At 41.3% G+C, this 144179-nt stretch overlaps 1 protein-coding gene across 1 annotated transcript; it reads left to right on the forward strand.

The window, feature by feature from the left end:
• Nucleotides 1–34833: 34833 nt before the first annotated feature.
• KLHL14 (kelch like family member 14) lies at nucleotides 34834–112975 on the forward strand. Its single transcript, XM_075826304.1, has 9 exons — nucleotides 34834–35431; nucleotides 37782–38701; nucleotides 56538–56659; nucleotides 93732–93821; nucleotides 96704–96782; nucleotides 97975–98165; nucleotides 98972–99130; nucleotides 99988–100145; nucleotides 105745–112975. The coding sequence occupies exons 2-9, from the start codon at nucleotides 37812–37814 to the stop codon at nucleotides 105883–105885; spliced, it is 1830 nt and encodes a 609-aa protein (XP_075682419.1). The 5' UTR covers nucleotides 34834–35431; nucleotides 37782–37811; the 3' UTR covers nucleotides 105886–112975.
• Nucleotides 112976–144179: the final 31204 nt, after the last annotated feature.

Consider the following 144179-nt stretch of genomic DNA (forward strand, 5'->3'; position numbering starts at 1 on the left):
TGACAAGAGAGGGATGCGTCACCAAGGCAACGGCCGGGAGACCGGACTGGAGGAAGCAGGCAGTTCATGGTAAGTTTGAACGTCTTTTTTTATTCACAGGTTGGTGTATATTGTGATCGGAATTCACTGTCGAGGGTGCTGAAAGAGTTCCTGCCGATCAGTTAGCTCTTTCAGCACCTTGGACAGTGACGGGCGTTGACTAGCCTCATCTCTATGATGGCGGCTGCGCGAAAATCACGCAGCCGCGCATCATACACGGATGACACACGGAGCTGTCAATTGCCTTTTGCGCACGCAAAACGCAGCGTTTTTTTGCGCGCGCAAAACGCACACGCTCGTGTAAATGAGGCCTAAGACGCAGTTTTTTAGCAGGAATAAATCTTGCTAAAAAGTCCCTGCGTCTTATAGTCGGCAGTCAAGGGACTATAGTTTTTTCTTTGTAAAAGTAGTAAAATATTAATTTTTGTCCTATTTTCTATTGTCTAAAATCTGGGTGCGTCTTATAGCCAGGTGCGTCTTATAGTCCGAAAAATACGGTACCTACTAAAGTCTGGTTTTATTTACCATGGTCCTATTTGAAAGTGACTCTTTTTCTAACTATTTTGTGAGACATTATTTGCGTTGGCAGGGCTTGATAAATGGGTCACTTGCTATAGCTATGGAAAGTTTTACTCCTGTATTGGCAGCGACACTTGGCAGACTTTTTCTGAGTGGGGGTTTAATTTGAGCTTTAATGTCCTTATAGAAATATTGAAAGCTATAAATTTTTTCCCACAATGTCTACTGTAGACATATGTCAAGCTCTATCAATCATTTCGTTTTGTTGTCCTCATTGTGAATTGTAAATGTTACTGTGTAGGTGGGAAATACAGACAGATTAGTAGAGGTGTATTAACTGCACATGGATCATATTCTCTCTGATACAATATCAAAGCTTTATTTATCCATGGAATATCATGTTTTTTTCTGTCAATTTATTTCCTTTGTTTCAAAGTCTATTTCTCCTATTATCCTATAAGGTTTTTTTTCTGCTGCCTTTACTCATTATTATAGCTGGATGACTTTAATAGGCCATTTATTAACCCCTTCATGACCAGGACTAATTTATATCTCTGTGGCCAGAACACATTGCACAGCTTGATCATATGTCAATTAGACTGTGAACAGCATTTAAACGACTGTATGTACTTTGATAGATTTCCTGATTCTTCAAAAAGATACAATGACGCTTTAATTTAAGATTGTAAAAAAAAAAATTGTACAGAAACAGTCAAAATTCATAAAATGAATAGCAAAAAAAAAGGCAAAAAAAAAGTTGACATACTTTTTTTCATTATGCCAGGCCTATATGACAACAATTGCCACGTGCAGGATGCATAATTATTGTTGTGTCTAAGTATACATCTTCACCTTGGATGCATAAATAGTAAATCCTGCAGTTTTTCCACAATGGAAGTCGTTGCTGAAAAACCGCAGCAAATAAAGTAGCAGCAAAGTGGATGACATAACACAAATCTCATCCACACGCTGCGTTAATACTGAATGAAAAAAATCGATAAGAAATTGACCTGCGGTGCGGAATTTTATTCTGCAGCATGTCAATTGTACTTGCGTAAACGCTGTTTATTTGTTGCGGGTTTTCCCCATTGAATTCAATAGGGAGGTAAATCCTGCAACAAATAGCAGTTGTTGCGTTTTTTGCGGCGTGTTCGCAGCGATCCCGCCTCAAAAAACTAACAACTGGGAAAAAAATAAAAACTCATACTTATCCAAAAGTCTGTGTTCCTTCCTCCAGCGTGACCTCCTGGGATGACGTTTCATCCCATGTGTCCGCTGCAGCCAATCACAGGCTAGCAGGTTGGCTAATTGCTGCAGTTTTCCACAGCGGACTTTCCGGGCAAAAAACTGTGCCACAGTTTGGTGCGCTTTTTCGCCTGGAATTGCCTGCGGCGCACAGGGCGGATACGCTACGTGCTATTACAATGTAATGCTATTCATACAGTTCTCTAAAATGTTGTTTGAAATTAGCTACATTTTTACGTTGTTTAGTTAACAATGTTAACAAGTTTTGAAAGATAGATAGACCTTTATGTTTACTTATTGCAGGCGTAGAACTTACTAAATTGCTTTTCTATATATTTTCCTTCTTAGGCTATGTTCACACGGAGTCTTTTGCCGAGTTTTTTGACGCGGAAACCGCGTCGCAAAACTCGGCAGAAACGGCCCGAGAACGCCTCCCATTGATTTCAATGGGAGGCGTCGGCGTCTTTTTCCCGCGAGCAGTAAAACTGCCTCGCGGGAAAAAGAAGCGACATGCCCTATCTTCGGGCGCTTCCGCCTCCGACCTCCCATTGACTTCAATGGGAGGCAGGAGAAAGCGTGTTTTCTGCCCGCGGCGCTCAATGGCCGCGGGCGAAAAACGGCGCGATCATTGCTATTCACACGGAGTATTTTGGGGGAGGAATATCTGCCTCAAAATTCCGTTTGGAGCTTTGAGGCAGATATTCCTCCCCCAAAATACTCCGTGTGAACATAGCCTTATGGTCAAATGGCACATTTGTCTTGTGCTGTTTTCAGGCCATGAATCTTTTCATTAATTTTAATATTGCATTGATTTCCTTGTCAATACATCAAATACATATAACTTATATGAAATCGACACGTATAAAATTGAGTTTGAAAATAATCTCAAGTGTCTTGTCTGTGCTAAGTACCTGATAAAAAAGTACACTAGCAATTTTGTTTTACCCAGAATACTTTTGTCATCAGAATTGTATTGTATATATTTGTTTGGAAATCAATCATCTCATCTAGCACCTGTCTCTCCATGTCTCATTTTCTGTCCCTATAACATTGCCTTTGAATACCCAACCATCTGCAACAGCTTACCTGTATTTCCATGCCTCATTGCCTGTCCAAATGTCATCTTCAGACATATTATTTTTGTCTCTTACTTCCAATTTCAAACCTTCTTACTTATTTTTACAAGGACCACAGTAGAAGAGATACAGAGTTTTTTTGTCTATCTACTTTTCTAAATTACAATCCCTAAAATCAAACTAATGTAATAAACCGATATAATAAAAGCAATCATATTGCTAACTGTAAATACCTTGTGTCTCCTATTCAAGGTTCTTCATCATTTTATGTAGTGTTATATCAGTTTAGTTTTAATCAATTTCTTTCTGCTCGACTACACTTCTGCTACCCAGCCAACCCAGAAAGAAATAAGGGCAAATTCTCCCACTTATTTATGAACAATATGTATAGAAGGCTTTATTGAATTTTTTTCCTAAAACCAGACATCCCCCCAAAATAAAAACTTGTTTGTGCTCCTGAATTTCTCTGTGCTGTAACTGTATGCAATTTTTCTTTTGTAAGCTCAGCTGTTTGTTGAGACTTATTCTGTCTTTAGTTTCTAGGACAGGAAGTAGTTGACAGCTACCATTGTCAGCCATATTAGTTCTCATGGAGCTAATTTCTCTGTCACTTGCTACTCTCTAAGGTCACCCTGGCAGTCAATGTAACAGTAAGGGTATGTTCACACGGCCTATTTACGGACGTAATTCGGGCGTTTTTGCCCCGAATTACGTCTGAAAATAGCGCCTCAATAGCGCTGACAAACATCTGCCCATTGAAAGCAATGGGCAGACGTTTGTCTGTTCACACGAGGCGTAAATTTACGCGCCGCTGTCAAATGACGGCGCGTAAATAGACGCCCGCGTCAAAGAAGTGACCTGTCACTTCTTTGGCCGTAATTGGAGCCGTTATTCATTGACTCCAATGAATAGCAGCGCTAATTACGGCCGTAATTGACGCGGCGTTCAAGCGCCTGCACATGCCAGTACGGCTGAAATTACGGGGATGTTTTCAGGCTGAAACATCCCCGTAATTTCAGCCGTAACGGACGCCCTCGTGTGAACATACCCTTAGAGTGTCCCATCATCCTCCCTGTGCAGACACATAGTTGATTAAAATGTGAAACAAGACCTGGTATAAGAAAACAAAAGTTTATTTTTCCATCAAAGATGACTTACAGATACCAAAGTCTTCACACTAATTTATAGCCTGTAAGGTTACAAGGTTTTCTTTCTTTCCTCTTTTAACTAAAGTTGACAGTGAGAAGGAAGGAACTAACGTCTCCTATAGTTTAGGAGTCACTAAAATTCAATAAAGAGGGAAGCTTGGGACATAACTGCAAGGAAAGACATGTCATTTTGTGAGTTTTTTTAAATACATATTATAGATATATTTATTTTGTTGTGACAACTCACAGTCTGTGTGGCCAGATGGGCTCCAAATCTAGAATACCTATCACACACACACACTCGCATCACACACACGTCACTCACACAGTCAGTATGAGAGATTGCTGCAGGAAGCAGACAAATGGAGAGGCTATCAGATGACAGCTGTTCTCTTTTTTTTATAAATGCTAGGATGGTAATCAATAATGTAAGGATGGTTGTGTGATATTATGGGATACAGCAACAGAGTCCAGAATGTGGTGCTGCCCCGCGAATGTGTAATATACCACTATATATATTTATTACAGCAATAAAAGTTCATATAATTTGTAGTAATAAATGCCGTCACTAATTGTAGCAGGACTCTTGATAAATCTGATGACATATGGGCAAATATGTAAAAATACGTAAACAATATAGACTTTTATTAGTGTTATTTATAAAGTCTGATCAAATAGATATCGACTTGAACTAACAAGGTGGCAAGAACATGGATATTCTTTGTTGTTACCCACTTACAGAGCCATGACAAAGATTGTGGCTATACATAACCTATTTTTCTGTTGTAAACAGTCTATACATGTTTTTCTACTGATAACTGTATAATAAACAAATTTTCCCATTTCCTTAAGGCCCCATGCACACGACCGTGTTTTTGCGTCCGCAATTCCCCCGCAAATCCACGGGAGAATTGCGGACCCATTCATTTCTATGGGCCCATACACACTATCCGTGTTTTCACGGGTCTCCGCATGTCCGCAAATCCGTGCCGCAGAAACTCAGGACATGTCTTATTACGGGCCGCAAATTCGATGCGGACATGCCAATAGAAGTCAATGGGCCCGTGGAAATTGCGGATACACCTCCGTGTGTCATCCGCAGTTTGCGGATTTGCAGAAATGTTGCTAGGCGACGACCGGGAATGAGTTCTGTCGTCATCCTGTTTTACCTAGGCTTTTTTTTTTTCATCCGCATTTTGCGGATTACATACGGATGAACTGCGGATGACATTTCACGGAACACGGTCCTGGAATTTGCGGACCAGAAAAACACTACGGTCGTGTGCATGAGGCCTAATTGTCCTTTTTTTACTTGTTGTGTTTTTTTTTATCTCTTTATTAGGCTACATAACAAGAAAACAACAATATGGAGCATCGGAAGTTAACCCCTTAGTGACCGGGCCTGAAAAGACCTTAATGAGCAGCTAAATTTTTCCGTTTTTGCCTCTCTGCATTTCAGCAACCATAACTTTTTTATTTTTTCATTGATGTGGCTATATGAGGCCTTGTTTTATGCGAGAGAAATAGTATCCCCCCCCCCCTCAGTTTGGGGGTAAAAAATATATTTTTTACGGCGTGAATATAGGAAAAAGCGATTCTCAGCATTGTTTTTCTTGTTTATTTTTTATCCCGTTCGCGTTTCACGCTAAATAACCCATTCGATTAATTCTTCAGGTTATTACGGTCATGTAGATACATAATATGTGTAGGTTTTTTGTTTTTATTTAGTGTAGGGGCAATAAAATGTATTTTATTCAAAATAATGACTTTTTTAAATTTATTTATTTTTTTGTTACTTTTTTTTAATCCCAATAAGGGATAACTTTATTTATAACTTTATTTTTTACTAATAATGTATTAGCGTACTCCTGTATGCTAATAGATTACACTGTGTCACTATGACACAGGCTGCTGATCGGGCAGCACATAGTGTGCCCAAACAGCAGGCAAACGGAACAGACAGCCCTGGGGTCCTTTGTAGGTCCCCAGGGCTGACTGCAGAGAGATTCCCCGGTGTTTGATCGCATCACCGGAATGCCAGTGATGCGATCAAAGAGGGGAATTCCCTTTGATCATGCCGCGGTCATGGACCACGGCAATCAAAGGGTTAAACAGCTGGAGTCCGAATGTTATTCCGACCCCAGCTGTGTTGAGTAGGCTCCTCTGAAATCAGGAGCTGTTTGTTACAGCTCCTGCTTAGAGGATGAGCGCTCACATGAGAGCTCATCAGCCTCAACTACAGCGATGCCAAAAGATGGCGGGTGGTCATTAAGGAGTTAATGGAATATTAACAGCAGAGGAAAGAGAACATGTTGACCATGAATCCTTGTAGACCCAAATCCCACCAATAACCTCCCCTCCCCGAATTTCCTACGCATTGCTCAATATAATGATCATCAAGAGAAATCTGCAGAAGAGGATGATTACATAAAGCGCAGCTACAAATAATAATAGGACTTTGCACCCACAATTGTTCTCTCATATACCATGCAGTAAATTACAAATAGTTTACCAGAGCTATTTGAATAGACGTTCCAGTACCAATAAACAGTTTACAGGTGTGATAAAAACTTACAGTGAATTTTTCTTTGTTCACTTTCATCTCAACCCACTGCATTTTGAACAAGAATTCAACATTGTTAATAGCCCTAATGTTGGTGGACTATCTTGGGCCCAGAAAGTCTGAAAAGTTTTAATTAACGCCAATCTTAAAAATGTATGACCTATCAATGGTTTTCAAAAATCACCCATTTGCTGATTCCCGGCTGAGGCATGCTCTGTTGAGTTCAAAGGAGAGGTAGTTGCACTTGCTGTGGATATGCTATACATACTTAAGGGGTTGGCCAGGGAAAAAATATTTTCTAAGAAATGTCCCCCAGCCTTGGTTTGCCTTCCCTAAAACCCCCTACATTCCTTCTAACCAGTTTCTGTTTGATCTCAATAGTCACTGCTGCTCTTTCTGTTTGTTTACATCCCTTGCTTCTGGTCCTGGCTGTTTCCTGTCTTGTAACCAACCATACCCATGATCCCTTGCTGTAGCTGAGAAGACAGCTTACAGTCCGGACCCACTTCCTCCCTCCACAGCAACCCGGCCAGCTCTTTGCATACTGCCTTGCCCCTCTATGTTCATAGGGTTCCTCTCTGCTCTAATTACAGACACCCAGCTCCCTCCCTGCACACTGTCAATAGCAACCACTAATAATCATCATGCTCCACTGTGTCTCCATCTGTCCCAGCTCTTATTACAGTCACCCAGCTCCCTCCCTGCACACTATCACAAACACCCACTAATAATTATCATTCTCCTCTGTGTTTCCATCTATCCCTTGTCTAATTACAGTCACCTAGCTCCCTCCCTGCACAGTGTCACAAGCACCCACTAATAATCATCATTCTCCTCTGTGTCTCCATTTATACCTGCTGTAATTACAGGCACCCATCTCCCTACCTCACCCCATTTCACAGCCTGATAGATGTACGTCCGCCTACTCCACCTATATGAGACATCTTGGTACACACAATTCAGTCAGAACGTCTTTGTCACCTGCTGTTGGATCTGTGCCAAAAGATCCTGTATTACAGTCAAGAAAACACCAAAGACTACTCTACACAATGGTAATATAGGTTGTTGTTTTTTTTACATAATTTACCATAAATGCATATAAGTCTCTCTCTGTCTCCATACCTCCCAACTTTCAAGTATTGCAAAGAGGTACAACCAATGCAGCGTAGCATGGCACAGCAATTTTTTTTCCTTTTAAGCCATGCCTCTATCCCTGCCCAATCCTCGCCCATACACACCCGGTCCAGCCCACACAGTATCATGCTCTCGTAGTGCCTCCCCACAGCATAATTCCCTCATAGAAACCCCCACACAGTATAATTCCCCATAGTGCCTCCCACACAGTATAATGCCCCCTAAGCTGGCCCCATACAGTTTAATGCCCCATACAGTATAATGCCCCCTTAGCCGCCCCTAGTGCCAGTACCTACATATAAATTGCCAGTGCCCATGGAGATAGTGCCACAGTGCCCATGTAGATAGTGCCACACAGCCGCCTGTAGATAGCGCCACACAGCATTCTATAGATAATCCCACAGTGCCCTCTGTAGATAGCGCCACACTGCCCCTGTAGATAGTGCCACACACACCCTCTGTAGATAGTGCCACACAGCCCCCTGTAGATAATGCCACACACCCCCTGCAGATAGTGCCACTCAGCCCCCCATAGATACACTCAGCCCCCCATAAATAGTGCCAGACAGCCCCCCCCCCCGTAGATAATGCCAAAGGTGGCACTATCTTCAGGGGGCTGTGTGGCACTATCTTCTCCAGAAGCGAAATCACGGCCAGAGCGTCAGCAACACTCTAACCGGGGATTCCGGTCCAGAAAGACCCTTGACGTGTCACAGAGTCATCCCCAGGCAGTGGGACTAGAGGCAGAGCTCTGAAGAGCTCAGGGAACATCCGCCCGGCCCACTGCCTGTACACGTAATTGATAACGAGCCGTGCCTTGGCTCAGCTGGAAGAGCAAGCTCGGCTGAGGCACAGGATGTCACAGGAAGTTAAAAATTCCCAACAGGTGCGGTCACGTGACAGCATTAAAGAACATCGATACGCTGACACAGTGAAACAAATAGTATATTACAAAATTATTTGTAAATGGCAAATTAAGTCAAAATAAAATAAAAAATTAGTCCTGGCCAACCCTTAAGATGGAAACCTCTTTAAAGATCACACACCAGGTCCGCTCAAGGCAAATTACATTTTGTGTAGTCATAGAGGGTTATGGGTGACATTTTGGCTAGAATTTAAAGGGAGATATAAGCTCAACGAAGGATCATCTAAGTAATTGTTTTATCAGCATTATAGGTAAAATCGCATTTATTTTTAAAGTAGCCTGTAGAATATCTTTAACATCCATGGAGCGTATTTGCTCAGCTCATTTAGCCAAACCTGAAGTAACATTCAACATTTCCACTTTAGAATTTATTAATTGGTAGACTTTGCTTAAAGAAAATTAATACATTTTTTGAAAAGTAATTTCTAAAATATATAATAGGCACCGCTAGTAATAGTGTCTAGAGGAATATGACAATAGTTGGAAGCAGGAGGTTTAATTGTAAGGCTGGGTTCGCACTGTGTTCAGTCCGGGTCTTCCGGCCGAAATACGTTCCGTACATTACGGACGTAACATGGTCGTGTGAACCCAGCCTAATTAGCACTGGATTGGAGTGGAGAATTCAGTATATTTTACTAATTAGGTTATTAGCAATGACAGCACTCCTTGGGCCGGGACACTTTTCAGGTGTATAATCCTCCAATGACTGATATGATTGTGACATAAACAAGGATATCATGGATCAAGACAGGTGAGATTACCATTAAAATTAACTGAATGTAAGATTCTTGCAGATTATAATGTGGCCTGGTTGATATTAGAAGCAGCCAGTTTACACTAAATCTCGTAATGCACGAATAAAGAAACTATATTGTTTCAACTGGCAAGGTTTAACCAAATGTGTGACATTAAATATGGACAATTAGCAACAAAAAAAGAATACTTCTCAAAATAAAATAAATGACATGGGAGGGAATATACAGTATATAAAATAAATATTTACCTCTACTGTGTTTCCAGACCTTATCCTCTCTTTTACAAAAGAGACCCAGCATGTGTATTAATAGTAATATTTATTGTCCCCTGTATAATTTTTTGGATCTTCACAGTAAATATGCTGCAAAGAGAATAGTGTGTGATCGTTTTTAGTTATTGTATACTAGCCTGTGCCCCTAAAGCTCCCTTCTATGTGGCAGAGTCCAATTCAGTTCTTGGACCAAAATATACTGGTTACTATAAGTGCTGTCAGGGCCGGCCCTAGGATAGATGGCGCCCTGTGCGAAATGATCTTTCGGTGCCCCACCCATCATTAAAAAAAAATGCCCCATAAAAAAATTATAATGCCCCTTTAGTGCCCCCATACAGTATAATAATAATATTTAATAATATATTACAACCCCTTCAAGGACACAGTATTTTGTCCTCTAATTGTGCCCACACTATTATGCCACCTGTAGTACCCCTACACAGTATAATGTCCGCTTAGTGGCCCCCACACAGTATAGTGCCCCCTGTAGATTTTGCCATATAGCCTCCCTGTAGACAGTGCCATAATCCCCCACCTCCTTGTAGGTAGCGCCAGATAGCTCCCTTGTAGTTAGCGCCAGACAGCCCCCTTGTAGGTAGCGCCACACAGCCCCCTTGTAGATAGCGCCACACAGCCCCCTTGTAGATAGCGCCACACAGCCCCCTTGTAGATTGCACCACACAGCCCCCTGTAGGGAGTGCCACACAGCCCCCTGGTAGGGAGTGCCGCACAGCCCCCTGCTATGCAGTGCCGCACAGCCCCCTGCTATGGAGTGCCGCACAGCCCCCTGGTAGGGAGTGCCGCATAGCCCCCTGGTAGGGAGTGCCACACAGCCCACAGCCCCGTGGTAGGGAGTGCCACACAGCCCCCTGGTTGGTAGTGCCACACAGCCCACAGCCCCCTGGTTGGTAGTGCCACACAGCCCATAGCCCCTGGTTGGTAGTGCCACACAGCCCACAGCCCCCTGGTTGGTAGTGCCACAAAGCCCACAGCCCCCTGGTTGGTAGTGCCACACAGCCCCCTGGTAGGTAGTGCCACACTGCCCACAGCCCCCCTTGCAGGTAGTGCAAGGACTACGAAATGACCCTCATAGCTGGCGAGCAATAGACATTAAAAAAAGGACAACTTTGCAGGAGCTCACAAAATACCCAGCTTTCCCAGCTATCAAATAAATGTGTGGAAATAAACTAAGATATAACTTTTATTTAGTCTAGCTAAAATGATTAATCCTTTTAGCTAGATTAAATAAAAGTTATATCTTAGATTATTTCCACACATTGATTTGATAGCTGGGAAAGCTGGGTATTTTGTGTGCTCCTGCACAGTTGTCCTTTTTTGCAGGTACTGCCACACAGCCCACAGCCCCCTTGTAGATAGCAACCCCCCCCCCCTCCTTCCAGTATAGATAGCGCCACTGTAGCTCCCTGAAGGAGCAGAATCCCTGTCCACAGTCTGCAACGCTGTGTCCGGGGATTCCGCTTCAGGAGTTTTTCCCCTGTTGTCACTGTCCATATATGGACAGGGACATCAAGGAGTGCTCCAGGAGCGGAATCCCCGGTCACATGGGGATTCCGCTCCTTCAGGGAGCTACAGTGGCGCTAGTAGATAGCAGAGCAGGGAGATACCTCCCTGCTCTACTATAGTGCCGTCGCTACCGCTATAGCAGCCGCTCATGCCCGGTGTCGCCGCTAGCAGCCGCTACGGCTGCTACAGCGGTAGCGACGGCCACTAAGTGAAGAAGTGCCTGGGCGGAAAGGCGACTGCCTAAGGCCGGCCATGGGTGAAGTTAGCGAGTGGCACCTGACCCACTGGTAGTTGCAACGGCGCGGGGATACACACACTCGCTGCCGCCCCTCTTGCAGTGTGGCGGCTGGCGCCCTGTGCGACCGCACTGGTCGAACGTATCTAAGGCCGGCCATGAGTGCTGTACTATGTCTAACTGAAAGCGGCCCAAGCCACATACTATATATTCATAAATGTCAAAACTGTCATTATACACCCATGTAATTTACCAATTGTTTTATATATTTATATATAGTGTACATACTGTACATGTTTATTATTTAAATCTATCTGTCCAATAATACAGAACATCTGGTAAGAGAATATCTACCTGTCCCTTTGTTTGTCAGCAGTAGGGTGCTATATCCACAATTCACCATACATTGCATTTTTCCCTTTACAAGTCTTGATCAAAACTTTGTGTATCTGTCATCATGCTTAATAGCTGGGGACAAGTAGATGTAATGCCGACGTACTGTGCCGACGACCTGTAATTTACGCTGTCAAACGACGGCGCGTAAAATGACTGCCTCGTCAAAAGAAGTGCAGGACACTTCTTTCAGACGTAATTTGAGCCGTTCTTCATTGAATTCAATGAAGAACAGCTCTAAATTATGTCCGTCAATGACGCCTCGCAAAATGAGAGGACGAGCCATTACGTCTGAAATTACGGAGCTGTTTTCTCCTGAAAACAGCTCCATAATTTCAGCCGTATCGGACGCTGCCGTGTGCACATACCCTAATAGTTACTGAATGGAGTCTACAAATATAACTTGTTTCAGATAGGTTGTCAGTCAACGCTAGCAAGCAGGTAGTGTAGACGGTTGCACCATCTTGTAGATGCTGTAGAATCCAGTGCAGTAACTATCGCTGAGCAGGTCTTATCATTTTATGTTTTAGAAGAAGCTCAGTGGTCAGTGATAGGAGAATTGGCAGATTTGCAGCCTCTGGAAGTAAGCACTGAAAATTCTTGTAGAATGACAGAAAGCATAAATCTTGAAAACCAAGAGGAATTAATGCTTAAAGTATATTACAAAGTTGCATAACTTTTTACTATGCAATAAATACACTTTATTTGCTGAATCAGAAAATTATTTTTAATAAAGGTTATGGTTTAGAAGCTACAAACATGCTCAATGGTATTATCAATTCTACTTCAAGTGATGGCACATGAAGTTTGCATGGCTGGAAGGTTACAAGGGATCTCCATCTGCCTGTGGCCACGTAAGGGTAAGTTCACACCATTTTCAGGCATTCCATTTGGCAGGATCTTTGAAATATTAAGTGGAATGTATAACCTAGATGGGCATGGAAGACATATGCAGCTGTATTGACAGACAGTTGTATACGTCTGCCATTGACTTCCATTAAAGGAAAAGTATACAGCGTGGTATAAGTTGTATAAGTTTGCATACAGAGGTATTGATAAGCTTGGTCAACTATGCATTTTAATACTGTTGACATAAACGTACCCAGACATATACCAGCCAAATGTATGCCCGCGGTTTATGTATCTTGAACATTTACCCCAAATGCAATGTGAACTTAGTCTAAGCAATACTGCATAGTCTTAGTTTATACCATAATCATTAAAAAAAATGGCACATATTATCCCTATTTATATAATTTCATTAATTGAATTATTTTACATTAAGCAAAACACTATAGAAGATGACTATTGGGACAAGTCTATGTTATACACCAGTAATAGTAAACAAATAACAAGCTAAAGCATAACATAACAAACTTGTAGACATAAAAGTACAAATACTTTATACAAATATGCGCCCACCTATAAGAATATAATATAACTTCACATGTTAAATGCAAATAATCAATAAACATGAGTAATGAGGTCATTCATGGATTACTTGTCACTATGTATATTAAGTGTTTCAATTATTCCTCTTCAGTTTGATAGATAAATGTGTACCCTGGCTACTTGGCAGCCTAAGGAAAAATATAGAATGTCAGCTACAAGCCCTAGATACTGCGCACCTTAAATGAAAAGAACAAATCAGATGGAAATACAGAACTTGTTAGATCTTTTCTCCATTTATTATGCAGTTTGTTGAGGTTTGACAAAGTAATTGTCTAGCAAACCATAACCATAATGACATTTCTCTGCTTCAAACAAAGGATGTATTATTAGAAAAATATTAAAGCAAATGGCTTAATACATCAGCTTTTTCTATACAATGCGGCTACTTCATATATTAGACACACCTTGCCGGCTATTGATGGAATGACGCATTCATATTAATAGTTTGTATTTATTTTCTACAAATGACGGTGTCCTGTCTATTACTTGCATCTTTCTGTTTTAAATTACACTGAATAGATTGTCTCAGTGATAGACACGAGTTTGTACGCCAAAGGAGCATCCATAATTCATTAATTGAAAACATATATTCTTCCACAGATGTACGATATATTCTGCCAGCGCTATCCACTCATTCGCTCCTTGGTTCCTAAGATTTCAGTCTGGAGTTTTCCCTAGATATTTGCCTGAGAAAACCCTACAAGATTTACAGTCTGTCCTTGAAACAGCAGCATGCAGCAAATACAATTTTTGGGATAAACTTTTTATCCCTTGATGAACAAAAGCTGTCAGCAGAACATTGAATGTCTATGAGTAGGAAAAGGGTTATGTGATATTGTTCTTAAAGAGGCTATAGACATGAAACAAGGTCTTTTGGTGGACAATTAAAATGTACAATTTCTTGATTAACATGTTTGTTCAACTTGGCCAAGCAAGCATGTCATATCTATTGAGCAAGGCGAGATAAGCGGCCGTCAGACACTGGTGGCACCGCTGATCTTAGAGGAAATATCTAGCATGTCCGATTTATTTTTCTCAAAGTAACCGAAGATCTGTCACAACAGACATTACATTTCATTCAGCTGTAGCCAGTGGCGTAACTACCGACGTAGCAGCGGTAGCGACTGCTACGGGGCCCGAGGCATGAGGGGGCCCATGTCGCCCGCCGGCACGGGCCCCCACCATGGCCGCAGGCTCCGCTAGCAGCCGCTATGGCTGCTACAGCGGGACGCCACTGAACACTATGGCGGAGCAGGGAGGTATCTCCCCGCTCTGCCATTAAACAAAAGACATGTATCCCCTATCCACAGGATAGGGGATACATGTGTGATCGCTGGCAGCGATAGGGAGAACGGGGGACTGAAAGTCCCCTGAAGTTCTCCATCACAAACCTCGGACTTCCGGGGTCTGTGTCGGCAGCTCCGTAGAAATGAATGGAGCGCCGGTCGCGCTTGTGCGCATGCGTGACCAGTGCTCCTTTCATTTTTATTGAGCTGCCGACACAGACGACGGAAGTCAGAGGTTAGTCATGGAGAACTTCAGGGGACTTTCAGTCCCCCGTTCTCCCTATCAATGTCAGCGATCACACATGTATCCCCTGGATAGGGGATGCATGTTATTTGTAGGACACACTATAGGTCGCATTATGGCGTTCCCTGCCAGGGGGGGGGGGACGCTGTATGGCATGGCATTCCCTACAGTGGGGGCTGTATGGCGTTCTCTACAGTGGGGGCTGTATGGCGTTAGCGCCATACAGCCCCCTCTGTAGATAACGCCATACAGTCCCCCTGTAGATAACGCCATACAGTCCCCTGTAGATAACGCCATACAGTCCCCCCTGTAGCTAACGCCACACAGCCCCCCTGTAGATAACGCCACACAGCCCCCCTGTAGATAACGCCACACAGTCCCCCCTGTAGATAATGCCACACAGCCCCCCTGTAGGGAACGCCATACAGCCCCCCTGTAGATAAAGCCACACAGTCCCCCCTGTAGATAATGCCACACAGCCCCCCCCCCCTGTAGGGAACGCCATACAGTCCCCCTGTAGATAACGCCATACAGCCCCCTCTGTAGATAACGCCATACAGCCCCCCCCTGTAGATAACTCCATACAGTCCCCTGTAGATAACGCCATACAGTCCCCCCTGTAGATAACGCCACACAGCCCCCCTGTAGATAACGCCACACAGCCCCCCTGTAGATAACGCCACACAGTCCCCCCTGTAGATAACCCACACAGTCCCCCCTGTAGATAACGCCACACAGCCCCCCTGTAGATAACGCCACATAGTCCACCCTGTAGATAACGCCACACAGCCCCCCCTGTAGATAACGCCATACAGCCCCCTCTGTAGATAACGCCATACAGCCCCCCCTGTATATAACGCCATACAGCCCCCCCTGTAGATAACGCCATACAGTACCCCTCTGTAGATAACGCCATACAGTCTACAGGGGGGGCTGTATGGCGTTATCTACAGGGGGCGCTGTATGGCGTTATCTACAGGGGGGACTGTATGGCGTTATCTACAGGGGGGGCTGTAAAAAAAGGCACTATCTACAAGGGGGGGGGTTGTGTGACACCCAAGGGAGGGGGGACCCCAGTCAAAAGTTTGCTATGGGGCCCAGTCTTTCCTAGTTACGCCCCTGGCTGTAGCTACTAAAAAATAGCTAATGTCTTATAGCTAATGTACAACTTTACTTACTTCATTACCGGAGGGTTTACCCCCTTCATTACTGAACCTATTTTGGTAGAATTTTTGCATTGCCGCATTCAGAGAGCCATAAAGTTTTTTATTTTTCCATCGATGTAGCAGTTTGAAGGTTTGTTTTTTGGGTGGCACCAATTTGGGGTACATTTAACTTATTGATTAACTTTTATTTATTTTTTCAGGGGGAAATGGAAAAAAACCAGCAATTCCACCATTGTTTTTTGCATTTTAAATGGATGCAGTTTATCGTGAGGTATAAATAACATATTGCCTGTGTTCTGTAGTTTGGTACAATTACGGCGATACTAAATATGTATAGGTTTTTATGTTTTACTACTTTTACACAATAATAGCAAATATCATGAACATTTTTTTATTTGATGTCACCACAGTCGTATAGCCGTAACTTTTTTTTTTCCTCAATGTAGCCGTATTTGTACTTGTTTTTTAAAAGTCATATTTTTTAATAGATCCATTTTTTAGGAACTTATAAATAATTGATTAACTTTTATTATTTTGGGGGGGGGGTGAAAAAAGAAAAAGCAATTTTGCCATTGTTCTTTGCATTTATTTTTTACATCGTTCACCGTGCGGTTTAGAAAACATGAAAACTTTTTTATACGGGCCATTGCGATTGCTGTAATATCATATATGTGTAATTTTTTTAATAAAAAAACCTATGAAAAATAAAAATCACTTTTTATGGAAAAAAAAATGTTTGTGATAAAGTTTATTAAACTGTAATATTTTTTTTTTGGCCCATAAGGGGACTTCACAATGCAATCTACTGATTACTTTCCTAATGCTTCAGTATACAAAATAATTTTTGCCTGTCAGTGATAGACTAAGGGTATGACCACACGTAGCGGAATTGCTCTAGAATTCCGCTGCGGACAGTCCGCAGCGGAAATCCGCAGTGTACATGTTTTTCCATTGCCTTCCACAGCTTTGTGGTTCGGTTCGTTTACACGTTGCGGAAAATTCCGCTGTGTAGCATAGGCTGCGGAGCGGAATTTGGTGTCCGCAGCATACAATGGTTGTTGCGGACGTGTAGCGGACTTGTTGCGGACTCATTGCGGAATGTCTCCATTGACTTCAATGGAGAGTCAAAATTCCTCAATGAAGTCCGCAGATGTTATGCAGATGTTATGTGTGCTGTGGAGCGTATTGGTTTTATTAACATGACATTTCTTCATTCTGGCTGGACCTATGTATTTCTAGGTCTACAGCCAGACTGAGGAAGTCAATGGGACTCCCGTAATTACGGGTGACTACGTGTGTGCACCCATAATTACGGGTGACTACGTGTGTGCACCCATAATTACGGGTGACTACGTGTGTGCACCCATAATTACGGGTGACTACGTGTGTGCACCCGTAATTACGGGAGCGTTGCTAGGCGACGTCAGTAAATAGTCACTGTCCAGGGTGCTGAAAGAGTTAAGCGATCGGCAGTAACTGTTTCAGCACCCTGGACAGTGACTACCGATCACAATATACATCAACCTGTAAAAAAAATAGAAGTTCATACATACCGAGAACTCCCTGCTTCTTCCTCCAGTCCGACCTCCCGGGATGACCTTTCAGTCTAAGTGACGGCTGCAGCCAATCACAGGCTGCAGCGGTCACATGGACTGCCGCGTCATCCAGGGAGGTCGGGCTGGATGCCGAAAGAGGGACGCGTCACCAAGACAACGACCGGTAAGTATGAAATTCTTTTACTTTCACTAGGGAAAGTGCTGTCCCTTCTCTCTATCCTGCACTGATAGAGAGAAGGGAAGTACTTTCATCTCAATACGCAACGGCCAGTCCGCATCAATTTAATGCCCATTTTGGGCAGAGCCGCAACAGAATCTGCAACGCAGATTATGTGCGGCATTGATGCGGACAGTAGCGGAAGAAATCCGCCACGTCTGGGCATGCCCTAACAGGCAATCTATTAGTCCATGCCTTCAGCACAGCCTTAGGCCTGATTTACACGAGCGTGTGCGTTTTGCACACGCAAAAAACGCGGCGTTTTGCGTGCGCAAAAGGCACTTAACAGCTCCGTGTGTCATCAGTGTATGATGCGCGGCTGCGAGATTTTCTCGCAGCCGCCATCATTATGACACTCCGTTTGGATGTTTGTAAACAGAAAAGCACGTGGTGCTTTTCTGTTTCCATTCAGAGTTTGACAGCTGTTGCGCGAATCACGCTGTTCGCACGGAAGTGCTTCCGTGCGGCATGCGTGGTTTTCACTCACCCATTGACTTCAATGGGTGCGTGATGCGCGAACAGCGCACAAAGATAGGACATGTCGTGAGTTTTACGCAACGCACTCACGCTGCGCAAAATTCACGCACTGTCTGCACTGCCCCATAGACTAATATAGGTGCGTACGACACGCGTGAAAAGCACGCGCGTCGCACTTACGTATATTATGCTCGTGTAAATGATGCCTTATAGACATATACAGTAGCTATGGTAGGTCTGAGGGCCTTTATTAGGCCCCCAGCTGCCATTACTACCCATCAGCACCCCATGATTGTGGCTTATCCCTTTGACAGCTGCTGTACAGTAACAGAGCGGTCACAGGGATCTGCATTGCCACTCGGCGCCGGCAGATGGTTAAAGTAGCCACCATTTACATACAGTGGCTCACAGTTAACTGCCTTCCACTGCAGTGTTTATAGTCGGCAAGTGGTTAAAGAGTAATATACACATTTACCTAACTGGGTTATTATATCACATCCCTATTTTGTTTTGACCATGGCCAGTATAAGGTTTATGCAGGACTCTGGTCAAAAGATTTGGTGGAGGCCCCCAACCCACGTCTGGAACCCGGACCACTTGACCGCTTATAGCAGCCACCTATAGGATGCATGGCAACCTCCAGCAAAAAGTTTATGGGAGTTATGGAGATAGAGGAGCCAGCCACCTCTGGGACCCGCACCTATCTCTAGAATGGGGCTCCCTAAACCCCGTTCTACCTTTCTCCGTTCCCGCTGCCACTTGTAATTTCCGACCATGTAATCAGAAAACAGCATAGATCGCTGACCTACTAGCTCCCATAGAAGTGAATGGCAGTTACGGAAACAGCGTAGCTTGCAGATGTGGGACCCGCATCTATCTGACATTTATGGCATATCCTGTGGTCATGCCATAAATGTCCCTGAAGGGCAAACATCTTTAAATCGGATCGGTCAGATATTTATGGTGCACTATTTTAGGCCAGGATACAGACGCTGATTTCTGCGTGCAGTCACTTATTAGTTAATGTTATGTCGTTTAGGAGACTTGAGAGCTTATACCTGCCAGCGCAGCAAGAAGGAGTCCAAGTATATTCATATATTGATGGTCTGCCTGCCCTCCACTCGCTGATTGATATTTTTCTCCCTATTGCTGTGCAGAGGCAGAAAGGTATCAGCAATTGGAGAACCAGGGGAGGCGGGGGAGAATGAATATATGAATTTACATGAACCCCATTTGCAGCGCTGGCAGGTATAAGCTCCAAATTTTCCTAAACTACATAACATTAATTAATAAGTGACAAACCGCCGAGATCACCGTGTCTGTCACTTCTTTATCCTGCGCTCAGACAGGGCAGCATAAATATCTGACCGATCCGCTTTAACTTCTGCAGTAAGGCTGTGTTCACACTGAGTTTTTTGCAGGAGAAAAATTCCTCCTGCAAAAACTGCTCCAGACATTTTTTGCACAGTGGTTTGACAAAAACTCGTCGAAACACTCGTCGAGGCGTTTTTTTCCCTTTTCTGACTGAGTGAAATGGGGATTTGGAGGCGGAAACCGCCTCAAGATAGGTCATGTCGCTTCTTTTTACCGCGACACGTTTTTTTGCTCGTGGTAAAAAAACTCGTCCGCCTGCCATTGAAATCAGTGGGAGGCCTTTTCGGGCGTTTTTTGACGAGTTTTGCGGAGCGGTTTCCGCGCCAGAAAACTCGTCAAAAAACTCTGTGTGAACAGGGCCAGTACAGAGCATCGTGTAGTCTAACCACCGAACAATGCCAAACCTGGTACAGTCCCACAAAATATAGGACACGTCATAGTTAAAGGTCGGGTCTACATCCCGTAACCCCCCCCCCCCCTCAGGTACTCTAGTGCATATGGTTAGAATAAGAAGGAAAGTGAGTTTAAGTACATACAGTATCATTTTCATAGACGGAACATGCTATCATCTAGTATAATGCACCAGTTATATGTAGGCTCAAAAAATATATATAAAATTAGCAAACAATATTAATGTTCTTAAATGATAGCAAGTGCTACGATTCTCAGCTTCTGCTATATCTGTATATACTGTAGGTATTAGTTACTATATTACATATTATAAATCATGGCAGGAGTTTATTGGCTGGTTTTCGGATGCTTCAACTCATATATTGCGCTCACATCACTTTTTACATCTAAATCTGTTCATTAAACACATGAAAAGAAAAAAAAAATGAGCATAATGCAACCCTAAACAAGCTGATCCAATACAGGCAAATAAAAAATAAGAGAAGAAAAAGTTTCTCATTTTCTAGCTGAAATACACTAATCTTCGGTGGAAGACAGAATAGGCAGAGCTGCCTTTTTACAATCAGTCTGAACACTGCAGTGATTTCCACAGTTCAATAGCTGCAGCTTCAATAGAAATGTGAAGTTTCCTATGTATAATAAATACATTGATTTTCCTACAGCTAATAAATAAAAGGAGATGTGACTACTTCTACTCTGTGTGGCAGAGTTGGGACCCTTGGTGTGACGTACAATTACTGTACATGTCTATTATTATTCATTTCTGCCTAATCTGTTATGGGACTGTGATTACACATTGCATATTTTGCTTTGTTGCTTGTACTATTTTTAATGATATTCACTTGAACTACCAGTGTTTTTTATCATATGGCAATCAGTATTAGTCACCCCCTTCGATGATGTCTATATGACATAATAGGGCATTTGGATAGGAGTTGTTTCTTGTTGAGACAACCCTTTTAATAAAACTACTGCTACTCACCTCTCTATGCTCCAGCGCCGTTTGCAATAACTGCCTGTAATCATTGCTTCATTGTTTCTTTTAACACCCCAGTGCATAATCATGTACATCCACGGCATGGAAAGGCAACCATTTGCGCATTCCACCATGCATGTATGTGATTGTGATGGTGCGGGCAGAGAAGCTGTGCCTGCACGATCACCGCGGGAGCCCGGCTGTGAATGACAGCCGGGCACCTGCTGCAGCAGCTAAGATTGAAGAAACCTCCAAACCCGGCCATTTAACCCCTCAAATATCGCGGTTAATAGCGACCGTTGCATTTAAGTGGTTTGACAGAGGGAGAGGATTCCCTTCTGTCACCCATCGGCGGCCTGTGAACACGATTTCCGGCTGCCGATGGGTTGCCATGGCAGCTGGGGGCCTAACTTCTCTTCATTCATGCCCAGCTTGTTTCACTGCACAGCATGATCTCGCGAGATCACATTGTGACGGGACTTCCTCCCACAGGTTCTTCATCGGAGACATGGAGGACTGAACTGACATCACCTCCAGCCACTGTGAAATTGCCTTTTATTTCCACCCCCCCCAAAGAAAAAAAAATATTAATCAATAAATCCCATGTACTCCATAACAGTACCAATTAAAACTACCCAATAACAAGCCCACATACACTATGGCTACTGAGAAAAAAAAAAACTTACGGCTCTTGGAATGTGGATATGCAAAAAGTGTTTTAATTGTGCAAAAGTAGTAAATCATTAAAAAAAACCTCTACATATTAAGTATCGCTGTAATCATACTGACTCATAGAATAAAGTTAACATGTTATTTATACCGCATAGTGAACGGCGTAAATTTGAAATGCGAAAAACAATGCTGGAAAAGCCGTTTTTTTTCAATTTCCACTGAATTTTTTTTTCAGAAAAGCTAATTAATATAATATATGCACCTAAAAATGGTGTACTTAAAAAATTCAACTCGTCCTGCAAAAAACAAGCCCTCATATGGCTATGCGGCATAAAAATAAAAAAGTTATGACTCTTGTAAGGCGGGGAGGAAAAATGAAAAAGAATGTTTGGTTATTAAGCCCAAAATAGGCCTGGTCCTTAAGGGGTTAAGCACCAGCTGATGATGTCCTCCTTCTGCTCGGCCCCTTTAACACCATGACGAAGATTATTTAATCAGGGAGGGAGAAGCCCTCCTGAACGCAACATTATGCCAGCCAGGAGTCCTGAAATCCTCCATCAAACACGTCTAGATGTAGTTCTGTGCCCTATGTCAAGGATCTACCACGTGAACCAGAATTAAGAATACGAGTGGCTAAATCAAATAAACCACAGGAGTGGTGCAGCAACTAAACTGCCAGAGGGGTAACTAGTGGTCATGGGTTTCCCTTACTAAAATTTTTAATGGAGTCCCCCTTCGTTGCAAAAAATACACAGAAACTTATACACATATAACACATACACTACCGGACAAAAGTTTTAGAACACGTCAATTTTTCCAGTTATTTTTTACATCAACACAGTTCTAGTACAGCAAATAACGTGAAATGGTTCAAAGGTTCAAAAGTAAGTTAAAAACATAAAAATAATATGAATTGTTAACCTCAGAACGCAGCAATAGTCTGAATTTCTGATTTTAAGCAAAGGGCATTTTTTTCAGGGAAGACCTAAAGAACAGCTGCTCTGCAGCACAGAAAGCAAATTATGGTTTAAATTGGATGCAAAACTATTCCTACAGGTCTCTCAACTTTTGGAGATTATTTTGAAACCCTCTGATTCTAGATAACCAGTGTTGGAACAGACTGCATCGCAACACCCTGTAGGGCAGGTTTTATACAGTTTCGTCCTTCAGGACAGAGCATATTAATATCACAATGGCAAGAACAAGCCAATTAACAAAAGAAGACAGACAGACAATTATAACCCTTAGAAGTGTAGGTCTGTCTTAGGCCGGATTCACACGAGCGTGTGCGTTTTGCGCGCGCAAAAAACGTGGCGTTTTGCGCGTGCAAAAAGGTCCGTGTGTCATCAGCATATGGTGCGCGGTTGCGTGATTTTCGCGCAGCCAGCATCATGATGACACTCTGGTTTTATGTTTACAAACAGAAAAGCACGTGGTGCTTTTCTGTTTGCATTAATTTATTTTACTGCTGTGTGCCGAGCGCGATTTGCACGCACCCATTGACTTTAATGGGTGCGTGTAGCGCGAAACACGGGCAAATATAGGACGTCATGAGTTTCACGCAGCGCACATACGCTGCGTGAAATTCACTGACAGTCTGAACAGCCCCATTCATTAACATAGGTCCGTGCGACGCGCCTGAAAATCACCCGCGTAGCACAGACGTATAACACGGTCGTGTAAATAAGGCCTTACAGAGAAATTGCCAAGAAAGCCAAGGTGACAGTCAGTACAGTTTCCTATGCCATCTAATGGCATTTGAAAACTGGTGGAATCTGTCAGGAACATTCACCGTTCCAAATTATTATGCAAATTTAATTTTTCGCTGATTTTCCTAAATAGTCGATGCAAATGACAGTCAGTATAATCTTGAAGCCATCAACCATTGGAGTATAATGCAAATTTTATTGAACAAATCTCCTAATGATAACAGATTTTTTTTTTAGAAGTAAAAAACTATTTACTAAATTATTATGCACAACAGAGATCAAAACATTTTAAAGGTTGTAAAGAGAACTAAAATGGTAATTTGTTGAATTTGCAGCATCAGGAGGTCATATTTACAGAAATCAAAAGCTCTTTCAATCAAAAAAAAACATAGCAGGCCAAGTTACATGTTAACATAGGACCCCTTCTTTGATATCACCTTCACAATTCTTGCATCCATTGAGTTTGTGAGTATTTGGACAGTTTCTGCTTGAATATCTTTGCAGGATGTTAGAATAGCCTCCCAGAGCTCCAAAAGCCAAATAGCGCTCCTTCCCTTCTAAGCCCCGCTGTGGGTCCAAACAGCAGTTTATTACCACATATGGCATATTTCCGTAATCGGGAGAAATTGTTTTACAAACGTTGGGGAGCTTTTTCTCCTTTATTCCTTGTAAAAATTAAAAATGTCTATGTTTTTTCAGAAAAAAAGTAGATTTTTACCTTTATAGACTAATTCCAATGAATTCAGCAAAACAATTGTGGGGTCAAAATGCTAACTTTAGTGTAGTTTCCAAAATGGGGTCACTTTTGGGGGGTTTCCACTGCTTTGGTCCCTCCAGTACATTGCAAACGTGAAATGGCACTGAAAACTATTCCAGCAAAATCAGAAATCCAAAATCCAAATGGTGCTCCTTCTCTTCTGAGCCCTGCTGTGGGTCAAAACATCAGTTTATTACCACATATTGGGTATTGCGATAATCGGGAGAAATTACTTTACATATGTTGGGGTGTTTTTTTCTCCTTTATACCTTGTAAAAAGTAAAAAAATTTACTTTTTTCAGAAAAAAAGTAGATTTTCATCTTCACATACTAATTCAAATAAATTTAGCAAAAAAACTGTGGGATCAAAATGCTAACTAAACCCCTAGATAAATTCCTTGAGGGTGTATTTTGCAAAATGGGGTCACTTTCGGGGGGTTTCCCATGTTTTGGCACCACAAGACCTCTTCAAACCTGACATGGTGCCTAAAATATATTCTACAAAAAGGAGGCCCCAAAATTCACTAAGTGCTCCTTTGATTCTGAGGCCTGTGTTTCAGTCCATTAGGACACTAGGGCCACATGTGGGATATTTCTAAACTACAGAATCTTGGCAATAAATATTAAGTTGCATTTCTCGGGTAAAACCTTCTGTGGTGCAGAAAAAAATGTATTAAAAATTAATTTTGGAAAAAAAAAATGAAATTTGTAAATTTCACCTCTACTTTGCTTTAATTCCTGTGAAAACTCTAAAGGGTTAAAACACTTTCTGAATGCTGTTTTGACTACTTTGAGGGATGCAGTTTTCAAAATGGGGTGATTTATGGGGACTTTCTAATATATAAGGCCCTCAAAGCCACTTCAGAACTGAACTGGTCTCTGAAAAAATAGCCTTTTGAAATGTTCTTGAAAATATGAGAAATTGCTGCTAAAGTTCTAAGCCTTGTAACGTCCTAGAAAAATAAAAGAATGTTCAAAAAATTATGCAAACATAAAGAAGACATATGGGAAATGTAAATTAGTAACTATTTTGTGTCGTATTACTATCTGTTTTACAAGCAGATACATTTAAATTTAGAAAAGAGCAAATTTTCGCACATTTTCTCCAAATCTTGGTGTTTTTTACAAATAATATTGAATTTATCGACTACATTTTTTCACTAACATAAAGTACAATATGTCACGAGAAAACAATCTCAGAATCGCTTGGACAGGTAAAAGCATTCCGAAGCTATTACCACGTAAAGTGACACACGTCAGATTTGAAAAATCGCCATCGTCATTAAGGCCAAAACAGGCTCAGACTTGACACACACACACACACACACACACACACACACACACACACACACACACGTATACACACACAGCCCATCAAAAGTACACGTTACCCTCTCCCTCCACCCCATAATAATCAGTTCATCACGGCCTCCCTCTACACCAGTGCCTATTGTCAGTGGCAGATTAAGTAGACCTTGGGCCCTGGGTTGTTACCCAAACTTGGGCCCCCGTTCCGCACCGCTGACCTGCCGCGCAGTAATTATTTTTAATACTACCTTTTTGGGCAAGCATTATCAAATGGGTGTTATGATTCCCATTGTCACAGGGCTGTGTCCCTACATACTAACAGTATCACACTGTGCTGGGACACATCCTCCTGACAAGGGGAATTGTCTATCAGTCCTGGACTGCAGAAAGACTTTTTGTGAAATACAAGGATTTCCTATAATATACATGTCAGGAGAGGTGACAGATTCTCTATAAATCTAGTGACTCACAGGTGACGACGTCTCAGATTGTAGTAGTTGTTTTCCTCTTTTCTTCTCCATCCGGTCCAGAGCTCATGACGACTTCTCCCGGCCATGACTCATTTCCGCAGAATTTGCCACTCAGATGTCTTCGTCTCCTCACTTTTCCAACATTTCCACACTTATAAACGAAAATAAAGTTATCATGGTGCCACATACTGTGCCTCAAAATATAATAGCACCAAACACTGCGCGCCTGAATATAATAATACCACACACTGTAAAACACCACATACACACAGCCCCCTGTACATAGTGCCACACACAGCCCCCTGTACATAGTGCCACACACAACTCCTGTAGATATTACACACCCCCATAGATAGCACCACACAAAGCCCCCTGTAGATATCACACATCCACCCCATAGAGAGCGTTACACACAGCCTCCTATAGATATAGCCATACAGCCCCCATGTAGAGAGCGCCACACAGCCCTCCCCCTCTTGTAAATAGCGCCAACAAGCCCCCCTATAAAGAGCGCCACACACATACCGCTGTGGATAGCGCTACACAGCCCCCCTTGTATATAGTGCTACACAGGCAACCACATTTGTACATAGTGTCACACAGCGCTCCCCCTTGTATATAGAGTCACACAGCGCTCCTCCCTTTGTATATAGTGTCATACAGCATTCCCCGCCTTGTATATAGTGTCACAGAGCACTCCCCCCTTTGTATACAGGCCCACACAGCGCTACCATCCCCCTTGTATATAGGGCCACCCAGCACTCCTCCTTGTATATAGTGTAACGGAGCAATCCCCCCCTCCTTGAATATATACACAGCGATAGTCCCCACCTAAAAAAAAATATACAGTTTATACAGTTTACTTACCTTGCCCCGTGGCGGCCACTCCAGCTGGACGCGTGTGAATCCTCCGGTCTAGACGCATGTGCAGACCGGCGTGATGCAGTACCTCATCACACCGGCCTGCGCAGGGAGTCTTCCTAGCGCCTTATAGGCTGCAAGCCGAACGTGACCTGCAGCCTATAGTATTTATTTGTATCTAAGTCCTGAGGACTCAGATACAAATGAATCTGGCTGCCGCTAGCACCGGGGCCCCCTCCGGTGCTAGCGACGCCACAGGGCATGAGGGGGCCCGTGCGATCATGTGCGATTCGGCCAGCCATGAGCCCCCGGGGAGCCTTGGGCCCCGGGCGGCCGCCCGAACCGCCCTAATGATAATCCGCCATTGCCTATTGTATAATACAGTGTATTACACCTCCTGTCCCAATGAATCCCCCTTTCTGGTCCCTTATATATAATACATTTTAATCAGATTTCTTCGATCCCACCCACCTCTACCCGAGTGAAAAAATTATTATGTGAAAGTAGTGAGGTGTTTTGGCTTTCCAGGTACTTTATTTGACAGTCAGCCGCTCCATTTCAGGCTGTAGTTGGGTCACGAGATCCGCACTCTGACCACCAAATCTATGATACTCAGAGAGACTGAATTCCGGTCCCTACAGCAGATACTGTAGGATTAAAGAAGTTAGTGTGAGGATCACGTGACCCAACGGCGGCCCGGAATGGAGCAGCTGACTGTCAAATAAAGTGCCTGGTAAGCCAAAACGCCTCACTATATACCAACGTGCCCACAGACTTTAATGAGCAAATGTGGATAGCATGTAACTTGCAACGCCAACTGCCTTAGTCAACTACGCTTTTATAATACAGCTGTATACCAAAATAATGTTTTTTTTTTTATGACAGTCAATTGCAGACGTATGCAACTGTATAGGCATACAGTTGTATGTGCTGGTCCAAACTTGCCCTCCTTTAAAAGTAACATTTTAGTTCGGGTAAAAATGAATCTTAGTCAAAAGAAGGAAAACCCAGCAATGCCTTTGTGTGTATATACTGTACATATTTGTCTATAAGAAATATTTCTATCACTTAAATACATGTGCAATTTTAACATGCAGTATTCCATACTGCATTCTTTACACTTTGAAGCAAAGTGAAGAAAAGCTTCTTAAGGAAGTGACAAGTACAGAATCTCTTATACTAAAACTGCACAAAAATAATTACAGCATAAATGATAAAATACAGCAGTGGTAAAACCACTGAAAAAGCCAACCCATGAGGACATAGCACAGTGCATACTATAATGCAGCTCAGCAAGAAGCTCCAGCAGTATTCTGAAAATATCAATGTATAAAAATATTTTTTAAAATGCTAGGGAAGCTATTAATCATGTGTCAGCTGTCCACCATTGTTTTGTGTGAACGAGGTTTAAATATCAGATGTGATAGAAAGTTTAAAGGTTACACTGACGGAAATACACAGACGTTTCAAGCAATTAGATTCAAACTTCGGCAACGCTAAGCCGGGAAAGTGAAAAGCAAATCTGACAAAATGCTAATCTTTTCCATAAAAAAGTGTCTTCTTCTAAACCACTCTGGGCCGAAGAACAGCTGACACTGAAGTTACGAGCCGCCTGTCTAACCAGACAAAACGATGGAGAAAATCTGCTTTCAAACAAGATCATAAATCGTGTGTAGTGCAGGGGACAGAAACCAAGAAACTGCTCAATCCATTTACCATTTCTATACTGCTATACAAAAACTTGAACCCAACTGGTCAAAGAACGGGAGTGTTAACACAAAAGTGACAAAAAGCTTGTAAAATAACAATAGAAAGATAAACTAAGAGATGTTAGTTAGGCTGAAGTAAATATATTGGTTCAGTCATTCACATTGTTTCTTGCTAAGGCACCTGTTGTACTGCTTATTTATATGGAGATTTGTTATAAGCAAATTATACTTTTATAAAAATTACAATATATTGCCTGAGGCTATACAATAGGGGGTGACACATACAGTGTTAGCAGTACTGCACCATGCAATGAGAGGGGGTATGGGATGACCTGGTCTGTCTAAGGCCTTATGTATATGGCCGTATTATAAATCCCCTGTCACGTAAGGGTGCGTGGACCCACTGGGCCATACCGCCTTAACGGTATGGCAGCTGGCCAACTGGACACAGGTCAAAGTCTATAGTTCGTATAGGTCTACCTGTGGTGGCTTAACCAGTTCAGGACCGGGCTATTTTGAGCCTTCAGGACCAGACACCTTTTAGCCATTTTTAGCACGCATTAGTTAAATGGCTATAACTTTTTTATTTGTTGGGCTAACGACGTGATTTTTGCGATGTTTTTTTTCCGTAGACAATGCAGGTTTCTTTTTTTATCATTTTTATACACATCCTTTTTGCTATTTTAGAATTTTTATTCATAAAGTTTGAAACTAATAGTAAAAAAATAACCTTTTTTACGATTCAGCTATTTTTTTTGGGGTAATAACATAGTTTTACCCTAAAATAGACCTTTTATTTGTGATCGTCATTGTCTACCATAAATTTCAATATATTACATGTCTATATTAGGGTAATTGGGTCAGCGCTAGCGTTACAACAATGATTGGCGGGGGGGAACGTTTTTTTTTGGCGTGGGTATTTAACGTGTATTATAAAAAAAAATTTGCACTTTACTTTACAATTTTTTTATTACTATGGTCTGTCCCTCAAAGGTCAAAAAAGACCTTTGGGGAACTTTATATATATTTTTTCTTTCTTTTACATCATGTTTTTCCACTGTAACTGGAGCTGCACAGCAGCCCCAGTTACAGGGGAAATCAGCCCTCTCATAGTGACGATTGTCACTAATAGGGCTGTGCTGGGTCTAGTTAGACCCAGCAGCAGTCTGTCAGTAACGGCACCCGGCGATCATGTGACCAGTCACATGAACACTGGGAGGAATAGAGACAGCGGCGCGGCCGCTGCTTCTATTCCTATACACACCGTGCATTGAGTGCTGTGTATAAGTGATCAGAGAAGACAGAAGCAGCGAAAGCTGCTTCTATCCTCTCGTCAGGGTCCCCGGCAGTCACTGACAGCCGGAGACCCGACATTCAGCTGCCCGATTGCTCGGGCAGCAAGTTAAAACCTGAGCTGTAAAAAGTCTATGGCTCGGGTTTTAAGGACCCTGACCGCTGGCCGTAAAAACACAGCCAGCGGTCGGGAACCAGTTAAGACAGTAGCAAGACAGGCTCGGATGGGACTAGGCAGCAGGCAGGCACCAGGCGTGGTATAGCAGGACAGGCGTGGTACGCAGCGCAGAACGACTCCAACTCAATACGGCACTTGGACCAGGATAGCACGAGATACAGGTTACAGGAAGCAGGAGCGGAAAACACTGGGAACTGGCAGACACTTAGGAGACCATTTGCAGAGACAAACTAGGGTAATGACAATAATGCTCAGGCAATGCAGGAAGGGGCAGAGCCCTTCTTATAGTCCAGGGTGCTCATGGGCTAATTTGGTCTTTAATTCAGGTGACACAGAAGAGCGAAGCGGAAGTGAGCACTGGCGTCTCCTGAGGAGGAGATGGGGACCAGCGCTCACTGCTCCATGGCTGTGGCCGTCAGGAGTTAAGCAAACCTGTCGGGCCGCGGCCATGGGCATTACATCCACATACGAACACCAGCAAAGGAAGTGCTGGTGGCACTACATGGTCCATTTATAGTGCAGATGGTGACCATGCTGGTCTACTCAAGCATGTATAGATCTCGTCCGGTCACCCATGCCTGTTGCTAAGCAGCCTGCTATGGAATCTGCGTAGCATGCTCTGCGCTTACAGTGTTTTTGTGGTAGTTTTTTTTTTAACCAAACACAGTAGGGGATCCAAAAAGAAGGAAAAGTATAAAGAAAAAACTGATATGTCTCTTCTCTTTTATATCCACTCGCTTGTATGGCTCAAACAACTTAATCAAATACTACCCCAAAAAGTGCATGCTACTGCAGAGAGGATAGGAAGGATTGAGCTGGCGTCTATGGTGCCAGCAAAGTCAAGGGGAGTGTCTCAGACTACCGCTTCCTCCATATTGCCCATTCAGGGATGCAGTATTCTGTCCTCATGGCAATGGATCTGATCATGTTGGCGGCTTTTGCTGCTAGTGTGATCCTAATGAATAAAGATTGTCAGGGCTGCATATAACTATTCAGCAATGACATTATATGTAAAGTGACAGTCGCCTGAATTCCCCATGAGACAAATCACCATACACATCATGGATTTTTGATAGATGATCAAAAACTGTACAAAATCTTTTTCATTATTACAATGAATAGCTTTGTTTATGGGACACTCAGTTATTGTAATCTATATTGTAATAGTTATTGTACTTGTAACTATCATGCGCTGATCAAAAAATATAAGATTCCTTACATTTTTTTCTATATTGACATTTCTTGACTTTCCTAATAAAATGTACGCTAAATTGTGTAAAAAGGCAGCACGTATAATGCCTAGAAATGTCGACAGGTCATGAATTCCAGTGATAATAATTAAATTGGTTTTCTAGCTGTTCTAACAACAAGCGTCAGTATTTGATCACTATGGCGGTGACAGTCTTTTTACACATAATAGCAAGGAGACAAGTGAAAAATCAGATAACGGAAACATATTAGTGGATCCTTAGAGCAGGCTTGAGGGGGGGGGGGGCAGGATTACAATACACCATACACAGTACATGGGGAGCATGACAGGGATGGGGTGGTAATATCTTATTGATGGGGTATGGGGGGAAGAAGTGCATGTTTTCAGACAGTTAATACAGTGCATGGGGAGGTAATATCTGTATTCTGTAGGGGGGCGGTAGCGTATAAAGTTAGCACAATGCACGGTGTACATTACAGGGATAGAGTGGCAATACCTTCCTATTATGTATAGAAGGTTAGGACAGTGCATGATATACATGACGGGGTGGGTTGGTAATATCTCATTTTTCGGTAGGGGGGCGGTAGCGTATAAAGTTATCACAGTGCACGGTGTACATTACAGGGAAAGAGTGGCAATATCTTCCTATTCTGTATAGAAGGTTAGGACAGTGCATGATATACATGACGGGGTGGGGTGGTAATACCTCATTATTCTGTAGGGGGGCGGTAGCGTATAAAATTAGCACAATGCACGATGTACAGTACATTACAAGGATAGAGTGGCAATATCTTGTGTAAGGGGGTAGCGGCAGCATAACACATCCTCATAGAATGGCCCGCATCTTCTCCTCAGGAGACGCCAGCGCTTACTTCCGCTTCATTCTGCTGTGTCCCGTAGGGTGCGCGCGCACATTCATGCCCAACCTTAAAGGGCCAGCGCGCTTACATGAAGTAAATCAGTAATTAGCCCATACTCACCCTGGACTATAAGAAGGGCCCTGCCCCTTCCTTCATTGCCTGAGCGTTGTTGTGTTTACCATTGTTAGTCTTGCAAATGGTCCCTTAGTGTTTTTCAGTTCCCAGTGTTCCCATACCTGCAACCTGTATCCTGTATCGCGTGCTACCTTATTTCTGTGCCTTAGAGAGTTGGAGTCATGTTGTGCCACCGATCACGTCTGCTGTGTTACACCACGTCTGGTGTCTGCTGACAGGGTGCCATCGGAGCCTTACCATCGCTACTATCTGAACTACCACAGGTACCCTAACTCGGACTATAGACTTTACTTGGTACACTGTGTGGCCAGCTGCTATCCTACTACGGCGGTACGGCCCAGTGGGTCCACATACCCACAGATCGTGACAGTTAATACAATGCACGGTGTACATTACAGGGATAGACAGGTAATATTTTCCTATTCTGTATAGAAGCTTAGGACAGTGTATGCTATACATGACGGGGTGGGGTGGTAATATCTCATTATTCTGTAGGGGGCGGTAGCGTATAAAGTTAGCACAATGCATGGTGTACATTACAGGGATAGAGTGGCAATATCTTCCTATTCTGTATAGAAGGTTAGGACAGTGCATGATATACATGACGGGGTGGGGTGGTAATATCTCACTATTCTGTGTAAGGGGGTAGTGGCAGCATAACACATGATGACAAAGAGTTTTCACAGTGCATGGGATGGTAATTTCTTCTTATTCTAAAAAATGTGTGTGTGGGGGGGGGGGGGGCACAACACATCCTCACAGAAAACACAATGCATGGGGTGATTGACAGGGATGAGGCAGTAATACAATAGCTCCTTATTCTGGGGCACAACACATCCTCACAGAAAACTGAATGCATGGGGTGATTGACAGGGTTGAGGTGGTAATACAATAGCTCCTGGGGCACAACACATCCTCACAGAAATTTAGCACAGCGCATATGGTGCATGACTGGAATGGGGTGCTAATATCTTACAATTCTAGGGGGGGCACAACACCTCCTCACGAAAAACCCAGTGCATAGGGTGTATGATAGGGAAGGAGTACTGATATCTTCCTACTCTAAGGAGGGGAGGTTATACACATCCTCACAGAAAGTTAGCGCAGTGCATGGGGTACATGACCAGGATAGGATGGTAATATATTATTATTCTGTGGAGGAGGTGGGGAAGCAGCAGAGCACATCCTCACAGAAAACGCAATGAATGGGTGTATGACAGGGATGAGGTGCTAATGTCTTCCTATTCTGGGAAGGGGGGGGGGGGGAGACTAGCAGCACAACACATCCTCACAGAAAGTTAGCGCAGTGCATGGGGTACATGACCAGGATAGGATGGTAATATATTATTATTCTGTGGAGGAGGTGGGGAAGCAGCAGAGCACATCCTCACAGAAAACGCAATGAATGGGTGTATGACAGGGATGAGGTGCTAATGTCTTCCTATTCTGGGAAGGGGGGGGGGGGGGGAGACTAGCAGCACAACACATCCTCACAGAAAGTTAGGACAAGGAATGAGGTACATAACAGGGAAGGGGTAAGGCTGAGCTTTCCGTCGGAACAGAGCCCTGACTGACACAAACTGAAACCATAGGTTTCCGTTTCCATCACCATTGATATCAATGGTGACAGATCCGGTGCCAATGGCTTCAGTTTGTCTCCGTTGTGCATGGGTTCTGTCGTTTTGATGGGATGAATACCGTAGTCGGCTACACTATTCATCCCATCAAAAGGTCGGAACCCTTGCACAACGGAGACAAACTCAAGCCATTGGCACCGGATCATCACCATTGATATCACTGGTGATGGAAACGGAAACCTCTGGTTTCAGTTTGTGTCAGTCAGGGCTGACAATGGAAAGCTCTGACGGAACTTCTGAACGGAGCCCTGATGCAGATGTGAACATAGCCTTATAAAAGTCTTCTTATTCTGTTTAGGGGAGATCAGCCGCTTCACACATCCTCACAGAAAGTTTGCACATTGTATGAGTTGCATGACAGGGATGAGGTGGATATCTCCTTCTTATGTGGATGGGGGGGGGGGGGGCACAACACATCTTTATAGAAAGCTAGCATAAAGGTACATAACAGGGATGGGGTAATAACATGTTCTTATTCTGTGTAACGGGAGATTAGCAGCTACACACATCCGTCTGCACAGAAAGTTAGCACAAGACATGAGGTACATAACAGGGAAGGGGTAATAACATCTCCTTATTCTGTGGAGGGGGTAGAAGCAGCACAACAGAAAGCAGTGCATGGGGTACATGACAGGGATGGGGTGGTAATATCTCCTTTTTCTGTGGAGGGGCAGTTCAGCAGCTTCACACATCCTCACTGAAAGTTAGGACGAGGCTTCAGGTACAACAGGGATGGGGTAATAAAATCTCCTTTTTGTGTGGAGGGGGTAGAAGCAGCACAACATCCTGACAGAAAGTTTGCACAGTGCATGGGGTACATGACAGGGATGGGGTGGTAATATCTCCTTATTCTGAGAAGGGGGGAGGAGGGGATAAGAGTTTATTTTTTGTCATAAGACAGCTACTCATTCATCCAGATCACAGCTAAAAAAAAACTGGTGGCAGAAATGAGCAGTCTCGGCTCAGCAGCAGAGTCGCCCGCCTGTGAAGGCAGAGAGAAATTGACTAATTAGCAATGCGCACTAAAACTTGACGGTTCTTTATAGAGAGAGAGATGAGAGAGGGATGGGGAAAGGGAGGAGGACAGGGGAGGGGGGGAGGGCTCCGTTTCCCCCCTTTTCTTTCTTCCAAAGATGTTTGAAATCGCAGTCATTTACGCTCGACAATTTTTACAATAGCCTTGAGCCATAATTTTGCCCGGCTCCTCAGCATCCAGCCCCCTCGCATGGTCTCTCTCCACTGGCCATGCACGACCGTTTCTCTCCCCAACCGTGGATTTCCTATTACTCTCGTTACGACTCACTGAGCCCCAGGCCCAAGGATAATGATGTGTTGTTTCTTGGTAGCATAATTTGTCACACGTACATTTTTTTCCCTTCTTCTCCTTCTCTTGCAGGAAGCTCTGCTCACTCTCCCCTTCTCCTCTGCTGCTCTCCTCTCTCCTCACACTACTACTATTATTCCTCATGCTCTCTTCTAATTCACCATGATCAAATGATGACCCACAACATACACTGTGTACACTGACTGCCTGGAGTTTGGGGATAAGAAGCCTGTGGGATATCTGAGGAGCTGCAGATCTCTCCCAGGGAAGGAGTGTGATCCTTTTTGGGGTGGGAAGATAAAGTCATCCTATACTTTGCAGGTAAGTTTCTGGCCTTGCGTCTATGTTTATTGTGTCCGGGCTGTTTTCTATAGTGACACTATACAGGAGGTTTTCAATTGTTGACAGTAAACTCTGAATACAGGGAAGAGAATAGGAGGATGGGAGGGGGAGAGTGACCAGGTCCAGCTGAAGGGAGATCCTCTTCCAAATACAGAATTCAGCACATGCTGCTGAAGACGGGGGAAAGTAGCATGGGATACTATAAGAACTCCTTCACTGCCATGTCACAGCAGTAAGAGGCTCACTACCTTGCAGCAGTGGGCTCACATTAGACCAGGGCAACATCTGCATGGAGTTTGCATGTTCTCTTCATGTTCATGTGGCTTTCCACTGGGCACTTAGAAATTCTAAGATACTCTGACTAAGGCTTCCTTTCAGCATAGGTAAATGAAATGGAAGGGGATTCATGTGAGTGTGTTCTTTGTACAGTGCTGCGGACTATGTTGGTGCTATATAAATACTGACTATGTGAAAGTGTGCTGCATTTATCTCTAAGGACAATGTTATAACAATGGGACTGGGAGCAGGGCTGCAATATGCAGCAGACTGTGATCTGCAGCGGGATCTTATTCCGAGGGTCCCTAAGATCCTGGAGATGGGATCATTGCTGCCGCTACTGCTGACTCTTGATCCCTTTTTTCCTTAGGAAATTAACCTGATACTTTGTTGTTTTTTTTTGTTGTTTTTTTTTTAAAGTAAAATTTTCAGAGGGGTGTGTGATGTGTGGAGTATTAGATCTTCTGGTTACTGTAAAATCTGTCATGAATGTTGGGAACAGTGAAGAAATGTGCACAGACTTACACAACACTGCTTACATTATCTATAGATACGGCTGCTGATAATAGTGTTGCTTTATAATGATTGCATTGCAAGTGATAATAACTTACAAAATAGAAATTATGTAATATTGAGACTATGTATTTCTCAGACTGAAGATTTTTTTTCTTTAGCCTTTTGTATCTTTGGTTGAATGTAGAATAAATTGGGGGGAAAGCACTGTTTGATTCTAGTTACTCGGACACTTTTTCTGGCAGTGAGTGACTTTTGACAGGCATGTGTGCTGAGGTGCATATGATATCAGCAGTGGAAGTATCAAGGTGTCAGATGTGTGTCTGGGCAGCTCAGCATCATTACTATGTGCTCAGACTGAATGGGAGGGACAGCCTCAGTGATGACTTCTAAAGTTAGCCCAGGATGTACAGTGACAGCACCTGAGACATCGGGTAAAGCAACTCTTGTAGGTTCAATGTTAATAGGTTTAATAGCACTGAGTCCCACCTTTGGTATTAATATCATTTAGTATAACACGTTTGAAATATGTTTTGACAGCTGATCATGTTTTTATATATTCTTTAAAATACCCAAGACAAAACTTTTACCAAGTTTAGTAAACAAATAGCAACTAATAATAATAATAATAATAATAATAATTGAAACATTAGACTACTAGTAGTCAGCAAAGCCCCAGGGAAATACATATGCAATACATTGATTATATGAATATTGTGCTACATATTATTGTTAACTTTGCAAACTATGACGTTTGGATCAGTGTGGGTGGTTGGACAGGTGTAGTTTCTAAATTGGGTCTACCTACAAATCCATTTATATTCTGTGTATTAATTGTTTGTTAGATATGTGCACATTATTAAAACATTTATAAAAGGAAGAAACCGAAAAAGAGACATGAATACACATTTTACTGGTGTTCAGAGATTGTTTCATACTTTTCATGCCAACATGATCTAGTCTCTACTCTTCAAGAAATTCTGAAATAAAATTTGAAATTTTACAGATGTTTTAAAACAAAGAGGTGTGGAAAAATAGAACCTGATATGGAGAACCTAGGTATCAAACATTATCATTATATCTAAGAATATCATCGATAGAGATAGATAGATAGATAGATAGATAGATAGATAGATAGATAGATAGATAGATAGATAGATAGATAGATAGATGGAGAGAGGGAGAGAGAGAGAGAGATAGATAGATAGATAGATAGATAGATAGATAGATAGATAGATAGATAGATAGATTTCCAGCATTATAGTAGAAGTAGGCATCATAATTGGGCATCTTGAAGATATAGCATCTGTGTCGGGATCTACAATGCCTTTGGACCTTGGGTATTACTCTCCTGCTAAGATATTGCCTTCCTGTATTATAATAGATAATTTTTTGTTTTGTTATAGAAGTTAATATCATTCTTTACATCTCAATGTTACTGCCTTAAATCTTTTGCAAATTCTTATGTCTTAGCATGTTAGTTTGCTGTTAGTTTTCTCATCTGACAGACAAGTTTTAAATGGGTTTTTATTCACTGTAGGTTTCTGCAGAAATTTGCACCAGTCCCGCCATGTCCAGATCGGGGGACAGGACTTCCACCTTTGACCCGAGCCATAGTGACAATCTCCTCCATGGCCTGAACCTCTTGTGGCGTAAGCAGCTCTTCTGTGACGTGACATTGACTGCCCAAGGACAGCAGTTCCACTGCCACAAAGCTGTACTTGCATCCTGTTCTCAGTACTTTAGATCTCTTTTCTCTAGTCACCCTGGACAGGATGCCTTGTCATCTGTATCAAAGGACCAACAGCAACAGTCAGATGAGCCTGGAACACCCTCCTCTTCCCCAGATGAGAAGATGCTTGTCAGCCCGAGGGCCATCAACAACCTGGTTTTGCAAGGATGTTCCTCAATAGGGCTGAGATTGGTCTTGGAGTACCTTTACACAGCCAATGTTACCCTGTCTCTAGATACCGTTGAGGAGGTACTATCTGTCAGCAAGATCTTGCACATTCCTCAGGTGACAAAGCTTTGTGTACAGTTTCTCAATGATCAAATTTCAGTGCAGAACTATAAACAGGTGTGCAAAATTGCAGCTCTTCATGGCCTGGAGGAGACAAAGAAGCTGGCCAATAAGTATTTGGTGGAGGATGTGTTGCTGCTCAACTTTGAAGAGATGCGTTCCATGCTGGACTCCTTACCACCACCAGTGGAGTCTGAGCTCGCTCTCTTTCAGATGTCTGTACTTTGGCTGGAACACGACAGGGAAACACGCATGCAGTATGCCCCGGATCTGATGAAGAGGCTTCGCTTTGCCCTCATCCCAGCTCCAGAGTTGGTAGAGCGGGTACAGTCAGTAGACTTTATGAGGTCTGAACCAGTATGCCAAAAGTTACTTCTGGACGCTATGAATTATCACCTAATGCCTTTCAGACAGCACTGCAGGCAGAGCATGGCCAGCAGGTGAGCCCTATCATGTCTCAAGCCACCCATAACAATGTATTATTCTGCTATGTTCACTTCTATACATTTTTGCAACTATCTCTTTTTGTGTTGCAATGCAAAGTATTCTCCAAAGGATTTTACCCTTTTAATAATCCCTTTTTGTTTGAAGGGTTTTAAGAAAATAAGCACTTCAGTCCATATCGCTCTGTCATACCTTTAATAGTTTTTTCCTTTTATTATTCAGTGTGGCTCAAAACCAGCTGTCATATTTGAAAGTGGTTCACAAACTATAACATTTTTGGGACTTCTGTATTAGAGAATTGCATGGCCAGTAGCCATAGTAATGCACAGATTATAGATGTAAACCAATGGTGAGTGGTCACTTGGTCAAATAAACATAAAGCAGAATCACCAGCACTATATAGCATTTTTATCTTGTGTCATAATTCACTTAATTACCTTAACCCATTACTTGCCAGTTGCCACGATAGAGTTTGTACATCTAAATAGGAATTCTGCATTATATTTTCTAGTAAAAAGTTAATGTGCAAACTACTATAACTTAAAATATATGTACAAGGGTGTAACTAGACTTCAAATGTCCCTATGAATAGTCAGAGATGGGCCACTACCACCTAATTTATAGTAAACTGATTTGTAGTAATGCAAAATTCAGCATAATATCTTTACTGCAGCACCAACCAAGAGATAATATGTAATGTCAAATATCAGATCTAGACAAAGGAGAACCCACATGAGAATGCCAGATAGCAGAAAGCTACCATGTTGATTTTACACACAAAAAAGAATGGTGTTCCTGAATTTAAGTGGGCCCCACAGCCTCTGGGCCCCATAGCTGGAGCTATGGCCGCAGCCGCTGTAGTTTTTAATATTTGTGTTCAAATGAAGCTCTGATTTGGAGTCACTTTATAGATTGTATTAAGGAATGGCGCGAATCGCAAATTCATAAAATAATGTTAGAATCAGAAACAATCTCTTCATAGGCAGAATCAATCTGATAATATCTTGTGGTTCTGTGGGGAATGTCAAACTCCCTGTGCTTACCCTGCAGTGAGTAGCAACAGTCTGTGTGTGCAATACATTCAGGGAATACAGACTGCTGGCTACTCCTTTAAGGCAAGGGTAGGGAATTTTTAATTGCTTTTTCTAATAGAAACATTATATTATGGATTTGCTTAATTTGAAATGACTCCATGAATAGTATGCTCAAGACAGGGGGATTCCTTGGCATCTATAGGTGCACATTTGCCAAGATGGTAGTGGAAACTATAATTCCTTCCCTTTTCCATTCACTATTACATGTGTTTTTTAACTCAACTAAGGCTACAGTAACCTGTTGTACATTGTTGGAACAATGTAACATTTTGCAAAACAAAGGGTTGTCTCGTGAAGATGAAAATTCCAGTCCGTATGCTCCCGCTCAGCACCCCCTTCTATAAGCCAAAATGAAGAGTCGCTCTATAAGTGTGGCTCCCACTTTGGCAGACTCAAACTGTCCATCTATTACATGGAGAGTCATTCATCTGAATTGTCGCCATGTAGTACTACATGTCTCCTACAGTGGTCACTGCAAGAGAATTCTCTATCTGACCACAACTTCCCCCGGCAAAGTCAGCTGTATGCATGGTGTCGCCAGCTCCCAAATAAACTGGGTTGTGAAACAACCCCATTAATCCTTCTAGTTGTGTAACTGAGTTCGCATTTTTCCAAATATAAGGAAGCAGAACATGAGTATATGTTTGAATTGAATTGCATATAGAGTGTTAGAATATATAAATGTTGTTTGAAATATTTGGTTTCATAGACCAAAGTACAGATTGTGTGCAGATAAATAATTATTTTGAGGCTAAATATACCGTTTTTTCCATTATATTTTTTGATTGCATATCATGGGAGGGTAGAACTTCTTTTTCAATATGTATGTTACTCTTAATGATGGGAAGTATGCAGCCACTGTAGATTCACATACAGTGTCTAGTGCATTATGGCTTTTCTTTGTGAATTGTGCACAGTAAGCAAACAGGTAACACCTAGTACTTTCTGAGTATGTCTACAAAAAGCAAAACATTTCTTTGGAAGGTTTGAGAAAGAGGTAAAGAAGTGGTGAAGACAAAATGTATACATTTGGTGGCAGTATGACCGCTAAAAATCTCTAGAATGAGGTCTATGCTGATCACGCTAGCAAGCCTTCATGTGTGTGGTGGGTTGCGTCACATTTATTAACCCACGTGCACCATTTAATACATTTGGAGCTTTTTACACTATTTTCAAGTAAAATGATGCACCCCACGACAATATAAATAACTCTGCCTCAATGCGTCTGTGAGAAAGGACAAAACTCAGGATATAGACATGAGGTCCTTGCAGTAGTACAGCCTCAGGCTTCGGGCCTGTAACTTGAATAAACAGTAGACATAAGCTATGAAAAACACATTTTTTAATCTAAACTGGGGAGCCTTTTCCATTTTACTTCTGGTAAGTTCCCTTTAATACACCTTGTTGCTAGTCTTAAAATAATAAATGAATAACTATGACACATCATCTGATTTGCATTTGTATATGCCGATATTAGATACTTTATCTACATTAATCAAGCTATATGGATAAACATGTGTTAATGAACACTCAGAGTACTAATCAGTATAATAAGATCCATAAACAGCAGTCTGTTTACAGCTGCTAGTTGACAGTTTACAAACAAACTTAAAATCAAAGTGAATAATAAGGGAAAACAGTCAAAAAGTAAAGAGTATGTAAATAAAATCGGAATAAGTAAGCAAAGGAGCACCAAAATTGGCGTTTTGAAAATGTAAAAAATATTACCTGGTCTAAGGAATCTCAATGGCTGCTGCACAGGTGGATGTCACTATGTGGCAAAATCCACATAAATCCATGGATTCTTCCCATCTTAAGTCTCGTTCACATCTGTATTGAAGGCTCTGTTAGGGGCCTCCGTCACAGATCCGGCCGAGAATACCAGAAACAATGGCTCAGCATATTGCGCTATTGTTTCCAGTAAAATTGCGGCTACCCCCCCCCCCCCACGGAGACCCAACGGAACCCATTAAAATCAATTGGTTCCATCGGCCGCTAGTGGTGTCCGTGGTGCAACGGAACCGCCACTTCTGGTTTTTCCCTTGTTCTGCTCCTCAGACAGAGCAGAACAACGGAATGGCAAACAATGGTGTGAACCAAGACTTATGTCAATGGTTTTGGCTGGTGGTGGTATAGTGGTGCGGGGAATGTTTTCTTGGTGTACATTAATTCTCATTGATAAGATGCCAATGCCTACTATGAGGTTGGTGGCTATGCACATCCCCTTATGACCACAGTATTATCACCCTATAATGGCTACTTCCAGCATGACCATGTTGTCTTATCACAAAGCACACATCATCTGAATCATCTTTTCAGGAACTTGACTATGAGTTCATTACTTTCCAATTGCTAGCAGATCTCAATCCAATAGAGTACCCCCGGGAAGTGGGGGAATAGGAGATTTGTATCATGAATGTGCAGCAAGTGTCTGATGCTTTTATGTCAACGTGGAAAAAAATGTCTACATAATGTTTCCAACACATTGTTGAATTAATGTCACAAAGAATGAATTCTGTTTTGAGGGCTAAGAACGTCTTACCCATTATTAGAATTGTAGGCATATTAAAGTGCCCGCTGAATTTATATATGATCATAATGATGTATATTTCCCAAGAATATAAAAAGAATTGAGTGCACATAGAAGAGATCTGTAGACATTTGTATGTCTAGACCAGTGATAGAAAAGTGGATTCACTACATGACAAGAAAAATGTCACAAATTTGATTGAATATGATTATGATATTACTAATAAATAACTGCTATCACTAACATTGGTCTGCTCATATGAAAGGATTGCAATGACCAACAGGGCATTATTTAAAGGGGATGTCTAATGAAGAAAATATTTTTTATAAATTGAAGCTGGCCCAAGGGTGCGGCCTCAGAAATCCCTGGTGATCTGCTGTTATGGCCGGGGGAAGCTGCAGCTGGCCATACATTTCCCCTGCAGCGGCCACTGCCTGCAGAAAAGTAGTATTACATGCTGGCCACGCAAATGAACATGCCTGGTCAACCAGAGCAAGAGCTGCTCATATCCCCCCCGTGATGTCTATTTGCCCTAGCAGGACATATGGAAAGGGGTTGTCTTCATAAGACAACCCCTCTAATTGTATAATACCAAAAATGGGATTTGCCCAATTGCATAATTAAGTCAAGTAACAATAATATGTTTGTATGCCCCATTTATCACCTCCCTAACGTATTGCTATTAAAAAAAATACATTTAAAGTCATAGCTGCTCAGTACCAGTTGTATATGAGTAGACTAGTCACAAAGGAACAGCAGCACAACGTATGCATGACAGTAGTATAGAAGCAATGATGCAAAGCCAAAGAGGTTCTGCAGGTTTCTGCATTTAATATAATGGCTGCTAATGTTTATAAAGATGTTCATGTAAAACATACATGACGAAACACAGCCAGGCTCAAAGCAATCATGATAGATGTGGGGTAGAAATTCTCATGAACCTTAATGGAGACACTACCACAACAATTGAATGTGCTTCAAGCTACAACACACTGCTACCATGTTAAGACTATTTTCTTGATCTATAGCACCTAAAAAAACTTAGGGTATAACTTTATGGCTTTTATTTATCAAGTGGTAAGACCCTTCTGCAGGCAAACAAAACTCATCAATATGTCAGCTGTCTTGTTGGACTCGCTGGGTACATAAAAACAATACGTTTCAAGGGGAAGTCTAGAAACAGCTGTAGACTTGAAGTCCCATTTTCTAGTGTTCTTATTTCTCAGGGGATTACTCTCAACCACGTCAAATAGGATTTACCTAGTCAGAGCTTCCAAGTTCTCTGTCTAATGAGTATGGGGTTTTAGCAGCACCAAATAATGCCTATTTATATTCTGACCGATGCAGCATAAACCACGCGCGCCATATACAAATGGCATTGATTGATGTCTTACAGGCTGGATACAGCATTAGGCCTCATTTACACGAGCGTATTATACGCGCGTGCGACGCGCGTGCTTTTCACGCGTGTCGTACGCACCTATAATAGTCTATGGGGCTGTTTAGACGATGCGTGAATTTTGCGCTGCGTGAGTGCGTTGCGTAAAACTCACGACATGTTCTATATTCTTGCGTTTTTCACGCAACACGCACCCATTGACTTCAATGGGTGCGTGAAAACAACGCATGCCACACTGACGGTCCTGCGTTGCATGCGCGAAAATCACGCAAGAGCTGTCAAAAGGATGAATGTAAACAGAAAAGCACCACGTGCTTTTCTGGTTACAAACATCCAAACGGAGTGTCAAATTAGAGATGAGCGCACCGAACTTCACCGGGTTCGGCCGAACTCGTTTTAACCGAACCCGGCAAAAAATGTTCGGGTACGCGACGTCAGGAGACAGTCACTGCCCACGGTGCTCAAAGACTTAAACTGTTTCAGCACCATGGACAGTGACTTTCGATCACAATATACATATACGTGTAAAAAAAAACAGAAGTTCTGACTTACCGATAAGTCCCGGCTCCTTCCTCCAGTCCGACCTCCCGGGATGACAATTCAGGCCAAGTGACAGCTGCAGCCAATCACAGGCCAAGCACAGGCTGCAGCCAATCACAGGCTGCAGCGGTCTCATGGCCTGCCGCGTCATCCTGGGAGGTGGGGCCGGATGACAAGAGAGGGACGCGTCACCAAGGCAACGGCCGGGAGACCGGACTGGAGGAAGCAGGCAGTTCATGGTAAGTGTGAACGTCTTTTTTTATTCACAGGTTGGTGTATATTGTGTTCGGCATTCACTGTCGAGGGTGCTGAAAGAGTTACTGCCGATCAGTTAGCTCTTTCAGCACCTTGGACAGTGACGGGCGTCGACTACCTCATCTCTATGATGGCGGCTGCGCGAAAATCACGCAGCCGCGCATCATACACGGATGACACACGGAGCTGTCAATTGCCTTTTGCGCACGCAAAACGCAGCGTTTTTTTGCGCGCGCAAAACGCACACGCTCGTGTAAATGAGGCCTTATAAGCTAGCCCCAGCGGCATCCGGATAGTAATGATGTATCTCAGCTTGTTGGACGTAAATCAGACCTGGAGAGACACCTCCCCCATGACTCTTCACGGATAATTTGCATAAAGCACATGCTGCATTCAAAGTTATTTTTCTATATTATGCTGCATCGGCTACAATATACAAGAGCATCATTGTCAACCTATTACCATTCTGGATAAGAGGTTGGTGGCGGTTTAGGGGCCTAAATCCCCCTGACATGTTCCATTCAATGGGTGTATCGGGGTGATAAATGTTTTCTTTTCTGGCAGTCCTCTTGTATTGACCGTATATTCAGCTTTACATTATCAGTTTAATATTAGAGAAGAGAATATAGCTTGGAATGCATGATAAATATATGTCTAATTTTTATGTGCGATAGATGTAAGTTATATTACACCACTTCTATTTCTAACTTTCACTTGAGGACAAACTTCTAGATAAAGCTAGCCTGATCTTCCCCAAAGGGAAGAGAACTTTATATATTTGTTCCTAAAGACCACGCTTCTTAAAGAGGCTCTGTCACCAGATTATCAAATCCCTATCTCCTATTGCATGTGATCGGCGCTGCAATGTAGAGAACAGTAAAGTTTTTTGTTTTTTTTAAAAACGTTCATTTTTGGCCAAGTTATGAGCTATTTTATATATATGCAAATGAGCTTTGAAATGGACAACTGGGCGTGTTTTTTTTCGTTATGTCCAACTGGGCGTGTATTGTGTTTTTAACTGGGCGTGTTTACTTGTTTTACTAACTGGGCGTTGTGAATAGAAGTGTATGATGCTGACGAATCAGTGACCAGTCAGCATCATGCACTCCTCTCCATTCATTTACAAAGCACATAGTGTTCTTACTAGAACGATGTGCAGCCACATACACAAGTGTCCTGATAATGAATACACATGACCTCCAGCCTGGACGTCATGTGTATTCAGAATCCTGACACTTCTGAATCTTTTCTGTGAGATTCCAGCAAGCCACGGGTAATCTCGCGAGATTACGAGGTAAACGAGATTTAGTTTCCCTTGCTGGAATCTCCCAGAAAAGATTCAGACGTGTCAGGATTCTGAATGCACATGACGTCCAGGCTGGAGGTCATGTGTATTCATTATCAGGACACTTGTGTATGTGGCTGCACATCGTTCTAGTAAGAACACTATGTGCTGTGTAAATGAATAAAGAGGAGTGTATGACGCTGACTGGTCACTGATTCGTCAGCATCATACACTTCTATTCACAACGCCCAGTTAGTAAAACAAGTAAACACGCCCAGTTAAAAACAATACACGCCCAGTTGGACATACGAAAAAAAACATGCCCAGTTGTCCATTTCAAACCTCATTTGCATATATATAAACTAGCTCATAACTTGGCCAAAAATGAACGTTTTAAAAAAAAAAAAACGTTACTGTTCTCTACATTGCAGCGCCGATCACATGCAATAGGAGATGGGGGTTTGAGAATCTGGTGACAGAGCCTCTTTAAGCACAACCTCTGTATATGATCATGTTCTATATTTCTTTGTGGTGTTTGTACATAGGCTACATTTTTATCCATCTTGTAAATATGATAAAATGATGTGTTGCTATTTCTCCCTCTTTTATTTGTAATGTAGAGAACATGTCCTAGGTTTTGAATGGCTAAATTGTATTGTATTAACTAGCTCAAAATCACCACTTTAGCAGTGCAGTTGGTTTCTGGAAATGTGCGAAAAATTGTAATAACAATAGGGGGAATTTATCAAAGCCTTTACGCCAATTTTGTGATGTAAAAAAGTGGCAACTTATGACGCACAAATAATTTGCACTATAATTTGTGATTTTTCACATCTCTCACCACTTTTTAAAGGTGGTACGAAAAGTGGACGTGGTTTAGCTAGAGAGAAGGGGCCTCCCGCAGGCCAACAGATTTACCATTACTAGTTATGGCTCAAATCTATGCCTGTTTATAGCAGGCACAGATTTTATTTATGGCACGCAAACACCCAAACATGCACCAAATTTATCAAGAGCCATGCACCGCTTAATAAATTTGGCACATTGTACACCAGCGCATTTGAGTTTAAGACTAGCGTATGAAAAGTCAGCCGGAGGCCCTATGCACACGACTGTAGATTTCGTCTGTAATTGCGGACCGTGATTACAGTCTGCAATTACGGACCCATTCACTTCTACTGTCCACGGACACCTTCCCGTATATTTATGGGGAGGTGTCCGGGCCGTAGAAACCTTCCATAAAAAATAGGACATGTCCTAGTTTTTATTTTACGGACCGTGCTCCCATACTTTATAATGGGAGCACGGTCCGCAAATGCAGGTGACTGTCCGCAGCCGCCCGAGCCGATAATCATGGACCGTGATTACGGACATGGTCGTGTGCATGGGGCCTAAGGGCTTATTCAGACGAACTAGTGTAAACTCGAATATCCGAGTCGCACCCATGCAGGACCCGTTTTCACGGATGCCTCATAGACTTGAGTCTATTGAGGGATCTGTGAAAACGGACGAAAATAGGACATGTCCTATTTTTTCACAGGCCCTTCACACGGTCCGTTAAATTAACAGCCCCACTGAATTGCATGGGTCCGTGTGCTGTCAATTTTTTTAAAGGACAGCCCACATCTGAATAAGCCCTTAGTAAGTTCCTCCCAGTGGGCCTCATTTATGAAAAATGTCTAACAGTAAAATTGTCCTTGTTGCCCATAGCAATCAATCAGAGCTCAGCTTTCATTTCTTAAACTGCTCTGGAAAAATTAAAGCTGAGCTGTGATTGGTTGCTATTGGCAACAAGGACAGTTTTACTGTTAGACAGCGTTGATAAATTAGGCCTATGTTGCTCACAGTGTATTTGAAATATACAATATTTAGACAGTCCAAAAATAAAACAACTTTGCTACATATTATAATACATATTAAAAGTGTAATGTCCTGCCTAAAGGACTGTAATGTAGAATTAGAAATTGAGCAAACAGTCATCGCAGAATTCTTTTCAAAATAGAAACTGCCCTGTATATAAGGGGTCGTCTTCCTTCATAACCCCCTTTGGACTACCTAACGTAAACAATGGATAAAGTAAATGAAGCTTGATCTCAATAGACAACCATTGTAAGCTGTTCTTCATGGAAAATAAGCATTAGCATTGTGGTTCCCATGCTCAAAAACGGCAGCAAGACTCCCTAAAGCCGGCTTCTGACAGGTGGCTCAGACAATTCCCTTAAAACCACAAATATATTACAGTTTCAATGGTATTGTATTCTCATTATGCCCTTATAAAAGAAGCAAATCTAATGTTTTCATTGTGATATCAAAGCCGCTTTTCTTCCAAAATTAGAAAATAGTCGCCGGAATAACAATGGAAAAAAAGGCATATTCTCAGTAATAAATATGTCACACCTCATAAGCAATATTTTCTGCTCTGTTTTACTGACACTTTAGCCAATTTATTACTGTATTATTAAAAGTGCGATGCTCCCTCCAGTAAGGAACAGCATAAATATCAGTATAAATCTGACACCTTACCAGCAGTGTAATAGAACACATGTTCCATGCCAATGATTTTGAGGTTGTGTCAGGTTGTGAACCTCTTACCATAAAGCCATGAAGATTTTTTTTATCACACCAGCTATCATTTATGGCTAATTTTAAAACTGAAAAGGAAGCAAGGGCAGCCCGCCATCAAAAAATATATATTTTTGTCACTTTTGCTAGAGTTGCTTATCGGATGGTGATAGAGGTGGGGGGAGGGGGGGGGGGTAAACAAAGGCTTCATCCTCAATGTTGACAAAATAGCATATGACAGTGAAATGAAATATTGGAATGCACTATTATTCCCTATTAAGTGCATTTGTTTTACTTTATTCATTAGGATGGAATGCATAACCAATTCAATGTTTTGAACTTGTGTGAATTGATAAAATAGCGAAATTCAGCAATATCTGGGCTTAGCACAAGTGACAACTTCAACTTTCAATGCATCATGCTGTGTAGGATTTCTAGCCATAATAATAAAAAAAAAATAAAGTATTAATTTGTATTTCCTTTCCAATCTGTGACTTTTATCTTTTCTTAACGTACAGGCATAATGCACACTGTGATGTCACTGTACAGGGTTAATACACAGTGATGTTACAGCATAGAGATAATGCACACAGTGATGCCACAGTCCAGGGATAATCCATTCAGTAAGGTTACAGCACAGGGACCATACAAAATAAAGATGTCACTGTAGTTAGATAATGCACGCAGAAATGTAATAGTACAAAGATATTTCACACAATGATGTCAGAATAAAGGCATAATGTGCAAAGTGATGTCACATCACAGTGATATTGCAAACAGTGATGTCATAGCACAGGAATGATTTATACAATGATGTCACAGCACAGAAATAATGTATACAGTGATGCCACAGTACAGGTATAATGCACATTGTGCCATTTCAATAAACTGCATCCAATTTTCCATGCGCCCTCCCATCATCCATAGTCATCAGTAACTGCACCTCACCGCTGAGTGGAAGTGGGACTCCCTACTTGCTGGGCTCCATAGCAGCTGCTATGCCTGCTAACCTGGTAGTTATGTCCATGGAGGAAATACTGTCTAAGTGCAGCAGCAAGGCTTTCCTATAGCATTTCTGCTGCTGATGTACTTCAGATGATATCTAATGCTTAGTTGCAGCTTCTTCTTTTGCTTTGAGTTGCTGCCTTGTGTTTGCATGACAATGACATTAATATATAGTTCACTGTGATAGGGTTACCTTAAGCACATCATTCCTCATGAGGTATATGAGGTATATTTCATTCATATTTAATCTATTCCTATTAAGAAAATATGCAGGTAAAGAAAGACAGGAGTAAAAATTCCTACATAATTAATGTGGAAACCTAAGCGTACCTGGCAACTATGTGTATACCATATAACAGAGAAAATCCCACCAATACATTTCTGATCAGTTTAAACATTACTTTTTCTGTTATAAATTATTTTTACATATTTTACAGTGAAGGAAATAAGTATTTGATCCCTTGCAGATTTTGTAAGTTTGCCCACTGTCAAAGACATGAACAGTCTAGAATTTTTAGGCTAGGTTAATTTTACCAGTGAGAGATAGATTATATTTAAAAAAAAACAACAGAAAATCACATTGTCAAAATTATATATATTTATTTGCATTGTGCACAGAGAAATAAGTATTTGATCCCTTTGGCAAACAAGACTTAATACTTGGTGGCAAAACCCTTGTTGGCAAGCACAGCAGTCAGACGTTTTTTGTAGTTGATGATGAGGTTTGCACACATGTTAGATGGAATTTTGGCCCACTCCTCTTTGCAGATCATCTGTAAATCATTAAGATTTTGAGGCTGTTGCTTGGCAACTCGGATCTTCAGCTCCCTCCATAAGTTTTCAATGGGATTAAGGTCTAGAGACTGGCTAGGCCACTCCATGACCTTAATGTGCTTCTTTTTGAGCCACTCCTTTGTTGCCTTGGCTGTATGTTTCTGGTCATTGTCGTGCTGGAAGACCCAGCCACGAGCAATTTTTAATGTCCTGGTGGAGGGAAGGAGGTTGTCACTCAGAATTTGACGGTACATGGCTCCATCCATTCTCCCATTGATGCAGTGAAGTAGTCCTGTGCCCTTAGCAGAGAAACACCCCCAAAACATAATGTTTCCACCTCCATGCTTGACAGTGGGGACGGTGTTCTTTGGGTCATAGGCAGCATTTCTCTTCCTCCAAACACGGCGAGTTGAGTTAATGCCAAAGAGCTCAATTTTAGTCTCATCTGACCACAGCACCTTCTCCCAATCACTCAGAATCATCCAGATGTTCATTTGCAAACTTCAGACGGCCTGTACATGTGCCTTCTTGAGCAGGGGGACCTTGCGGGCACTGCAGGATTTTAATCCATTACGGCGTAATGTGTTACCAATGGTTTTCTTGGTGACTGTGGTCCCAGCTGCCTTGAGATCATTAACAAGTTCCCCCCGTGTAGTTTTCGGCTAAGCTCTCACCTTCCTCAGGATCAAGGATACCCCACGAGGTGAGATTTTGCATGGAGCCCCAGATCGATGTCGATTGACAGTCATTTTGTATGTCTTCCATTTTCTTACTATTGCACCAACAGTTGTCTCCTTCTCACCCAGCGTCTTACTTATGGTTTGTAGCCCATTCCAGCCTTGTGCAGGTCTATGATCTTGCCCCTGACATCCTTAGAAAGCTCTTTGGTCTTGCCCATGTTGTAGAGGTTAGAGTCAGACTGATTAATTGAGTCTGTGGACAGGAGTCTTTTATACAGGTGACCATGTAAGACAGCTGTCTTTAATGCAGGCAGCAAGTTGATTTGGAGCGTGTAACTGGTCTAGAGGAGGCTGAACTCTTAATGGTTGGTCGGGGATCAAATACTTATTTCTCTGTGCACAATGCAAATAAATATATATAATTTTGACAATGTGATTTTCTTTTTTTTTTTTTTCATATATAATCTATGTCTCACTGGTAAAATTAACCTAGCCTAAAAATTCTAGACTGTTCATGACTTTGACAGTGGGCAAACTTACAAAATCAGCAAGGGATCAAATACTTATTTCCTTCACTGTATATACTGATATTTACACACAGGATTAAAGTAATTCGAGTCACACCTGTAAAATAAAATGAAACCCTGTGGCAAAAAGACAATTTGGCATTTTTATGAATGCAATTGTGGAAGTTCCTGCCTGAACTTCGAACCCTTTTTCAACACTTGAGAGGTGTCATAAATAAGTACTACATGCGACGATAAAGCCGGCCACCATTTTCAAACAAAATATGAGAGCTACGACAGGTAAGAACAGTAGCTGCACTCTTTTCATTACCTTGGCATGTGCCATGTTTATGTACAGGGCTCATGCTGCATAGATGCTTAACCCCTTGGCAACATACAATGTACTAATGCATCGGATGTACGCAATCACCATATGGAGTGGGCTTAGTTGCTGAGCCGGAACCATACACGGTGGGCTTTGGCTGTTTTAAACAGCTGACACCCGCATGCAACGACCAGGTTTTACTCTGATCCTGGCCATTTAACCCCTCAGAAGCCATGATGAATAGTGACCGTGGCATCTGAGAGGTTAGAAAGAGAGAGGCTCATTGAGTTTAATGTGCTGTTATACTGTCATAACATGAGTGACTGGAGACTGGACACAAACTTGACACCAGTCGGTCAGAATTTGTTCAATTAATCAGTATACAAGCATTGATGTAAGGCAAATAAAACCAACATTTTCTTTAACCATCTGCATGAGAAAGTATTGGTTGACTGTCGATTAATTCCACTAAGATTATGTCTCCTTAGAACTGGATTGGACCTTACTGATTCAGATTTACCTGAATAGTTAATTATAAATACTGAAAGACAAACTCATGAGTGTATGTTCACACGGCCTATTTTCGGCCCGTAAACGCCCGAAAAACAGCTGAAAAATCGGAAGCAGAACGCCTCCAAACATCTGCCCATTGATTTCAATGGGAAAAATGGCATTCTGTTCCGATGGGATTCTGTTGAAAAACGGCCGCGTAAAAAAAGGCAGCGAAAAAGAAGTGCAGGTCATTTCTTAGGACGTTTTTGGAGCCGTTTTTCATGGTCTCTATTGAAAACAGCTCCAATAACGGCCGTAAAAAACCCAGCGAAAATTGCGAGTGGCTTAAAAAACTTCTGAAAATCAGGATCTGTTTTCCCTTGAAAACAGCTCCGTATTTTCAGAAGTTTTTGACTTAGCCTGTGAACATACCCTTAGGATTCCAAGCCAATGTCAGGAAACAGTACAGCCAGTGGCGGATTAAGTAGACCATAGGCCCTGGGCTGTTACCCAAACTTGGGCCCCCCTTCCGCACCGCCGCGCCGTAACTATTGTTAACACTACCTTTTTGGGCAAGCATTAACAAATGGGTGTTACGATTCCCCTTGTCACAGGGCTATGTCCCTATATACTGACAGTATCACACTGTTCTGGGACACATCCTCCTGACAAGGGGAATTGTCTATCAGTCCAGGAATGCAGAAAGACTTTTTGTGGAATAAAAGGATTTCCTATAAAAAAATATCCGTGACTCACAGGTGACTATTTCTCAGATTCTAGTAGTTTTTTTCCTCTTTTCTTCTCCATCCGGTCCAGAGCTCGTGACGACTTCTCCCGGCCAGAACCCATTTCTGCAGATTTGCCACTTAAATGTCTTCGGCTTCTCACTTTTCCAACATTTCCACACCTATAAACGAAAATAAAATTATCATGTTGCCACGCACTGTACCCCTAAATATAATAGCACCAAACACTGCGCGCCTGAATATAATAATACCATACACTGTAAAACACCACATACACACAGCCCCCTGTACATAGTGCCACACAGCCCCTGTAGATATTACACACCCCCATAGATAGCGCCACACACAGCCCCCTGTTGATATCACACATCCCCCTATAGCTAGCACGACACACATCCCCCTGTAGAGAGCGTTACACACAGCCCCCCATAGATAGCGCCATACAGCCTCCCTGTAGAGAGCGCCACACAGCCCTCCCCCTCTTGTAAATAGCGCCACAGAGCTCCCCCTGTAAAGAGTGCCACACACATACCGCTGTGAATAGCGCTACAAAGCCCCCCTTGTATATAGTGCTACACAGCCCTCCCCCTTTGCACATAGTGTCACACAGCGCTCCCCCTTGTTTATATTGTCACACAGCGCTCCCCCCCTTTGTATATGGGGCCACACAGCGCTCCCCCCTTGCATATAGGGCCACTTAGCGCTCCCCCTTGTATATAGGGCCACATAGCGCTCCTCCCTTGTATATAGTGCACACAGCGCTCTTTCCTTGTATATAGTACCACACAGCGCTCCCCTCCCTCCTTGTATATAGGGTCACACAGCACTCCCCCCTTGTATTTAGAGTCACAGAGCACTCCCCCTTGTATATAGTGTTACAGAACACTCCCCCCTTTGTATATAGGCCCACACAGCGCTACCCTCCCACTTGTATATAGGGCCATCCAGCACTCCCCCCTTGTATATGGTGTAACGGAGAACTTTCCCCCCTATGTATATAGTGTCACGGAACACTCCCACCCCCTCCTTGAATATATACACAACGCTACCTCCACTAAAAAAAAATAATATATTTTACTTACCTTGTACCGTGACGGCCGCTCCAGCTGGACGCATGTGAATCCTCCGGACTAAACGCATGTGCAGACCGGTGTCATGCAGTATCTCATCACGCCGGCCTGCGCAGGGAGTCTTCCCAGCGCCTTATAGGCTGCAGGCCTAACGTGACCTGCAGCCTATAATATTCATTTGTATCTGAGTCCTGAGGACTCAGATACAAATGAATCTGGCTGCCGCTAGTGCAGGGGCCCCCTCCGGTGCTAGCGACGCCACCGGGCATGAAGGGGCCCGTGCGGTCATGTGCGGTTTGGGCGGCCATGGGCCCCCTGGGAGGCTTGGCCCCCTGAACCGCCCTAATGATGATCCGCCACTGAGTACAGCACATCTAGAAATACATGCTTCTTACATTATCATTGTATTTTTGTGTCACTTACATTACACATGATATGACCATAGATAGTGGCATCAATGTGTTGTATTATAGATCAGATTATTACCATGGTGCAAACCAGTCCTAGGAGAGGTCCACATTCCTAGATACAACTAGGGTTGGACCAGCCCAGCAGAGGATCCTCAGATGGGCTTGGTTTAGACCATCATAACGGGCTCAGCCAAAACAAGGGCCATAAGGTCCAGTAGAGGACAACCTCATCTAATGTTGCCACAACAAGGGGATAGCCTCATCTAATGTTGGCAATAGAGTTGATCACTTATTTCTTGGAGGGGGTTTACTTTTTGAGTAACATCACCTATTAGTGCTTATTGAATATATGGCCTGTGAGGGCAAATATAACAGCAGAAGTTACAATATGAACAAGCACTTTTGTATAGCTGGAGTATGTAGTGTATCTCAATAATTTCCACTGGTGGGCCAAGGTACCCTAGTTCAACACTGGTTTATACAGATGAAACATGTGTTTTTAAGTTGTTACACCCATATATACTGAGCAGCCAAAAACTGCAAATTAAATCTTACAATACCTGTAGATAGATGGATGCATAGATAGATAGATAGATAGATAGACAGACAGACAGACAGACAGACAGACAGACAGACAGACAGACAGACAGACAGACAGACAGATAGATAGATAGATAGATAGATAGATAGATAGATAGATAGATAGATAGATAGATAGATAGATAGTAGATAGATAGATAGATAGATAGATAGATAGATAGATAGAGACAGACAGACAGCACACCAAAAAAATGGTGACAGCACACTGCGAACACTAATGCCACATAAGCCACTTAATATAAATAAATATGCATTACTGCTAAATCTACTTACAATAGTGTGTGAGCCCACCTGCCACGACAAGGCGACCTCTGAGGTGGGAACCTGCGCTGCACATACACCCAGAACTGGGACTAAGCCTACATATATCTGGGGATGGTAGATGGTAGATAGATAGATAGATGGATGGATGGATGGATGGATGGATGGATGGATGGATGGATGGATGGATGGATGGATGGATGGATGGATAGATAGATAGATAGATAGATAGATAGATAGATAGATAGATAGATAGATAGATAGATGATAGCAATTGTCCACGAGGAATAATATAGTTTTCTGAAATTGTCAATTTCAATCCATAACCAAATATTGTCTAATAAATGAATAATATAAACCTAGGCTGTAGTAGTGTATAGACTCTCAATTACCAGGCAGTCTTGAACCTTGGTGCTTGAGGGCATATTGAGAAACACAAGTATGGTTGAAAAAAAGAGAATTTCCTGCACTCAGTGGGTGGGTTGTCACACTGTTATATAGTTGCCCCCAAGGGAAGATGGCAGAACAAAATAGCAGAAGGATGGAATTAGAGTGACTTTAGCACAGATGAGCAAGTTTCTGCCGCTGGATCAGTGGAAATCACTGGCAGGACCCCACTCCAGGAGGCATGCAGCTATATGACAAATTCACCAGTCAATGTCTTTGCCACTAGTTCATGTGTGTGTGTGTGTGTGTGTGTGGGGGGGGGGGGGACAAGGATGATCAGGACATATTATGTAAGTGGCCAATATGTAGCTGTGAATGTATGATGAGGAATCATACAGTGAGTGTGGTCTGGAATTCTATCATTGTATCCCTGCAACTAATTACTCTGGAGGAACTTGTATATTCTAAGTGTTCTCAGAGCTTTGTCTCCCAATATAACCTTTACCATTTTTCAAGGTTCTGCAGGTGTAAAACGACTTATAATAACGATCTGACTAATATGATTTTTGATGTGTAACTTTAATGGCTAACCTTATCACAACTGCAGGGCATTTCATGAGTGCTCAGCTGTAAAGAGCCGTGATTTATAGGGATAACAGGAGAAATAAGGATGTGATTCTCAAAGGAAACTTAAACAAATGGCATGAGAGGAGATTTTTTTTTCCCCTTTTGACTAGTACGGGATGTTCAGTTATTTTATGAGCATTATCCTGCTCATGCCTTACCTCCAAGTTATTGTGACGTGATTATGGGTAGATGCTAGATCCATTAAAATAGATTACACCTGGATGTATGCAGCATGCTTGAAATATGTCACAGTTCATTTTTCTTCTTTTCTGTTTTGGGTGAAGAATTCGATCCAATAAGAAGATGTTGTTATTAGTTGGAGGACTGCCGCCTGGACCCGACAGACTGCCCAGTAACCTGGTTCAATACTATGATGATGAAAAGAAGACGTGGAAAATACTCACAAGTAAGTTACTTGGCATCTAGTACACATAGAGATATAGCAGAACTGTATATATACTGAATAAATGATAATTGTATTAAAGGGAACCTGTCACGTTGAAAATGCAGTCTGAACTGCGGGTAGCATGTTATAGAGCAGGAGGAGTTACGCAGGTTAACCCTTTCATGACCAAGGGTCATTGATACCCCTGTGTCCAGGTCAAATTTTGGATCGCTGTGAGCAGATCAGAGGGCTATAAGGCTATATTCACACGATGTGAAAAAAAGGGCAGTTAACAATGGATCAACTGTCAGTTTTTCATGTCTGTTTTGCATCAACGTGTCTCAAAATTTGAATCCATTTCCCGACCATCTGACCGGTTTTCACCGTCCATTTTTCATAGACGTTAAAAAAATTGATGAATTTTATTCGTTAGGGTTTCTTTTGTCGCAGCCACCTGAAAACACCACAGTGTCCATGTAGATAGTGACGCAATACCACTGTGAATAGTGCCACCTTGCCCAGTGTAGATAGTGCCAGTGCCCACATAGATAGTGCCCACTGTAAATAGTGCCACAGTGCCCACATAGTGCCACAGTATCCAATGTAGATAGTGCCCACATAGTGCCACACACAGTGCCTATGTAGATAGTGCCACAGTGTCCCCTGTAGGTGGTCCCCATATAATGCCACAGTGCTCATGTAAATAGTGCCACACCCCCTGTATATAGCACCCCCTGTAGACAGCACCACACCCCCTGTAGACAGCACCACAACCCCTGTAGATAGTGCCACCCCCTGCAGATAGCGCCACCCCCTGTAGATAGCACCATCCCCCTGCAGATAGAGCTACCCCCCTGCAGATAGCACCTCCCCCTGCAGATTGCACCATCCCCTTGTAGATAGTGCCACCCCCCTGTAGATAGCGCCACCCCCTGTAGATAGCAACCTCCCATCTGTAGATAGCGCCACCCCCTGCAGATAGCGCCTCTTCCCTGGTATATAGTGCCTTTCCCCCTTTATATATCAGCACCCCCCCCCCCCCATGTAATTGGCACCCCTTTCCTGTAACTAGCACCACTGTAGCTCCCTGTAGGAGTTTAATCCATCTGGCCGGGGATTCTACTCCTAGAGGGAGGCCCTGATGTCTCTGTCCATATATAGACAGTGACGTTAGGGGCTAACTCTAAAAGCGGAATCCCCTGCCTCAACGTCGGCAGCGCTGCGGCTGGGGATTCCGCTCCAGGAGTAGCCCGATGTCACTGTCCCTATATGGATAATGATGCCAGGGGCTTCTCCAGTATCGGAATCCCCGGCACAGAGCGATCTGACACCGGGGATTCCACTTCTAGAGAGAGCCGCTGACGTCACTGTCCATATGTGGATAGTGACACCAGGGGCTTCTCCAGTAGCGGAACCCCTGGCACAGAGCGATCTAACACCGGAGACTCCGCTCCTTGAGAGAGCCTCTGATATCACTGTCCAAATGGACAATGGGAGTTTAGGTGGTGCTATCTACAAGGGGGGTAGATATTACAGGGGGGCACTATTTACAGCAAGGATGGAGAGATGTCGGGTGCTCCCTCTAGGAGGGGAACCCTAAAGAGATCTGGTGACGTTACTGTCCATATATGGATAGTGACACCAGGAGCTTCTCCAGTAGTGGAATCCCCAATCAGAGTGTCGGCCGGGGATTTCGCTCCTAGAGAGAGCCCCTGATGGTGGACAGTGACACAGAGCGATCTGACACCGGAGATTCGGCTTCTAGAGGGAGCTTAGGTAGCGCTATCTACAGGGGGTTGTGTGTGGTACTATCTACAGTGGGGCGTGTAGTCCTGGGCTCTTAAAGCCCCGGCAGACATTGGAGTTCAGCGCTGCTCACACTGAATCAGCACTGCACTCATTAGTCTCCGTTCAAGGCTGTCAACATTTATACACGTGGCAACTGCACGGGGCATCGGCAGTTGGAACGTATATAGCCGTATGGCAGTCGTGAAGGGGTTAAATTATATAGCGGTGTGTGTGAAAAGATTCAGTAGAACTTGTGATTTATCTATCTAGAACTCTGCTTATTCTGGGATTAGGAGTCCAGTGGGCGGTCTCACTCAATGATTTACAGCTATCCTTGTATGCACACTTATACAGGGAGGGCTGCTCACTGGACTCCTAATCCTAGAATGAGCAGAGGTCTACATCAATAAATTACAAGTTCTAGTGAATCTTTTCCCACAACATTATATTTCAATATTCAGAAAATCCTACTGTTCTATAACATGCTGCCCGCAGATAGGACTAACAGGTTTCCTTTAAAGGGGTTGTCCACCTTCTGTCAACTGATGACCTATCCACCGGATAGATCATCAGTATGTCATTGGTGCGGGTCCTACACACGGACCCCGCACCGATAAGCCGCTCCGGTGGCCTGCGGGCACCGGATGTTGTGCCACATAATGCTATGTACGGAGCCCGGAAGCAGTTGGCTCAGTACATAGAATAGAGGCCGTGCTGCAGAACTGCAGCTCTGCTCCTATTCACTTGACTAGGAGCAGAGCTGCAGTACTGCTGCTCGGCTGCTATTCCGTGACCGGAGCCAACTGCTTCTGGCTTGTACGTCCAGTGCACGGAGGCATCGGACCAGCTGATCTGTGTGGAGCCCGGGTGTCGGACGCCCACAGATGATGTACTGATGATCTATCCGGTGGACAAAAGTCCTGACGGACTCCCTTTCAATTCCTATGTCTATACCTTAATCAGATTTTGACTCATTTACACTTTCTGTTCTCAATTCAGATACTTGTTACAGATTTAATTCCTGATCACTTTATTCCTGCTTAGGAAAATGTATGTGTTTAAGCAACGAACATGTTTTGCTTTTTATGTATATACATTATGTATATATAAGCAAACATTTTTGTGATCAAACTCTAGATAATATTTACATGTGATATGGAATATTTTACTTCATCTTATCTAAGCAAATATTTATTAGAATCAGTGTGTCATTTAAGAAAACCAATGCAATGTTAGTGTATAGTATATGGGGAATCGCCTGCAGCAATCAATTAGATTGTAACTTTTTATTGTGTCGTTTTAAAATTAGCAATAAGCATCATAATGATTACTATGATTAGCTTTTTCCCTGTGTTAGGATTCATGTATACATTCTGCATTATTATACAATAACACGAGGATAGAATTTGCAGTGGGTTAGGCTCAAGAATGTTGGAGAGTCAAGTGTACTGTGTTGTATCTAGTTTGACATCTCAGGTGTTTTCTCATCATAGCAAGTTATGACATATGGCTATGCCATCATTTTCTGATGGGTGGAGGTCTGACTGCAGCAAGTACAAGTCTGTAGGCTGGCACATCAAGTCCCTACTGCTCCGTAGTACAGAGCCGTAGGCACTTTGTGTGTGTAATGTACTCACCTCGCTGTGGTCCAGCGCCAGTCTCTCGGTAAGGCTGGCAAAGATGTTGGGTGGTGAATTCACAGACCACACAGTCGCCCGACTTGTTACAGAGCTGGGCGCTCTATTTAAATCCCATTCACGATGGCCTCAGTTCCAGTTATGTTTGTTCCCTAACTAGGTTTAGCTATAGCCTTATCTTGAACTTAAACTTTATAGTGACCTGTTTCTGTCCCTGACTACTCTCTTGAATAACCCGTGTACTGCAAGCGCAGCTCTGCTATATCACTATTACTGGACCCTGGATTGCCTGACACCCTCCTGAATACTGCTTCTGTATCGTGCACATGGCTCTGTTAGATTCCTGTTACTGAACCCTTAACTTTAACTCTGCTACGTGATTATATTAGTATGTGTTATCGACTTTTACGGCTGTTACCCGTAGAACCATATCGCCTGTGGATAGGTGATACGTTGTTGTAGTGGGACAACCTTTTTAATGACCACATTTTTCTACCATTGACACAGTCAGAAACATGGCTAACCAACACAGCACTGCAATAAAATGGGAAGTTCCCACAGAGGAGCAACATAGGTCTAAACTGTCTTGACCATTGGGAATATGAGTGGAGGAGAGTTGAATATTGGGCTTAATTTCAGACATATGACATATTTTCCACCTTCTGACAACTGATGACCGATCCACAGGATAGGTCATCAGTACATGATCTGTGTCCGACACCCGGGCCCCGCACAGATCAACTGGTCCGGTGCCTCCGTTCACCGGACGTACATGCCGGAAGCAGTTAGCTCCGGCCACGGCCAAGTGAATAGGAGCGGACCTGCAGTTCTTCAGCACGACCGCTATGTTATGTACAGAGCCAACTGCTTCCGGCTCAGTACATAGCTTTATGTGCCATAACATCCGGTGCCGGCAGGCCACCGGAGCGGCTTATTGGTGCGGGGTCCGATGATATACTGGTGGATAGGTCATCAGTTGTCAGAAGGTGGTTAGATTGCATTGCGTATAAGCTGAGATGTGTGTTTATCCTGAGTATTATTGTATGTACTGTATATGGAATAATATATACTGTATATGGTAGAATACAAAAAAAGCCTACTTTTTTTGATTGTGAAGAATATAAATACACATAATTCAAAGTTTTAAGGTTGGATTACACACAAAACAATCTCCATTGCTATGCTTTTGTAGAAAGCAGATACGATCCCCTGGCTGCCCAGTGACATAGAAAAACCACAGATCTCAGGTGAAATGTGAAATGTTACTGAGACTATAGGGAAAACACTGACATTGCCCACAGTGTTACAGCAGTTGTTCCATAACTTGGAGCACTGACCGCTCTTGTTCCCCAGAGATCAGGTATCATCCTCCTTATGAGATGACTAGAACACAGTGTTACGAATAAGCGCTCTTTTTCTTGTAGGAAACAGAATAAATAATTGCATCTCTCACTTAACATGTAAAAAGTCAATGTTGAAGCACCCTTTGAACTAAGCATAATGGAAGCACATTCCACGAGTAAACAATGTGTTCATAGGGATAGTACATATAACATTATTTAAATATAATTATAACATCCGTCAAGAACAGTGCTGCTGTAAGTGCATCCCTTTTACCAGACAGAAAGGTTAATGCGCTATGTCAATTGCATATGTAGTTATTTAATTGTGACTAGGACATGATGCGGGGCTTGTTTATGGACGGCTATTTCATGTATCTGCATCACACTACCCTTTTGCCAGTCTTGTTCATACTTCTAAATGTTACATTTCTATCAATGTTATTCTGTGTGGAAGGGACTACACCAACCAACATAAGGGGAAGCACTTTCATATTGTATATACACTACCGTTCAAAAGTTTAGGGTCACTTAGAAATTTCCTTATTTTTGCAAGAAAAGCACAGTTTTTTTCAATGAAGATAACATTAAATTAATCAGAAATACACTCTATACATTGTTAATGTGCTAAATGACTATTCTAGCTGCAAACGTCTGGCAATATCTACATAGGTGTATAGAGGCCCATTTCCAGCAACCATCACTCCAGTGTTCTAATGGTACATTGTGTTTGCTAACTGTGTTAGAAGGCTAATGGATGATTAGAAAACACTTGAAAACCCTTGTGCAATTATGGTAGCACCGCTGTAAACAGTTTTGCTCTTTAGAAGAGCTATAAAACTGACCTTCCTTTGAGCTAGTTGAGAATCTGGAGCATTATATTTGTGCGTTCGATTAAACTCTCAAAATGGCTAGAAAAAGAGAGCTTTCATGTGAAACTCGACAGTCTATTCTTCTTCTTAGAAATGAAGGCTATTCCATGCGAGAAATTGGCAAGAAACTGAATATTTCCTACAACGGTGTGTACTACTCCCTTCAGAGGACAGCACACACAGGCTCTAACCAGAGTAGAAAGAGAAGTGGGAGGCCCCGCTGCACAACTGAGCAACAAGACAAGTACATTAGAGTCTCTAGTTTGAGAAATAGACGCCTCACAGGTCCTCAACTGGCAGCTTAATTAAATAGTACCCGCAAAACGCCAGTGTCAACGTCTACAGTGAAGAGGCGACTCCGGGATGCTGGCCTTCAGGGCAGAGTGGCAAAGAAAAAGCCATATCTGAGACTGGCTAATAAAAGGAAAAGATTAATATGGGCAAAAGCACACAGACATTGGACAGAGGAAGATTGGAAAAAAGTGTTATGGACAGACGAATCGAAGTTTGAGGTGTTTGGATCACACAGAAGAACATTTGTGAGACGCAGAACAACTGAAAAGATGCTGGAAGAGTGCCTGACGCCATCTGTCAAGCATGGTGGAGGTAATGTGATGGTCTGGGGTTGCTTTGGTGCTGGTAAAGTGAGAGATTTGTACAAGGTAAAAGAGATTTTGAATAAGGAAGGCTATCACTCCATTTTGCAATGCCATGCCATACCCTGTGGACAACGCTTGATTGGAGCCAATTTCATCCTACAACAGGACAATGACCCAAAGCACATCTCCAAATTATGCATGAACTATTTAGGGAAGAAGCAGGCAGCTGGTATTCTATCTGTAATGGAGTGGCCAGCGCAGTCACCAGATCTCAACCCCATAGAGCTGTTGGGGGAGCAGCTTGACCGTATGGTACGCAAGAAGTGCCCATCAAGCCAATCCAACTTGTGGGAGGGGCTTCTGGAAGCATGGGGGGAAATTTCTCCCAATTACCTCAGCAAATTAACAGCTAGAATGCCAAAGGTCTGCAATGCTGTAATTGCTGCAAATGGAGCATTTTTTGCCGAAAGCAAAGTTTGAAGGAGAAAATTATTATTTCAAATAAAAATCATTATTTCTAACCTTGTCAATGTCTTGACTATATTTTCTAGTCATTTTGCAACTCATTTGATAAATATAAGTGTGAGTTTTCATGGAAAACACAAAATTGTCTGGGCGACCCCAAACTTTTGAACGGTAGTTTACTTGTCTAGAAAGAAATTCCTTGGATAGTATTTCAGGTCAATTTTGACAGTGTTAAGGGAGAACCTTCAAAATGGGAATATAAAAACCCCTCTGGTGTGTTTTCTAAAGTTACATTATTTTTTTAATTATTTCCCAAATTTCCTGAAGGTGCAGACAGGCTGTATAAATCATGTTTTTACTCTTGGTGCTGAGGACAATGCCTACTGTCTTTCAATAAAATAATATGTACACCACCCAACATTTGAATCTCTATTTGATGGATATTTTAAGACTTGCCCGCAATCTACCCATGAATGTCCATAAAATAACCCAGGAACACCCACTCCGGGCCACATTTGCATAAGCACCGCTCCCTTTGCTGTCCATTTAATGGGACAATCCCACGTAAAACAAGGCATGATTATGCAATATAATATAGTGTGACTCTTTAATCATGATCCCATCAATGTAAATATACTAAGTCCTTATTTTATTAAAATAGGATATGAACATTGATATAGATTATGACATTGATAACTTTCGAGATTACACATAATTTACAGGTTCCATACACTTCTACGGTAGCTGTATCGTGGCCCCATACAACTCAGATGTTGTACAGAGCTGTAATACAGCCATGTGTATGAGCCTTTAAGGGTTATTCCCACTACGGGATATGTCATAAATGTCTGATAGATGCGGGTCCCAGTTCTGGGACCTGCACCTATCTGTATATACAGAAAAGGGGGTTGCCCAACCAACATCTCGCCTCACAGCGGCCACGTCCGTATTCAGGCGGAGAATAATGAAAAGGTGGCCGTGCATGTACGCTGCTCTCTCCATCGATTCTTTTGTGAGTTGCGGAAACAGCCAAGCCCAGTTGTTTCCATAACTCCCATAAACTAATGAGTCCTTTTCAGCAATAAACAATTATCAGAGTGTCTCTGGTTTTTAAGACATCTCCCAATCTAAGTCTTCTCGCTGTTCACCAGAGTGTTGTCGATGCAGGGTCTACCTATGGCCATCATAAGCCTCCATTCTGTTATGCCATTCCTCTCCTGTTGAATATTACAGGTCTGCACCGGAAAACTTTCCTCTGAATGTCTGAAAACAACTCCAATGTAAATTTAAGTAATGCAATAGCTTTGGTATTGCTAAGCACATTTTAGAAATTCCCCTTCTATACTGACGGATTTTCTGCTCTCAGGGGGTTCATGTAATAGTCATGAGCGGTGTGATGAACTATCAGCGGGGCTTCTTATGAAGAACAGACGCTTGTTACCAGCCATGGAATATCCAGCTTCCCACTAATATTAACATAAAACCCAAGGGAGTAGATAGAAAGAAAATATTCAGATACAATTGTGAATTATATTCTGCCATAGAAGGATTCTTATCTCATTACTCTTAAAAAAAAGAATACAGTATCTCTGATATCTATTTCATGGTAGGTTTTCCTGTCTGATAGTTCAGTACTGGTTTCATTCAGCTTTCCCAGTGTATACGGTTTCAATTTAAAAAGGATCTTTATGATTTGTTTTTGTTGTTACTATTTATTCAATTAAAAGAAATGCAGACAGTGACTGATGTGTCATCATGCAACATTAATGGCTACTTGTATATGAAATAATAATTCACGAGTGCTAAGTTCGGACTGAAGACTTTCTGCAAGCTCTTAAAAAAAGATTACAGATATCTGGAAGAAAAACAGGGGTCCATCTTATCCTAATCTCCTCAATTTAGGTCACCAATTGAGGGGAGGAACTAAACTAAAGGGGTGGGGCTTACCTTGCCTGATCTCCCGTTTCAGGCAGTAAAGTATACTCAGATCACCTGAATTACATATTTATGTCTGTGCATATGGGAAGTAGCAGCTCAGTCGGACAGCCACATCGCTGATTTATCTTGTGGGGAAACAATAGAGATCAGCTGTGAAAAGAAATCAAGTCAGCCATTTATATTTTTCACATGGCCAGTCAGTTGGATATGTTGGATGGTGCTTATAGTCATGAAGAAAATTATGTCAGTGATTAATACGAATATGAAGTGAAACATGCCTACATACTAAACATATATATATATATAGATAGATTATGACAAAGATTGTACATCTTAAAGTTTCCTCGTAGCCTATACATAAAAATGTGTATAATATGTGCAATTCTATATAAAAAACATAATTAAGCAAATTAATATTTGAAACACAAGGGGCCTTAGGACATTCCCCCCTCTGCTACACTCCTCCCAGCAGGGTGAAGACAGTAGGGCACAAAGCTTCGTGGGTTGGCTAGCTCTTCGAAGGATATCCCACCAGTGTTGTTTTCACACCATTTACAAAAGCAGTTAATACATGTGATACTAGGAGACACAAGGGCTAATTAAGCATTGAGATATTAGAATGGTAGTATGAAGTATATATATCTTTTTTTCCAGTTTTTAAAAAGACCCCAGTGAGAGGGTCGAAATATCACAGTAATGGGAGAATAAAGATCTGTAGACTTTTTACTATAATAAAGTGCTGCAATTCTCTTATTCACAAGTTTCAGACAAAAACTTTTAATCAGCATGAGAGAATTTCCACCATGCAATAAAAAGATACAGTATAGGTCAGTGGATTTCTATATAAAACCAATACATCTTGCAACGAAAGTTTCCTAATATTACATCATTACATCCAATGACAGCGGTTACTTCCCTCCCAACTGCGGCTGGCTGCACAAAATAACTAATCCACTACTGTGGGAGTTGTTCTAGATACAGAGTATAAGGGAAACAGATAATATTGTTCACAGAGCCAGGGGTGTGTTAAAACACATTCCCTTCATTTTCTTTATTATCTTTGTTGGCAAAGTGATAGTATAACAGAGCGTATAATATTGCACAGGACTGTTGCTTAAAGGGGTTTTCCCATCAGGGACATTTATGACATATCCACAAGATATGTCATAAATGTCAGATAGATGCGGGTCCCACCTATCTCTAGAACCCGCATCTAGATCTAGAACGGGGCCCCCTAAACCCCGTTCTACCTCTCTGTGCTCCGGCTGACTCATGTGATTCCCGACCATGAAGAAGAAAACTGCGTAGCTGAGCTACGCTGTTTCCGTAAGTCCCATAGAGCTGAATGGTACTTACGGAAATAGCGTAGCTCGCATGCTACTCTGCTTCCGTAACTGTTATTCACTAGTACGGGAGTTACGGAAACATACTTTCTTCTTCATGGTTGGAAATCACACGCTTCAGCAGCAACACAGAGCGGTAGAACAGGGTTTAGGGGGCCCCGTTCTAGAGATAGGTGCGGGTCTCAGAGGTGGGACCCGCATCTATCTAACATTTATGACATATCTTGTGGATATGTCATAAATGTCCCTGATGGGAAACCCCCTTTAAGCTTTCAGTGGGAATGACTAAACATACAGTATAGGATGATGCAAATACCAATATTCTAGACACATATGAAAGAACTTTACCTACTGAGTTCTCTTGTAATATGTCATCGTAAACAAAATGGGCCTCATCTATCAATACTCCCTAACAGAAATTCTTGCATAGTTGCCCATAGCAACCAATCATTGTTCATCTTTCATTTCTTAAAGGGGTTGTCCAGATTAAAAAAGTGTATGAAACAATGCATGTTCCTACTGAATAACAACAAGCAGCCATCGGGGCCTAACAAGGGGCCTAACAAAGTTTAACACTGACAGGCAATAATGCTTTGGTATTGTTTCCATAAACATCTATGGGCCAGACATATATGATGGGTGCTTTTGGCATATGTTTGGCTACTGTATGTCTGGATGCCGTTTTGTTTTTTAACTGTATTAAGAGATATTGGCAGATTTATGGAATTGTATCAGCATATAGTCTGTAGTATATGTAACTTTGTTGTTTTTTTCCAACATATACAGCGAACGCGGTTGGCAAAAATGGTGTGAACAAAGCCCCAGATTCACCCATCTCTAAACCAATTTTTTTCTCTAGAAACTGGGTTTAAAATGGCAATGTATTTTCATTGGATTTTTTAAGGGTATGCCAGTATATATTATAGGTCAAGGTCCATGAGTTTAGACCACTGCTTCTAATGGGTTCACTCTTGGATTTCTATCACAGATCTCTGTAAATATCACCCAACTGGTCACAGTTAGAAAAGTCTGGTCCATATTGTGGCGCTGTATTCATGCCCTTACCAGTCTCTTATATCTCTAAAACAGTTATGCTGGTTAATCTCATTTGGACTCCAATATTGGTATTTTGTATAGATGTAAAATGTAGACTTGCATCTTGTTTTGAATTAATTCTACTTGCATATGACTTGTAAACCCCCATTGCTAAGTCAATGATGTATCTCTTTCACTTTCATTATATGTCTTTAATCAGAGCGTGAATTCACACTAGACGTAGTGATGCTTTACGCTTGATCTCACTTATTTCTGCTAAAATCTTCTGACATGATTAATTCTTCTTTAATGCCTTTGTCTTGTTGTGGTTAAAATGACTATAAGATAGGCCAAAGACGTGCGATGTCTTACCATCTGATCGAGCACTTACCTTACCAATCTTTACACTTGATTTCATTTACTAATGTCTGAATTTTAAAAAGAATGAAAATGGCTAAATACTAATATGAAGCGAAACAAAAATGCTGCTTATTGGATTTTCTAATGTGTTTTACATCATATTGAAGGCAGCTGAGGAAGCACCAATAGTAGTCTGAGCTACACATGCCACTGCCAACCATTCCCTCGTGCCACTTCTGAAATGTTCTCAAAAGCTGGTAAACTGATAAATATCTCTAGGGGCAAAATATGTTGTCGTCCTTAGTAAACATCATGAACTCATATTCACAAAGCAAATGAATGGCAGATGTAGGGCCAGTTCACACTGAGTTTTTTTGTACGCGTTTATTGACGCGGAAACCACGTCAGAAAATGTGCCAAAAAATATCTGAAAATGACTCCCATTCATTTCAATGGGAGGCGGAGGTGTTTTTTTCCCCACGAGCGGAAAAACCGTTTCGCGGGAAAAAGAAGAGACATGCCTTATCTTCGGGCATTTACGTCTCTGACCTCCCATTGACATCAATGGGAGGCAGAGAAAGCGTATTTCACTGAGTTTTTTGCCCGCGGGCGAAAACCGCCGTGAAAAGTGCGGCAAACAGCATGCAGGCAAATCAACATTTTCTGCCTGTAAAAAAACTTAGTGTGAACATAGCCTAACCGTATGTTTAAAATTGCTACATATATATTGTTTTCAGTACTCAATTCACAATAATCTATTAACTATAGTATGAAGTAAATCATCTAAAGGGATATACATTGGGTTTCAATTTTCAAGATCACTACTAGCAATCAGTGAATGGAAAAAATCTTGTTCACATCCAGAAGTGGGAAAGTCATACAGTCCTAATGCTTCTTACTGCTTAGATTTTGCTACCATTGCATCGAGACTAGTCAATCCTATTTAGCAATAGGAATACTCCTATTCCGATTTTCTGCAATGTATCAGTATAAGTAAAATGTATCAATCCAGACTGTACGGCTCACACGATTGCCATGACTGCATACAATTGGAGCAAACTATCAACTAGAAGCATTTTCCACTGTTCCGCTACACACCTACCATAAATCTCATCTGCCAGTGGTTGATCTGTATATAGATATCTATGTCTCCTATAGACCTACAAAGGAACTATATACATATTGCACCCCAACCTAGTGGAGGCAACAGGCAGTTCACATTTTTACAACGCGTGTGTGTATAGGAGGACTGAGGAACAATTCTCTGTATCAAAAAAATCATAACAATGTTGCCTGATCAAATAAAAAATTTTCGTCTTACAAACCAAAAGCATTTATGATTTGGATTTTCCTATTGTAACGGTAGGTATACTTTAAGCACCAATTTAGACTAACTACTTTACAAGGTGGGGGAAATGATATATTTTAGAAAAATAATGTGCGTATTCTATTTCAGAGTAGGAACGGAGCAGACACATCTACAGTTTTATATTGTAAGGACATTTTTTTTCCCCAACTATTTACTCTTTTCTGGCAGTTTTTGATCCGTGAGCATGGATGAAAATGGTGAAGATGTTAATATAATCTGTGCCATTTTCCTTAAAACACCAAACTGGCAGCAAAACCACCGTGCATTGGTTGACATTGAACTGGTTTCTTCATTTTATTTCATGAAACTTCTTTTCCTGTCTGTCCTGAAGTTCAGCTTCGGGGATTATTTATGCATATTTTTATAACGAAAAGAAAAGAACTCAATTTTTTAGACTCTTGTACATCACTTGAGAAGACCTAATTTAGCTGTACTGTGCATTCAAAGGATGATCATACAGAACTGCTATATTCCTACTCAGTGATTAATGGTTCCAATAGTTCCCTTTTAGAATTGGCGATACGCTTTCTACTCTTGCATAACAGCAAAATGCCTTTCACCCATGGGTAATTACTCGTTTTTAATGTAATGTGTGCATGTAAGATTAAATATATAATACAAGTATTGACCAGACTGCAGGTTTGGAGACAAAAACAAACGTCTGAAGATGTGTTTGTCTGGAAATATGGCATTGTTTAAAATTGTCCATTGAGGTTTTTTTCTTAGGAAATTACTTTAATGTCTGGTGACCAGATCAGCACATTGTTTGCCAAATATTATGTTATCCATCATTTTAATACAAGAGCGCAATATGCTATGAGTCATATATTTATCAAAAAATCATAAGAACGGTTTTTAACCCCTTAAGGACGCAGCCTAGTTTTGGCCTTAAGGCTCAGAGCCCATTTTTCAAATCTGACATATTTCACTTTATGTGGTAATAACGTCGGAATGCTTAAACCTACCCAAGCGATTCTGAGATTGTTTTCTCGTGACACATTGGGCTTCATGTTCGTGGTAAAATTTGGTCGATATATTCAGTGTTTATTGGTGAAAAATTGCAAAATGTAGGGAAAATTTTGAAAAAATTGCATTTTTCAGAATTTAAATGCATCTGCTTGTAAAACAGACGGTTATACCACCCAAAATAGTTACTAGTTCACATTTCCCATATGTCTACTTTAGATTGGCATCGTTTTTTGAACATTCTTTTATTTTTCTTGGACGTTACAAGGCTTAGAACATAAACAGCAATTTCTCATATTTTTAAGAAAATTTCAAAAGCCTTTTTTTTAAGGTACCTCTTGAGTTCTGAAGTGGCTTTGTGGGGCCTATGTATTAGAAACCCTGATAAAACACCCCATTTTAAAAACTAGACCCCTCAAAGTATTCAAACCAGCAGTTAGAAAGTTTTTTAACCCTTCAGGCATTTCACAGGAATTAAAGCAAAGTGGAGGTGAAATTTGCAAATTTCATTTTTCTTGCTGAATTTCAATTTTATTCATTTTTTTTTCTGTAACACAGAAGGTTTTACCAGAGAAACACTACTAAATATGTATTGTCCAGATTCTGCAGTTTTTAGAAATGTCCCACATGTGGCCCTACTGCGCTCGTGGACTAAAACACAAGCCCTAGAAGCAAGGAAGCACCTAGTGCATTTTGAGTCCTCTTTTTTATTAGAATATATTTTAGGCAGCATGCCAGGTTTGAAGAGGTGTTGAGGTGTCAAAACAGTAGGAATCCCCCAATAGTGACCCCATTTTGGAAACTACACCCCTCAAGGAATTCATTTAGGGTTGTTGTTACCATTTTGACCGCACAGTTTTTTCACAGCACGTATTTGAATTGGGCTCTGAAATGAAAAAAATGACATTTTTTCCAATAAAATGTCATTTGTGATCAAAATTTCTTATTTTCACAGGGAACAAAATACTCAATTTTGTTGCCCAATTTCTCCTGAGTGCATCAATACCCCATTTGTGGCAATAAACTGCCGTTTGGGCCCATGGGAGGGCTCAGAAGGAAAGGAGCACTGTGTGTTCTTTGGAGTACAGATTTTGCTGGATTGGTTTTCGGGTGCCATGTTGCATTTGCAGAGCCCCAGAGGTATCAAAGCAATAGAAACCCACCACAAATTACCCCATTTTGGAAACTACACCCCTCAAGGAATTCATTTATGGGTGTTGTGACCATTTTGACCCCATAGTTTTTTCACAGAACTTATTTGAATTGGGCTGGGAATGACAACAAAATTATTTTTTTCAAATAATATGTAGTTTTTGGCTGAAAATTTCTTATTTTCACAAGAAACAAAATACCCCATTCTGTTGCGCAATTTGTTCTGAGGGCCGCAATACCCCATTTGTTGTGATAAACTGCCGTTTGGGCCCATGGGAGGGCTCAGAAGGAAAGGACCACCATTTGGCCTACTGGGGATTTTCTAGTGCGAAGTCATGTATGCAGAAGCCCCTGAGGTACCAGTACAGTTCAAACCCGCAAGAAGTGACCCCGTTTTAAAAACTACACCCTTAAGGCATTCAGCTAGAGGTGTAGTGAGCATTTTGACCGGAGACCTACACCCCATAAACTGTAATGTGGGTTCTCCCGGGTATGGCAATACCCTACATGTGGCTGTTATCAGCTGCCTGTGCACACAGCAGGGCTCAGAGGCGAAAGACGAGGGGGGATAAGCTGTGCGGAGTGCATCAGGGTAAGTAAAATTGGGGTAAATTATAAACCAAGGGATGTATGATAAATTTTAAAACACTTTCATACAGAGCTCTGGTTATTCGGGACACGTGTCACATTGATATATTGTGTCATCCCTTATCGCCCTCTTATAGCAGACTTTGCACCTCTTTTGACTTTTTCCCTTCTTGCCAGTTTGGGGAACTTCTCCTGGAAAGTGTTGCCCTGGTACGAAGCGTGTGGGCTCGCTTCCAGAAGTACTGGGTGCCCCCCCTTCTTGGTCCCTAAAGATTAGGTTCTTGATAATCACCTCTTGAAATTCCAGGAAAGTTCCCGTCTGGCCTGCACATCGACGTAGCATGTACGCATTGTACAATGCCATCTGTATGATGTGCCTGGCCAGCTTCTTATACCTCACCGCATGGCGCTGTAGGGCTTCAGGGCTTGATCTTACAAGTCCACACCTCCCATGTACCTATTGTACTCCAGGATGCAGTCTGGTTTGGGGGTGGCCTTTCCTTCATATATCCTAAACCTGTAGGTATACCCTGATGCACTCTCGCAGCTTATACATCTTCACGCCATACCTTGCCCTCTTACCCGGCAGGTACTCGCGGAATTGAACCCTCCCTTTAAAATGTACCAGGGACTCCTCAATAGAAATACACTTCTCGGGGGTGTATGCTTGGGAAAACCGGGCACTGGAACGGTCTAATAGGGGTCTCCGTTTATACAAACGGTCAAAACTGGGGTCATCTCGGGGTGGGCACGGCTCATTATCAGTATAATGTAAGAAGCGAAGTATTGCCTCATTTATTTATTTTTTTAGGTTCCAGTTCAGTTCTGAAGTTGCTTTGAGGGGCCCATATATTAGAAACCCCTATCAAATACCCCATTTTAGAAACTAAACCCCTCAAAGTATTCACAACAGCATTTAGAAAGTTTATGAACCCTTTAGGTGTTTCACAAAAATTTAGAGCAAAGTAGAGGTGAAATTAACTTTTTTTTTTTGTCAGAAAATCCTCTTTATACCATTTTTTTATAACACAAAAGGATTTATCAGAGAAACGCAACTTAATACGTATTGCCCAGATTCTGCAGTTTTGAGAAATATCCCACATGTGGCCCTCGGGCGGTAGTGGACTGAAGCACCGGCATCCGAAGCAAAGGAGCACCTAGTGGATTTTGAGCCCTCCTTTTTATTAGGCACCATGTCCGGTTTGAAGAGGTCTTGTGGTGCCAAAACATTGGAAACCCCCCAAAAGTGACCCCAATTTGGAAACTAGACCCCTTGAGGAATCCATTGTAGTTTTCTTGGGGTGCATGCGGCTTTTTGATCAGTTTTTATTCTATTTTTAGGTGGCGTGGTTACTAAAAAACAGCAATTGTACGATTGGTTTTTTTTCGGTTTTTTTTACAGCGTTCACCGTGCGCTATAAATGACACATTCACTTTATTCTGCGGGGCGATACGATTACGGCGATACCAGATGTTTATAGTTTTTTTTTATGTCTTATGGCGTTTGCACAATAAAATACTTTTTGTAAACAATCATTCACTTTTTGTGTTACTTTATTCTAAGAGCCAGAACGTTTTTATTTTTCAATCAATAAAGCCGTGCGAGGACTTATTTTTTGCGTAACGAACTGTAGTTTCGATCAGTACCATTTTTAGGTACATGCGACTTTTTGATCTCTTTTTATTCCATTTTTTGGGAGGTGAAGTGACCAAACAATTGTGATTGTGGTTCGGTTTATTATTATTTTATTTTACGGCGTTCACCGTGCGGGATAAATAATGAAATAATTTTGTAGTTCAGGCCGTTACGGACGCGGCGATACCAATTATGTATAGTTTATTTGTTTGATTATATATTTTTATTAATAATAAATGACTGATAAGGTAAAAGGGGGATTTTTACTTTTATTACTTTTAAATCTTTTATTTTCTTATTTTTACACATCTTTTTTTAACTTTTTTTTTACTTTATTACTTTGTCCCAATAGGGGACTTGAGGGCAGGAGGCCCTGATCGCTATTCTAATACACTGCACTACATGCGTAGTGCAGTGTATTAGAACTGTCAGCTACTCACTGACAGCAAGCATAGTGGGTCCTGACGTTGTCAGGACCCACTAGGCTTCCGTCTATGGCATAGCCGGACGCCATTGTTTGGTGTCCGGTTGCCATAGTCACCATCGCCGGCCGCTATCGCGTAGCAGGCCGGCGATGGCAGCTTAACCCCTAAAAAGCCGCGATCTCTATAGAACGCGGCTTTTAAGGGGTTAATCAGCGGGGACACAGCGATCGGTCCCCGCTGTAGGAGCTGTGACAGCTGCTGAACAAGACAGCAGCGTCACAGCTCCTGTATGTGTCGGGAGGACGGCCGAAACGGCCGTTACTCCCGAGGCGTACTATTACGGCATGGAGCGCCAACTATACAGCTGCCATGACGTAATAGTACGTCAAGGAGCGGGAAGGGGTTAAAGGGCCCCACGTATCAAGATCTTCTATAAAAGATGGCCATTTTCGAAATTGCACTGGAAGAATGAAATCACCCCTCCCTATCTGTCAGTCTAATGGACGAGTCTGGGTTTGGTGAATGCCAGAACGTTACCTGCCTGACGGCATTGTGCCCTCTGTAAAGTTTGGTGGTGGAGGGATAATGCTATGAGGTTAATTTTCAGGGGTTATCCTAGGCCCCTTAGTTCCAGTGAAGGGAAATCCCAATGCTTCAGCATACCAAGACATTTTGGACAATTGTATGCTTCCAACTTTGTGGGAACAGTTTGGAAATGCCGTTTTCTGTTCCAGCATGACTGTGCCCAGTGCACAAAGCAAGGTCCATAAAGGCACGGTGTGGAAGAACTTGACTGACCTCAACCCCATTGAAAACCAAGAACACAGATTGTGAACCAGACCCTCTCGTCCAACATCAGTGTCTGACCTCACAAATGCTCTTCTGGATGAATGGGCAAAAATTCCCACAGACAGACACCAAAATCTTGTAGAAAATCTTCCCAGAAGAATGGAAGCTGTTTTAGTTGCAAACAGAGACCAACTCCGTATTGATGCCTATCGATTTAGAACTGGATGTCATAAAAGCTCCTTTAGGTGTAATGTATAGGTGTCCAAATACTTTTGTGCTTATAGTGTATATTTATATTTATTAATACTATTTTATGACTACACAGTTGTTGGGCGTGATTGGTGTTGTTTTTTCAGAGGTGTAGCTATAGGGGTCGCAGCTATAGGGTTCACAGCGGGCGCAGTTGGGACCGGGCCCCTAAGCTAGGAGGGCCAATATGCTACTTTACCACAATTGACAGGGCTGCTAGTTGTGGAGGACCAACTTCATTACTTTTTAGCTCTGCTGCCTGACACAGCGCATAGTGCAGCAGCGTGGGTTCCCCCGACTCCTCCTCCGCTATCTCTGGCACCTCAGAGTAGGTCCTCTGAGGTGCCAGAAACAGTGGTGAAGTTGGGCGAACCAATGCTGCCAAATAACGCGCTGTTTCAGGCAGCAGACAGGTGAAGTAATGATTTGAGTCCTCTTGTTTACTTGGTGCAGTGAGAGCACAGCACTGCTGCACATCTCTTTAGTTTTAAGGGTGGACGGCAGCTGTGGACCCCACAGTCTGCTTCTGCAGAGGCTGTTTGGGAGCACTATTACTTTGGGGGCAAAGAGGGGGCACTAACACTTTGTGGTTACACAGAGGAGTACTATTACTTTGGGGACACAGAAGGGGTACTATTACTTTGTGGGGGCACAAAAAGGTATTATTACTTTGGGAGCATAGATTAGTATTATTATTTATGGCACAAAGGGAGTATTTTTTTGGGGGTACAAAGAAGGTCCTATTTCCTTGTGGGGGTACAAAGGGTGATTATCACTATGGGGGTATAAATGGGATTATTACTCTTATTACTATTATTATTAAGTCGGCATTATTATACTGTGGTGGGCACAATGGGGAAATTATTACTTTGTGGGGCATATAGGGAGGCACTAGTACTGTGTGGGGAAACTTTTACTGTGTAAGAGCATTGGGGGTAGCAGAAGGATGGGAAAACAGGGTGCAGAGGCGAGTTGTGGCTGGAAGAAGGCTTCACAGTGAACTAGACCTGGATATAGAAGAATCGGGAAAGCAGACCCTGCACTCAGAGAAGACGTCACCTGTGATTTACTGGATTTAACTATACTGTATTCACATTTTGTCTTAAAGATATGCTGTCTCCAATATATTATAGATATGATGTCTACGATATGTCTTGGGGCTTGTGCCCCTGATCTTTAAAGACAATAGCAACGTGCCTTGCTGTTAGTGCTGCATGGATGGGTCACTTAGGAGACCTAGCAAGGCACTTACGGCCAGGTCACAGCCGTGCATAGAAGATGTGTGGGTGTTCATGCTCAACTTTTGGGCCCATGAGCCTTTAGCTAAGCCCCTGGTTATTATGTCACTATGGCCAATGTCAGAATGTACGTTGTCCTAGGAGGTATGCAACCTCAATCGGAATCTCCAACAAATTACAAAACCCATAAGTTCTTAATCGATTGCAATAAAACCATTGTCATTGCACTTCTTCCAATCCTGTTTACCACGCATTAGGCTTTGTTCAAGTCTGCGTCAGGGCTCCATTCTGTCGGAGATTCCGTCGGTACAGAGCCCTGACTGACACAAACGGAAACCATCGGTATCCGTTTCCATCACCATTGATTTCAATGGTGACTGATTCGGTGCCAATAGTTTCCGTTTGTCTCCGTTGTGCAAGGGTAGTTTTGACTGAATGAATACCGTAGTCGACTACGTTATTTACTGCAGTATCATTCCATGATATGGTATAGAACCGAACACCATACAGAGTGCCTACGGTTCTGTGGTATGGAGCCAGAGGGACTCCATATGCCTCCTTACAGCCTCTTGGACAAGACTCTGCTATGTGCATGATGCCTTAAGAACTGGGGGCAGGGCACTATTCTTCCAGCCTGCTGGTTAGCAGTTCTTTTATTTTTATAGGTGCGTGCATAGAATTAGGTTCCTTTTTGCTGTTTTAATTCAATATTATGTTGTTTTCACCTGGGTATGAAAACAGTGAAATACAGTTGATAAAGGCATTGTCATGGACTGTGTAAATAAAGTTTATTTACTAGAGTACAGAATATACGGTATTATCTTATCTTATATGACCTCAGGGACCACAACAGTGTTTATTTACCTGCAGTGAATAAAGGGTCCTTTTACACTGACAGATAAGCTGTCTATAATGAGCGCCGATCAACAAGATAGAAAGTTGATCAGTGCTGGTTTACTTTGATTTTTATGCAGCATTGATTGTTAGGGAGTCTGTAAAAACGATCGTTCATGCGATCATTCCTTCGAACCTCCACTCATACACTTTGCATTATTGACGACAGCATATCCTCTGTTTACTCGATAATTTTTATGCTTACATAAAAGATGTAATCAATGACAAACTAGCGTTTTATCTCCTGTTGTTTGATCTCTGGGCTTGTTTACACTAGTAATGAATGATCGCTTTGGCGATTAGGCCCTTAAAGGGGTTATGCGGGGACCAAAATTCATTAGCAGTGTACTCACTGCAGTATGTGTGTACACTCTCTAATATACATTCCTGTCCCCCGTCGTGCTGATTCTTAGATTTTCATAGATTTTTATAGCGCTGCTGGGGGATCAGAAGTCTAGTTGCACAGCCTTCTTTGATGACGATACGACTCTTCGTCATGTGACAGATCCCGCTGTACTCCATGCACTCACTGTACTAGTGCTCCTTCTTGCTCATGGAATACAGCAGGGTCGGTCACATGACGAAGAGTCGCATTGTCATCAAAGAGGGTTGTGCAACCAGACTTTCGGTCTGCCGGCAGCGCTATAAAAAGGGGCCTTAGTTTTAACTTCCAAGTATTGCCCTGGTAGGTATGTAGCAATTATGAATCAACGATTTGCAGTTCTTTTGTTATTTTTTTCAGTACCTTAAAATCAGCCGGAATCTAATTAATTAAATAAATGTATATATAACAACATTTCATACAATACTATTGCTCATTGTTTTTGTCGAAAATTATTTTCTATAGAATTATCCATAAAGAATACAAAGAGGACAAAGAAAACAAACTCCTAATTGCATAGTAAATTTGTTCATCCATTGTTAAACGCAACAAAGCACAATTCATAAAATTTCACCATTCTCAGCACTAAGCTACGTAGCACCATTACGGTCTGTAAGCAAAATGCATCATTTAGTGTGCAAAATTTAATTTACATAGTCCATGCTAGCAAGATTCAGCAAATAGAAGCAAATTTGCCAATGACTGAGTACACAGCTTCTTATTTAAAGAAAAACGCACATACAACGAGTTATATACTATTATATACGTGAATGAAATGCAAGTAACCCTGGACAGTTTTACATAATTTATTTAAAAGGTATTTAAATATATTCTTTAATTTATTAAACCTGGTGCAACACGACTAGAACATTGGCACAGATAATGCCCCAGTTATCTATCATAGCAGCTGCTTCATAGGGTCACTACACCTAAACATAAAAGGGTCACATTTTATTTACCGTATATAAAAAAATTACTTTTCCTGCAATCACATCAAACTAAACTGAGCAGACATAACTCCAATTGTTATATTTCCTCTCACTTTAAACACTTTTTACATTTTAGCCCTTATAAAGATGGCACAGAGACTGCAAGGTGAATCACACAATTCTTTACATCTCTGTACTATGGAGCCGCATGGGACACTGTGTGTCGCTTCCAGTGGCGGATTAAGAAGACCATGGGCCCTGGGCTGTTACCCAAACTTGGGCCCCCCTTCTCCACCACCACCCTGCCGCGCCGTAACTATTGCTAACACTACCTAAACACTAGTACACAAAGTAGGCACATTATGCACAAAGTACACACAGTACACAAAGTACGCACATTATGCACAAAGTACGCACATTATGCACAAAGTACGCACATTATGCACAAAGTAGGCACATTATGCACACAGTACACAAAGTAGGCACATTATGCACAAAGTACGCACATTATGCACATTATGCACAAAGTACGCAGATTATGCACAAAGTACACAAAGTAGGCACATTATGCACAAAGTACGCACAGTACACAAAGTACCACATTATGCACAAAGTACGCACATTATGCACAAAGTACGCACATTATGCACAAAGTACACAAAGTAGGCACATTATGCACAAAGTACGCACATTATGCACAAAGTACACAAAGTAGGCACATTATGCACAAAGTACGCACATTATGCACAAAGTACACATAGTACACACAGTACGCACATTATGCACAAAGTACGCACATTATGCACAAAGTACGCACATTATGCACATTATGCCCAAAGTACGCACATTATGCACAAAGTATGCACATTATGCACAAAGTACACAAAGTACGCACATTATGCACAAAGTACACAAAGTACGCACATTATGCACAAAGTAGGCACATTATGCACAAAGTACACACGAGTATGCACAAAGTACGCACATTATGCACAAAGTAGGCACATTATGCACAAAGTACGCACAAAGTACGCAGATTATGCACAAAGTACGCACAGTACAAAGTAGGCACATTATGCACAAAGTACGCACAGTACACAAAGTACCACATTATGCACAAAGTACGCACAGTACACACATTATGCACAAAGTACGCACAGTACAAAGTACGCACATTATGCACAAAGTACGCACAGTACACAAAGTACACACATTATGCACAAAGTACACAAAGTAGGCACATTATACACAAAGTATGCATAGTACACAAAGTACACACGAGTATGCACATTATACACTAAGTAGGCACATTATACACGAGTATGCACATTATACACAAAGTACACCTTGTAAACACATGAATATGGACATTAAACATACATGAATATGGACATTAAACATACATTAATATGGACATTAAACATACATGAATATGGACATTAAACATACATTAATATGGACATTAAACACACATGAATATGGATATTAAACACACATGCACTTACCTTTTATGTCTTCACTGCAGCTCTTCTCCTGCTCACAGCACAGAGCCCGCCGACAGTCTCCCCTCCCCCATGTCCCGACAGCTAGCAGCAGAGATGTTTAGAGCAGGGAAGGGGGGCTGGAGGGGGAGCTTCTAAAGCAGCACAGACCACGGCTGCTAAGTAGAAGCAAAGCTCCCCTCGCCTGACAGGTGCGGTCCTGGCACCGGGGCTCCCTCCGGTGCTAGCGACGCCACTGGGCATGAGGGGGTTCGGGCGGTCATAGGCTCGCTGGGAGCCTTGGGCCCCCTGGCAGTCTTGGGCCCCGGGCGACCGCCCGAAACGCCCTAATGATAATCCGCCACTGGTCGCTTCCAATAATGCCGTATGTACGGAGCTATACCAAAAACTCCATACACTCGGCATCCGGCTAAGAATTGGTTCATTAGTGAGTCTGAAATGCCAAATCTATGCAATATTATTCTTTGTACTTTTAATTTACTTTAAAGTAATGATTTTTTAATGGGACCCCCAAAAAAGCTTTAGGGGTTGTGTTCCCTGTCTCTAATGTATTTGGTACCTCTCCAGTGAAGTGAATGAGAGTTATGGAAACGTCTGAGAGCGGTCAGTTGTAGGTTAAAAAGGTTATGCGGATTATTAAACTTGATGGCCTATCCTTAGGATAGGCCATCAATATTAGATCAGTGGGGGTCCGACTGTCAGCACACCCACCAATCAGCTGTTTGAAGGGGCTGCGGCGCTCGTACAAGCACTGCAGCTTCTTCATTGTTTACATGATTCTCCTTTCTGTTCATACTTACACCGCGTTCCAAATTATTATGCACATTGGATTTAAGTGTCATAAACATTTAATTATTAGTTTTTCAATTAAACTCATGGATGGTATTGTGTCTTAGGGCTCTTTGGATCATTGTAATCAATCTCAGACACCTGTGATAATTAGTTTGCCAGGTGTGCCCAATCAAAGGAAAACTACTTAAGAAGGACGTTCCACATTATTAAGCAGGCCACACGTTTCAAGCAATATGGGAAAGAAAAAGGATCGCTCTGCTTCCGAAAAGCGTGAAATAGTGCAATACCTTGAACAAGGAATGAAAATATTGGATATTTCAAGAAAACGTAAGCGTGATCATCGTACTGTGAAAAGATTTGTGGCTGATTCAGAGCACAAACGGGTTAGTTCAGAGAAAGGCATAATGAGGAAGGCTTCTGCCAGACAAATTAATAGGATTAGGAGAGCAGCTGCTAAAATGCCATTGCAAAGCAGCAAACAGGTATTTGAAGCCGCTGGTGCCTCTGGAGTCCCGCGAGCCTCAAGGTGTAGGATCCTCCAGAGGTTTGCTAGTGTGCATAAAGCTATTATTCGGCCACCCCTAAACAATGCTCACAAGCAGAAACGGTTGCAGTGGGCTCAGAAATACATGAAGACTAATTTTCAAACCATGTTGTTTACTGATGAGTGCTGTGCAACCCTGGATGGTCCAGATGGATGGAGTAGTGGATGGTTGGTGAATGGCCACCATGTCCCAACAAGGCTGCGACATCAGCAAGGAGGTGGCGGAGTCATGTTTTGTGCTGGAATCATGGGGAGAGAGCTGGTAGGCCCCTTTAGGGTCCCTGACGGTGTGAAAATGACCTCTGCAAAGTACGTAGAGTGTATGACTAACCACTTTCTTCCGTGGTACAAAAAGAAGAACCGTGCCTTCCTTAGCAAAATTATCTTCATGCATGACAATGCACCATCTCATGATGCAAAGAATACCTCTGTGTCATTGGCTGCTATGGGCATAAAAGGAGAGAAACTCATGGTGTGGCCCCCATGTGCCCCTGACCTCAACCCTATTGAGAACCTTTGGAGCATCCTCAAGCAAAATATCTATGAGGGTGGGAGGCAGTTCACATCAACACAGAAGCTCTGGGAGGCTATTCTGACATCCTGCAAAGATATTCAAGCAGAAACTGTCCAAATACCCACAAATTCAATGGATGCAAGAACTGTGAAGGTGATATCAAAGAAGGGGTCCTATGTTAACATGTAACTTGGCCTGCCAAGTTTTTTTTTATTGAAAGAGCTTTTGATTTCTGTAAATATGACCTCCTGATGCTGCAAATTCAACAAATTACCATTTTAGTTCTCTTTACAACCTTTAAAATGTTTTGATCTCTGTTGTGCATAATAATTTGAAACAGTGCATTTTGAGTTTTTTACTTCTAAAAAAAAATCTGTTATCATTAGGAGATTTGTTCAATAAAATTTGCATTATACTCCAACGGTTGATGGCTTGAAGATTATACTGACTGTCAATTCTACAGAAATGAGGTGGTATCTGTCGGTGTCCTCCACCAACACACACCACCTAATTTCTGTAGATCGACTCTGCACAGCTCCAGGAGAGATAATAAGTGACTACAACCAGTCTCCAAAAGATCATGCGGCATGCTTAAGTCACTAGACTCTGCCGTAGACTCGGGCTACGAGCCGCTTCTCCAACAATTTTCGCTACATGGCTGCGCCTGAGTATTATCCGGTTTTTGCTACAACTACATTCTTTGGCAGTATGATTTTGACGCTGCAGGCTGGCAGCGATGATGTGCCACCACTGCAGCCAATCACTGGCCTCTATGGTCACGTGCCGTTCTTGCTAGCATTACGCCTGAGCGCTCAGCGGAGATAAAAACAGATACACACATTGTGGAATGTGATTCCTTCCTGCCCCAGTCTGCAGAGTCTATATAATTGATTCCTTGGAACCCTGGACCTCGTTGGAATCTGGTAAGGGGTTCCCCAGGAGGATGCAGTTGCTTTTAGCATAGGATTGGCAAACTGATTTCAATCTGCCCAGCAGATACAAATTAGGTGTATAACACATTCATAGAATATATGATCCTTATACATTACCCATTAAAAATACAACAATCACAGTATCAAATGACCACGTCAAATCTGCTTGGATCAAGTGACTATTCTAGCCAGAGTGCTATATATGTGTCTACAACATAGATAAATGGATGTAGTGTAGGTTTACAATACATCAACACAATAGTTCGCTGTATTGATACAACAGTTCGCTGTATTGATACAACAGTTTGCTGTATTGATACAACAGTTCGCTGTATTGATACAACAGTTCGCTGTATTGATACAACAGTTAGGCTTCATGCACACGACCGTGCCCGTATTTAGGCTATGTTCACACAGAGTATTTTGCAGGAGGAATATCTGCCTCAAAATTCCGTTTGGAACTTTGAGGCAGATTTTCCTCTCCCTGCACGCCGATTTTCGCGGAGTTTTTCGCGGCGTTTTTCACCCGCGGCCATTGAGCGCCGCGGGCATAAAACACCGTGAAATACGCTTTCTCTCCCTCCGATTGAAGTCAATGGGAGGTCAGAGGCGGAAACGCCCGAAGATAGGGCATGTCGCTTCTTTTTCCCGCGAGGCAGTTTTACTGCTCGCGGGAAAAAGACGCCGACGCCTCCCATTGAAATCAATGGGAGGCATTTTCGGGCCGTTTTTGACGAGTTTTGTGACGCGGTTTCCGCGTCAAAAAACTTGTCAAAATACTCCGTGTGAACATAGCCTAACAACCCGTTTTTACGGGCCGTGCTCCCATTATAAAGTATAGGAGCATGATCGGTAAAATAAACAAATAGGACATGTTCGGCAGGTTTTTACGGCACGGAGACCCTCCCGTAGACATATGGGAAGGTGTCCGTCGGCCATAGAAATGAATGGGCTCGTAATTACGGGCGATTTTACGGTCGTGTGTATGGGGCCTTGTATCAAATGGGCTGGACATACTATAATTAGAAATGACTGTCTTTTCACATTCACTTTGGAGTCTGTGTTCTTTAAATCTTCCGTTCATTGTGACAAATTACAGATTACTACAAATTTATAAAGCACTGCATTGCTATGTACAGAACTCTACCACCTACCATAATAGATATACCATTTAATAACATTTCTTTATATAAATTTTTTTTTATAGTTTATATGTGTGGCCATTATTTCTTAGTATTGTGATACGACAAAGTCCAGATTTTTTCTCGCTCATGCTGGTAGATTGAAGAGGCGAGAGTAAGGTATGTCATCTAGTGGTTGAAAGCGGTATTGCTGCAGTAAACCAGAGGACAAGTTTAGACCTTTTAGTTCTTAGAGTATATTACCAATGCCATAGCCATAGGATTATAGTTTCCTTATACTGAAGGTTCTAGAAAAGAATATACTATTATTTTTTCATTATTATTTATGTATATATGTATTTATTCTGTACCTGTATTATTATGGTGTAAAAATTAATAAGTATCTGGTTAGTGCAGATCTTAAAGGGTTTGTCTCATAAAGAAAACCCTTGTCATAAGCCCTATTAGCAGCTCTCCATTCTGGCTCATAGAGAAGGGGTAAAAAGCAGGAGAGCCCCCTTTATGAGCCTGAACAGAGAGCTGCACTGGCAGATTCAGCCAGAATTCCTATGACAACAGAGTCGGAGATCCAGGGATAGTCCTCCATCATTCACAATGATCAGAAAGATTTACTCCAGAGAAATCATCCCAATCACTGAAGTGTTTGCCCTTTTAGAGACTAGTGTCTTACCCGATAAGATCAGGGGCAAACTTACACGCTTATGTAATAGCTTTATTCTATTACATGACTATACGAGTTGTTTTGTGTAACTTTCATGTAATTTGAGTAGTAGTATTTTATCCCCTAAAAGTTATTTTTATCAACTTTAGTACATTCACATTCAACTTTCTAGTCTTAAAAGGTGACCTCAGTTAAAGTAATCGATTCTAGAGAAAGGTCTGTACAGTCTTAAATAAAGTACTGTATATCATCATGGCAGGGGTCTTTAAATTAGGGCACCTGTATAGTGCCAGATCACAGCTATTCTAGTAAGTCCAATTGTACCCACTAAACATTACCCGAAGGGCCAGTTAGGTGGAATTGCATACAGATGGTTTCCTTTTTAAGAGGTCTATCATAGTGACAGAGCGTTAATAATACAACCATAGAAAACCAGAAGCAATACATCATTCCTGATTATTAACACGCATGATGAGGAGACAATAGCGGTCTCCGGGCCCTTCTGCTAGTTATCAGATCACGGTAAGTATGTGAGCTCCCTATACAGCACTGAGGAGTCTTGAGTTATCTATTAGAAAGAAGTGGCATGAGATTTTATATCTGTTTTGGAGCCTCTCCCCATCTCTTTTACTCCTTCCTGGTAAAGTGACCTTTTTAAATGGAGGGAAGTGGGCCTGGATGACAGTCTTGATGAATGCGGTCATGTTCACTCAATAAAATAAGGCCCAGTGCATTTGAGGATAAATCAGTGGAATGTACAGCCCCACCTGTCTGTCTCCATCACTCATTTCCACTGTCACTTTCACAGTGCCTGATGGATCACAGTTGCTGTAAAATTAGACAGCCTTTAATCTCATTTCATCCTGATTAGCTTCTCTTTACCCTTTCCCTCTAACTCACTGACTGACACGCTAGAAACTCATACGGTGTGCTATGTTTCAGGACGGATTACAAAACTTATCATTAACACCTTCCCTGCTGGAGAGGAATATGCCCCATCAATATACATTATTTATATACACAATGGTCTAGCATCATGAAAACTTATTGTTAACACCTTCCCTGTTGGAGAGTAACATGCCCCATCAATATACATTATTTATACACACAGTGATCTATAATGCCCTGGCCTTGCTTAACTGGTTCCCGACTGTATATAAACGTCCTTACGATCGGGGTCCTTTAAAACCGCACCATAGTGCATTTACGGCGCGGGTTTTAACTGGCCACCCGAGTGATCGGGCAGCTGAATGTCGGGTCCGCGACAGTCAGTGACTGCTGGGGTAGGACACTGAGGAGAAGATAGCAGCAGCTTTCTCTGGTTCTAACTTTTCAGATCTGTTGTACACTCAATGAGCGTTGAATATAGAATAGAGGCAGCGGCCTCTATTGGTCCCGGCGGTCATGTGGCTGGCCACATGATCGCCGGGATGCCGATAGTGGTAGGCTGCTGCTGGGTTTAGCTAGAGCCAGCACAGCCCTATTAGTGACAATAGTCACTATAAAAAGGCTGATTTCCCCCCATAACTGGGGCTCCTGTGCAGCCCCAGTTATAGTGGAAAAATAAAGTGTAAAAGAAAAAATAAAGTCCCCCAAAGGTCTGTTTTGATCTTTGAAGGACAGACCATAATACTAAAAAAGTAAAAGTAAAAAACTAAATAACATACATAAAACACCAAAAGAAAAGTCCTCCCCCCGCCAATCATTGTCAAAACGCTAACCGTGACCCAATTACCCTAAGATAGACATGTAATATATCAAAATTTATGGTAGACAATGACGATCACAAATAAAAGGTGTATTTTTTTTTTAAACTATAGTATTACCAGAAAAAATTAGCTGAAACGTAAAAGAGAATATTTTTTTTACCATTATTTTCAAACTTTAAGCATAGAAATTCTAAAACAGCAAAAGGATGTGTATAAAAATGATTAAAAAGAAAGAAACCTGCATTGTCTATGAAAAAAATCACGTCGCTAGCCCAACAAATAAAAACGTTATAGCCATTTAACACATGCTAAAAATGGCTAAACGGTGTCTGGTCCTGAAGGCTCAAAATAGCCCCGTCCTGAAATGGTTTATGACACAGACTATATACACAATCTAGATATTTATTCGTAATACTTGGTTTTTCTGATATTGGCATGGTGCAGTCTTCCCATACTTATCATCTGACTGATTATAATTCTAGTAGTGGTGGACAATAATGGAATAAAGGTGTTTAGGTATCTGTAACCTGCAGTCCTAGACTTAGAGAGCCAAGTCCATCCATATTCAATCTCAGTCATGCATGTATAACATTAAACAAGCGGTAAAGTGGATCAGGACAATAAAAATGCGTCTAGTAAGCTTTCTGCCTGGATTTTCTTATATAGGTTATCTTATAATATATTATTGAGTTACTAGAAGACACGTACATATATTTAGATATGCATCATTGTATTTGCAACATGTCTTCACCATCCTCATTGGAATCCATATAATGAAAGCGTAATAGTGGGAAAACAATTTAAAAAAACGTTGTATTCCATAAAATAGCTGTTTAATAAGCGGTCATGTGACTAGGACTCTCCCCTTTTTAGAAAGAAAAAAAACTAAGAAAAGGAAAGTACAAAATACAACAAGTTACAAGAGCTTTGTCTGTAGCCACGGGTACTCTATGGCATTCAATACAATCCAGTCTAAGCCTGTTCAGTGGTTCATCACCAGTTTTCTGGACGAGGCTCCTTGTCTCGTCCGCTTTAGCGATGAAGGACTAAATAGTTTACTTCTTGGTTCTGTGTCTGTAAGAGAGGGGAGGGAGAGGAGAAGCTGCAAGTGAGAGCAGGAAGAAGGATCAGAGCCTGATATCATCATCTCTCCCCCTGTACAGCCTTCCATTGACACCAGTGGGGTGATATAGGAATGTTATCAACCCTCTTACCAATGAGAGAGAATATGTGCTCTCTGATTGTCTCATTTAGGAGCGGGAGGGGCTTTTTTCCCCCTATGGGGTGAGTTTTCCCTATGGGGTTAGAAAATTAACAGTTGCACATGTAATCGCCTCCTTTGCCTAATCAGAACATTGTCGACTCCGTGACTCTGATGTTTAACGGCATCTGGATTGCGGAGATTTTTGGTCTATCCAGTTGGAATAATTTTGTAAAGATATGTAGGCATAAGAGGAATGTATGAGCCCTGCAAAGCTTGAGCTTTTATTTTTAGGATGAGTTGTGTGTCGCAGTCTCTGCTTAGGTCGGACGTTTAGCCACAAACATGATTTTGATGCATTTTTTACAAAATGTTGCTATTTGATACAAAGCATGAAGGTGCCCAAGTGCTGGGTGGCATTTTTACAATGTGCAAGGTGTCTACTTTCATCAAATATGTGCGTATAGCGGTATAATATGATTACTTTTATAAATCAGGTTGTGTTTGTATATTTTAAAAGCGTAAAAATTGTCGTTGCAGCAAAAGGGGTAAATTGTGGAGTATTGTAAAATGTAAGGCAGACATATCTATCTATCTATCTATCTATCATCTATCTATCTATCTCATATCTATCTATCTATCTATCTATCTATCTATCTATCTATCTAATATCTATCATCTATCTATCTCATATCTATCTATCTATCTATCTATCTATCTATCTATCTATCTATCTATCTATCTATCTGTCTGTCTATCTATCTATCTATCTCATATCTATCTCATATCTGTCTATCTATCTATCTATCTATCTATCTATCTATCTATCTATCTATCTATCTATCTATCTATCTATCTATCTATCTATCTATCTATCTATCTATCTATCTCATATCTATCTCATATCTGTCTATCTATCTATCTATCTATCTATCTATCTATCTATCTATCTATCTATCTATCTATCTATCTATCATCTATCTATCTCATATCTATCATCTATCTATCTCATATCTATCTATCTCCTATCTATCTATCTATCTATCTATCTATCTATCTATCTATCTATCTATCTATCTATCTATCTATCTATCTCCATTTATCAATGCCTATCTATCTATCTATCTATCTATCTATCTATCTATCTATCTATCTATCTATCTATCTATCTATCTATCATCTATCTATCTCATATCTATCATCTATCTATCTCATATCTATCTATCTCCTATCTATCTATCTATCTATCTATCTATCTATCTATCTATCTATCTATCTATCTATCTATCTATCTATCTATCTATCTATCTATCTATCTCCATTTATCAATGCCTATCTATCTATCTATCTATCTATCTATCTATCAATCTATCTCCATTTATCAATGCCTATCTATCTATCTATCTATCTATCTATCTATCTATCTATCTATCTATCTATCTATCTATCTATCTATCTATCTATCTATCTATCTGTCTGTCTGTCTATCTGTATAAACCTTTAATCGCCTATATAACAAACATCTAAACAATTTTCTGGAAGAAAATGTGTCAATAACATTGAAATTAATAAAGGAAATACTCATCAGCTTTAAAGCAAACACTGCATATTCTCTGTACCTGATATAATCCAGAAATGTCCCTGTTATCAGTTGATAAGACAGTTTCATATGATATCAATAATATCCTTGCTCTAAAAATGATAAAAAATGTAATATACAATAGAAATGTGTGTGAGTTAAAGTTTGATAAATCTTCCTGAAACCCTAGCCAAGTTTGGGAAGCCTGTAACATCAGAATGATAAAAATTATCATTAAACATTCCATATTGCACTGCTGCATTTTGCAAGAAGGAGATAGTAAATCATGTGAAATGAGAGATATATAACTGAAAAAATTCACATGTGAGTTCGGCTGGCTTTTTTTTTCCTCTTTGGCAGAAGTTTATAGAGAAAGAGCTGGCCCTGTGTCATATTGATTTCCCACTGCACTGGTTTTCTAAGTGCTCTGTTGATCCGTGTCCAGCAATAAATTCCCAGCCTCAACATGCACATCGCTTCCCTCTTTGTCCTCACCTAGATTTAAGGTGTCCATTTGATGAGATGAGCAAGGACATGATTCTCTGACTAATGCTCCAGCCACTTTACATGATATGATAGTGGTACATTTGTATGTTTTCCAAAGGATGGGACATGACATTTATGGACAGGTATAACGTACAGTCTAGGACATGACACTTCTAGGTTGGTTAAGCTAATCCAAATAAATTGAAGCATATATTAGCTTGCAGAATTGAAAAGAAATCAGTTTGCGCAAGATTCCCATGACAACTGGTGGAAGGGAATATGCTTTGTTTTCAGGAAACCGTGATTTTTAAATGGACATTTCCCAAAGCAATAAAATGGTGTCACTCTCATAAAGCTTTCCTTTTCTTGCAAAAATAGAGATACTTTATTTTGTGTTGCTGAAGTGTGTATTCTCATCTTAGATATATATGGCATATAATAGCGGTCCCCCAAACCCACCCCACCTGTTAAGACGGCCGCATTCAGGCGGAGAATAAGTGAAGAGGTGGTCGGGATTTCCAAAACCTGTCGAGCTTGCCGAGTTACGCTGTTTACGTAACTCCCATAGAGAAGTCCCATTCACTTCTGTGGGAGGTATGGAAACAGCGTAGATGTCCGGGAGAAATGTGGGGCCTGCATCTATCAGATGTTGATGGCATATCCTGTGGAATACCCCTTTAACTAAGACCATTTAAACCATTAAAATATTCTGAATATGAAGTAGAAGGTTCTTTATATTACTGGTTTATATAAGTAAAACTATTAAAATATTGTATGAAACTACAAAAACGTGGCTGCTCTATTCCTGAACCAGTGCCACTGTTGTCCGTGAGCTGTATCTGGTATCACAGTACATGGAGTAGAAGGTTCATTAGATTACTAGTTTAAATAACTAAAACTATTAAAGACTGTCATTTTATAAAACTTTTATAGAAGTCTATGAGCCTGTTTTTGACTCACTCCTCTCTCATTACAGCCGAAGGAGCACTGCGCTTGGCTAATCGCTTTTGCCTCATCGTTTCAGCGATCAGTGGGGCTCTCAGCACATGAACGCCCACCGATCAGTTTTTTATTCACTCCTTCTGTCCCATTACAGCTGAAGGGGCACTGGTCTTGGCTAATTGCTTTTGCCTCTTCGTTTCAGCGGTCAGTGGGGGTCTCGGCACACGGACCCCCACCGATCAAAACTTCTGACATGTTACTATAACATGTCAAAAGTTTTATGAAATGACAGTTACTCTTTAAAGAGGTTGTATGAAATTATAAAAACATGGTTGCTCTATTCCTGAAACAGTGCCACTTGTTTCGTGGCTTGTATCTGGTATCGCAGTACATTACCATTCAAATGAATAGAGTGGAGTTGCAATACTAGAAACAGCCCATGAACAAGAATGGCACAGTTTCTGGAAGAAGCCATGTTTTTCTAAGCTCATACAACTCCTTTAAAGGGAACCTATCAGGTTGAAAATGCAGTCCAATCTGCTGGCAGCATGTTATAGAGTAGTGGTATATTTTTGCAACAAAAGATTCAATATAACTTTTAATTTACTCATTTAAACCTCTGCTCTTTCTGAGTTTAGGCATCCAGGGGGCGGTCCTAATCACTGATTGACAGCTATCTCTGTATTCACACTCATACAGGGAAGGTTGTCAATCACTGTGTAGACTGTGTAGGACCGCCCACTGGACTCCTAAACCCAGAATAAGCAGATTATTAAATTACAAGTTAGACTGAATCTTTTTTTACAAAAAATATATATTAAACTGCTCAGCTATCCCTGCTCTATAACATGCTGATTGCAGATTGGTCCCTTTAAATTATAGCTACTGCTATAATGACTACAATGTGTGTGGCACGGTGGCTCAGTGATTGGCACTGTTGCCTTCCAGCACCAAGGTCATATGTTTGATTCCAGCCTATGGCAATATCCACATGAAGTTTCTATGATTTTATTCTTTTCTTTTTCATCTTGGTACTTGGTTTCCTCCCACACTTCAGAAGCATAATGATTAGGCTAACTGCCTTCCTGCAAAATTGACCCTATCAGAGGGTAACTTGCTAAGCGTCTTTGCCCCTATTCAGCCTCTGTAACAGGGTACTGAGTGTGTGATCACAATCCATGTCTACTAGGATAAGAAATGGTTTGCCCTCAATAACTGCATTTTCATTAACCTGGGAAATATGTTGGTGCTGTATGAATAAATGTCAAGTAAATACTACGTCATAATAATGATATCATAAAGAAAGAAATAGAACAACCCCAAAAGGTCCCACTGCCACATAAGAAGACGCTAGTATTATAAATGGCACATGGTATAAGGGGCCCTGTTACAAATTAGCATTGGGGCGCAGAAGCTTCAAGTTACGCCTTTGAATTGAGTACTAATGGATTTGTACTGGCCATAAATAAGCCTTGGTTTTTGTTTTGTTGTTTTTTTCTATTTGTTTTAGATGTGAGCTGCCTTTAATTCTCGTGTTCTCTGTACTAATAATGTAAAGGATCTGCCAGACACAACTTCTGTGTCGACGCCCATAGGTAATCAGTCTGCACCTGCTTCTATGTCTGTGAGACTGACTCCATCTTCCACCACCCATGATGGCAGGCTTAGGAGTGGGAGAGCCTATCACAGCCTGCCCAGACGGAGCTAGCTCCCGCCCTCTGTCTATTTATACCTGCCTTTCCTGTTCCTCCTTTGCTTGTGATTCTTCTCTGTTGGTTTCCTGGCCCTGCTGCAGCTTCTTGAACTACTGATCCCCTGCTTGTGATTGACCTTGGCTTTACTGACCATTCTTCTGCTCTGCGTTTTTGTACCTCGCTCATCTCCTGGTTTGACTCGGCTCGTTCACCTCGCTTGTTGCTCACGGTGTTCCCGTGGGCAACTTCCCCATTTCCCTGGCTTCTTTGTACCCTTGTCTGTTTGTCTGTCGTGCACCTATTGAGTGTAGGGACCGTCGCCCAGTTGTACCCCGTCGCCTAGGGCGGGTCGTTGCAAGTAGGCAGGGACTGAGTGGCGGGTAGATTAGGGCTCACTTGTCTGTTTTCCTACCCCGACATTACAAATAACCTTCTATGTAATAGTAAATAATAATAATTGGCATATTATTGCTATGATGGCCACTAGATACAGTATATATGTTTATGACTTTTGCTGTTTTGTCACAGGAGGCATAGAAAAACTGATGTTCTTCCTTTACAACATTTATTATAATACACTAGTATTAACTACAAATGAGAGCTCATTTAGCATGTGATATCACATGTCTGTCTGGACGTGTAGTCTATGTATAGTCGCTAATTAAATTCATGTGAGAAATCTAATTTATATAAACAGGTTTCAGATACGAGGACCAATAAGGCTTGCAGGCCGCACTCTAATCTTTCCATAAATCCCAGCTGTAGTACAAAAACGGATTAGTATTTATGCACATAAAGTCTTGTGCTTCTAGTGGATCAGTTCCTCGTGCCCTCACACATAAGTAGGAAAAGCAATAATTAAACATCCATACCTTGTTAAGATATTAATATGTAGATTTTTACATGTAAAACAGACAATATTCATTCGCATTAACTTATCACCACCTAATTCACATGACCACAAAATTAACCTTATCCCATATCATCTCAGCTGTGGACAGTGAACATGTCTACTGTAACTGAATGACTGGTTGTTCATTTCATAGCACTAACTTTTATGACATCATAAAGAACTGTTTATGATGTAATCTGGTAACATGATCACGTGATCAATATAATCAGAGCTAATAAAGTTGTCTGCTTTTGTAAATGAACAGAGAAGATGTGCAGATATTACAAATAAAAAGTTTAAAATATATATATAGTGTCCCATATACAGTACTAGGCGATGAAATCTTAACTGCACTAAAATATGAATGGGTCAGCTAGTTGTTACAAACAATTTTGTAAATGTAAAATTCCAGGTGCATGTATGACAAAAGAAGCTACAAATAGAGTGCAATAAAAATAATCAAGATTACATAATAAGTTTACTTATAGGTATTATTGTATGTCTTTCAGTCATGCCATACAACAGCGCGCACCATTGTGTGGTTGGAGTGGAAAACTTTTTGTTTGTATTAGGAGGAGAAGACCAATGGAATCCTAATGGTAAGATCCTTTTCTTTGTTTTTTTGTACAATGTCTTAATAAGAGTTACAATCCTTCATACATTTCAAACATAAGTAAACTGAAGAAGACTACCCAATGTCTGGAGAAAAAAAGGTTCAAGCTGCAGAGGCGACAAGGCTTCTTTACAGTGAGAACTGTGAATCTATGGAATAGCCTACCGCAGGAGCTGGTCACAGCAGGGACAGTAGATGGCTTTAAAAAAGGGTTAGATAATTTCCTAGAACAAAAAAATATTAGCTCCTATGTGTAGAAATTTTTCCTTCCCTTTTCCCTTCCCTTGGTTGAACTTGATGGACATGTGTCTTTTTTCAGCCGTACTAACTATGTAACTATGTAACTATGTAAATATAAAGATAAGACAAATAGGAGTATTACAATAGGATGACATCTACCAAGATAGGAAACTGTATATGAGTACTTAACAAAGCGCGTAAACTTAAACCTCAGAGATTGGTATTATGCTCACAAATAATACTACGGAAATGGTTTCTTTTTAACACAGCAAAAGGAGAAACCCTCATATCATTACTTTGAAAAAGTTTCTATAAATCAGTGCACCCAAAAAGTAGCTTGGAAGCCACATGCAAATCCCATGCATCCATTACTTGTGGCTCTCAATGTTTTTACAAATGACGCCAGGCATGTCATAGCATTACTGAATCATATCACTGTCACTGGCTCCAGGGTCACTATCATATAATGGACAAATAGTTCAGTGTTGGGTTGTGACGGCATCTAAAACGCCAATGATCTTGCAGTCAGTATTACGGTTGTACATGCTGACATTAGAACTAAACATATATCACTTTGTCACGACCGTTGGGTATGTGGACCTACTGGGCCGCTCCGCCGTAGCGGAGTAACAGCTGGCCAAACGAGAGTCAATAATAGTCTTTAGGACAAGAGTACCTGGATAGATAACTTGTGCTGGACTATCGGAAACTGGCTTGTGTCAGACTACCAGAAGATGGCTTGTGCGGGACAATATGATTTGTATAGGATACAGGACACGGATAGTGAAGTCGACAAGGACACCGGACACGGATAGTGAAGTCCTCTTGGACACTAGACTTGGCTCGGCCACCGAACACGGATAGTGCAGTCATCTCGGACACTGGACTCGGCAAGGACACCGTACACAGATAGTGAAGTCGTCTCAGATACTTGACTTGGCTCAGACACCGCACACGGATAGTGCAATTGTCCCGGACACTGGACTTGTCGCGGACACTGGACACGGATAGTGCAGTCGTCTCAGACACTGGACTTGGCAAGGACACCGGACACGGATAGTGCAGTCATCTCGGACACTTGACTTGGCCCGGACACTGGACACGGATACTGAATACAGGATACAGCTAGGGAACCTTTGTAGGCAAACACTTGGTAAGACACAACATTGCTCAGGCAAAGTGGAAGTGGGCAGAGTTCCTTTTACAGGCCAGGGTGTGCTGGGACAGGTTAAGGTCAATATTCCTGGTGCGCACGCTGACCCTTTAAGGACGGGCGAGTGTGCGCGCGCCCTATGGGCACAGAGCGGTGGGGATATTAGAGTGCGCCGGCATCCCAGAGTAGGGAGAATAACGAGGCTGGCGGACTTGGGGTGAGTGAGACTAGCGTCCGCCGGCGCTAGACACTATATATACATTGTACAGTCCCAATAAGCTGTAAGCAATGGACTCACTTACACTTATGTAATACAGATAGCACACTAAAAGCGAATGCTTGATCACGCAGCTTACCCTCCATCTGTGGTATGCTCATCCTTCAGGGTTAAACATATTGTAGCACCAGTGCTAAACCATGCAATGATATTTTATTCATCTATTCTTCTTGTATAATCTAAAATGATGGCAATACAGGGAAACATCAGCCCAAGATATTACATTTAAATAATCTTACTTTAATAAATGAAATCCGTCCAAAGACATGAAAAACTTATCAGACCATGTTAAATTGCAGTGCATCCTAATACTGGGCTGAGTAATTCTGAAAGTGCAAAATACATTAATATTTAAAAGTATTGACTCATAAAGAAAAAAGCCAAAAGAAATATGAAGACTTATAGCACTTTAAGGGAAAATTTCATAGTGCAATAGAATGCAGAACGTGATAAGGGACAGGCATTTATACATAAAACGGAGTGACCTTTGTAGATGGCAGGAACAGAAGTATATATATGTATATTCATATAGATATATTTACACGCGCACATAGAATGTGTATTAAGTGGCCATTGATTTTTTTTATTTTTGTTTTTATCTGCCTTGCTTCTTGTAATCACGATAGTCCCATGATTGATTTTCTATTACTTTCTGTACACCAGTGGTGTTTAACCTGTGGCTTTCTAGCTGTCTCTGGCTTTCAGGGCATGCTGGGAGTTATGGTTTTGCAACAACTGGAGAGCAGCAGGTTGCAGGCCACTTTTGTAGACTGACCCAGGGAGAATGGCTTATTCTTAGTCTTTTTTAGTCGTTTCTTATAGACAATTCTAATGAATGATATTGCCTTAAGATTAATTCCAGTTTATGGGGTTGATTAAAGTGTACCTGCACTTTTGATCTCCTGTCCGACTTGAAATTAGGCACAGATAGCGGCTCCTGCACGCTTGGCGGTACAGTTGCCCTGGCAACTGTTTGATACTTGAAAGTATCATGCCTGGATCCAATTCTAGGATTCTAGGATCCATGCACTCTCCGGGCATCGTACATTTTCACGACAACTGTACTGCCCAGCATGCAGGAGTACGCCTCCACGCCTGATGTCAGATCGAGCGAGAGATCACAAGTGGAGGTAGAATTTAACAATGAATTAATTTTAATTTAACAATGTAAAATGTATAGAAATCTGTTCTCTTGCAGGAAAACATAGTACAAATTTTGTCAGTCGCTACGACCCACGATTTAACAGTTGGATACAGCTCCCACCCATGCAGGAAAGGTAAGAGCTTGCTTCACTGTCATTATCCATTGTTTGACCCTCCAAGTGTGGCAATTATGGCAGTAAAGAAGCTAATTTCTTTCGTGCTTACCACCAAAATCCTCTGGTATGATTTGTACAATTGTTTATGAATTCAGCCGAAGACTGAATAAAATTTTTAAAAAAAGGCCAACAAAGGAAGCTGTGTACTTCCAAAGTTTGGTAGGTCTGCATGCAGTATTTGAACTGTTTTGTGACAATTCGGTTTTTAGTGAGCATGCTCAACACTCGCTGATACACAGATAAATTAACACCTTTATTAAATATGCCCAGTTGCCTGTATCTGCGGAGTAATTCACTGTGGGCGAAGGGAAGTGACAATACCTCTGAATGTATTTCAAGCTACTGGGCCTTTAGCTGTGGGGAATTTAATTGAATAAACACTGTAAATGCAGCTCTCCAATAGCAATAAAACAAACGTTACTTTATTTAACGAGCAGATAAGTTTATATAAGTATTCTAATGCTGGATTTACAATGTTTCTGCATACTGAAAAATATAAACAGTAGGTAAGCTTTATTAATATGTAGTGACCTACATATAATCTTGAGGCCTATAACTGAGCTTCTACAGGATTAGGAGAACCATGTCAAATATGTGAATAAACAAATAGAAAATGTAGTAGTGGATATTTATTTCCTTGTTTAAGATAGATAGATAGATAGATAGATAGATAGATAGATAGATAGATAGATAGATAGATAGATAGATAGATAGATAGATAGATAGATAGATAACAAAGCCAAGGAAAAGACAATAAAAATAAACATGACCACTAGAAAAAAACGTTATCGGGAACTTTCATGTCCGTCTACACACAGAAATGTGTTTTTTTACAACTAAACTGGAAGGGAAAAAAGAAAGCTAATTGAAGAAATTTTTGATGATGTGCTTCTTTTAGTAAATTGGAAACAATGACCCTTGAAGGACCATAAGGATAGTGAATGTCAAGATAATTTATAATTGTTAAGATATCTTCTTTAACTTTCCCTTTGTCATTTAGTCTTTGAAGTACAGAATTGTTCCTCAGGCAGTGAAAACATGGAACGTCTGTAATAAGCTGTGTTTACTGAGTTCCCATTACTTTACGATACAAAATCAATGTACATGCCAGGCCCCATGTTCTGATCATTATTTATACTTCTTTTTTCAGGAGGGCCAGTTTCTACGCCTGTCGTTTGGATAAGCATCTTTATGTTATTGGAGGAAGGAATGAAAGCGGTTATTTGTCTAGTGTTGAATGCTACAACCTTGAGACAAACGAATGGTGCTATGTGTCGTCTTTACCACAGCCATTGGCTGCTCATGCAGGAGCCGTGCATAATGGGAAGATATACATGTCAGGTATGATGGATGCAATGAACTCTGTCTAATCATGTGATGATTAATCACTAATAATCTTGCAAGAACTCGTTTCCTATTTCACTTGTATCTGTAATCAGTTTCATGGTCAGTACCAAGATCAAGATTGAGGCTCTGATTTCTCTGTATTGCAGATTGTTTTGTTATATGATTTGTATTGTTGTTTGACATAGAGACATAAAATATATAAATATATTAATTATAATTGTGAGCAACCTAATGCACAAATGACTTAGTACAGTACTATGATAGTACAGTTGTAATGAAAAGAGTATGCTTCACCAACTGGTAGTGTAGCTTTTTTTTTGTAATGACATTCCTAAAATAAAATGATAAAAATCAAATAACTTTGCAAATAGTCTTAATTTAAAATATCCTATTGTGACCATGGTAACAGACTACAAACAAACCTGGTGTAGTCTGATCCTGCAGTCAAATTCCCTTCCATCTGTCCCCTACATCTGGGTAGGTTAGCCAGAAGTAGGGTACAGATGGAAGGGAGTGGGACTACAGGATCAGACCACACAATTTGGAGTCTGTTATTAGAAAGACACATAGATCTGCATTGGCGCTATAGGCACATAATAGTACGATATTTTAATGAAGACAATTGCCACAGCTCCTTCATGTCACGTTTTCGCTGTCTGAAAATACTTACATAACAATGTAGCTGAAGGGGTATAAAAAAGCAAATAGATACCTGGATAAGTGTGTGAGAGATAGAATTGTACTATTTATTGTAGAACAATAACTGTATGGCCTATAGTAATAACATGTTTAATCCATAGGTGGTGTCCATAACGGTGAATACGTCCAGTGGCTGTATTGCTATGATCCAGTCATGGATGTTTGGACTCGGAAGCAAGATATGAACACAAAGAGAGCAATTCATGCCTTAGCTGTAATGAATGATCGCCTCTATGCAATTGGTGGAAACCATTTAAAAGGTCAGTCTTGGCATATTTTATTTTACTAGTATAGCCTGATTTTATTAAATAAGCATTATATTCTAATAGATGAATATTGTGATTAAGTAAATTAAGTAACATTGGTTAAAATAATATATGTATCCTATACTTAGTAGTGTATTTTTTTTTTTTTCAAACCTTTCTAAACATTTGGATTTTGCTATACAACATAAGAGAGATAAGGTAGATTATATTATCAGTTTAATATGCACTAATATTGGGGTAATATAAAACAGTGATCTGAACCCTGCCAAAGATGTGCCCACAATTTGTAATATATGTGCTATAGCAACGTCTCCATATACATACCTCTTCTGAACACCCTCTGAATGTAAATATTCGCCACTGTCTCCATTGTGAAAGATCTACTGTTACGGTACATATACTACAATCTGTAAGCACATTCTGTGCTAAATTTAAAAAAAATTATCAGGGGTTTTAGTACTTTTGATGATAAGAATAGCACAGTCGGCAGCACTTTTCTTTTCATTATAAATATTTGAACTCCCAGAGAAACCTGATGGACCCCATCATAAGACAATAGGATCCATCAAATTTCGTTGGAATCTGTTTGAAAAAAGATCTGTCTTATATGTAATATCTCCGTTATAAACAAGGCTTGACTTTATACTAACCCATGGGGCCCTTTAAATAATTACTAAATTATTAATAAATCTATTATTGACAAATAATTGTTTAAATACATTTATAAATATGACAGTAGAATAGGGAGTTTCTACCAAACCATAGCCACCAGGACTTAAAACGGTGAATCTAATCATGATTACATTTGGCTATTGTAACAAACTTTAAACCAAGATCGGTTTTATGTTTAGGTTTCTCACACCTGGATGTCATGTTGGTGGAGTGTTATGATCCAAAAGCGGACCAGTGGAATATTCTACAGACTCCTATTCTAGAGGGACGCAGTGGCCCGGGATGTGCAGTACTGGATGATCGATTTTATCTTGTTGGGGGCTACAGCTGGAGTATGGTAAGCTTCCGAAACGTACTAACTTTAGAGAAAATGGGAAAGATTTATAAAACAATTGGGAAAATGTATTAATGTGTTTACACTACATTTCTGAGGGCGCTGTGCCACCTTTTCTGACATTTCTAAACGTGTCATCAGAAGTTGTCAGGAGCTGGTGTTGCACAGACCTGACATTGTTTATACCCTGTGCCTCATTCATCAGTAGGGCATGAGCCCTTTTGGTGTACGCTGCACTGCCCATACCTTTTGCACAGTGTGCAAGTATTATTAAATATCTTTATGAAGAAATAGAATTTAGAATTTTTGCATTCAAATAACTGAAAGTAGATAAATCCGCCTGGAAAAGAACGCTTAAAAGACAATTTTAATATTAAATCCTTAAAATAGACTAGACTAGCTAATGTATTCCTAAAGATACCAGGCTAACCGGGTAGGTAGAAGCTAGATAAGGGTACCAATAATGAGTAGTAATCCGCCTAAAGTTCAATTATTGTAGCATTCCCACAGAATCCTAGCTGAAAATATAGAACACCTGTCCCTACCTGGACTAAATATCAAAGTGTGTTAGGTATCAGATCTTCATTCAGTTTGAAGGCAGAGTGTGCATTCACACTCAGTAGCGAAAAAGCAACACCTAAGACACAGTGTGCATTCACACTAAAATGATCACTAGCGCGTAAGGGTAGAGTGCATTCATACTGAATAAAGATCTGATACCTAGCAGAGTGTGTATTCACACTCAATAGCGAAAAAGCAACACCTGAAACACAGTGTGCATTCACACTAAAATGATTATCAGCATATAGGGGTAGAGTGAATTCACACTCATAGATAACAACGCAGCACCTTTAGCAGTAGTGTGCATTCACACTTGACAGAGATTGTACACCCAAGACGAGTGTGCATTCACACTAAACCAAATTTAAACACCTTACGCGTTTCTGCGTCCTTAGTTTGTATAGGACATTTCTTCAGAGGTGTATAATGAAACAGGGCAAATTAGCACATCGATTTCACGTGCAATATTATTAAGCCCTCTCAGGAGCTCGTCCAGATCTATCCTCACTGAGCATATTGAACGACGCCTAGCATCACGTTACTCTTCGGGAACCTCCAAGCGGCTGCAAACCCAAAAAGAGGCATACTATATAGAAAGGAAACAATGTATACTGACATTGGTAAGAGTTCATATAGGAATAAAGCATTAAAAAATAGTCAGATACTCAAAACCAGTCACCATACATATATCAGTAACCATCAGCGAACATATTGAAATCCATATCAATATGCCATTGTCACAATCTGTGGGTATGTGGACCCACTGGGCCGTACCGCCGTGGCGGGATAGCACCTGGCCAAACAGTGTACCAAGTCAATGTCTATATAGTCCAAGCACAAGGGTACCTGTAGCAGTTCAGACAGTAGTAACTGCTAGGCTCAGATGGGACCTTGGCAGCAGAAACCAGGCATGGTGTAACACAGGGACCATTTGCAAGACTAACATGGGTAAACACAACAACGCTCAGGCAATGAGTGAAAGGGCAGAGCCCTTTTTATAGTCCAGGGTGATGATGGGTTAATTGATGATATTTTGATGTGTGCGCGCTGGTCTTTTAAGGCCGGTCATGAGCGTGCGCATGCACCCTACGGGACACAGCAGAACAGAGCGGAAGTGAGAACTGGCGTCTCCTGGGGAGGAGATTCGGGCCAGCGCTCACAGATCCAAGGTTGTGGCCGTCGGGTGGTGAGCAATCCCAACAGTCCGCGGCCGTGGACGCTGCAGCCATCAGCCATAGGACAGAGTCAGGGGCGTAACTAGGAAAGACTGGGCCCCATAGCAAACTTTTGACTGGGGCCCCCCCTCCCCTGGGTGTCCCACAACCCCCCCCCCTCTTGTAGATAGTGACTTTTTTACAGCCCCCCTGTAGATAACGCCATACAGACCCCCTGTAGATAACGCCATACAGCCCCCCTGTAGATAACGCCATACAGCCCCCTCTGTAGATAACGCCATACAGCCCCCTCTGTAGATAGCGCCATACAGTCCCCCCCTGTAGATAGCGCCATACAGTCCCCCCTGTAGATAACGCCATACAGCCCCCCTGTAGATAACGCCATACAGCCTCCTCTGTAGATAGCGCCATACAGTCCCCCTTGTAGATAACGCCATACAGCCCCCTCTGTAGATAATGCCATACAGCCCCCTCTGTAGATAACGCCATACAGCCCCCCTGTAGATAACGCCATACAGCCCCCTCTGTAGATAACGCCATACAGCCCCCTCTGTAGATAGCGCCATACAGTCCCCCCTGTAGATATCTACAGGGGGGACTGTATGGCGCTATCTACAGAGGAGGCTGTATGGCGTTATCTACAGGGGGGGCTGTATGGCGTTATCTACAGGGGGGACTGTATGGCGCTATCTACAGAGGAGGCAGTATGGCGTTATCTACAGGGGGGGCTGTATGGCGCTATCTACAGGGGGGACTGTATGGCGCTATCTACAGAGGAGGCTGTATGAATTTTTGTAAGAACAACCTGATGTAGTACTCATATATGATTTACTTATTGAGATTGATCTACAGGCCTTACAAGCACCACGACCATATGTACCCATTGGGGGCTTAGACAACCATGTTGAATGAGTTACTGGTTTCATATGGCTCTGGACCAGTCTGTCCTTCAAGTTACGTCCTCTACGGTAGGTTATTGCTGGCCTATCACTCAAAAGTCTCCCTATATCAGGGTCGGCTTTTAAAATACCTCAAAATGTCTGAATGACCTCTTTCACTTGTATATGCTGTGAATCATAGGTCCCTATGATTCTAAGGTCGGTCCCCTCATTCTATCTCATCCTTGGATTAAGAAGTTTATTCCTATCCACTGATAAGGCATGTTGGTATGCATTTTTGAGAACCCAATCTGGGTATCCCCTTCGACCAAACCTCGTTTTGAAGTCCGAGGCTCCATTCTTATAGTCAGACAGACTTTTACAGTTTCTACGGGCTCGCAAATATTGACTCTTTGGAATTCCTTTCTTAAGGGGTTTTGGATGCCAGCTATCCCACCTTAATAAAGTATTGGTGGCTGTCGGTTTTCTATGAATTTGTGTATTGACTCTTGCTCATACTGACTTACTTATTAGCAGATCTAAGACTGTAATCTTGTCCGCATGTATTTCTGAAGTAAAAAATAAATCAAGGTCATTGACATTTAATATTTGTACAAACTCAATGAACTTTGCTTGTGAACCATTCCACAGTATTAAAATATTGTCAATGAACCTAAGCTAGAGGATCACGCTTGAGGTTCAAAGTTCCATAGCCTACTGAAAGACAATTTCTTTCTCCCACCAGCCCAGGTAGAGATTGGCAAAGGTTGGGGCACATGGACTGCCCATTGCCACTCCCCTGAGCTGGGGAAAAAACTTATTGTCAAAAGTGAAGGAGTTCCGTCCCAAAACAAATCGAAGTAACTTCATGACAAACTCATTATGGCTTGTATACAACCCTTTTCATGCGGTATACTGCTATAGAGGGCCTCCAAATCCAAACTACACAAGAGTACATCATCAAGCTGTACACCCTCTAACTGTTTAAGAACAACCATTGTATCTCTGACATAGGATGGAAGAGTCACCACAAATGGACGGAGGATATGATCAACATAGTATCACACAGAATGCTAACTTATATCAATGCCTGCTACAATAGGCCTCTCTTTAAGTGGTACTAAGCCTTTATGAATCTTGGGTAAGTATAAAATGTTGCCATAACAGGAAACTCTGGAAATAGAAAAAATGAACTCTCTCTGGTCAATGAGACCTTCAGATCTCGCACCTATGGCTGATGGCGACTAGTTTTGTGTATCTGCCTATTTTTTAATGCTTTATTCCTATATGACCTCTTACCAATATCAGTATACATTGTTTCCCTTCTATACAGTACGCCTCTATTTGGATTTGCAGCCGCTTGGAGCTTCCCATGGTAACGTGACGCTAGGCGTCGTTCAATATGCTCAGTGAGAAAAGGTTTGGATGAGCACCTGAGAGGGCGGGGTGTCTGATGACGCGGCGCCCTCTGATTGGGGGTTTGATGTAATCGTCCAACCTCTGGATGGGCAGGGCTAAAGGCTCAAATAGCCGTCGTTCCATTTCATGCGCCGCGGTCAGATACCAGTGCCGTGCTGTTAGAGTAAAGTTCTAGCAGACACAGGGCGGCTTGTTAATATTGCATGTGATATCAATGTGCTAATCTGCCCGGTTTCGTTATACACCTCTGAAGAAACGTCTTATATAAACTAAGGACGCAGAAACGCGTAAGGTGTTTAAATTTGGTTTAGTGTGAATGCACACTCTCGTCTTGGGTTTACAATCTCTGTCAAGTGTGAATGCACACTACTGCTAAAGGTGCTGCGTTGTTATCTATGAGTGCGAATTCACTCTACACCTACGTGCTGGTGATCATTTCAGTGTAAAAGCACACTCTGCTAGGTATCAGATCTTCATTCAGTGTGAATGCACACTTTGCTATTTAGTCCAGGTAGGGACAGGTGTTATATATTTTCAGCTAGGATTCTGTGGGAATGATACAATAATTGAACTTTAGGCGGATTACTACTCATTATTGGTACCCTTATCTAGCTTCTACCTACCCGGTTAGCCTGGTATCTTTAGGAATACATTGGCTAGTCTAGCATATTTTAAAAATTTAATATTAAAATTGTCTTTAAAGCGTTCTTTTCCGGGCGGATTTATCTTTTAATAAATATCCCCTAAGTGTACTTAAAAGGTGAACTTGACCTGCATATAGATTTTTAAGTTTCGGTAGTTCTTATGCGTTCTTATCACTTTTTTATCTTTTAATTTAATTGGGATAATTTATGGTATAGATAATAGTCTTAGCTATATGGGGTGCAGTGGTAAAGGTCACATCCAGGCCCTGATGTCTGAGGGTATAAGAATGCACCAATGTTATAAAGGTGGAGGGTACTGTTACAAATTTTGCATTGGTGCCCAGAAGGTCCAAGTTATGCCTGTGATCTGCAGTCCTATGTAGAACCACATCTATGGTATGGCAAGATCAGTATTGAGTTTTCATCATCAAACAATCATGTACACTGGACAAAATATTAGCACGACGAACATAGACATGGGACGAAATCTGTCTCATAATGTCTTACATTCCTGGTTACCATTTGTTATAATAAAACCATTTGCTTATGAGATCATTTTCTTTTCTAACTGTCTATTCCTGAAGTGATACAGAGACCAGCTCTGAAACAATTTTAATGTCTGAAATTATTGCTTTTCAAAATTAATAATTGTGTGATATAATTTCTTACCAAGAGATGGCCTTATATGTAAAAATAACTGGTCCTTATTTATCAAAAATTGTGTTGCCCATAGCAACTAATTACAGTGTTGCTTTCATTTTATCATAGCAATTTAAGCATTGTAAGCAGAGTTATGATTGGTTATTATGGACAACAAGGCAAAGTTTTCTGGGCATAAATAAGGCCCAACTGTTGCTTTTGTAATATAACAGACAATTGATGTAAGAAAATTCAGATGTGTTAATATTGTTCCTTTGTGTTTTAGGGGGCCTACAAGTCATCAACTATTTGCTATAGTCCTGAAAAAGCCAGCTGGACAGAATTGGAGGGAGATGTTGCTGAGCCCCTTGCTGGCCCGGCATGTGCCACTGTCGTACTACCAACCTGTGTCCCATACAACAAATAGAGGGTACAATGGGACGGACACTGTAACATTACAGAGACTTGTTTTCTTTGGGAATCATTATCTTCCTTTTAAAGGTTGTACAAGCATTAGAGAAATGAACATCGTCTTAAAGATTTATCAACACTTGTTATGAAGCTGGCAAAGATACTTAATCAACAAGTAAATGACAAAACAGGGAGATTTATAATGCAGCAGTGGGTACAGATATGTATGTACCAATGCAATATAATACTGGAAATGACACCTGGTACATAGTGACCCTGTTAGGGATTCAGTTACCCATCGTGTATGCCACCTGAAACCACATGAATTTCAGTACAAATGGTTTGTTATTATTCTGAAGACATTTAAAACTGGATGATTTTAATATATGGGTATGTGCACACGATAACGTCAATTACGGCTGAAATTACGGAGCTGTTTTCAGGAGAAAATAGCTCCTGCATTTCAGACGTAATTGCTCGTACTCGCGTTTTGCGAGGCGTCCATTACGGACGTAATTTGGAGCTGTTCTTCATTGAAGTCAATGAAAAACGGCTCAAATTATGTCCCAAAAGTGTCCTGCACTTCTTTGACGAGGCTGTTATTTTACGCGCCGTCTTTTCACAGCGACGCGTAAAATTACAGGTCGTCGGCACAGTACATCGGCAAACCCATTGAAATGAATGGGCAGAAGTTTGCCGACGTATTTGAGCCGTGTTTTCAGGCGTAATTCGAGGCATAAAACGCCTCGTTTACGCCTGAAAATAGGTTGTGTGAACCCAACCTAACTGTCCTGAGCAACGTAACCACTAGTATACAAGATATCTTAGTGTGAGAAGAATGAGTATTTTATCAAAGTAATTATATCTTCTAAGACACGGTCCTATGAATCCTATGAAACCTGTCCTCCTCAAGCACTTCCAAATCAGTGTCCTTGTTATTTTATGCATAAAATAGCAATAAAGACTAGATATCCCTACAAATTAAAATTTGCCACATTCAGGTTAGAAGTAGTAGTATCACCAAGGGAGGTGCCACTGTGTGTTGAGAATCTGTCACATACACTGCAGTGCATATTTATTTAAAAAATGTAGGGTCCCTTATATATAGGGCTTATCTACATCAGCATACCAATAAATGAACACCCCGCTAAGTCATTGGCTTTATCTATAGGCCTAGTTATTAGCCCATAGTCTTCTAACACTTCGATATGATTTCCCATCAATGTTTAATAGTTGGGGCCTGTGACTTCTGCCAATCGATAGAATGCGACCGCAAAAGTGAAAGCAGCTTTTTTAGGAGGCCACATGGTCGGACTATAATGGGACGATCGTATTGTTTTTGAGAAAAGCCAACAAGCGGGGCCGACAGAAGCTGAAGTGTTATGGGAATTTCCTAGGACCGCCACACTTATCTTCTAGCAATAGACGCAAATCAAAGTGGTTAGACGCCTACCGATCAGACATTGATGAAATGTCCTAGTGATATGCCATCAATGTCTTCAGTGAGACAATCACTTTAATATACCAGCCAACCCTTTGCAGAAATCTAGCAAGATGGATTATGGTGTCCTTCAGCAATTCCAGTTTGGGACTAGAAATGTAGAATGAAGCAGGCTTACTCTATAGGATGCATCATAAAGGTACAATGCTGACATAGGAGCGGACTCATATCCCCAAGTGACACACATGAGAAAGGAGTCAGCAGCAGGGCTGTAGCTATAAGGGGTGCAGAGGTAGCAGTCGCACTCGGGCTCTGGAGCCTAAGGGGGCCCAAAAGCCCCACAGCCGCATAAGAAGTCACCAGTATTAAAAATTATATATGGTAGGTGGGGGCCCTGTTATAGATTTTGCATTGGGCCTCAGAGCTTCAAGTTACACCTCTGGTCAGCAGAATAAATAGAATTGCTCTTGTTACATCAATGATTCAGTCCCTGGCTTTATAAACTTTGTTATGACTGAAACATTGCCATATTGGAATCAATCTGTAAATAGATGGCTAAGGATACAGTAAGGATAAATTACAATATGGATCGTGTTTATGGCAGAACAAGATTGACACTTATTTGATCCGAATTTGCATTTTTTTGGAAATGATAGTGGGTTATGTTATAAATAGGTTCATGTATAAAAGAGAAACAAGAACAAAAGGCTATCCACTCATGGTCTTCAAAACATGCAAAAAGAAATAAAAGAATGTTGTGGTGCAAAAAAATTTTTTTTAGTAAAATGCTTAAAATGTTATATTAGTTACCTTAAAAGAACACTAGACAATTGTTTAAAGGAACACACTAGGTAAAACGTACCCGAGGGGGCGGTGCATGACACAATGATTCTCTTATTGGTGTTCTTTGAATCCCTGTGTCATGCACCACCCCATAAGGCCTTCACTAGGCTTTACACAGTGTATCTGTTTCGCCCAGAGTGCTTTTTTACTTAATTTTTACACTTCGGGTATGTTCACACGCAAACGCAAAATACGTCTTAAATTACGGAGCTGTTTTCAGGCGAAAACAGCTCCTGAATTTCAGACGTTTTTGCAAGTACTCGCGTTTTTCGCGGCGTCTTTTACGGACGTAATTGGAGCTGGTTTTCATTGGAGTCAATGAAAAACGGCTCCAATAACGTCCCAAGAAGTGTCCTGCACTTCTTTGACCCAGGCGTATTTTTACGCGCCGTCTTTTGACAGCGACGCGTAATATTACACCTCGTCTGAACAGAACATCGTAAAACCCATTGCAAGCAATGGGCAGATGTTTGCCGACGTATTGGAGCTGTCTTTTCAGGCATAATTCGAGGCGTAAACCTCCCGAATTACGTCTGAAAATAGGCCGTGTGAACATACCCTTATTATTTCTCATTTTGCACCAGGACATTTTTTATTTCATTTTTGTGTACTTTCAAGACCGTGAGTGGATAATCTGTGTTGCCGTTGCTGCATGATTTATAAACTGAATTTCTAGTGTATGTCTTTCATTTAAAAGAGAAAAAAATAAGTTATTGCTATCAGTTTACCCGAAAGTTATGTATTTGGATCTTTTGCATCAAATTGACAATTTTTAGAGATTCTCTTGATACGGTCTTTCATTTCATGGTATTGAAGCTCTTGCCATGCAGAGGGATTCAGCCCATTCATGTGAAGAAGGATGGAAATGGCACATTGGACAAGTTCATGTTTCATATGTGCTTATATATTTCAGAATGATATTTAGAAAAATTGGAAAATTATTGGTTTTAGAGCTTGCAGCCAACACAATAAGATATAGATTATTTTAATATCATACAGCAAATTAAAGGACGCTGTATCATTTATGATAATGAAATACAATAGTATAAAACAAAAACTGGGTGATGTAAAGATCATATACAGTATATACATATATACTATATACAGATTAATAGTCATTTTTGATCTATCTGGCCTATGCCATAGGTTTCTGACGAAATCTTTGTCACAATCTTGTGGTTTTTTTTGCAAACTTATTGAATTCCTTTGACTTTCATCTAAGACAATGATCTACTGGCATCTGTTCTTGATGTACTGCATTTTATTATGTGCATAAAAGTGCAAAGGGCCCTTCCTTTTACAATTACAGAGTATAATCAGTTTTACCTACAGGGTTCTACAAGCACTCACATTTTACAGGTTGAAGGAAAAATATAATTTAATAGGCAGACAACCATGAAGTATTAATAGGTTCAACATCAGGATGTAATCTGAATGTCAGCCGTGCATTCTACTGAATCAACCTCTATGTTCATTTTACTCCTTTGTGTGCCAAGAAGATCTGATTTTAAATTATCTTAAGGACACAGGATCAACACGAAATGAACCAGTCACGTGTATAGAAACGGCCTTGTTACATGGACACATAACCACTCCACATCTGCCTATTGATAGTGGTCACTATGCCCCAAACTATGAACATACCCGCTTGCCAGTACACTTATAAGAAATAGCTCTGTAAAGACGTTCTGTAATTCATATGTGTTCATCTTGTAAATTAGATCATTTTTATTTTGTAGGATTTCAGATAGATCTGTATTAGCAATATGGCAGCCAAGTATGCTTTTTTTTTTTATAGTGACGCATTATGGATAATTACCATTCTTCAATTCTATTGGTTGCCCATATACTGGTCCTGTGTGACAGATTTAAAGGCTATATAAACCTTTGAGGGACATTAAAAAAAAAAAAAAATGTACATATTTATTGCTAGAAAATTATACACAGAAACACCATCTCTGCACTTTCAGCCGCATCGGTCAGTGAGCTACACTGACGGCTCGGCTGCCAGGGCTTACAGTGTCCCTTCTACAAAACTATTACCAATCATATCTAAGTTGATGAACAAAGATATGCTCGGTAATAGGGTCATAGAAGGCATCAGAGGAGCACAGTTAGCGCTGATAGCCAAGCTGTCAGTGCATTTCACTGACGTATGCAGCTGAAAGCGCCGAGATGCAGCTTCTATGTATAGTGAATACGTAGAAGCTGCATCTCGAAAAGTAAACACTATTTTTAATAAAAGTAAATTAAAAATATGTTTTTTTTATCAATAAATATGTGCATTTACATGCAACAAAATAAATGCCCCTGAAAGGTTTACATAGCCTTTAAGATTTTTTCACAAAGTGTGAACGAATCCTAGCAAAAGAGGGGGAGCTTAAAGGGGATGTCCACCTTTTAATACCATGTTGTTTTATGTCTAACATTCTCTATTAATTAATTACTTGATATATTATTTTATAGTGGTCTGAGCTCTGATACGACATTCCAGATATCCTGAATATACATACAGTAAAATGTTAACATTCTGGCTGCCTGCAGCCTCCACTAGGGGGAGCTTACAACATTCTGTTTTATTATTTTATTCAATGTGTAAAAAGAGTCCCGTAAGTTACTAATCTCCACCTATTAGTAGCCAGAATTTTAGCAGTTTAGGCCCTGTTCACATTACATTTTGGCCCTATGTGTAGCGTGCAAGTTGGGAGAGCTCCCTACGTACACGCTAAACGTGTCTATAGAGCTCCATTAGCCTGACAAAGTCCAAAAGAGTGTCCTTTTGACCTTCGTCGTGCTCGTATAAGTCAGTATACCTTTTTTTTGAAGGATGGAATAACGTAGTATACTACTCTATTCCATCCTGAGGGATCCCACCAAAAAAAACGTATACAGCGTGTCTATATGGACCGTGACGTCAGGGGCTTTCCCGGGCTCAGCACTTAAAGTATCGCTGTGCTTGGGGATTTTGGGCGACAAATTCCCGCTTTATTCCTATACAGTAGGATACGTTGGTGCCTTCCGTTGGAGGTATGCAGCAGGACCCCTCCCGCCGTTTACCTTCGACGACAGTGGAAAAACGTAATGTGAACAGGCCCTAGCATTGCATTACATAAAAACACCAGAGGAATAAAATTATGAATTTTGGATTCTGTAGACTTGATGAGGATTTAGTGTGACTTTTATATCAACTGGGCATTGTTCTCTTATTCATAATTCAAAGAGATGCTGCTACAATTTTTTTTTCTCCCCTACCCATATCATCAAAATAATGCTTGTATTAGGGCCAACTTAATAATCCCCAATAATATTACAATCTGAGCATGCTATTTTAGAGAAGTGATAGAAAGGACATTTGCCATGTTGAGGGCCATTCCTTTTACCTCTAACCACATGAGCCTACCACTTGAGCATACCCAATAGTTTAATGAAAATCTGGTACCATGTATCCAAAAATAATATTTTATCTGTAGTTTTATATTTTAGTGTTGTTCTTCTTTATGACACTGTGTTGTATACATTTTCAAGAGTAGTATAAAATATACTTATATGGTATATCGACTCCAGTGAGTAACTAGAAACCTGCTGAAATGTAAGATAATTATACCCACAAGCATCTCATATGAGAACAAAGCACCTTCAAAATAGTTTGGTTTCTTTGAACTGGTATACTTTCTATTTGAACCCTTAATTTATGAATACATCACACTATGGAGGAGATTTATTAGCATGGTGTGCCGGTCCCTCCCAAAGTGCAGCACGCACCAGCTTTATCAACGGGCTGCACATCCTAAGTAGAAAAGTCCGGATAAATGAGTCGTGCTTAGAAGAACTCTGAAGTCTTGACCACTTTTCCCGAATTTATGATGTGTTGAAATAAGTAGCGCAGGGGCTTCATAAATGCTGTATTTTTCAATGTATTTACTCCAGGAAACTGACATAAATACATTGATAAATCTGCCTCAATGTTCTGCACAAACTTTAATAGATCAAGATGCATTCTGGACATACCTATCTTATTTACTTGTTTTTTTTTATAAAATATTTAATTAAAATGGGGTATGATTTTTTTTTTTGTATAGAGAATTACGAAATACTTGAATATTTTCTTGTATTAGGTTGGAATCCCACGTAGCGTAAACATTGCAGAATTTCCGCAACGGAATTCTGTGTGGAAATTCCACAGCGTTTACAGTAGCAGCAAAGTGGATGAGATTTTGATAATCGCTAGACTGGATGTCAAAGGAGGGACGACAGTCGGGGGAAAAATAAATTTATTTTTTATTTTTTTTCTACCACCGCAGCGGAAATTAACAACAACAGCCCCTTAATAAGCATAAAATCAAAATATTTAGTCTGTTTAAATACCCCATTTATGGATCATGTAAAGTGCAATCTATGTTGTTTTTGTATTAAGTGGTGATACGGAAAAAATACTTTTTTATCCCAAGGACTCCAATTTCCTTGTAAAATAAGACATTGGGCAAGATAGATTATTTTTTCCCATTGGAAGAAAACTGCAAAAGCAATTTGCACTGGCACAAAGTGAGGCATTTCTGCTTAGTATTAAAATTGTTGGAAGACTTGTTTCGGAACAATTTACGGCAGCTGTCACCTGACTTGTCTAATGAAATGTGCAATCTTCTGAATTCTAACTTTAAAATGCTATTTGTTGTCCTTTGAATGGTTCCTTTTTTACCATGGTAATTTAAAGCTTTCTATCTTTCAAGAAGGCATGACCAAGGAAAGCGGTGTTATTGAACAAATCATAAAAAGGATGTAAATTTTGTACAGTATCAGAATGTATAAATTGAGCTTGCTTGTAGGAAGAAAACTTTAAATAAAACTTTATGTAAAAATTAATCTCTTGGTGTTTCATTTTTCTTCTTAAAGTAAAGATATGCTCCTATTCTACAATTGCTATGTGCCCACAATTCCTAGGGTCAAAAACATCCACAGTATTCGTGTGGCAGAACTTCTTACGCTAAGAAAGGGAAAGATGTGATTGTGCATTAGGCATAAATGCCGGTTCTTATCTGTATTAAATATATATTGGTTCCAAATAGATTATTTTTAAGTATTTATGAGAAAAGTCATGAAATCAGTGACAGCAGAAAAAATGTCTCAAGAGGAAATGAACTCCTTCCCGCCGCAGACGGTTTTTGTTTTTTCATTTTAGTTTTGTCTTCCAAGAGCTATAACTTTTTTTGTTTTTTAATCGACATGTATGAGGGCTTTTGTTTTTGCGGGACGAGTTTTAATAGCAACATTTATTGTACCTTACAATGTACGGAGAAACGTAAAAATTATTTTGTGAGGTGGAATGCAGAAAAAGCCAGCAATTCCGGCATTGTTTTTTTGAGTTTAGTTTTCACGGTGTTTACCAAGTGGTAAAAATGTCACGGGAGCTTTACTCTGCACGTCAATACAATGATGATGATACCAAAGTTAGCTTTTTTTTACTACTTTTACAAAATAAAACCAATTTGTTAAAAAAATTTTTACTGAGACTGAGATAAAGCTGTGTAAAGGGTTGGTTTTTTTTCGGGGCGAGCTGTACTTTTTTGTACTATTTTGGGTTGGGGTACATACGACTTTTTGATCACTTTTTGTTCCATTTTTTCAGAAGACGAGGTAACACAAAACAGCAATTCTGTAGTTTTTTTTTATTTTTTATGGTGTTCACCGTGCGGTAGAAATAATGTTCTGTTGCAATAGTTCAGATCGTTATGGAGATGATGATACCAATTATATTGATTTTTTTATTGTTTACTTTATTTTATGCAAAAATTTAGCGTTTTTGTACTTTTAATATATATATTATATTATAATATATATATATATTCTTAAAAACTTTATTAAACTTCTTTTTACAAATATGTTTTGTGTTTGTCTTTGTCCCCCTAGTGGACTTGCACATGCGATTGTTAGCTCGCTTGCACAATACACTGTAATACTTATAGAGGGGGGTGTTGCTATAAGGTTATCCTTTGTCAAAACAAGAAACAAAAGCTCATGTGTGGAGCTAAAATGGGTGCGGAAGTAGCAGTCACATCTGGTTCCTTGTTTCTGAAGAGCCCAAAGGCCCCATTGCAGCAAAGAAAGACACCAGTATTATATATGGCACATGGTATGTGTGGGGCCGTTACAGATTTTGCATTGGAGCCCAGGTTGCACATCTGCCAGAGCTGAGAAAAGGCGCAAAAATATTCAGTCAAAAGGAGGAGGCATCATTTTTTTAATTGTACTTAAAAATAGTTTTGCTATACCATAGAATGTAAATCACATATACATTGCACATCAACATGGATACATAACTTTGGATTTTCATGAACAAAATGTACATTAGTTATATACTTAAAGAGGTATTCCCATATTAAAGGGAAACTCTGGCCAAAACTAAACTTTCCCATGTGTACCATTATGATATTCCATGTGTCAGTCTCTGACCTGTTATTTTTCTTGATGCTTCTATCTCTATATATTAGACTGGGATGGTTGCTTAGCAGCAGTGTGAATCAGGCTTGGTGACACGCTTTCTCTACTTGAGTCTATGGAGATCTAGGTGTCACCCATCACAGGCTTCAGCAGTTCCTGTACCACATTAGTTTCGCACAGGGGGGACAGAAACTTCGTTCATCAGCTACCACTGATACTTAGACAGGATCCTGTCACACAGGTATAATGTAGAAGAATATAGTGCAGCCGCCCTGGCTGTATACTTATGGTTTCCCATCTTATTTAGGAGAATATAGACAGAATGATAATCACAGTGTCCCCCAGCAAGCAGAAATGGTATGGACTTTAATTGGCCATGTGACGCTGCGCTGAAGCATCATGGGATTGATAGCAATACAGAGAGGAAGAGAAAGCTGGAGAAATCTGAGAATCAAGATGGAGGCTTTTTTAAAGCAAAGACAAGGCAGCAGTTTAACCCCTTAATGACCAGCCTATTTTAGACCTTAATGACGAAGCCATTTTTTACGTTTTTCCATCGTCGTATTCCAAGACCTATAACTCTTTCATTTTTGCGTCGACATAGCTGTATAAGGTCTTGTTTTTTGCGGGACAAGTTGTATTTTTTAATAGCACCATTTTGGGGGACATATTATTTGTTGATTAACTTTTATTAACTTTTTTTTGGGGGGGAATAGAAAAAAACCTGACATTTCGCCACGCTTTTTCGCGTCTTAAATCTACGCCGTTTACCGTGTGATATAAATAACACAATAACTTTATTCAGCAGGTTGTTACGATTGCAACGATACCAAATTTGTATAGATTTTGTATGTTTTACTACTTTTACACAGTAAAAACGCTTTTTTTTCAAAATTATTTGTTTTTGTGTCTCCATGTTTGAAGAGCCGTAACGTTTTTATTATTCTGCCGATGCAGTTGTATGAGGGCTTTTTTTTTGCGGGAAGACTTGTCGTTTTTATTGGTACCATTTTGGAGTAGATGCGACTTTTTGATCACTTTTTATAAAAAAAATTTAAAGTCAGGATTCACAGAAAACAGCAATTTTTCCATAGTTTTTTATTAAATTTTTTACGGCGTTCACCGTGTGGGTTAAATAATGTAATAGATTTATAGTCGGGGTCGTTACGGACGCGGCGATACCAAATATGCGTAACTTTTTTAATTTATTTTGGTTTTTTAATAGTAAAAGAGTTTGTAAGGGGAAAAGGTGGGTTTTTCTATTTTTTTCACATTTTTTTTTAAATTAACTTTATTAAACTTTTTTTTACTTTTTTACTAGTCCCACTAGGGGACTATAATATGCGATTCTGCGATCGCTATTATAATACACTGCAATACTTCTGTATTGCAGTGTATTACTGCCTGTCCGTTTAAAACGGGCAGGCATCTGCTAGGTCATGCCAGAGGCATGATCTAGCAGGCATTCATGACAGGCAGACCTGGGGGCCTTTATTAGGCCCCCGGCTGCCATAGAAGACACAGACACTCGGCGATCTTATCGCCGGGTGTCGGTGGGAGAGAGAGGGAGCTCCGTCCCTCTCTCCAAAACCACTCAGAAGCGGTGCTCGCTATTGCGCACCGCATCTGAGGGGTTAAACATGTGAGATCGATACTTATATCGATCTCACACGGCAGAGCAGCTGAGAGCAGGGAGATTTGACGGCTCCCTGCTCTGTTTACTCATCCTGATGCAGTGCCGTAAAAAGGCATATGCATCAGAATAAAGCCCGTTAGTGGCCGCCGTTAAAAGGCGTATTGGGGGTCACTAACGGGTTAATAAGTAAGTACAGAATATATAAAAGAAGTATAGAGTGTGGTATACAGTCAGGTGAGGAATGTAGACATGGAACGTTGTGTTTCCACTAGAGGTCTTCTCTAAGAATTGGTGCCATATCCACAGGATATTCCATAAAGGCCTGATAGGTATGAGTCCCACATCTTTCTGTAACGCCCATAAACTTTCAAAAGTGAGGGCCGCATGCAATCATGGCCACCTCTTCATTGAACTCAAAGTCTGCGGTGGCTGATAAGTTTTTTTTTGCTGTCAGCATAGTGCCAACCAGTTTTGAGCTGAACAGCCTTTTAATTAGGGTTGTCAGGTAGCGCATTCCTACCAAACAGTCCACTTAGATTACTTGGGTCTGTTTAAGGCAGAAGTGCCACCATACCGGAAACAGAAATCAGGTGATGAGGTTTGGCAGAACTTTTAGCGTTTGTCACATCCGGACAGCCCTTTTCTAAATAAAGACCAACTGGAGTGTAGCTACAGATGTCCAAACATTTCTCTTACAGCGGCCACTGCAGGAAAAATGTGGCACTATGTGGCACCCATTCAAATAAATGGGTGACTACAGTATATACATGGTCTAGCTGAGTCTTTCGGGGCTGGAACCGCTATTACTCTGGCTAATTGAGGGGGCTCCCGAGCAGTGTACTCCTCTCTATGATATTCGTATGCCCTAAAAGGACAACTCCTTTAAGCCAGGTTTTTCAACACATGTGACTGCGGAATTAACTATAATTTTTGGACAAACCAATATTTAACTGAAGAACCTTTTAAGTATTTCATGGCATCTACTATGTACACATACTAATTATATACCATTTCATCAGGGTAGGCTCCATGTGCATGTACTCCATTGGGCAACAGAATCACAGTGGGCCCCCTCTCTTCCCTACCCTTGGCTTGTTTACCTTGATTGGTTTAAGCCCTCTAAGCCCAGTGGGCAAAAAAGGCCTCTGCCCACGTTTCATCAGTCTGTCAGAATGTGGTAGCACAATAATAATATTGGGATATTTTGTATACCTAATAAAATTTTAACTAAAGACTTTTCTCTTGGTTTTAAGTAAAGATCACATTTAATTCTATCATTAAAATATAGCCAATTACACTTCACATCCACTTCCAATTATGCATTTATTTTTTTTCAGCATCAGGAATTATCATGAAATTTTTTCGTTTAATTATTTGACCAAGTTTAGCTCTGCGTTTTGATAATAACTGTGCCATTGCTCCTGATTAATGCAAAGGTTATATTTCTCCAGCTAATACACTATAGTTTGTATCTTCAATAAAGATTCTGCTAATCTCCAGCTGAGATGCTGAACTGTGGAACCAAACCTCATTTCTTGGACCTTGTCAGATGAATTCTGTGTATGTCACTGTTCCACACCAATTACATTTTTCACAAGGCGCTTCCATGCACAGCTTTGGACCCTTATGCATAAGCCATTTCAGATGAAACTAAAATTAAAATCTGACTGACGGAAATCTCAGTAATCCTGAAAATGGAAACTCAAATAGTTTACAGAAATGGGAAAGAAAGAACTTGTTTTAAAATTACTTATGCAGGATTAATCCCCTCCTCCCTGGTTGAATGAATATGCCATACTTTGCTTAATAAAGCTTACATGAATTGCAAAGTGAACTCTGCTAACTTCTGGAATTGCTGTCTTAGTCCTTCACCGCTGCACAAAGCACTGAACACACTTACAAGAGACTAAGACCAAAAAATAAAAGGTTTCTATCCTTTTGTATATATTACAACAGATAACCTTTTTTAGAGTTGAGTTTAAATGATTTATTGATAAGTAATGATTAATACTCATATAAGGAGAAATCTAATGCCATCCACAGACATTCTATAACCCTAGTGGACAAATTGCAGAGGGAGCTATTTCACTTAAAATAACATTCTTACCTAAAATTTAAAAAAAATGGCCATCTCTTCTGTTAAATTGGTTAAAAGCTGTGTGATAACCAATATGGCCACCATAGCATGTCCCTTAGGGGAGGCTGTCACTAAAATAACAGTCTTGAACAGCAAATCTTTCTAGTTACACAATAATATATCCCCTGTTCCCAAATTGCTGAATTATTAAACAGGAGAATTTAGGAGTCATGGAAACCCCTGTGTTACGATGACCATATTGGTTGTCAGATAGTTTTTCCAGAAATGATTAAATAAGGCTGAATATAATTTATGTTGCTCCGAGATTACTCCCATTTAGTGAAACATTGTAGTCGCGTGTGTCGTGGTAATGCCAATTTACCATAAATAGGCCACCTCATGTGGCTGTGGTGCCTTATCCTTCAAAACAATCTGTACTAGAGAGTGGGCAACTTACAGAAGTATATCAAACCTCCTCCTCTGTCCACACCACTGATACGCATACAGGTACATCAGATATGGAAATGACCAACATCCTATGACAGTCATGCAAACTATCGATCATTTATAAAGAGTGCCCAAATGGTCCAGATATCTAATTTTCCAGACAAAAACTAATAATAGGTGATCCCAAGCCATGCAGTATATATTTCTTGAATAAATTAAAGAAACACTGCTGCATAATGTTTTCCCCCCGTTTGTAATGGACAATGGGTATATAGTCGTGCAGTTAAAAATCTTTATTCTCGATTTATCAGCCTCCATTCCCATCCTTCCGTTATACCTAGTGACCGCACTCTGACTCCGAATCATACAGGCTCATCTGTGTGGACCAGATGTCAGTCTCAGCATGCATTCCTATGAGTCTCAGATTAAGACTCTAATAGGCTTGCATAGAGAGACTGATTTCAAGTCTGAACTAACTAAAGAGCTAGAGTGTGGTCACGTGGTACAATGGAAGGACTGTAAGGGCACTTTTACACCAGCCAATTATTGGGCAAACGAGCGTTCACGAAATGTATGATGATGAGTGATCAGAGTAATGAGCGCTCGTCCCCATACATAGTTCCTTGTGAGAGGCGCTAACGAGCACCAATCAACGAGCTGTCTCGTTGATCGGTGCTGGCTTACACTGCTCACGTCGGGCCCTGTAATAAAAGACGCTTTAGTCAGCAGTGCTGTTTACTTATCTTCTGATACCAAAAGTAGAGAACCCCTTTAATTATTTTTTCGACTCCTATTCTAATAAATGGTAGCCATAGATACAGCAATTAGTACCCCTTCCCCTGTTCTCCAGATTTCTTAGAACTCTTTTAGTTGGAAAGTACGAGAGGTGATGGCAACTCAATAAGATTTTGTTTGCTTCAGGTTGTGAGGAGATGAGATAATCACTTAAATGCTTGTGATGGATAATACACGAGATCAAAAGATAATAAGGGTATCTTTTCAAAATGAATTTGGTTCTTTAATGAGAATAGTTGTAAGGATTTTGAAGCAAAGCTTCAATGCCTCACTGCATTTAATTGTTCTTAGAGGCCATATCCACCAAATAAAAAATGGTTTTGGATGAAGCTGGATGATTATAATAATATAACAAAATATTACTCAGTTCCATTCCAGGAACCTCTGTTCTGATGGTTGCCTTGTTAAGGGGATCTTGAAATTGAGCAAGAGAGGATTTGTTGGGGTCAGGATATTCTTTAATTATATATTTAGCTTAGAGGATCAGGGTGTTAAACAAAATCAGATTACCTTTTAGTAATACTAGCAATAGGGTGGGCCTGTGACAACCTTGTAATCATTTTAACGAAGAGAGAATGGTAGTTAAACATTAATCGTGCTGAACAGGATAACTAAAGGGATCTTCCAAAATAATAAAGTTATATTTTAATTCTATTACACATGGTTATTCATACACTGCACAGCTACCACTAAGATGGTGGGGCCCAGGGCCGGTCCCCCAGCAGTGGCATGTCCCGTTTCAACTATATCTGCATCCTCAGGATGCAGAAACAGTTGAATCCAATGCTGGAACAGGGAGCTGACGACTCCTTGCTCCTACATTCACTATGTAAAGCCAGCTGTGAGTGGCATGACGCAGACAGGCGCGATGTAGTGACGTCATCATGCCTGTCTGCGCAGAGCCACAAACTGCACAGAGCGGAGGAGCAGAGGGATCTCCACTACTAGTTGTGGGAACGGGGACAGGTAAATATTTGTTCTTGTTTTTTTTTTATTTGGCACTATGGGGCATTATACTGTGTGGTGGCAGCTAAGGGGGCATTATACTAAGTATGGAGGTCCGCAATAGGGAAATATACTGTATGGGGCAGCTTTTGGGGAATTTTATTGTGTAGGGGCAGCTATGGGGGCATTATACTGTATGAGAGCAGCTATGGGGGGCATATACTGTATGGGGCAGCTATTGGGACATTATACCGTATGAGGGCAGCAGATGTGGGCATCTATGTGGCGTTATACTGTATGGGGGCAGCTATGGGGGATTATACTGTGTGGGAGCAGCTATGGGGCATTATACTGTATGGGGGCAGCTATGGGGGGCATATACTGTATGGGGCAGCTATTGGGACATTATACCGTATGAGGGCAGCAGATGTGGGCATCTATGTGGCGTTATACTGTATGGGGGCAGCTATGGGGGATTATACTGTGTGGGAGCAGCTATGGGGCATTATACTGTATGGGGGCAGCTATGGGACATTATACTGTGTGGGGCCACTAAGGGGTCATTATACTGTGTGGGGGCACACTGGGTTGGGCCCACTTTGATGTGTTTCACCTCCCCCCCCCCCCCCTGTGCTAAACCCCTAGCTACGCCTCTGATACAATGATATAGTGGAGTATAAATGTAGAATTTATATTATTATATTTATATTATTACCCTTTATTGAATGGTAGATGAGTGGTTTCAGTGAGTTAATACAATGAATCCATATTATCATTCATAAAGTTTGCATTTGTATGTATTTTTGTTGATGGATTTCATTCAGAGGTCTGTATGTAGGTGTACAGGATCCAAGCAAAAGTAGAAAGAAATATATACACTTTTATTCTGTATATTACACTTATTCTGGTCATCTATGCTAATACAGCTCTTTTCTGCAGAAGCCTGGGTACGCACCATACAAATATTCTCTTTGGGAATGGGAAGGTTGCCAAGCTGGGCCACCTGGGCAAACATTTGCTTTTCAAGCTTGTTAAACAACTGATAAAACCTAAAGTAGTTAATTGCTTTGAGATTGAAAAACTGCCTTTTTCATTTCACATTCACTCATGTTACTTATTTGCCTGTTTTCACAGTCAGTCTTTAAGGGGGTGTCTACTGGGGGCATGTTTCCACTAGCACAATCCTCCATTTCTGCATTATATATGACTGTCATTGTGGGGGTTCTGTAACACCAGTACTACATACATAATGTTGCCATAATATTCTAGATCTTTTTCTTTGTTGAAATGGCCATAACATTGGTTTGGATGACATACGGTTAATTTTTCCCAATTAGATTTCAGATTTCCCTATGATACAATGACATGAAGATGTCATAGGTAAAATCTTAACTAACCAACCACATGTCAACCTGTAGCAGTCTAATACAGTTACACTGCTGTGAACAACTAATCAGTAGCCATTGGTCATAGTATCAGTTTCCATATTGTTAAGGAAAACCTATAACTTTTTGTGTGGAAGATGTTTTGTTCCTGTTTGCAGGTAGTAGAGCTAAACCCAACTGCACGTTCAAGTGCTGGCCATTGATGTTGTGAGGAACTATTAGCCGGTATGCAATGCAGTCTGCTGCACGGGCCAATATAAGAACACGTGTGGCTATGATGGGTGTCATGACATTATTTATCCAGTGGTCTGTCTGCATGCAACGGCCATTGGAAATACGGTAACAGGTTGGCTAGAAACATACAACCCTCCAAAGCCACTGCAAAGTCATACGGGGAAAAGAACCCTCACAGGCGGATCACGACTTTGTACAAGCTCAGAGGTGCACAGAGCCCAGCAGTCTATGAGGTCATATGGTGATAGCAATTCCAAGTCTTTAGGCCCCCTGCACACGGTGCAGATTTCGTTGCAGATTTTGTGCTAGCTGCAGAAACACCTTCTTACAACTGAATGTAACAGATTTTCAGTCGCAGAAATTTCTGCAGCAAACACTGCAGTGTGTGCAGGGGGCCTAAAGGGGACGTTATGTTATTTTATTGTATTTTAGGCCCTTAGTGGCATTGTACCCTTTCTAAAATTACGATGATGTTCACTGTGATGTATAAAACAGGTGCTGCTCTGTTGCGTGCTTTTGCTTCCTCCAGGTGGCGTTGCAGGGGATTAATGGTCAGTCAGGCTACGTGGAGTATGGCACTTATGTTATCTTCCACTGTATTGTTTTGGTTGTTCATTTGCAGGTACAGCTAATGCGGTCTCTTAAAATTGTTGGTGCCGGGATGTAGGGTCCGGATGCCATATTGGCATATTGGCTACGCTGCATCATTATACTGGGGATGGCACCTAATGCATAAAACGGCGGTGTTCCCACCCATTCCTTGTCCAGTGTTGAGTGGAAGTTGGAGTGACCTGAGATGTGTGCACTAGAGAGAGATGTGAAGCTGCAGTGGAGTGTTGAAGAGCAGTGAAGAAGCTGCTGATAGCGACGTCATCATCATTTAGCCTGTTGCAGAGTGGGCTGTGGGTGGTAGCAATGAGTCTCCCCACTGTGTGTGTCTGATTGTGTGAGCAGTGGTGGCTGCGGGAGGGAGCAATAAAGAAGCCAGCCAATTTGCAGCCTACTAGGACTGAATTGGAAGAACAATCTCAGTACCAGGGAGAGGTGCCATTGGTCCTGCTTGTGACAGTGCAACAGCAAGCCAGCCATAATCTACGCCTGAACCGTGTCTAAACTTGTGCCTCCCATCTTGGGAACAACCGAAGTTATCATATGCACCATTGGCACCAGTCTGAAAATAAACATTACGTTGTTGAAATAACACCTGTTTCGTACCATCTTTACCGCGACATTCCTGTGAGGGCCATATACCTTCTTGGTCGCATCTTACAATACTGCACCTCCGTATTCCACCGATTTCATGCAACAACAAAAATGTGTCATGTTTCATTGGATGCTGCATTATGCAGGTATTTTCATCATACATTGCCCGTTAGGGACTCCCTGTACTGCCACACAGGTCATTAGGCCTAATGCTGGTCCTCAGTCATGAAAGGCAAGTCAAGTTGCAAGATTTGCCTTCGCTCACCTAGATTTAATGCAGATATGAACAGATTACTGTGGACTTCAGAACACAGGCAGACCATTCCATGAGCCAGGTAGATAGAATAAGTATCCAGGCCATAGGATTTTTCATGGATCTCAATAGAAAACAACTCAATAGGTTAATCACAAGCAGCAAGTGTCTAGGCTAATTGACTACCTGGCTCCTGGTTGTTTGAGGGTAGGCAAAGCTTTAATTTTCACATTTGTATAATTCTGGAAGTCCTCCTTTACGCAAGTCTGCTTTCTACTATCTGGCTAAACTTCTGCATTTCCCAGAGGTGAATATGTAATCCCTATAGATAAATGCATCCAATTCAATATCCCTTTCAAATAAAAGGAAACTCTCGTTTAAAAAACAAAACAAACTAAAACATTTCCTTTGTAAATATTAATTTGAGAGTCATTTGAACTCCTGAATTCTGATATTTTTTGTTACACACCAGAATGTGCCATAAAACAGTGTCAGCGCAACTGACGGGGAAGCTGCAGGGAAATTCATTTTCCCATCACTTCCCAGCTCTGTTAACATATTGCTACCGCATATAAAAAGGTAGCATTTCCAATTGCATAGGAATATTAGGAATTAGATGCTATTCAATGAGAAAGTTTAGGATAACCAAAGGTAAATCTAAGGATTGAGGTTTTACATCCACATTCTCCATAAATGGGCCATCCTTGATCCCAGGGCTGACTTTGCACTGTACAGTATATTCTTTGTGTATGTAGTGTCCCTGTCCTGTTAGGGCAGTTCTTTATATGGCTTTGTGTGGAGTATCCATTTATTCTCAGATGCGCTATGTAATGTACCAGAATTCCCCGTAGGATTAAAAGGATTAAATTAACTTGATTGGGACATTTAGATCTTTGTCACAGTAAGTAAATTAAGCATTGGACATGATGTCGGTAAAGAGAAGATACTTCCTCAGTGCATAGATCATACATCCCTGTGATGCTGGTGCTGATGCCATTCTGCACCTCTGCAGGAGTGCAATAAGTGGTGCGATAAACCAGGAAATTAGAAGAATGTAAATTCTCGCAAAGGAATTGCACGCTGGGGGAAAAATTGCTTCCTCATGCTTATATATTTTTCATGGAAATAATTCACCTACCTCCTAAAATCAAATTGTTAAATGGCTTGGTGGGAGAGCATAACCTGAAAATGATATGCTGCCGGACCCAGAATTATCAGCTGAGTAATCTCAGCCCTATCTGTACAGAAAATGCATGCCGTCTCCATGACAGACAGATATCCGATGTACAGCATCTGCCGGCCCTGACCATGTCACTGCACATGTCACTCTGCAGATATCGCTGGCACTTTAAAGGTTAAAATAGCATGTTATATTAAAGTAGATATTTAGAAATGGCTTATATTCTGCTCTAAAGACAAGAAATGGAGGAAAAGTGAAATATATGTGTATCATTTAGCATATACAAGTAATGAAAAAAATGGCAGAATTAATTGGGATACGCAGAATATTTTTTGCGCTAATAAAAGCATTGACAAAATAAAATATTCTGTACTAAAATGAAATAGCTAGAAATCATATCGTTAAATGAAACATTTTACTAATAGCCAGAGATTTAGAACTTAAAAAGATGACTTTGGGTCCCCATATTACCTCCCGTATTTAAATTCAACCAATGGAACACCTATTATAATGCCAATATTGGGGCACCAGTACTAAACTGCCCCTTTCTCAATCACTATTGGTGTTTCGGAGAGTTATATTTATTCATGGACCCTCACCCAGTTTAGTGGAGCATGCTATGAATTGCTGATGGTGCCATATTAGCTGATGGTGCCAATGGGCAGTTGGGTAGCAGTCATCAATCTAACATGACAGGGTATGAATGGATAGTGGGGCTCCCTTCACACTGTATAACCCAAATTTGAAAGCAATTGTTACATTGAGAGTAAAGGTAAAGGCCATAATACTGCTATGGAAAGCATGAATGTAAAAGTCTATTTATGGATTTGAGAAAATAAAGGACTGGTGGGGGGGGGGGTTTAGAGATGCCTTGGAATAGGAAGCATATACAAGAATAAGATAAATGGATACAAAGAAAAGGATCAGTGCGCAGTAAATAAAAGAAAATCATTTGTTTCAAAAATGGTAATTATATCCTATTAATATCGCATGATACAATTGCACAGAGGAGACAACAATTTTGATAAATAGTTGTTTCATATTCATGAAGTTTCCATGCCAAGTGGGCAGACGACGGGTTAATCCTTTTCCCAGTATATGTTGTATATTTTCAGGCAGACTCGCTCAACATGAGATCCTCATTTTTTTTATTTTTCACTTGACTGAGCAAGCTTCATTATGATACTTATTCTAGCATTCACAAACGCAGTCAACTAGCTGAGCTGCACCTCTCATGTTACACTATTGATGGATTTTTCCATATTGTATGGCTAAACATTCTCTTATCATCTAATTCTGCTGTAAAGATGCAGTTTAGGGGCACATAATCATATTATCTGTGAAAAAGAATAACAAAGAAAACAACTACTACCTATAAGGTTTGGAGGAAATACAGATATTAAAAAACTAGAAATCAGACATAGAAAATAATATATATATTTACAAGTACGGGAACCCTTAGTCACCCAATGAACCAAAATTCACTGATAATTGGCTTCTAGTAGACTAGACGCATCAAGGCTTTATACAGTTGAAGTAATCATCACATCCTGGAATTTACATTGATGGTTTATCCTCAGGGTAAGGCCCCAAGGAGTGGCACGGACAATGCAGCTGTGAACGGCGATGGCGGCACTGGTCGGTGCGGTTGCCAAATTGCTTGATAATGGCTGCGCGGTGTTGCAGGTAACCAGGAGTTTTACCCGCAACACTGTATGACCAACGATAAGAAGTTTGACAACCGTGCCAGAGACCGCGCATCGCGACCCGGTCAATATCCGTAAGGCCTTACTCCTAGTGTGATCAAAGGGAATCTGTCCCCTGGGACCCCCACTAAATAGGAGAATGAAGGAGCCTTGCCTTGTACTGCACCTCATCCCAAGCTCAGCACCAGTCACTTGAATAAAGCTGTGCTGCAGTACCAGGCATAACTGCATGTACGTATAAAAGTGCTGTGGTCTATTCATTCTGCTGATTGGAGGGGGTCCAGGGGCTTGGAGTACCAATGATTAACTTTTTACCAGAATGTACTTAAAATAAATGTGACATCACCTGTCCAGCAGCTAGGCCAAAACAGGGTTATGCAACAACACAAAGACTTTAATCCCTTCACGAAATGCTACATACATGTACGTGATAGCCGTTAAGGGGAAGTATGGAGCGGGCTCACAGACTAACATGTAAAACAGCCGACAACTCACTACAACAGGCAAAATCAAGATCACTTTGATTCTGCCCGTTTAACCCCTTAGATACTGCGGTTAATAGCGACTACTTCATTTAAAGCGTTAGAATCAGGGGGCGGCCCCCTCCGACATGCCTTCGGCCCAACGCAATGCAATCGCGGGGTGCCGATGGTGGTCATTGCAGCCTGGGGATCTAATGAAGACCCCCAGGTCTGCCATCTTTGTACCCCTATGAAGTCCTGCCTTTCCGACGGAAAGCTTCCATGGAACGTCGGAACAGTACCCTGGCGCAGATGTGAACTAAGGCAGCACATATTTCTCAGAAAAATAAATGAAGTTCCAAACATTGTTTTATTATTTAAATAGTAAAAATAAAAAGATTGAACATTAATGGGGTATACCCATCTTAGACATTTATGGGATATCTATGTCTAGGTCCCAGTTAAGGAACCCACACCTATCTCGAGAACAGGGGTCCCCCGACCCTGTCTGGTGAAGCAGTCGATTGCAGGTGGAGATTGTATGAAGAGAGAATAGGAGTTACGGAAACAGCATAGCAGATCGTGAAACAGCACAGCTCGCTGTGCTTCACTGTTTCCGTATCTCACATTCACTTCTATGAGAGTTACGGAAACAGCGTAGCACAGTGAGCTACACTATTTTCTTAAATAATTTCTGCACTTTTTAGACAATTTGAACAGTTTTACAATGTATATGTGTTGCATTTTATTTTATCATCTTTGTACTGTTGTTTAACTTTTTATCGATCACTGAGAAAGGGACAGGATGATACCACTCCCATTATGAACTGGCCACCGACCGTCGAGATTACTCACGCCCCGACGGCCGCAGCCATGGATCAGTGAGCGCTGGCCCGCATCTCCTCCTCAGGAGACGCCAGCGCTCACTTCCGCTTCACTATGCTGTGTCCCGTAGGGTGCACACACAAGCTTGTGCCTGACCTTAAAGGGCCAGCGCACGCACCTGGAAAGTATGTTAAATTAGCCCATGATCACCCTGTACTATAAGGGCCCCTACCCTTCCTTTATATCCTGAGCGTTGTGTTTACCCGTGTTAGTCTTGGCAAATGGTCTCTTAGTGTTTTCCAGTTCCCAGTGTTCCTGTACCTGCTACCTGTGTCCTGTATCCCATGCTACCTTGTTCCTGTGCCATAGAGAGTTGGAGTCGCGTTGTGCCGTAAACTTCACCTGCTGTGTTACACTGCGCCTGGTGTTTGCCTGCTGCCAAGGTCCCATCCGAGCCTAACCATCGCTACTGTCTGAATTACCACAGGTACCTTTATCCGAACTTTAGACATTTACTTGGTATCCCGTTGGCCAGCTGCTATCCCACTACGGCTCTACGGCCCAGTGGGTCCACACACCCATTGTGACATGAACTCTTAACCGTAGCTTTGACCCAGAAGTGGTAACTGGTCAAAGGGGGTATTTAAGGAGTGCATTTTTTCCAGTATTTCACAAGCCTGATGAAGACCTCAGTCCGAGGTCGAAACATGTAACTTCTTGCATCACCATTGAGACATATGCTGTTTATTACACGTCTTTTTTAAGAAATAAAGTTCATATTTTCTACCCGCCGAGATATTCTGCCTCGACTGGGAATTCATCTCAATCTTCCACATAAGCGCTGGAGCGTCTTCTACTAAGAGTGATCGTTTTTTCAAATCATTTGGAACCTCTTCTCCACATCGACACCCGCTGATTGATCAGCCGCCGGTGTTCACTCCGAGGGCCAGCAGACTGCCTATATACGGAGCATCAAGGCTCCACACGCTTAATGATCGAGTTGTGCCAACCACCTAGCACAACTCCAAAAGGTGGGTGTATTTATCACATACACATCAGTACTATCACTGACCACCCTGTTTCCACGGCATTACCCCAGAGGAGCGCTCTGTATCTCTCTTTTTTTCCCCCATATCACTGTTACCCTATTTTCGTGAGCATGGCCACCTATCTACACTGCCTCTGCCTGGATGCCGCAGCCGTTCTCAAGGTAAGCGAGTCCCAGAGCTGGTCACAGTTTTTGGCTCAGTTTATTGAGCCAAACACAGAAGCGAACACAAAAAATGAGATCACGTGTTTTATACATTTTCTTTTTTTTTCATCCACTTCTGGTTTTGGCCCTGAAAACTGCATTAAATACTGCCACTAAAAATGCATGTGTGCTTCCAGCCTAAGCTGTTGCGGTGAAAATGTATTTTGGCGAAATCGTGGTAAAACAAGAGAGCGGTTTTGCATCAGTTCTCTAAAAATAAATGCATTTTTTGACTGAGACATGTGAACCCACTTTATGTCTTAGTATTTCAGCCAAAGCCATAAGTACATCCAATAAATAGGAAATATATAAAGAAAACAATGATGCATCTCCGTTTTTCTGTGTCCACTCCAAAAAAACTCAGCTAAAAACTCAGTATCAAAACTGTGGGTGTGTGATCCAGGCCTTAGGATGGGTGCCTACATTGCAGACACACCGCATCCTATGTGTAGCCGAAACCGTACCAACATGTATATTGGCACGGTTTTCAAATTGACAGCAGGCAAAAGCACTTCCATTGTCAATGACAGCACGGTAAACTGACATTTAGCTGCATTACAACACGGCCATTAAAGGGGTTTTCTCACCTATTATCCACAGTATAGGAGATAATATTCTGACTGCTGGGTTCCCCACCGATCATAAGAAAGGAGGGCCCAAACTCCCTCCTCAGGTGGTCGAGCATGCGCCCTGCCACTCCAATCAAAGTCTATGGGACTGATGTTAACAGCCAAGTACATACTATTCCCGTCATTCTCATAGACAGTGAATGGTGCAGGCCCAACCACCGCTCCGTTCAATCTTCTCCTCACTGCGGGGGGTGCTGTGAGGAGGATCTGGGGGTTCAGAACCCCCGTTCTCATGATCAGTGGGGGTCCCAGGGGTCGGGCCCGCAGAGATCAGAAAATTATCACCTATCCTGCGCATAGGTGATAATTTATGATTTTGGGAATACACCTTTAACAAGAAAAGTGCTTTTTCCTGCTGTCAATATGTAAGCCAATGTACATGCCAGAGCAGTTTCGGATGCACCTCGGTTGCGGTGCTATCATAATGTGAGAACCCAGCCTTAGTCTGTTAAAACTATTGCTATCTGGAAGATTAGAGCACAAATTAGCGTTTTCTAAATAAGCACATGTAATTTCACTGTCTTGTAATGTAGGGCATGTGCTGGCCTAATGTGGTGTTCTTACATGCGTTGACGTTTTGTACTTTTACATTTTCCAATGTATAATTTGTAAATGTATTTCTGTGATGTTATATTTGGTAATAAAGTTTCTATTATTTTCTTCTTCCCTCTGGAGGAGAGATATTTTTCGTACTTTCTACTATATTAACACAGGAAAATATAATGTCAGGTGAAAGCTCGGCGATAAAGTAAAATTTCCTTTAAGTGTCACCTACTTAACTCAGAGTCACCTTAAAAAAGACTAAAATAGACAAGTCAGAGTCCAGATGGCAACCACTATTTTTAATATTTAAAGGGTTACTGTACCAGTTCCCCGTCCCCACTTGCATGACCACAGTAAAGGGACGCTTGTATGAAGCCGGAGTCGAGCATGCATGCTGCTGCTTTGTAAAACCCTATGGAATATTTTCCACTGGAATACCCCTTTGTGGACTCATTAAATCGACCCTTTGGAAGACACGGGGCATGTCCACCTCTACTGCCCTCTGATGGATCAGCGCTGATGACATTGGTACTGCTGGACAAAGGGGTCAACATCATCAGTGCTGGTTCTTTAGAGGGCAGTGGGCAGGTCTTAAACTTCTAAAAAAAGCTCTCCACAGGGAAGACTGAGAACGTGATGGCCAATTTGGAGTGTGAAAAACATGGAGGCCGGATCATTCAGGAGCGGGGCAGAAGGTAGGTTGACTATACATTTGCAATCTCTTGTCACATGTCGTATTTTGACTGAAGGATTGCTATAACGTCCGTTCTGCATGGTGGATAGCAAATGAGGATTTCAAAAAGATCTGGGAAAATATTTTAAGTTTTTTTGAATGATGCTATCCTGGAGTATCTGAAAATAAACTTATAACACAATATTAGCATGGGCTCATGAGACATACGAAAGGTGCCTAGAAAAACTTTGTGAAGCAAAGTTGTAAAATGCACCAAATTTAGTAAAGATGTCTACCATTTTTTTTGGGGCACTAAATATTGTGGATATATAAGTGTATATATAAGTGTATGTTTGGCAGTCATGAGGTGGAAAAACAAATCACTTCACTAAACTTCACTAAATTTGCGGTAACATTTGTGACTTTTCTCGTCGTTAGCCAAATTAGCAACTTAACAAGAAAAGTGGGTGTGCTTTATAAGGAGACGTAGTTTAAGTCATATTTATGAAGAGAACTAAGTAAAAATGGCGCAAATTCTGACGCAAATCAACACTTTATAAAGAGAAATGCATCTTTTAATAAATTTGGCACAAATCATTTAAACTTTTATTAATCTTCTTTACTTAGACTGGCATAGTCCTCTATGACATCATGTACAACACAAGCAGTAGAAATCCATTTCTTGATACTATGTATTAGGCCTTATTCACACGAACGTGTATTACATCCGTGACGGACCTATGTTAGTGAATAGGGCCGTTCAGACAGTCCGTGATTTTGACGCAGTGTATGTCCGCTGCGTAAAACTCACGACATGTCCTATACTTGGCCTCATTGAAGTCAATGAGTGTGTGAAAATCGCGCACTGATGCGCGTGATTCGCGCAACATTAGATAAAGAAATGAAGGAAAAAATAAAAGCACTTCCTACATTTCTTTTTCTAAACTTCAAAACCGCGTGTCATAAGCATGGCATATGCGTGAAAATCACGCAGCCACGCAGCACATACTGATGACACACGCAACTGCAACGCGCAAAAAATGCAGCGATTTTTGCACGCGCAAAACGCACATGTTCGTGTGAATAAGGCCTTAGTGTAGGTAACATGTATCAGCCTGGAATCACAGAGGATTGCCTACACTGGACACCATTGTACCCACCTCTCAGAGAAGAGCTGGACTAGTTCTGTACTGGTTTTTAGCATCTAGATGTAAACAAGAATATTTTCATTCAATTACTGCTAACAGAGAGCTTGAAAATAGTGTTAAAAGAATTAACATAAATGGAAAGTATTAAGAAGTTTAAGCCACTTTAGTGTCAGAAAAAAAGTTTCCGATTTTTGCGCACACATGTTGTTGGAATTTTTTTTTACCTTTTTGCCCTTTTATGTCACTCTCGCGAACCGACATATTTATTATAATTTTTGACAGAAATTAGTATAAATTAGAGCGCAAGTGGCAAAGAATAAATGTGTGTTTTGTGTCAGCGACGAGCTGGCATAGATTTCATTTTGTGGCGCACGGGAAGTGCAAGATGCGACAAAATTATTAAGAGGAGTCTCTTAATAAAATTGGTAGAAACTGAAAAAGAAAGGACAGAGCACGTTCTTGGATAGTATTTATAAAGAAAAAAAAAAGGGTTAACAAATATATTGTGCTCAGCTTGTGTTGATGTGTGAGACAGAACAACTGCATTCAACATGTATCAATATCCAGAGGTGCTACAGGGCAATCTTAGTAAATCTGGGCCTATATATATATATATATATATATATATATATATATATACACACTACCGTTCAAAAGTTTGGGGTCACCCAGACAATTTTGTGTTTTCCATGAAAACTCACACTTATATTTATCAAATGAGTTGCAAAATGACTAGAAAATATAGTCAAGACATTGACAAGATTAGAAATAATGATTTTTATTTGAAATAATAATTTTCTCCTTCAAACTTTGCTTTCGTCAAAGAATGCTCCATTTGCAGCAATTACAGCATTGCAGACCTTTGGCATTCTAGCTGTTAATTTGCTCAGGTAATCGGGAGAAATTTCACCCCATGCTTCCAGAAGGCCCTCCCACAAGTTGGATTGGCTTGATGGGCACTTCTTGCGTACCATACGGTCAAGCTGCTCCCACAACAGCTCTATGGGGTTGAGATCTGGTGACTGCGCTGGCCACTCCATTACAGATAGAATACCAGCTGCCTGCTTCTTCCCTAAATAGTTCTTGCATAATTTGGAGGTGTGCTTTGGGTCATTGTCCTGTTGTAGGATGAAATTGGCACCAATCAAGCGTTGTCTACAGGGTATGGCATGGCGTTGCAAAATGGAGTGATAGCCTTCCTTATTCAAAATCCCTTTTACCTTGTACAAATCTCCCACTTTACCAGCACCAAAGCAACCCCAGACCATCACATTACCTCCACCATGCTTGACAGATGGCGTCAGGCACTCTTCCAGCATCTTTTCAGTTGTTCTGCGTCTCACAAATGTTCTTCTGTGTGATCCAAACACCTCAAACTTCGATTCGTCTGTCCATAACACTTTTTTCCAATCTTCCTCTGTCCAATGTCTGTGTGCTTTTGCCCATATTAATCTTTTCCTTTTATTAGCCAGTCTCAGATATGGCTTTTTCTTTGCCACTCTGCCCTGAAGGCCAGCATCCCGGAGTCGCCTCTTCACTGTAGACGTTGACACTGGCGTTTTGCGGGTACTATTTAATGAAGCTGCCAGTTGAGGACCTGTGAGGCTTTTATTTCTCAAACTAGAGACTCTAATGTACTTGTCTTGTTGCTCAGTTGAGCAGCGGGGCCTCCCACTTCTCTTTCTACTCTGGTTAGAGCCTGTTTGTGCTGTCCTCTGAAGGGAGTAGTACACACCGTTGTAGGAAATCTTCAGTTTCTTGGCAATTTCTCGCATGGAATAGCCTTCATTTCTATGAACAAGAATAGACTGTCGAGTTTCACATGAAAGCTCTCTTTTTCTAGCCATTTTGAGAGTTTAATCGAACCCACAAATGTAATGCTCCAGATTCTCAACTAGCTCAAAGGAAGGTCAGTTTTATAGCTCCTCTAAACAGCAAAACTGTTTACAGCGGTGCTAACATAATTGCACAAGGGTTTTCAAGTGTTTTCTAATCATCCAATAGCCTTCTAACACAGTTAGCAAACACAATGTACCATTAGAACACTGGAGTGATGGTTGCTGGAAATGGGCCTCTATACACCTATGTAGATATTGCATTAAAAACCAGACGTTTGCAGCTAGAATAGTCATTTAGCACATTAACAATGTATAGAGTGTATTTCTGATTAATTTAATGTTATCTTCATTGAAAAAAACTGTGCTTTTCTTGCAAAAATAATGAAATTTCTAAGTGACCCTAAACTTTTGAACGGTAGTGTATATATATATATATATATATATATATATATATATATATATATATATATATATATATATATATATACCAGTAGAAAAAACGGCAGCACTCTGATTCAGTATATAGATTCCAGTAATACAGGGTGCCAGCTGATAGTCCCGATCGATGCTTGAGAAAGGTCCCAAGGTGGGACGGAAACGTTGCATTGCCATGTTGGCTCAATAAACTTCACTTTTTTACTTGGATCTTTGGAGTGCTGCTGAACTTTCTTTTTGGATATATATATATATATATATATATATACAGTGAAGGAAATAAGTATTTGATCTCTTGCTGATTTTGTAAGTTTGCCCACTGTCAAAGACATGAGCAGGCTAGAATTTTTAGGCTAGGTTAATTTTACCAGTGAGAGATAGATTATATAAAATAAAAAAAAAACTGAAAATCACATAGTCAAAATTATATATATTTATTTGCATTGTGCACAGAGAAATAAGTATTTGATCCCTTTGGCAAACAAGACTTAATACTTGGTGGCAAAACCCTTGTTGGCAAGCACAGCAGTCAGACGTTTTTTGTAGTTGATGATGAGGTTTGCACACATGTTAGATGGAATTTTGGCACACTCCTCTTTGCAGATCATCTGTAAATCATTAAGATTTCGAGGCTGTTGCTTGGCAACTCGGATCTTCAGCTCCCTCCATAAGTTTTCGATGGGATTAAGGTCTGGAGACTGGCTAGGCCACTCCATGACCTTAATGTGCTTCTTTTTGAGCCACTCCTTTGTTGCCTTGGCTGTATGTTTCGGGTCATTGTCGTGCTGGAAGACCCAGCCACGAGCCATTTTTAATGTCCTGGTGGAGGGAAGGAGGTTGTCACTCAGGATTTGACAGTACATGGCTCCATCCATTCTCCCATTGATGCGGTGAAGTAGTCCTGTGTCCTTAGCAGAGAAACACCCCCAAAACATAATGTTTCCACCTCCATGCTTGACAGTGGGGACGGTGTTCTTTGGGTCATAGGCAGCATTTCTCTTCCTCCAAACACGGCGAGTTGAGTTAATGCCAAAGAGCTCAATTTTAGTCTCATCTGACCACAGCACCTTCTCCCAATCACTCTCAGAATCATCCAGATGTTCATTTGCAAACTTCAGACGGGCCTGTACATGTGCCTTCTTGAGCAGGGGGACCTTGCGGGCACTGCAGGATTTTAATCCATTACGGCGTAATGTGTTACCAATGGTTTTCTTGGTCACTGTGGTCCCAGCTGCCTTTAGATCATTAACAAGTTCCCCCCGTGTAGTTTTCGGCTGAGCTCTCACCTTCCTCAGGATCAAGGATACCCCACGAGGTGAGATTTTGCATGGAGCCCCAGATCGATGTCGATTGACAGTCATTTTGTATGTCTTCCATTTTCTTACTATTGCACCAACAGTTGTCTCCTTCTCACCCAGCGTCTTACTTATGGTTTTGTAGCCCATTCCAGCCTTGTGCAGGTCTATGATCTTGTCCCTGACATCCTTAGAAAGCTCTTTGGTCTTGCCCATGTTGTAGAGGTTAGAGTCAGACTGATTAATTGAGTCTGTGGACAGGAGTCTTTTATACAGGTGATCATTTAAGACAGCTGTCTTTAATGCAGGCACCAAGTTGATTTGGAGTGTGTAACTGGTCTGGAGGAGGCTGAACTCTTAATGGTTGGTAGGGGATCAAATACTTATTTCTCTGTGCACAATGCAAATAAAGATATATAAATATATCTCTCACTGGTAAAATTAACCTAGCCTAAAAATTCTAGACTGTTCATGTCTTTGACAGTGGGTAAACTTACAAAATCAGCAAGGGATCAAATACTTATTTCCTTCACTGTATATATATATATATATATATATATATATTTATATAGGCAAGTAGAAAGCAGAAGCACTCACAACATGCAAAATGAATGGGTGCCTAGGAAGTAGTCCTGATCCATGGACTAAATACTATAGAAAAAGCAGATCTTGCAGCACTCTAGTAAAGCATGCTTGAGAAAGGTCCTATTGCAGGACTGAAACGTTGCACTGTCTGATGTTGATTGAATAAATCACTCTTGTTTTTCACTGTTTACTGGAGTGCTGCAAGATCTTCTATTTATTTATATATATATATATATATATATATATATATATATATATATATATACACACACACATACTAGAAAGTTGTCGAAAGCTTCATTCTATAGCGTATAAAGCGGTTGCCTGTTGAAAAAAAGGGTAATATAATGGAGCATTACATGATTTCAATGGGCACTGTGTAATGCTTCAATTTTCCCACCAATTGTGTATATATCGTATATATATGGTTAAAATCAATGCACGCAGAAACTGCAACAAATCTGCGCTATGTGAACCTAGCTTATAGGGGCGCAGACCAAAATGTTCAGATCATTTGTACATATATATCATGTGAGAAAATACAAACGGAAAGCATACTGTGTAGCACTAGATTACATCTAAGTGTAAAACAAAGAATAAGGAAAAGATGGAAGCCTTGCAATGATCTTTTTCACCCACCCCTGCTGCTTTTACATCACTAAATAATTGCCTTATCTCCAGGCTAGGAAAGTCTTAAACTGGTTAACTCACTTTACTCATTCGACCTAATAATTCATTACTTCATGGTTAAGTGCTTGGGGCTGTAGGAATAACTTTGTGACAAGGAACATTGCTGAGGGGTCACTGCTAGTCCTAGTGTTAGGAGTTTTCTTCATGCGTTTGTCCATGGAAATGGAGAAAAAAAATGTATATCATGTTAGGCATACTCTAACCTTTAAGCATGTTTGCAATGCAATTTGTTAAAAAAACAAACAAAAACAACTATATAACAAATAGTCAATCTATTTTATTTTACACTATGTTCCTTGTCCGCAGTTCTTTACACTGATACTACAGGGCCAACGCTGCACATTATAAGATGTGAGACATCGATTTCGTTTTCCCTGACTCTCACTTCTGGCTTTAGTCACACATAGAACAGTTACTTTGAGGAGTGTGCACAATAGAGAATCAGTGCACTTGGTTAAGCCTCGGCACCAGCGTGTTTTTAAAAATTCAAAATTTACAGGGTGTTCGAAAGTCGCAGAAAGGGGCAGATAATAAATAAATGGTTTGTGTGAGCTGCGATCCGGCGTAGACTTACCTCTGTGGCGCAAAGACTGTCCAAAATGCCAGAAAATGTATTAAGAGGCATGTGCCTCTTAATAAATTTGGTAGAAACTAAAAAAGAAAAAAAAGGACAGAGCGCTTCCTTGTATAGTATTTCTGAACAAGTAAAAAAGGATTGTGCTCACCTTGTGTTGTTGTGCGAGACACAACAACTGTATTGAACATGTATCACTATCCAGAGGTGCTGCATAATGGCCGAGTTTTCTTTTCTGAGGAGCAAAAGAAATGCTTTTCACCTCAATGGGCTCAGTTTGTGACACAGTTTAATAAATAAAAATCACATAAACAATAAAATGCTGTCTACAGATAACGCGTTTCGGGGACTCTTCTTCCGATCAGAATAGACTTTCTGAAGAAGGGGCATTTAGTCTGTCTGTAGACAGCATTTTATTGTTTATGTGATATCTATTTATGAAACATCTCTGGCCATAAAAATCAATGCATGCAGCCTATGGAGGCGCAGACAACAAGTGTTTAGAAATATTGTGTATATAAACAAACGCATTTTAATATTTCACTATGTAAATTGGACATTCCGTTTTCCTGTTAGGACTTATGGACATCATAGAGGAGGGGTCCTCAGCTCGGCACCCCCCTCTATTAACAAGAGTAGAGAGCTCCGTCAAATTTTTTTTTCTGGAGAATTTGGCACGACCATGTATTTTCCGTTGAATGGGCAATACTACATTTCGTTCAGGATAACGTGTTGGTGCCTGCAGCTTCTCCCTTTGATACGAGCTGACCACTAGGGGTTTCAGTAGCCGGACCCTCCTGAGCAGGGGTTGTTCGGATTAGGCAAATCCTTTAATGTCCTTAACCCTAGAAGCTTTTTATTGAATCACATACATGGTATTACTGTTTCTCTAGGACTAGTTCTTCTCATGAAGTCTATCAAAAGACTGAAATAAAAAATAAGAGTTTTCATTTGTTGCCCATTTGGTAACAGAAGCTTGGAATGATTGGGGTTAATGAGACTTTGCTGTCATGATCCTTTATAACAATGCGGCACTCCAGGATGTAGATTAAAGAATCTTGATGCACATAGCAGTTGGTAAAGATACTTCGCCTTTGGCCCCGTGCCTTCTAATAGATTTCATTCATACCCTGTTGTGTCAGTTACGTACGTTCTTGTAGCATGAGCGGCTCAGCTTCAGTACAAACTGCTGCATATTCTAGATTATCCGACTAGCTATATTACCACCCTGCTTTATACCTCTCTCATCCTTCAAGAACTATATGCCTGACTGCATTTATGTCCTCATTTAGCATCTCAAAATGGGCACTTGCTTTCAAGAGGGGTTACTGCATGAGTCACCCGCTTTGTTAATCTGGTTAATTAGCATACTGTCTGCCATTAACAACTATAAAACAACAACGCTACTGACGGCTCTGCACATCCAAACCAGACAGAGAAACAACATCACCAATGCATCTCAATAAGAGCATATTTGGATGATTTCTATCACAATACTTTATGTTTGTTAAGATTATGCTGCAAAAATAGCGTTTATTTGTGATATTTGAAATTTGAGGTCCTATGTGCCGATATTTTTTTTCCTGTCCTTTCATCCGCTGAGATACGTCCCATTATTTTTAATGAGATTCTGTCTTGCAGTTGTGTAACTACAGACCTATGGGCCTATGAGCGATGTTTGGTCCTGGGACCCTCCACAACTTGGTCCAAAAGCAATCAAAATGCATCTATTGTGATGACAAATGTTATATGCAACTTTTTTTCTAGTTAAAAAAAAAAAAATCAAACAAATCTTTCACCTTCTTTTACCAGCTGTGAAAGGGAATGTATGATCATAAAATGACATTATTTGAAGGGGTATTTCCATCTAAATAATCACCTTTGATATAGCTGGTTTCCCTTAGCATATTTGTAAATAGATTTTTTATTTTTTTTACTAGTTCTCATTTAATTTATTGCCTCACACACATAGCTATCTGTAACGCCAATGCTTTTGGCCGGGTTTTCAGGAGTGCGGATTGCTGGCGCATACACAGCAGCTTCCTTGCCCAGCCAAATTGGTCAGTCCTAATTAAAAGGCAAAAGAAGGACCCCGGGCATGCGAATTTGCTGAGGAGCTGTCCTATTCAGCTGTTCCCCGTTTCAGCAGAGGAGCAGTCAGGTTATATCAGCAACGGGAGTGCGAAAAAGGAAGCAGGCAATGCTGGGATGATATCTCAGTGCCGCTACGGCGTAGTCACATGGGCGCGGATTCAATCCCACCTTAATTTTAGAGAAAGCCGCTGAACAAGGAGCAGCACAACAAGGACGAAAGTGTGGAGGTTAAAAATAAGACTGCAATATGTTCCTTTCAGTAGAGTGCCGCTGGTCACTCATGTGGTCCACAGCATGATGATGGGTGGTAGCATTCTTGTTTGTAAAACAACAACTCGCAGCATACATTACCATTGTTAAAGGAACAGTGTCATCACAAATTTTTTTTTCATATGTTAAAGATGTTAGTGCTTTATTAAAAACGTTTATATTTATTTGTGTGTTTGTGTTTTACTTTTTCTTATTTTTACACTTTTTCTTCCCTATGGGGGCTGCCATTTTTTGTTCCATTTCTGTATGTGTCGATTAACGACACATACAGACATGGAATACGGCAGCCACAGTCCCATAGGGACTGCGAACGGCTCCCGTCCCATCCACTTCTGTGTACGCCGTCTGTGTGGGAACTGCGCATGCGCCGCTCCCACACAGTCCAATTTGAAATTGGCGCCGTCCGGCGCCATTTTCCTGTGGACCGGAAGTTGCGGCCGGACAGTAAGATTACTACTTCCGGTCGCGGCTTCCGGACTTGTGCACTTGGACCAGCGGCAGCAGACGGAGCGGACGGGCCGGAGGGAGCCGCGGCGGCAGGAGCAGATAAGAGATTTCAATGTATGTTCGTGTTTGTGTACGTTTACTACTGTATGTAAACCTACTACACTGTGTGTTAGCTCAAAAAATGGCGACACACAGTGTAGGAGGATAGACCGTTCAAACCCCTCGTTTATCCCGGCACTAGCCAGGATAAAGGAGGGGGGGATGCTGAGAGCTCACTAGAGCGAGGGCTTTTTACCCAATTTTGCAATGCTGCAATTTTGGGAATAGTTTGACACTAAGCAACAATTGTTGCATTGATATATGACAATATCCGTTCACTTGATTAATTAATAGTATCACTGCCTATATGAATGATTAAAATTCGATTTTTATTGTAGAAAATCTTACTAAAATTGGGCTAAGTAGCCAAAGGTACTAAGAAGGCGTAAGCACGGTACACCAGACAGATGGAGGAGCGATAGAACAACTGTTGTTAGCACCATTTGCTGCCAAGCAACACTTCCCCCTGTCTGTATTATGATATAACACCTGGTCAATCCGTGCCACTAACACGTGTCCCTACGCGTTTCCTCACCGCTGATATTCACGGATCACATTTGATGCCCTCCAAGCGTCTAAGTACATCCATGGTGTCACGGACGTACGATGGGAGGGCCACTACAAATGGACTCAAGATCCGATCAATATAGAGACTAGCATTCTGAGTCAGGTTATCAACCCCAGAGACAATGGGGCGACCCTTGAGAGGAGATATGCCCTTATGTACCTTGGGCAGGCTGTAAAAGGTGGCATATTGTGGATGATCAGTCAAGATAAAGCGTTGTTCATTAATGCTCACCAGACTGGTCGGACATATGTAAATAGATCCTTCATCAACTGCAAAACTAGGGGCATCGTGTACCTGATCTCATGTGCATGCGGACTGCAGTATATTGGCAAGACATTTAGAGAATTCAGGAGACGAATAAGGGATCATATAGGCGACATTCGCCGCAATGTGGACACTTCAGTGGCCCGACATGTTTGGGAAAAACATGGCGGTGATACCCACGTCATCAAATTCCAGGGGATTGAACAGATTAGGCCATCTGCCAGGGGGGGCAATTGGGACAAAAGGATTCTGCAAAAAGAGGCCCAATGGATTTTCCGTATGCATACCATGAAACCGGCGGGTCTCAATGAACAGATATCTTTCAACTGTTTCCTCTGAATTGGTCATATGTCACCTGGGGCCGGAGTGAATCATATGTCACACCCTGCCCATGTTCAATTGCCCCATTGCCAGTCCTACGCATGAATCCCTATAATATGGCTTGCATTTTTAGGGAGGTTGGAGCGGTCCCTTAGTGTGTAATGAATTGCTATACATTCCCCCTTTCCCTCTGTTCACAAATACGGCGATCGAGTGCACAATGTCAACTGCACTCCAGGATTGCGGAGTCTCCCATTGCAGGATGACACACACAGCGATCGAATGTGCCACAGTGTGGGCTTAGGATCGCTGTGCTCTTCTCTGGTTACTCTTCCTAGCTGCAATATCCCAGGCCAGTGGGTTATGGCCGCCTGGTAATCCCTGGTTACTAGGGACGCTCTTGTTCCTCCCCCCTGCAGTGACAGCGAGCGCCCGGGGGCCGGCCCTGCTCAGGCCGCCCAGCCTCGCGGGGATTGGCTGCCCGGCCGCCGCGTCACTCCAGGGAGGGAGGGGTTAGTACTACTTATGTCCGGCATCTCACTAGGCTCGTGTTCGACCAGCTGACTAGTGTCGTACACGAGCCGGGTGAATGATCTGAGACACGCAATAGGTGTCTCCCGGCCATATCACATAATCAAATATAGATGTGTTGTTATCGCATCAGTGTGACCCCTGATGAATCACCGTGAATATCAGCGGTGAGGAAACGCGTAGGGACACGTGTTAGTGGCACGGATTGACCAGGTGTTATATCATAATACAGACAGGGGGAAGTGTTGCTTGGCAGCAAATGGTGCTAACAACAGTTGTTCTATCGCTCCTCCATCTGTCTGGTGTACCGTGCTTACGCCTTCTTAGTACCTTTGGCTACTTAGCCCAATTTTAGTAAGATTTTCTACAATAAAAATCGAATTTTAATCGTTCATATAGGCAGTGATACTAATTTTGGGAATAGCTCCATCTAGTGACCAGCAATGGGAAATATTATAAATTAGAATCTAATTTATAATATTTTCTGACTCGTGAAAAAAATAAAAAAAATTTGAACAATGTTTAATCACCTACACACTAAATGTTTAATTAAAAAAAAACAACATGTTTTTCTGGCAACACATTCCCTTTAAAGATCATACTCGGAGCTGTAGTTTTACACGATACAATATTTTATGGCAAGGGTTAACCTGTCTTTGCAAATGATCTCTGTACTGCTTGGTTCTGGTGCTGTATCTGTGTACCAGTTTTGTTCTGGTGCATTAAGCTTGAATCTGATACTGTATCTGTACTTTAAACTTTTGCATTTGGAGGGGGGGGGGGTTCAGAAAGCTGGGAGATGTCTTCACACGGTAACAAGTTACAACCCAACTAAATAGTTTACACGACTTTGGTACTGAATCTGCGCATATAGGTCCATAATTTATGGATGAGTATAATGTAGTGAGTAGGGGGAGGTATGTATGTATTCATAATGTGGCAAACCAGTTTAAATTCCACCCTGGAAGAGGGAACATAAGTTAGGATAATTTATAGGAAATTACTGTTACATACAATAATATGTATTTACATAACACATTAATATACAGTATAGTGTATTTGGAATATTGTAATTATTTTATTTGGTTATAGATGTAAGATGTCATTTTCTTTCCCCCAAATATTTGACATTCAAGTAGAGAACCTCTTGTTATACCATTTATCATTTTCATACCAAAAGTCCAGAAAGGCAGTGTTTCTAGCATATAAAATACCTTTTCTATATTTTTTGCTTCCCTGTGTCCTATTGGTGCTGCTGCTAATCTGTGCTGCTGGGGAAGGGCTCTGAGTAGAATCAGTTTCCTTCCCCCTCTGGCATCTGACAATGTAGTCCCTTCTTACTTTACCTGCAGATAGGTAACATGGGATTCAGAGTGGTGAAGATATATACTGTGAGACATCCACAGTCTGCACTCCCTTAGACATCAGTAAAAATATAATTAAATAAAAACATAAAGACAGAGTGGGCATGTACAGGGTTCATATCTGCTGACAGGATGCAGAACTTTACAGTCCTAACCACTGGCGTAGCTATAGGGGTCGCAGCGGTCGCAATTGCGACCGGGCCCCGAAGCCAGGGGGCCCACAGCCCCCCGCACCACATCAATAAAAAGTTACTATAGTAACTCGGGCCGCGGGCCCCTGTTACTATAGTAACAGACTGTACTTACCTTCCTGGTTCCGGATCGCAGCGGAGGTCCTGACGTCAAGCGCTGTGCGCAGCGCATGACGTCACAGAGCTATGCGCCGCGCACAACATCGAGAGGACAGAACTTCCGCCGCGGCTGAAGAGGAAGGTAAGATTAGTAGCCCTGACTGGCGGGGTCCGATTCCCGGGACCCGCCAATCAGCTGTTTTGAAGGGGCCGCAGCACTCGTACGAGAGCTGCTTCCCCTTCATTCTGGTGAATCGGTGTCGGCGATTCACAGTGTGAGCGAGTAGTGAAATGAAGGGGAAGCAGCTGTCGTACGAGTGCTGTGGCCCTTTCAAAACAGCTGATTGGCGGGTCCCCGGAGACGGACCCCGACACATCAGCTATTGATGGCCTATCCTGGGGATAGGCCATCAATGTTTAGGGACTGCACAACCCCTTTAAGCCTACGATGTAGCAGGCTTAGAGGGCCCATTAGACAGGATCACAGATTGTGTGATCCTGTCTGCTGGGCCCTGTATCTAAGCCAATCACATG

The sequence above is a fragment of the Rhinoderma darwinii genome, chromosome 5, assembly GCF_050947455.1.
Source record: "Rhinoderma darwinii isolate aRhiDar2 chromosome 5, aRhiDar2.hap1, whole genome shotgun sequence".
Lineage (NCBI taxonomy): Eukaryota > Metazoa > Chordata > Amphibia > Anura > Rhinodermatidae > Rhinoderma > Rhinoderma darwinii.

Bases quoted from the DNA above. Each gene is read 5' to 3' on its own strand.
- KLHL14 (XM_075826304.1), top strand. From the start codon at position 37,812: ATGTCCAGATCGGGGGACAGGACTTCCACCTTTGACCCGAGCCATAGT. The intron at 38,702-56,537 runs GTGAGCCCTATC...TTTTGGGTGAAG, and splicing joins AGGCAGAGCATGGCCAGCAG to AATTCGATCCAATAAGAAGA. The intron at 98,166-98,971 runs GTATGATGGATG...TTTAATCCATAG, and splicing joins TGGGAAGATATACATGTCAG to GTGGTGTCCATAACGGTGAA.